General features: G+C 49.3%; 7 protein-coding genes across 12 annotated transcripts; 4 read left to right on the top strand and 3 right to left on the bottom strand.

The window, feature by feature from the left end:
• Positions 1 to 350: 350 nt before the first annotated feature.
• Positions 351 to 15,896, bottom strand: DESI1 (desumoylating isopeptidase 1). The gene is made up of 6 exons (XM_086752027.1): positions 15,581 to 15,896; positions 5,577 to 5,598; positions 4,541 to 4,610; positions 2,815 to 2,924; positions 1,892 to 2,014; positions 351 to 680 (listed from the first exon to the last, which is right to left on the bottom strand). The coding sequence occupies exons 1-6, from the start codon at positions 15,669 to 15,671 to the stop codon at positions 587 to 589; spliced, it is 510 nt and encodes a 169-aa protein (XP_086608153.1). The 5' UTR covers positions 15,672 to 15,896; the 3' UTR covers positions 351 to 586.
• Positions 15,897 to 16,207: 311 nt separating this feature from the next.
• Positions 16,208 to 28,440, top strand: XRCC6 (X-ray repair cross complementing 6). Of its 4 annotated transcripts, none has more exons than XR_015257574.1 (12): positions 16,208 to 16,369; positions 16,487 to 16,596; positions 17,056 to 17,194; positions 17,537 to 17,791; positions 18,635 to 18,818; positions 21,008 to 21,194; positions 22,362 to 22,530; positions 23,674 to 23,835; positions 24,734 to 24,863; positions 25,988 to 26,101; positions 27,033 to 27,146; positions 27,965 to 28,103. XR_015257574.1 is itself a non-coding variant. In XM_086740115.1 (12 exons), exons 1-12 carry the CDS (start codon positions 16,276 to 16,278, stop codon positions 28,159 to 28,161), a joined length of 1,842 nt encoding a protein of 613 aa, XP_086596241.1. In that variant the 5' UTR covers positions 16,208 to 16,275; the 3' UTR covers positions 28,162 to 28,440. The 4 variants fall into 4 exon arrangements, 3 of the variants coding, with proteins under 3 accessions (XP_086596241.1, XP_086596242.1, XP_086596243.1); XM_086740115.1 differs by having other exon boundaries at positions 25,988 to 26,088; positions 27,965 to 28,440; XM_086740116.1 differs by lacking the exon at positions 27,965 to 28,103 and having other exon boundaries at positions 25,959 to 26,088.
• A 1,395-nt stretch (positions 28,441 to 29,835) lies between these two features.
• SNU13 (small nuclear ribonucleoprotein 13) lies at positions 29,836 to 33,849 on the bottom strand. The gene is made up of 3 exons (XM_086752015.1): positions 33,706 to 33,849; positions 32,440 to 32,560; positions 29,836 to 31,762 (listed from the first exon to the last, which is right to left on the bottom strand). The coding sequence occupies exons 1-3, from the start codon at positions 33,706 to 33,708 to the stop codon at positions 31,500 to 31,502; spliced, it is 387 nt and encodes a 128-aa protein (XP_086608141.1). The 5' UTR covers positions 33,709 to 33,849; the 3' UTR covers positions 29,836 to 31,499.
• Positions 33,707 to 74,166, top strand: MEI1 (meiotic double-stranded break formation protein 1). The gene is made up of 31 exons (XM_086745538.1): positions 33,707 to 34,084; positions 34,359 to 34,482; positions 37,257 to 37,307; positions 39,213 to 39,286; positions 39,942 to 40,047; positions 40,630 to 40,833; positions 42,088 to 42,218; positions 42,711 to 42,825; positions 43,652 to 43,768; positions 44,253 to 44,352; positions 46,837 to 46,971; positions 47,500 to 47,614; positions 49,164 to 49,279; positions 50,336 to 50,477; positions 51,092 to 51,203; positions 51,842 to 51,902; positions 52,804 to 52,901; positions 53,678 to 53,852; positions 53,963 to 54,110; positions 54,680 to 54,952; positions 58,525 to 58,690; positions 60,829 to 60,933; positions 62,643 to 62,753; positions 63,333 to 63,514; positions 67,266 to 67,347; positions 67,808 to 68,013; positions 68,737 to 68,818; positions 70,866 to 70,972; positions 71,816 to 71,947; positions 72,309 to 72,418; positions 74,004 to 74,166. Exons 1-31 carry the CDS (start codon positions 33,707 to 33,709, stop codon positions 74,047 to 74,049), a joined length of 4,104 nt encoding a protein of 1,367 aa, XP_086601664.1. The 3' UTR covers positions 74,050 to 74,166.
• A 460-nt stretch (positions 74,167 to 74,626) lies between these two features.
• On the top strand, positions 74,627 to 81,858 carry CCDC134 (coiled-coil domain containing 134). 2 transcript variants are annotated; one of them, XM_086751992.1, is made up of 8 exons: positions 74,647 to 74,697; positions 77,640 to 77,769; positions 78,567 to 78,684; positions 79,282 to 79,403; positions 79,606 to 79,690; positions 79,958 to 80,139; positions 80,369 to 80,440; positions 80,825 to 81,858. In XM_086751992.1, the coding sequence occupies exons 3-8, from the start codon at positions 78,582 to 78,584 to the stop codon at positions 80,948 to 80,950; spliced, it is 690 nt and encodes a 229-aa protein (XP_086608118.1). In that variant the 5' UTR covers positions 74,647 to 74,697; positions 77,640 to 77,769; positions 78,567 to 78,581; the 3' UTR covers positions 80,951 to 81,858. The 2 variants fall into 2 exon arrangements, with proteins under 2 accessions (XP_086608128.1, XP_086608118.1); XM_086752002.1 differs by lacking the exon at positions 77,640 to 77,769 and having other exon boundaries at positions 74,627 to 74,697.
• A 544-nt stretch (positions 81,859 to 82,402) lies between these two features.
• Positions 82,403 to 107,669, top strand: SREBF2 (sterol regulatory element binding transcription factor 2). 2 transcript variants are annotated; one of them, XM_086751978.1, is made up of 20 exons: positions 82,403 to 82,613; positions 86,897 to 87,039; positions 87,154 to 87,283; positions 88,112 to 88,293; positions 89,152 to 89,292; positions 91,031 to 91,252; positions 92,384 to 92,498; positions 92,708 to 92,889; positions 93,708 to 93,900; positions 94,840 to 95,021; positions 95,699 to 95,972; positions 96,942 to 97,111; positions 97,327 to 97,495; positions 98,089 to 98,209; positions 99,730 to 99,839; positions 101,136 to 101,268; positions 101,826 to 101,994; positions 103,202 to 103,387; positions 104,069 to 104,180; positions 104,786 to 107,669. In XM_086751978.1, exons 1-20 carry the CDS (start codon positions 82,532 to 82,534, stop codon positions 105,004 to 105,006), a joined length of 3,237 nt encoding a protein of 1,078 aa, XP_086608104.1. In that variant the 5' UTR covers positions 82,403 to 82,531; the 3' UTR covers positions 105,007 to 107,669. The 2 variants fall into 2 exon arrangements, with proteins under 2 accessions (XP_086608104.1, XP_086608096.1); XM_086751970.1 differs by having other exon boundaries at positions 86,897 to 87,283.
• A 615-nt stretch (positions 107,670 to 108,284) lies between these two features.
• Positions 108,285 to 118,602, bottom strand: SHISA8 (shisa family member 8). Its single transcript, XM_086740114.1, has 4 exons — positions 117,817 to 118,602; positions 109,838 to 109,962; positions 109,589 to 109,729; positions 108,285 to 109,097 (listed from the first exon to the last, which is right to left on the bottom strand). Exons 1-4 carry the CDS (start codon positions 118,350 to 118,352, stop codon positions 108,790 to 108,792), a joined length of 1,110 nt encoding a protein of 369 aa, XP_086596240.1. The 5' UTR covers positions 118,353 to 118,602; the 3' UTR covers positions 108,285 to 108,789.
• Between the last annotated feature and the right edge of the window lie 3,294 nt (positions 118,603 to 121,896).

Genomic DNA, 121,896 nt, shown 5'->3' with positions numbered 1-121,896 from the left:
CACAGTTCAGCTTGATCACCTTTCCCACACAGCTGTGCCACTGCAAATATTCTAATCAGATGAGTCTTCAGGTTTTCCCCTGAGCAAATAACATAATGTCAATGAAATATGCAGAGGACTAATCCCAGGACACTTTCACTTCTTAGGCTACCAACACTTCCTTTGTCTTTTTGCTCCAGACTTCAGCAAGTAGCCCCATAACATAGGCAGTGACAGGACAAAGAGATGCAAGCCTGCAAGGGATGGCCAGGACATCCCCTCATTTACTCCAAATTGTGTGATGAGCCCTTGAATGCTCATGGAATGAATTCCCACTTACCAGCACGGGAGTTACTTAGAAAGTGTCAGCCTACTTGGACAAGACAGCCTTTATAAATTAGTATAATACTATTAGAAATTATGGCAATCTTTTTGGTAGCATTGTCTTACATGCACCCTGATAAATCCTCTCCCTAGGAAATTTTAAAACTTGTCTTGTAACTTCTGTAGAGTTAATTCTGATGTGAAATTATAAAATAGAAATTTGGTAGATTCACGTTTAAAAAGGAAGAGGCCTGGTGAGGCTGGGCACACTGGGTCACTCCTGTTAGCTCTGTCCATTATGTCTGCTGAAGGTATTTCCTCCGGGTGGCTGGATCTGGATGGAGTCCAGGAGGGGCCTTAAAGCTTGTCCAAAAGGTCTGGGAAGGTAAAGAAATAAACATCTCAAATAGCTTACTTGATGAACAACTTTTCCCATTTACTACTGAAGTGCACTCACTTCCTGGAGTGTAATCAAACCAACATTGTAGAAGCAAATTTGAAGAACAGACTTCCACTATGAACTAAAGCAAACGAATTTAACCTATTAAAGACAGTTTATGGCTCAGTAACTGAGAATCTTAAACATGATTTTATACAAGCTAGTTCTGAGTCTCAACATGCCCAGACTCCTAATGTGGTAATACTGTGTCTGAAACTGGCTTTTAGTAATTCACTCTACTTAAGCGCGCAAACGAAATCCCTGTTACGCAACTGCAGTGCTTCACTAAGTACCACATCAATATTAAAGATTGCTAGAAGAGTAGCCTCTAGCTCCCTTATAAGACAATGGTTCAACACTCACAGAATAATTCGTGTTGCAATCTGTAGCACCTGGTTTATCTTTCTATATGACTCATTCTGCCATAGACTTTATCTGATTTTGAGATATCTGAAGTGGTAAGAGCCCAGGGTAGAAAAACATGAGTCTCCCAAATAATGTGATATACCACTGTTACGAGAAATAAGACCTAAATGATGGACCTCAAATCATCCCACTGGGACTCTCCCTAGCTGTCAGTTTGGGGAGGAGGGGAGAAAAGAAAAAAAAAGAAAAAAAAAAAAAAGAAAAAAAAAGAAAAAAAAAGTTGAGCTGAACTACCAGGTAGGAATTCTTCATTTTTTCTTTTTCTATCGAGTCTTTTCTTTAAAACTTCAGCATTAATTTTAAAATTACATCTCCCCTGCCTCTTCACAAGCAAAGCTGACATCTCCACTGCAATTACAGTGCTTAAAGTAAGAGAAGTGACCTTTACAGATACTGGTTTTCTAAGAAAAAAAAAACAAACTTGCACTATTTTCTGAAACTTTCTATGCTTGTCTGGTCACATATAAGAGACTCTCACAAAATAACTAGTTTAAGTTAAAGGTGAAGAGATGAACAACCTTCTCCGGTCTTAGTAAGGCCAGTACCAGTCAGCACTTGTCATACAGCGTTGTAAGTGTTGAAATACAGCAAATAGCATCCTCTCCTTAATCTTACACTGCTTCTCAAAGACAGCCAGCAGAAACTGGTACTGCTGGCTCCGTCAAATGTTTCAGCATTAGCATGAAGCAGCACACTACAGAGAGGAGCGGCATGCATACTCACGTGGCAAGAACTTCAGCTGGAAGGTCAGTGATGTAGGAAGGGATTTTTCTTCCTGTCAGGAATTGTGCTACTTCATTACTGAAGGTGTTGCAGTTATGTTCAAAGAGGTTGTAAGACTCTCCTCTGTGCCACAGGAAAGGAATTGAAACATAAAAAGACTCAGCAATGAAATCTAACAAGCAGAAAATCTCAGACCTCTAATGAGGAACATCTCCTTATATCAGCACTTTTTTTCCCCACAAAGAACTCTAAGGCAAATAGGTAAAATACAGACAGCACTTTGCCTTCAAATTCAAATCAGGGTGGAAAATGACATCTCTCTGCATCACTGACTTTACACAATGTTTTTTTGGGAGGGTAAGCGAGGTCAGGTTTCTTCAATTAAAACCACAGAAGGAATAATGAGAAATCACAGGAATTACTGACACCAAAATATAGCCAGAACACTAAATGCTACTGTTTCCTGTTCTTGGGAGAAGTAGACTAGACTCTTTAATGGTCAAGACTTTGCTTTTACTCATTTGAAAGCTGGCAGCTTTACTACAACGCATCATCTATGACTCATGGGGCAAAGCACTATTTACTGAAATATTTCATACAGTGCCTTCATTTTCCCTGGTGTTTCTCTCCAAGGCATTTCAGGCATTATTCCATTTTACATAAAAAGAGTGTGAAAGACTTCCTGGCAGAATGCTTTCCCAGCCTAGCTCAAGGCTGGCACACCAGAGGGTTGCCTAGCTGGTAGCTCCTCATGTATCGGTGCACCGGTTCTCGTCTCATATTTGGAAAGTACCAAATAATACACTAAGCAGACAAAGCTGTGTGAGCAGGATTGGTTTCATAATACCTTCCTCCATTCTGCACCCCTTGCTCTAAAGCCTTATTTTTGTTACATAGATTTTACAGTACAAGCTGCTACTTACCGGAACATAGATTCACCCAAAGAGGAAAGATATTCCAGAAAAATTTCTTCCGTAACTTCAGTGTTTCCCAGGTCAACAACTGAGTCTGGGGGGCCAAGAAGTGTCCCTCCCTGTGAAAATTAACAGCCAGAAGACAGTGTTAAATGGACAGACTGAATTATTTTGGAGGACTCTACTGAATAGAGCTATCGTGGCTTGTCCAGGCACAAAAAGAAGAACTTTAGGTATGTTTGTTAAGCAAAAATCCTACTGGACTCCCCTGTTCTGCACTCAGAGAATGAGAAGTAACATGCAACTTACACTTCAGCTTGTATACTTCACTCTTTGTGCGGAAAGCTCTAAGCCATGTCAAAATTCTACTTTAGAAGAATGTCCCACCAGTTTTGCCTCTTCAAGAACAGAAAGGTTCTGACAAAGCATTATGAACTTTTTTTAAATCTTGAAAAGGATGCCTTGAGTTGCCAAGTCTGCATGTAAAACCTATCAATACAAGTTAGACAAGGCGTCACTCTGGCAATGCAGCTGCAGAAGGTGTCTTGGATAGATAGAGTCTACCAGCAGAAGCAATCCCCAAGCTGTATTTAGTTGAGCTTGGGCCCGGCCCTGTTCAACATCTTTGTCGGCGACATGGACAATGGGATAGAGTGCACCCTCAGCAAGTTTGCCGATGACACCAAGCTGTGTGGTGCTGTCGACATGCTAGAAGGGAGGGATGCCATCCAGAGGGATCTTGACAGGCTGGAGAGGTGGGCCCATGCCAGCCTCATGAAGTTCAACCAGGCCAAGTGCAAGGTCCTGCACCTGGGTCGTGGCAATCCCAGGTACAAACATAGATTGAGCAGAGAATGGATCGAGACCAGTCCTGAGGAGAAGGACTTGGGAGTGCTGGTGAATGAGAAGCTCAACATGAGCCGGCAATGCGCCCTTGTGGCCCAGAAGGCCAACCACATCCTGGGCTGCATCAACAGGAGCATTGCCAGCAGGTCGAGGGAGGTGATTCTCCCCCTCTACTCTGCCCTGGTGAGACCCCACCTGGAGTACTGTGTCCAGTTCTGGAGCCCCCAACACAAGAAGGACATGGACCAGTTGGAGAAGGCCCAGAGGAGGGCCATGAAGATGATCAGAGGGCTGGAGCACCTCTCCTATGAGGAGAAGCTGAGAGAGTTGGGGCTGTTCAGCCTGGAGAAGAGGAGGCTCCGGGGAGACCTTATAGTGGTCTTCCAGTACCTCAAGGAGGCCTACAGGAAAGATGGGGAGAGGCTGTTCAGTAGGGTCTGTTGTGACAGGATGAGGGGTAAAGGTTTTAAAATAGAGGGGGGTAGAATTAGATTAGATATTAGGAAAAAAATTTTTAAAATGCGAGTTGTAGAACACTGGAACAGGTTGCTCAGAGAGGTGGTGGAAGCCCCATCCCTGGAAACGTTCAAGGCCAGGTTGGATGAGGCTCTAAGCAACGTGATCTAGTGGGGGATGTCCTTGCTCCTTGCAGGGGGGTTGGACTAGATGACCTTTGAAGGTCCCTTTCAACTCTAACCATTCTAGGTTTCTATGATTCTACTGTCTATGCTCCCTTTTCCTCAGATGCCCTGGGCAACCATGGCAAGCAGCCACATCTGTCTGAATTCAGAAGCTTCTTGCTGCTTTTCTAAAAGACAGTGACACAAGCAATTCTGATCAGGTAACCCTATCACAAAATAATCTTATAAGAAAAATAAGTTTAACTTACAGGTGCACAGCTAGAGATTCCTCCGCTGCCATAGAAGAACTCATCCTTATGGACTATTATGGAGGTGTGCCTGCCACAGAGAACAAAAACCAGGTGAAACAAAGGAAATATTTAACCTAGTACATAAATCACCATTAAATTTATGTGCTCAAGGACATAATGAAGTGAGTAACTGAAAGAAAAGGTCAACATGTTTCTATGAGTAGGAATAGGATCTGCTGGGACATGAATGGATATGGAGGCAATGATTATCAAGCCTATGAAGTCTGTAAGTGGTTGGAAAAACACAGGCTTAGCTAAGTGCCCAAACATGAAGGCACATAGAAAGAGAGGAGCTTCCACACCAGCATGAGATCTCCAGCCGCCTCTTTCAGCTAAAGAGTTGTGGGTGAAGTCACAGAGATAGAGACAGAGCTAGCCCTGCTACCACATTGACAGAAGTGCATATCTGACAGGTACTGACTGAGAAGGTGAGACAATCACTGGAGATGGATCAATAGAAAGAAAAATGGATGGACAAGGGTTTGGCATTTTTTTCCCCCTTTTTTTTTTAAAAAAAAAAAAACAACCCAACCAACCAACAAACTCTTAATATGAATTACAGCAAATTGAGAGGGTGCTTTGTAATCAAGTGTAGCTACTGCTGGTACATGCCAGAAGGCCTGATTCTGTAATATCTTCTTCCCACCTACTCTTTTACTCTCATGTTTAGTCATACCTGCAATTAGAAGACAAAGTTCTTGGGACTAGGACAACATCCTACCCTTGAAAAAGAGTACAAGTTCCCTAAACCACAACAACTACTACCAACACTTTTTTTTTATAGGGTCCACTGAGCTTTGAACAGATAATTTTAACCAGCAGCTGGCTGTACATCATCTTACTGTCAATCTGTATTCAGGAAAAAAGTGCCTTGGTCTCTCTTCAGCACCAAAATGTTCCTAAAATTTGAAGCATATATAATCTCATATTGAAGATACTTCCTACATCACACAGTGTTTAACACACATTATCCAATTTAAATCTAGTCACTTACCAGATGCCATCCAGCTGTTTCCCTGTATGCAGAGAAAAGAAGAGTTGTTAGCAATATATTTTCCAGATTTCAGCCTACTTTCCATCAGTCACTTAGGAACCACGCTCATTATTTCAGTAATACCAAGGATTTAATCCCAGAATTGCTTCTGAAGAAACCTGATGTCTTTATTTCAAATGAACTACTCCATCCACACTACTGCTGTACTTATTCCCTCCTGCAAACAGAGGCGGCAATGCCATCCTATCCTGCCAGTGCTTACCTTCCTTGGGCTTTTGTCTACAGACCAAGAAAATAAACCTTTTCCTAAAATTAAGAGTCTTCAGTCAGGACCAGAATAGTTGAATTTTAGACTGATTTCATAATTGCAGGCAGTTAGCCAGCACAGAGTATTCAGTTTTCTTTCTCAATAGCCGATGAGAGATCTGACTTGAACATACGATCTCTGTAGTGCCAGTCTCTATAATCTATTTCAAGGTTTCCTCCTTTCCCTTCCTCCTCCTGCCCTTAAAAATGAACAGTTTAAATGGGAGTCGGCAGGGAGAAGTGCAGGGTTGGAATTCCCTTCTGAAATGCTTTTCCAGTTCCTTAGCAGTGGGAAACCTAAATTTCTCTGTGTTCATGGTAGAATCTCAAGGTCAAACCTCTCCTCAAAGGTCACCAGGTCTTACTGCTCTAGGCTCAGTTATTTTATCTATCATAACCTGATGGCTTAGTCCCTGGTATTGTACCCCTTTGTAAACTTGTAGGCAGCAACAGCATGCTGTGGCAGATGCACTGTAATTTCATTTTGCCAAACAAGGTGCACAACACCCAGAAAAGTGGATTTAAAACTGAAAACCTGTGTGCATACCAACATTTGGTATGCTCCTGAACCCCAGCAGTAAACTGAGTGCTCCTCTGCCGTAGCTGCTGCTTACCTGTGGCAGGCTCCTGATCCTTTTAGTCAGCCTCCCTGCATAAGCACTCTCCTCCAGCAGACCACTTCCCACACCTCTGTCCTTTATATCCAAGCAGCACCTCTTCTGAGATATTTTGTTGTTATTGTTCAGCTTTCAGATACCAGAATGTGATGCGATGATCTGCTGAAGTAACCTGCAGGTTTCCCAGAGCTAGATAAAAACCACTGTACACATGATTAAAAAAAGCCACCCAAACATGAGAGGCACTGTTCCAGTAAAAATCTGTTCAGAAAGCACTGACAGGTTAACTTTTGGCCAAGAGGCTTTGCTCTGGTTTGGACACCATCCTTTTGATTCACACCAGCCTCACGCCTCCCAAAGCTAGCCACAGACCTTCTTGTTTCCAGAATTCTGCGCCATTATGTCTAGATATTACCCTCCTCCTTTAAGCACAGCCTCAGAGCTATGGTCTTTTTTTTTTTTTAATGTTTTATTCAAATGCTTGTGACATTCAGGCTTTTTAAGCTATCTTTAGGGCTACCGCCTTAACTGACCTTAACTCAGGATTTGGCTGCACCCCTTATCACACTGTCAGCCTTGCTTCTCCCTAGCACCTATTCCAACAGCCACTCTGCTTGTACTTCCACAGCTTATGATGCTGAAAGTGCTCTGCAACTGTTTTTCAAAGGCTGGAATCAGATGCTCAGAATAATAATAACAAATTATTCCACTTACTAAAAAAAAAAAAGTTTGGTAAAAATGAAGCTTGGCTCTGTTGCGTTCCCCTGCTCTTCCCCCATGATTCCCAAAGAGGAGGCAGAACGTTATGCACTGGGCTCCAGTTAGAGCATCAGGAGCCTAAAGGTAAATGGTAGATTGACAGAGCAATATTTAATTCCTTGGCCTCGGGGATATTGGCTTCTCTGCTGAAACTTTAGAGGTCACTCTTCTTCTGTTAGTGTCCAGCTTCTTCTAAGACACCTGGTGCGGTAGCAGTAATGGGGTACGTTGTCCCAGTTCCACTTGTCCTGGGGAAAGACATTCTCCAATTGTCCTTCTTAGATCAGTGCCACAGCATCAGTGGCCTACAGGGAGGCAGAGGAATTGCCTTTCCCTTTCCACAGACAGAATGTTTTGGGGTATCTATCCCCTCCTACTCCTCTGTCAGGGCTGCTTTGGTCTGTGAGTGCCAGGAGTGAATATGCTACTTTAAAACAGCAGTATTTCCTCATGAGTTCTTTCTCTTGGGCAAAACCAAGAGAACTTTCTGTCATTGTCAGGACTGGGTAAAACAGAGGAGCAACACTGATGAGTTTTCAAGAGTTCTGAGAAAAGGTTGTTTATGTGTCCAAGTAAGGAATAAGCAATCACTACTATTTTTTTTCCACTCAAGTCTGAAGCAAAACAGGAAGAGAGATCGATACCTGCTTCAGACAAAGGTTGTGTAAGAGTGGAGGCAGGGAAAAAGCTGTTGCGACAATAGAGACATCAGTGAAAGCGAGCACAGGCAGTTTTGAAGTAGGTGGATTGATCTGTCACTACCATGGATCACAGCCAGGCAGCAAGCATATTCACTGTCAACCCCTCGCACAGAAACGTAGGCATGGAGTAGGATGAAGGCCAAAAGATAGTAGCAACGATGAGGGAAGCGGAGCAGCGTGTCGCAGCATCTCAGGAGCACTTGCTGCCCCCTTAGCATGTCCCACACTGTTGTACTCCTTGAGCCTCCGGCCCTGGTTCCACACCTTCCCCATCAGAGCTTTCGCCTTGCGCTCCAGAGGTGCCAGAAACCAGTGACGCTGCAGGCTCATCAGCAATAGGAGAGGCAGGGTATAGTGCACTGCCCCACCCTTAGCAGCTGGCCTACGATAGGCTCTACCACTTGGCTTTGCGCAGTCAGTATTCTGCATATCTGTTAATAAATTATTACACATTTGTTCACAATAAATCTCTGTTTTTTACTATAAACTTGAACTTTATCCTTCAGGGTAGAGAAACAAACTGTTTCAGAGGCAGCACATACTAGAATTGTATCAGCCCTTTTGCATGCTGAATTGAAAGAGAACACCTTAATATTTACTTTCACACACATTTCCAGCAAACAGTGATGAAAGGTTTTCCACAAAGTTGCCATTTTGCGCCTAGGTTCTGTGTGTAGGGGGAAAGAGTTATAGCAGATGCTGACAATGTCTCAGGAGCTGCGGGAACCCGCTCATGCAATTAAATACCTACTTGAAAAGATCATTGCAGCAAAGGCTACCACACACTGGGCTGCTCTAGCAAGACTGCAGCTGGCAGCTCAAGGGAGGTAACTCTTTCCCCCTGTTCGACACTTGCGAGACCACACCTCACGTGCCATGTCCACTTTTGGATCCCTCCATTCAAAAGACACTGACATACTGGGCTGGAGCACTTGCTCTATTGAAGAGCAGCTGAGAGAACTGGTCTGTTCAGCCTCACGAAGACAAGGCCAAGAGTACTTATTGCTGTCTACAACTACCTAATGGGTATGGAGGAAAGGGAGCCTTATTCTACTCAGAGGTGGAGAATGAAACGCAACACGTGCTAGATGGAAAATGGGAAATTCCCAACTCAATAAGAGTAGAAAAAAAAAAAAATACCACAAAGGCAGTCAAACACTGGGGCAGGGGTCCAGAGAGCATGTGAGATTTCCATCCTTGAAGATACTCAGAACTCAGCTGCCGAGGGCCCTAAGAATCTGCTCTCAATGGACACACCTTGAGCAGGACCTCCAGAGGTCTTTTTCCACCCATGCAATTCTCTGATTGCATGAACAAAACCCAAACAAAATTCAGGAAAGGGACTTTGCATTGGATTGCAGTCCAACCCCGGGGGGGTGGGGGGAGGGTGCGGGGGGTGCTCCTCTGTAGGTGCTACACACAAAATCTGTAGCCAACAACAGGCAGCAACTGCCAGGGCAGTAATAGAACAGCTCTTGGCAAGTGAAACTGCCCATCTTCACAAGACAGGTCTGTCTGAAGCGGCTCAGCTAGGTCAGTTTGTGCCAAGCACTGGTTTGATGATCTTAATGGAGCTGCTGACCTGTTATTTTTGCTTGGCTCCTGTAAGACATTAACCAGGCTGGCATTGTGGAAAACACATGCCAGATCTGCAGCACTGATGACAACAAGGCATCCATGGTAGCTCTCCAGCCTGCTGCAGACACAATAAAATCCCTTTCTGCCACTGGAGCAAGTCTCCCAAATGGTATTGTGTTTGGAGAAACTCATGCCTAAGAAATCTGCCACTATTGGCCACAAACACATCACCCAGAGGCATCCAAGACCAAGAACTCTTGGTATGCTGCTGCAGTTTCCCATGCTGCACAGCTGGCTGTTGACATCTCAACTCCAAACTGACTGACAGAGGAGCAAGTCAATGGCCATCAGCTTCTGAGGAACTTCGGCAGCTCCCTTTCCTGCTGCTCAGCAAGAATCTCAACGCTGTTTGTCTGTTACATGTGTAACAGACCTTCACGGACACTATCTTCTTCCTCCTGAAGTTGTGCCTCTGTTGGTGATTCTCCTATACGACTCTTCTTGCCCTTCTCTGAAACTCAGACATTGCACAGAACAGGTGACAGCTCACAACCACTGCCACTCCTGAGAAGATCATGTAAAGCAATCAGGGCAGCTTGCACCAAGGAGTTACATCTTGCCTTCTGCTGGACATTGGCCACTATATACAAAACACGCTGCTCGCAGCCTCTGAAGGCTTGATACACATACCAGACCCCACAGTATGACCAAGAAAGGATCAGCACCGCTCTGCTTCCACAGCCAGGGGCCCAAGTGGGAGCACGAGTACAGCATTGCTGTAGCAGTGCTAAGGCACAAGTTGTATCCAGGCCTTGCAGCAACACTTTCCAATAGAGCTGCTTCTAGTAGCACTGTCCAGCTTAAAAAAAAAAAAAAAAATAGACTGTCAAGCCTGCACGAATAATTCTACAGTGCGATAGATCTTACATCTCATAGTCAACTGATGAGTCTGGAAGAAGGGATTGCTGGAATACTGGCAGACATCACTGCACTTCATGCTCTTCCACTCCTTGCCACAACAGTCCAAACTCCTGTGGCACGCTGTAATGTGGGCAGAACTATACACTGGTACTGCCACCAAAACCAACACGTCTACTCACAATCTCAGGCTGTCTTTAACTCTATAAAGAGTCTGATTTCCCAGTAATTTCCATTTGAGCTGCAAAAGCCTTTGAATTGCAGGCATTACCTGTCACTCAATACGGACAGCAAAGCTAATCCAAATGATGCACACGCATACAATGTGGAACAGGAATGTCCCAGTGGGATGATATTCTCTTGCACATCTACTGTTCATCCAGATAAAACAGAGAAAACAGCAAGATGCGTAAAGAGTTTAAATATTTCAAGGGACGGAGGGCTGTTGAGCAGCAAAGGGTGTTGCAAATGTAGATGTACACACTTAATCATACAACAATCAGTGCACATGGCCAAGTAACCAGGGATCAGCTGTCCCACAGTAACTGCCTGCACACAAGCTCAGCCTGAAGTAAATATGAAGCAGTTCAGCTTAATCTGAGCTGCTTCCATTGCAAGCTAACGCAAGTCAAGCTACCCTGCGTTTGTCACAGACAATGAACACGGACGTGAAAGTTGCTGTGTTATATCTGTGAGTTTAGAGTGATAGCTTGTCAGTCTTTGGAAAGCTGATCACATACCTGATCTTTAAGTCTTTTTTTTTGTTTGTTCTTTTGTTTTGACTTGCTGAGGTGCTTATATAGATCTTTCCTGAAAATACTCCCCAGACCTTGGTAGGGGATGCCAGTTCAGCATAGATCTGTGTGCTTAAGCACCTCAAAGATTCAAATTGTTTGAATGAGGCAGAGTATCATCTGGCAAGTGAACAAGTTTTTTTATTTGCTGTTATTTTTCTTTATAACATTCATAGCTCAAATACTTCCATAGTGCCTACATGAGCCAGAAATCTACAGGAAAAACACAACACTCAAATGCATTAAACAATTTCAGGACCCTCAGCTTAGTCACAGGAATGTGGACAACGAAGTAGTTAGATTTGTTTGTTGTACAACTGGTTCAGGAGACTGTAATTGTTAGGCTACAAGAGTATTTAGAAAGAAGCAAGCAAGCCTGTGTAATTTTAGAATACAATCAAACGGGATTACTCCCATGCCTGGATTTATCTGGAAGGCCAAGCAGAAGGGAGATTAGATGCTCACCAATCAATTTTACTGGCATAGTTAATTTGTTAATCTTGAGGGCCACGCAATGTAGTTTACTCCTGTGCATTTTAAATATCAAATGAAAGTAGTGTTTGATATTAATCCAAATTACTAGACCAAAGGGCAGAAGAGTTCCGAGACACGAGGAATTATATAAGGAGATGGGCACTTCGTTTACTCCATTCAGAGCTTAGGCCATCCATCTCTCAGCACAAGACCACCACCTGTTCTTGAGCTGTAAAGAAATAATAGAAGGTTCAGTACTTTTAAGAACATGTCTATGCTCTGCAATGAGCATAAAGCCCCAGAAAACCCTAAAAAAAAAAAGAACCCTAAAAGTAGTGAATTGGTCTCCTGTGGAACTGGAAGCAATATAATTTGGTCAACCAGTGTGGGTATTTCTAGCAGTGCATTGCTTTCCATGTTACTGCCATTTCCTTCGGCCAGTCCATTAAGATTCCTGCCCTTTTTGAGTTTAAAATTACCCTTATCAGTCAAGCACTTTTTCCTACATGCTAACCAGGGTGCTCAACTGAAGCAAAAAAAAAAAATTAACGGAGAGGGAGAAGCCTGCTTTAGTTCCCTTCTCCTTGAGGTGCCCAGAGAGACGAAGAACTAGGCTAGATCAGGGGAGGGTAATGCACCTGATTTTCGTGAAATCCCTAGCAAAAGCTCTGGAGCAAAGCTGATGGAATCTCACACTGGAGCAATTAAAAACTCTTCAGAACAGGTGGAGCAGAGACAGAGTAATGTGCTGGGTCTGGAAAAAAGGAACAAAACAGAAGGCACCTCCTTTTAGCAGTTACTTCTTGCTCTGATTCCTTACGGGCTGTCAAATCCCCACAGCTGAATGCACCACTTAAACATTTCAACGGATACATACTCCCAGTCAACTCACTGTAATAATACTACACTGAGCCAAAGCTGCTGTGGTAAACTAAGCTCCTGACCATTCTGTGAGTCACATATAACCTCAGTTACAGGACAGGAGAACTTTGAGACCTGCAAGACATTTTCCTTTAAGCCCATGATGCAACAGGATTTTAATCTTCCTTAAAGATTTCTCTGCCTTTGGACACCTATTTCAAAATCAGCACTGCAAGCTGAACTATTTGTTTTCCTCTCTATCCTCCACAGAATCAGATGGATTATGTTTTCTGTCCTGAAAACAGAAATCTGATCACATTCAGGTTAACATTTATTCTTATTAGATTATGTAGTTGGACAGCCAAATGTAGTCTCACAGACTGAGAATGGGGGAGAGAGAGGAAACAGCACCTGAAGAGAAGATGCGTGTAGAGTAACAGCATACAAAAATTAAACACGCTGCTTCTGATATTGAACAACAATATTTGGTCACGTACACTTTAGAATAGAACTGAAAAATTACAGAAAACTCACAGAAAACTAAGAAGAACAAAAGTAGTCTGGGTAGAAAAAGAGTAAACTTGCCAAGAAAAGTGAAGACATGCTCAAGCGACACAACTAAGTCATTCTAAAGAACAGTGCTGTATAGCTCTGCCTTCCAGGTTCATCATTCAACAACAATGGGGAGAACCGATACTGAAAAAGCTAGGAAAACATTTGGTAGTGAGAGCTGATCCTTGAACGCTGTACCGACATAATCCGTAATACCTCTGGATCCTATTAGCTCAACTGAAGACACCGTGCGGTGATGCTCTCGCAGTGGTCAGCCCCGCAAGAAGGGATTGATCCCGCTCTGGCAGGGGGATCTGAGCTTCTCTTTTCCAGTATGCTAGGAATTGATTTTAGCACAACCAATTATCTTATTTGTTTCTTCTCTCTAAACCAAACGTATTTCAATATATGTGATGTTACAGAATTATCACTCAAAGCAAAAGCATTGTTTCAATCAAACTTGGCATCTATGTAAAGAATACCATAAGTAGAGAAGACAAACATTTAGTACTAAATCATCTAAAAAAACCCTTTCCTCTTCAATTCTATGACTTTCTCCGGTGTCTTACAGTTTATGAATATCACTGACAAAAAAAAAATTGAAAAATAGCTATTAGCCATCTGAAAGTTGATGTACGGAGAAGTAGCAACAGTTTTTGTTGTTCTTCAAGGAAAAAAAAGAAAAAAAAAAAAGGTGTGTACATCAGGCAAGGGGAGTATTCTCTCCATTACTTTGCTCTTGGGGAGGTTTCTGAAAATCCGGATGTATGACAGAGCAGAGTGTAAATACACAGAAGATATTTAACTTGAAGGAAAAGGGAACAAACAATGGATTTATTTTATGGACAATCCAGTCGCTGGATCCCCATTATCCCAAATATTCTGCAGTCTGCATTGTCACTGTGACCACACAGGCCTAGTTGGCCCTGTTCCACAAACACATACGAACTCAGCTAGTTACCAGGCAGTACTAACCAGTAACACTTCCCACACTACCGAGAGATGCGTTCAGATTTTTAAGTTTTCCTTTTAATTACTCAGACTCCTAGAAATTTAGCACTAAACTATAATACAAGATGAAGTCATGCACTAAGTGTTTTTATGTGGAAATTCAGAAAGCTACAAGATCCCAAGATTGACTTTGTGGGTAAGAAGAGAGCTAAAAAGCCTGCACTTGATTTGTGTGCAGATTGGCATGGAGATACATAGAGCTATAAACCTATTTCTGTACAAGTCTTTGCCTGGACCAACACTTTGAAATAAGACTGGTTAAAATCTACAGACCTCAAAACAAGTAATTCACACACATGTGATCTGTACCTTAAGATTTATAACTCTTAGCACAACATAAAACATGGCTATTATGAACTAACAGGTGAAAAGCTACTTCCCTGAGAGCTACAACAGAAGCACCTCTGACCACAAAAAAAGTTGTTTTGAGGTTATCCAGTGTGGGAAACACATCTCCCAAAGTTGCTGCTGCTGTCTGGCTAACAGAGCACCTTGCATATGATCTCTACAACATTTTTGTCTCAACTTTGCAAGCCTATCTTTGATGTGTACAAAACCTCACGCTAAGAATTATTTTGACTTTAACTTTAAGCTTGCTGGAAAGCACAGAATCTCCCCGTAGGACAGATGAGCAAAGCGAATGCCAACAAACTGTAAAACATGATTACACGGAGCCATCTGTTCCAACACTGAGCCTGTTGAGAAGTCTCATCTCACACAGACTGCTGGTCTGACGCGGGCCAGAGCCTACACGTAACAGGTAGAAACCACTCTCCCGTTGTGTTCCTAATTCACACCTCCAAAACTTCAAGCAACGTCCAAGTTTCCTTCACATTGCCAGCCCAAAGGTTCAGTTGGAAACACACACGTCCTTGATTTAAGACATACAGCAAATTTTTACAAATGGTCTGGAAGCAGAAGGTGAGTAGATGCACATGACCAGCCTAACTCAGTCCAGCCTCACAACATGGAGCCATCTGAACCCTGTAACCTTGTACTCAGCAGAAGGCTTGTTTCCAGTCCAGCCTCCCTGCCAAGGCAGCTCAGCAGCTGGGAGCCCAGCCGGCCCTCACGTCAGGGGGTAAGCAATACTTTTAATCAGCCCACAGCAAATAAAGCGAATGGAGCGGCAAAGGGCAGGCGGGGGAGAAGAGGCTGCACCCCCTTCACCTGGGGTCGCCTGCCTGACCAAGCTTGTCCCGCCGAGGCCGGGGACAGGGATACCGCAGCTACAACCCACTTTGTCCCCACGCATCGGGCCCCCACGCCGGACCCGCACACTCGCAAGTCGTGCGTGGGCCACCGCCGCGGCCCGCAGCCCTCAGGGAGCCCTTTCCCGGCGGGAGAACGATACCGGGGCACGGGAGCGGAGTGGGGAAGCCAGCCCCGGGGCCGAAGGGGGTGATTTCGGTGGCGTCTGCCGGTGCTCTTACCCAGCATGAGGGGGCTGAGGCGCCGGGCCATGCCCTTGGACAGGTCGTACACGTAGAGCTTGACGGGGTGCAGGGCCAGCGGCTCCTCCATGGGGACGCGGGCACGGCCGCCGGGGGGCAGCCGGAACCCTGGCAGACACCGGCCGGGCGCTGGGAAGCGGAGGGGAATAGCGGTACCGGTCCCGCCGCCGCTGCCGGGTGCGGCGGCACCAACTGCGAGGTGACAGACGGAACGTTAAGGGGGCGACACTGCTTCTGCGCATGCGCGGCTCGCCGGCGACCGGCCCCGGGTGCCCCGTCACTGCGCCGTTATGCAGCGCGGCGGTTCCGGCCTGGGGCGGGGGGCGTCGCGGAGGCGGAGCAAGAGGCCGGTGGGCGGGGAATGGGGAAGCCCCCCCCCGTCATTGGCTGAGGCTTGGCGCCTCTTCCGGCTTGCTACCTGGAGCCACGCGCAGGGCAAGCAGAGCTCCCGCCTTCTTTTCCCCTTCGCAGCCAATCCAGGCGGAGGGGAGGGGCGGCTTTCCGTGGGCGGGGGGAGGGCGCGGCGCCCTTCCTCTCTTGCCATTGGCCAAATCTACCACGGGAGGCGGGTCCTCTGGTGAGCGGCAGGCAGCGGCGCGCGGCCGCGGCGGTTGGTTGAGCGTTGGGCTCGGGTGGGAGCGCGCAGGTGCGGGGCCTGGCGCAGTGCGGGAGCCATGTCGGAATGGGTATCCTACTACCGGAGCGAGGGGCAGGAGGAGGAGGATGAGGCGGCGGACGAGCAGCAGGAGGAGGGGGCTGAGACGGTCGGTAAGGACCCACCACCCCCTCGCGGAGGGCGGGCTTGGGGCCTGCTGCCTTCGGGGGTCAGCGGGAGGAGGAGGCCGCTGCTAAAACTGTGTCTCTCCCCCTCCCCCGTTTCCGTAGGGGACTACAGGTTCTCAGGTCGGGACAGCCTGATTTTCTTAGTGGATGCCTCGAAGGCCATGTTTGAGTCCGACGGGGACGAGGTGACTCCCTTTGACATGACCATCCAGGTAAGGCTGCTCGGGGTGCTTCGTGGGTACAGCTACCGGGCTGTCTCTCTGCCTCATCCCTCGGTGTAAGGCGGCTCAGTTTGCTGAGTGGCTGTGGGTTTGTAAAGATCCGTTGGCTGGTGAGCCGTGTCCACAGCTCCGTCAGGGAAATGCTTACAGAATGAGCGATCAGTCTGCCACCAGGTTGGTGTATTTGAGAATTGTTTGTTTCATGGATCTTGCTAGTAGAAAGGGAATGCTAATGAAAAATATATAAGGCTGTGTACTGAAAAAAATCTGTTGAAAAACAAGATCCCAAAGTATTTATCCTGCTGAAATTTAGCTTAAAACATTTGTTATAGTTTTTCTGTTTGCTCAAGTCTACTTGTATAAACTGCTAAATGCGAAAGACAAAAGTTTTGCAGCCTTACTGCAACTGGTGTTCTTCATATTTTGACCTGTGTACATTTTTTTTTTCAGTGCATTCGGAATGTGTATACCAGCAAAATTATTAGTAGTGACAGGGACCTGTTAAGTGTTGTGTTCTATGGTACAGAAAAGAACAAGAACTCAGCAGATTTCAAGCACATCTACGTTCTTCAGGAGCTGGACAATCCAGGTAAAAGCAGTGAAGTGATATGAAGGTTATGTAGAAAGATAGAGTAAGGAAGTCTGTGTAGTAGCGTTGTCAGTCACTAGCTTCTCTGAAAACAAAGAGCTATCAGATAAAAAAAATGTTCCTATTACTGAGATGTGCATTGTGGGAGAGATATTTTTAGAAATTTACTGAAAGTTTAGAATGTTGGTGGGAGCTCAGTTTTTTGTATTATAGTTGGTTTGAATCCCTTTCTTATGACTTTTCTTCTGTTTTAATGTGGTGGTTCACTTGCTGTCAGTTCTCAACAGAACTCTTGAAAGCCCATTATCATTCTAAGGCATCATCTACTGTTACCCACCTTAGGTGCAAAGCGTGTTCTAGAGCTGGACCAATACAAGGGTGACGAAGGACGAGTACTTTTCCGTGAGACCTTTGGCCACAATGCTGACTATTCACTGGGTGAAGCACTCTGGGCCTGCTCTAATCTCTTCAGTGATGTTCGAGTCAGACTGAGCCACAAAAGGATCATGCTTTTCACCAACGATGATGACCCTCATGCCAATGACAGCGCTAAAGCCAAGCTGGCCAGGACCAGAGCTGGTGATCTGAGAGACACAGGTCATTATTTTCCCCTTTATTTTTGGGCAGAATGAAAGTGATGTATCCTTGCAGCAGATGTTAACAGCATTGCAAGTTTGTGATGGGAAAAGAATGCAATGTCATCAGAACTGGGGAATCTTTCTGAAGCTCTCTAAATTAGAAATTTGGTATCTAATCTGAAATAGAAAATCTGTTATCCAATCTGGGATCCAACAACTAACGCTTACTTTCTAGGATTTCTTTTTCTACTCTGGTAGTATAAATCAGGACTTGAGAGGGCTGTGGAAAACAAGCTATTTCATTGTTCCACCATTTTTTTCCAGGAAGGGAATAATAACACTAAGTTAACACAAAAGGAAAATTATTTTAATGGCTACGTTTTGAATTATCTGAGGGACAGCCACCTGAGCTCGGAGACTAGAGAGCGAATGCTTCCTTAGTTCAGCTGTGTAGCTGAGATAACCGGTGTTTTTGGAGTTCAGCAGATGTGCTGAATGTAGAGCCTGGGAGGCTTCCTTAATCCATTAACTGGGAAAGGAGAATTTCTGGACTCTTTACTTCCCTCTGTGCCTGAGATAAGATTACGTTTTATAGGAGCTTGTCAGAGCTGTTTCATATACAGTGTTGTCCAGATTCTTAACTAGGAAGGAACTATTTTCTATACTACATTGTTTTGACTGAAGTTGAAGAATGTCTTTTGCCTCTTTCCCTAGAAACTTTTACTTCTAATGCAGATGACAATTTTGAGCTTATTCTTGCTTAAATTCTTTGCTTAGATAGAGAAATCAGAGAGTGAAACATGGCAATGTAAGAAAAAAGCAGTTTCTGTGATCCTCCTCCTATCTCTTCCTTTGTTTCCAGGTATCATCCTGGACTTGATGCACTTGAAGAAGCCTGGAGGGTTCGATATCTCTTTGTTCTACAGAGATGTCGTAAACATAGCAGAGGATGAGGACCTTGGGATCCAACCTGAGGAGTCAGGGAAACTGGAACATCTCATGAAGAAAGTACGAGCAAAGGAGACAAAGAAGCGGACTTTAGTAAGGTTTGTGCCTAGTTATGACATTTCGTTCAATGGAGGCACCTGATGTTATTTTTAGACTGCATCTTGCCTCCTTCTTTTGGAATGATTGGTTTACAAAGGCATCAGTTCTAACATTCCTAAATTTGATTCCTTAGTCCACGATTAGTGTTTCTTCTGTAGCTTTCAAGGATATTTGTCCTTGGTGGATGGCAAGAGTGAAGCTAGGCCTCCTTTCTTCCTCTGTGTGACATCTCCTGTATTGAGTTTGGCCAGAAATGATAATTTTTCAAAAAATTACTTTATTGCTGAGTAAAATAGAATGGTTAGGGATGGAAGGGACCTTCAAAGGTCATCTAGTCCAACCCCACTGCAAGAAGCAAGGACATCCCCCACTAGATCAGTTTGCTCAGAGCCTCATCCAACCTGGCCTTGAATGTTTCCAGGGATGGGGCATCCACCACCTCTCTGGGCAACCTGTTCCAGTGTTCTACCACCCTCATTGTAAAAATGTTTTTTCCTTATATCCAGTCTAAATCTACGTCCTTCTATTTTGAAACCATTACCCCTTGTCCTGTCACAACAGGCCCTACTGAAGAGCCGCATCTTTCCTGTAGGCCCCCTTGAGGTACTGGAAGACCGCTATAAGGTCTCCCCAGAGCCTCCTCTTCTCCAGGCTGAACAGCCCCAACTCTCTCAGCCTGTCCTCATAGGAGAGGTGCTCCAGCCCTCTGATCATCTTCGTGGCCCTCCTCTGGACCCTCTCCAACTGGTCCATGTCCTTCTTGTGTTGGGGGCTCCAGAACTGGACACAGTACTCCAGGTGGGGTCTCACCAGGGCAGAGTAGAGGGGGAGAATCACCTCCCTCGACCTGCTGCCCACACTCCTGTTGATGCAGCCCAGGGTGCAGTTGGCATTCTGGGCTGCAAGGGCACATTGCCGGCTCGCGTCAAGCTTCTCATCCACCAGCACTCCCAAGTCCTTCTCCTCAGGGCTGCTCTCAATCCATTCTCTGCTCAATCTATGTTTGTACCTGGGATTGCCACGACCCAGGTGCAGGACCTTGCACTTGGCCTGGTTGAACTTCATGAGGCTGGCATGGGCCCACCTCTCCAGCCTGTCAAGGTCCCTCTGGATGGCATCCCTCCCCTCCAGTGTGTCAACCACACCACACAGCTTGGTGTTGTCTTACAAAAAAATTTGCAACACATAAAATGGTTAGTTTATAGTGAAATCTGGTTGAAATTAGACTTTTCTTACCAGTGTTAACTTAGAAAAAATTAATCTCAATGTGACTGGTAGGTATTTTGGCCTATTATTAAGTAGTTCTGTGTGACCAGTCTGTCTAGGCACTTGATGTGGTTTCACACAGCCTTGATATTTATAATCTCCTACTCAACGATTAGAGATACTACAGAGAGATTAAAGGGATCTTGACAAAGCAGATAGAAGGTATTTTTGGAACCACGTACTTCATGTTTTTTTTTAATGAGTGATTTCACAGCAGAATGATGTCGAAGCACAGTAAGGGAATGAACTTCACGGCCTACTGGATTTTTTTAATATATATTTCAAACAAATCCCAACCTGAACTGTTATCACTGGCATTCTTGCTCCTGCTCACAGCTTTATGTTCCTCAAGTTTTCTAATAACTGAGGAGAAAGAATCCCGTACCAGTGATACGTTTTAGAGGAGAGGAAGTAACATTCACAGTAATTCACTGTTCTGCTCTCAGAACTTGAAGATTACGACCAATTTTAAACCTTTACTTCTGAATTTTTTTTCTAACTTCTGATTATTTTTTTCCTAAATCATGGTATTGTTTGTCTTGATGGGGTTCTTTTGGGGAATTTTGCCTTCTACGTGAACAGCTGTGTGAATTTAGAGGTCATGTTGCATTAAGCACAAGTGGGGGACCCAATTGTGAACTTGTCTTGTGCTCTGCTTGAGCATAGCTGCCCTTCAGAGTGAAAAAAAGGTGAAAGAAATATGGTAAATTATTTGTGTTTAAACAATTTTTATGACAAGAAGTGGCAGCGTTGCAAGAATGTTGTTATACAAGTGAGATTATGACTCAAGTAATAGTATACATGTGATTTTGGGGGAAGAGAATAGGAGGAGGTTAGAGAAAATAAGTTATCTGAGGAGATTACTTTCTTTTGCAAAAGTGACTTTTGGAAGTCTCAAGTCTATATCTGCTTTTTTACACAGGTTAAATCTGTATCTGAACAAAGATCTGTCGCTTTCTGTTGGTGTTTACAACCTCGTTCAAAAAGCTTATAAGCCGTATCCAGTGAAGCTTTATCGGGAAACTAATGAACCAGTTAAAACAAAAACAAGGACGTTTAATGGAAAAACAGGCAGCTTGCTCCTGCCTAGTGACACAAAAAGAGCTCAGGTAAGGTATTGATTATATACCTGCTTTTGCCGGTCTCTGATGTGGTGAGGAGATGCTGATTCTCTTGCTGCTTTTGTTTGTATTTCACTTTCAAGATCAGATGCAGAAATGTTCATGTCTGTATGCACCTGGGGATAAGCTGGTCACTGTGTAAGCTATGCAGAGTGAGAGTGAGTTGTTTCTCTGGCGTGACTGTCAAGGGAAAGCATAGCTGCTGCTGGAAGTGCACTCAGGAACACATAATTTCTTTCTAAAAGGCAGATCCATGTTGTCAGAGCCTGACCTTATGTGGCCTTGTGTTATCTTTTGATTCATTAGGAACAGAATTTGTCCATTTTATTAAACATAGAAGTATGAATCACAGCAGTGGGGTAGAGCTCTTTTGTAAACAACAAAAAAGGCATATTACCTCTTATTTTTTGTTATTTTGTTCTTTGTTTTGCCTTCTTGCTTCATAGTTTGGCTGATGTAGATTGAATGTTACGTTCTGTTCAGGTACAGCCTTATTTCAAAGCAGGATATGCAGTTCCTAGGTATATTGTCACAAGCACACTTTGTGTATCATTCCATGCAAAAGGCTCCTAAAGTTGTCCTAAGATTAAATATTAAGTTTATTTATACTGGACATTAGTTTATTGAAATAAAGGACAGGAGATGAACAGAAAGCTGAGCATCAAGCCCTGATATCTAACTTCAGCAGCTGGACTACTATGTGTTTTTGGTTTTGTGACATCTGAGTGATGCTTCAGAAGCATTGTTTCTTGGTCACTGTTTCTGCCAGAAGTAGGTAACTGACCTCTGAAAATGTCTGGTCCTGCCCAGCCCAGAGCAAGAGTCACAAAACCAGATCAGGTTGCTCAGGGTGTGTTTGGGACAGCTCTGAAGAACTCCAAGGATGAGATGTGACAGCCTCTCTGTGCCAGGGCTTAACCATTGTCTTAAGAGAGTGCATTTTGCTAATATCCAGGTGAAATTTGTCTTAGGAAAATGGTCACAGACCGTAACTTACCATTTCAGTGTGCACTAATGATGAGAGTTTGCTCTGTGTTGTCTGTAACCCTCTTTTCAATAGTGGAAGACAGCAATTGCATCCTCTTCCTGGCCCTCCCCTCCCCCCACAATTTTTTTAACCCTGGCAGCACTCCTATCTGCTCTTCCCTGGTTTAGACGTACGGAAACCGCCAGATTGTGCTGGAGAAAGAGGAAACAGAAGAATTAAAACGGTTTGATTCTCCAGGCTTGTTTCTGATTGGCTTCAAACCACTTTCAATGCTAAAACAGCACCACCATATCAAGCCCTCCCAGTTCATCTATCCTGAGGAGTCCGTGATAAGTGGTAAGTAAAGAGAGCAAGAGAAGATTCACCGCCTTGCGTTAGGGTAACCACCCGATTCATAGTGTCTTTGAGTGGAGGTCATTGAGAGTAAAATCTATGTCTAACCTGAAAGCTTGCTAATGTTAAAAATATGGAATTAACCATTTACTGCCCCTCTCAGCTGCAGTTAATTCTTGTTTTCTTCAATAGCAGAAGAGCCGATTGAGCTTCATGATTCATTCATCATGACAAGTAGCTAATCAAACTAGGCAGATGTAGTACCAAAATATTTGATTTTGTCGTTCATGAAAGTGAAGGGTCCTAGTACCTGACAAGAAGGCAAAAGTCATTAAAACAAACAAACAAACAAAAACCAAAAACCCAAACCAGTGAAGATAATTGCTGGTTTTGAGTCCATATGAGCTAAGAGTGGAAACACAATACAGGGCGTACAGTTGAATTAACAGCACTTTACAGGCTTGTAAACAGAAAAGGAGAGGATGCTTAGGACTGCTTTTTGTCTCCTTTCTATGTGTATATGTAAGTCTGCTTATCTAGAAATACAATATTAATACATGCCAACCTGCAACAGTAAAGAAAAAAACTTCAGCTCCTCCATGTACTGGTAGATAAAGAGGGCTGAGTTACGACCAGATGCTTTGCAGCATCTGACTAAAGAAGAACCTTTACACTGGCTTCTCCAACTTAGCAGTTTCCTGAATCAAAGTACCTTAATTGTGTGTCGGTCTTCCTGACCACTGTATCTGGTGAAATAGAAAGCAAATGTGTGCCTCGAGAGGAATGTTGCAATCTGATCTCTTAAGTGTGTTACTTCTACATAAGGTCCTATGATGTACTGCTACTATGATGTCCCACCAGACGAGAAGGAGGCTTTGTAGAGACCTGTTTCCAATTTGCAAACGTATTTCATTGCTCAGATGCTTGTGATTTTATTTCTTTCACCAGAACTCTCACTGCTCTGGTCAGGAGAGACAGTGACATTGTCATTTTTGAGGGCTCTCCCTTCTAAAAGATGCTTTTTGCCTCTGGAATATTGCAGGCGTCTCAAAGAAGTCACATATATTGAAACTGTAATGTCTAGGGTTACAATCCTGAAGAAAGGAGCAGAGCTGTGAACTGACCAATACAGTCCTTACTTTGCAGGGAGTACAACACTATTTAATGCCTTATTGATGAAATGCTTGGAGAGGGAGGTGATGGCACTGTGCAGATACACTGGCCGCCGGAACACTCCTCCTCGCTTCGTGGCCCTGGTTCCCCAGGAAGAAGAGGTGGATGAGCAGAAAGTGCAGATAGCCCCTCCAGGTATGGGAAGAGAAGCTGCCTTTCCCTGTGCGATTGGATGCAGTCAGCATAATAGCCTCCTGTATGGTGTAAAAATATTCTTGGTGCTGCTCTCCTTAAAACTCGGGAGAATGCTTTCCCACATCCCTTTTCTTCAGTTTTGTCACTGTGAGCATCTGATGTTGAATCTGTTTTTAAAACTCCAGTTGCATCAGTGCTTGCTCAGGTGTAACGTGGATACAGTATTTTCCTGCCTCCTCTTTTTAGCAGATTCAAGTAACTGACCTAAAAATTAAAACCCCTTTTTTTTTCTGTTTGCTGACTAGACAGAATGTCATCTTTCCTTGAATTTTATTGTATCCTTGGATACATTTTAAAGACTTAAATAAATAATCTCACATATTGAGCCTCACACCATACCAGCTGAGTGAGGAATGATCAGGGAGCAAAGGCTGACTCTTGCTCTTTTCCATTTTTTCACCTCTTCAAGTGGAAAATCCTCTTCTGGGAAGGGGAATAATACTGCTTGTGTGCAGTGTAAAGCATTTCAAAAATAAAACGTGGACATTAACTTAATTTTCAAACAAGCCTTTTCCAAACTCATATAAGGTGAGAGATGGGGAAGGTGCACAAGTTGATCTCTTGTATGAAAAGCAGGTGACAAGTTTCCAGCTCTCATGCATGCATTTGGTTTGCATCTCTCTCAAAGAGCCATTAGTAATGTTGGTTATATATTTTGAGATTGAGTGTCATGCTGTAGGTACTAGGAGGTATTATGGATTACTGTTGTTTACAGCAAAATAGCAACTAATCTGGGGAGTCATCAGACCTAGCTAGTAAGCATCTTAGTCTTTCCCATAAATTATTGTTTTGAGATGATGGTTCTGCATAACTGTTCTCTGCTCTCTCTTCTGTGTAGGTTTCCACATCATTTTCCTACCATATGCGGATGACAAAAGGAATATTGATTTTACAGAAAAGGTGCCGGCCAATCGAGAGCAGGTGGACAAAATGAAGGAAATAATTCAAAAACTCCGATTCAAATACAGGTATGTGGAGATAAATTGTGTGCCTGTGGGGTGGTGGCATGGGGACAAAAACACAACACTATTGCTTGCTCTGTTGCGTACATTCTTCAGCTGTGGTGTCCACAAGATGGGATTCTGATGCATTTTGATGCAAATTGCTTCCCTTTGCAGTAGCTTTGTCCAAACTTCTATTCTTAATTATTCTGAATACCCAGGCACCATCTGCATTATGTAGCACGTTCTGGAGTTCTTCATAGAATTGCTCTTGTTCCCTGGGCTATTGTCATTTGTTGCAGAGGTATCAGATTTTATTGTGGTTCTGCAATCAATTGCAGATCAGACCTGGATCGTTTAAATTAGAGCACTTTAGAGAGAATAGTTAGGCCTTTTTCATTATAGGATAAATTTTATGAAGTGCTTTTATGGGAGATTTTTTTTTCCTAGGTGTTTTTAATACCAGTATAACTGGTTGTCATAGTTCAGCCCCGATCGGGACCAGACTACGCAGTCTCTCTCTCACTCCCCCCACTCTCCGAGAGAATAGGGAGAGATAATATAAGAAAAACAGCTCGAGGTTTGAGATAAGGACAGGGAGAAATCCTTAAAGTTACCGTCACAGGCAAAACAGATTCGACTTGGGGAAAACTATTCATTTATTACTAAAACCAGCAGGATAATGAGACAGAGCATGAGATAACCTCCCCCCACCCTTCCTCTTCCAGAGCTTAACATTATCTCTACTACCTTCCCCCCCCCACCGAGTGGCACAGGGAGGGAAGAGGGAATGGGGCTTGTGGTCAGTTCATCACACGTTGTTTTACGCCGCTGCTTCATAGTTGGTGGAAGAACTCCTCACATTCCTCCCCTGCTCCGTTGTGGGGTCACAACACTGGTATTAAAGTAGAATGCTGCTGTCTCCATTTGTCTCGCACAGCGTTCTAAGTCTCACACAGCTTTCTAATGTGGTTGATGCAGGATGGGATAGCGATTCAGCAGGTAAACTGAAAAGAGGAAAAACAGTTCTGATGAGACGGATTGTTATGTGGGAAAGAGGGAAGTTTTACTTTGAAATAGATTGGTGGCAGGTCTTATGTGTCTCGTCTTTCTTCTTGACAGCGCATTGACATTTTGGGGGTTCTTAACAGGACTGACAGCTTTGAGAACCCGGTTTTGCAGCAGCACTTCAGGAATCTGGAGGCTTTGGCGCTGGATATGATGGAACCAGAACAAGCTGAGGATCTTACAAGTGAGAGTTATTGGTGGGTGTGAAGGGAGGTGGGGTAGGGGGCTCTTGACTTTGTTTGAAGTCAGAGATGTGCTACTACAAATGAAATGTCTTTTAAAAAATATTTTAGTTGTGTATGGTTCCAAGGTGTAGAATTCTGCATGTGTCCATTTTGAAATATTGAAACCTTACTTTCTGATGCTGTCACTTTTAAGATAAAGGAAAAATTGATCACTTTACCCTCCAAAATTAAAATTTAATTACCTTTTTTTCTATGGTGAGAAATATTTTCTATGAAATTCCTCTCTTCAAGAGTCTAATTAATATTTCAGTCTGATAAATGGGCAGAATTACTTAGAGATTACTCTGCTAGGAGGGAATGATGCCACCTTGTGGCTGTGATAGTTTCTGAAATAATATCTTGTCAGAGGATACAAACCTACTCCTGAAGGGGAAGTTCCTTTTTTAAAATTAAGTTGTACTCCAGAAATAACGTTAGAGTAACTTTTTGTCTCTTCTGAAGTGATACCTGACAAATAATCTAGGTCCTTATGCTAGATATCATAGAAATATGTGACAGAAACAAGCTGTTCTCCTTCAAACTACTCGCAACCTTAGATATAATTTGTTGTATTTTAAATGTCTGAGATTAGACCTGGGTAACTGTGCAACCAGGCAGGAGATCTTCTGTATCACTTCCACTATGTCAATTTTGTTCTGCATATGTGTTTCCTGTTCAGGGATATGTGCGTCTATTACATACGTATAATATAAACTCTTGATACTACCAAGAGCTGTAAATTTCTCATTTGTGAATATCGTCACATAGATCTTTGCATTTTGCATGCTTGCAAGACACTTGCATGCTAGTTATTACAGAAGCACACTTGTATCTGTGATGGCCTCACTTAGACTTCCCTGTGATCACTTTGTTTTTGAGAGGGCGCATCTTTCTCTTTTGCCAGTGCCAAAGAATGAAGAGATGAATCGCAGGCTGGGCAACCTGGTGGAGGAGTTTAAGCAGCTGGTTTATCCCCCTGACTACAGTCCCGATGGGAAGGCTGTAAAGCGAAAACAAGGTAAGTAATGATGGTGCAGACATACAACATGGTCTCTTTGTGCTTTGTTTAGAGGCTTCTGCATTTTCAGTTTATCTTGTAGTTTAGAGAAGCTGCTTGTGCAATCACTCTTTACTCATCTCCACAACAAAGTGGACTTATATCCAACGATGATTCTTAGAGAGTAGAGGATGTTGTGGTATCCAGCTGGAGAACTGCTGGAATGAGAAACTGCATAATGAAAAAACAGAAGTACAGGAAGCAGTATGGGTAAATTATTGCAAAATATATACTTGTTTGTTTTTATTTTTATCATTATCATTATGAATTTTCACAACAGAGTAGTAAAATCGTTCATGTTTTAATTTTGGGTTCTTGGTGAGGAAGCAGACTTCTATGCATGGTCTTTTTAGCAAATCCAAGATAGGCACCTATAGGGGTAGACGTCTAGGTAATGCTGAAGTACCTGTGTAGTTTAGGAGTCAATGAAACTCTGCATGAAGTGGGAGCATCAGTTAGCTGAGCTCCCTGAGGAATCATTGCATTCTGCTGTCTTGATGAGAATCCCTTAAAGGTTTCATTTGGGGGTGATCTTTCCATCAGAACAGAAAAGTTTCACACTTGAGTTTGAGATCACACTCTTCAGTGAAATTCTACATGACTTAGGTAGTGAGTGACACCTACTTCTTAAAACGTGGAAACGAGGTCTGTGAGTATGTAGGTAGTTGTTAAAGTACCATGTGCTGATGGCCATTAACTGTAGTATGTATAAGAAACATTGATGTCTTTCTATTGAGAATCTTTTTAAAATCTTGGTGATCTGAAATTTATCTTTCTAGCTTCTGATGGTCAAACTGAGAAGAGGCCCAAGGTAGAAGTCTCAAAAGATGAGCTGCGGAGTCATGTGGAGAAGGGCACTCTAGGCAAGCTCACTGTACCTGTTCTGAAGGACGCATGCAGGCTTTACGGGCTGAAGGGTGGAGGGAAGAAGCAGGAGCTCATGGACACGTTAACTGAATACTTTAACAAGCACTGAGTAGGAGCAGAAGGCCCTGGTTGACTTCTCTCTGCTTAAAATTTTTGTTATCTTTGTTTAGTTTTGCTATGGAGAAGAAGGTAACTAAATGTTGCTGAATCTGGTAGTGGAGAAACTTTTTATTCTTGGTTACGAAGCATCTCTGCAAAGTTGGATTCTGTTCACAGGAGCCAAAAGCAGAATTAAGTTCCCTGCTAACTCAGGTCACCCATTGCAAGTGAACACACTTGTGCCTTCCTGGTTTGTTAATAAAGTTATTTTGGACTTGTTACTTTGCAACACTGGCTATACCATCTTTGCTTGGTGAAGACAGCAAAACTCACTTCAATGTGATTAAGAAAACAGAAGGATCTGTGTTAGTGGCACCACAGGAATTCAAGCAGCAGGTCAAGTCAGTGTGCTAACAGAGGGTGTAAATGTATATTATTCTCCTACTCTCCAAAACAGCCCATCAGTATCAGTACCGGTAATCAAATTGGGTTCTTTTCCACCATTGGTGTTACAAAGATGACTAGCAGATCAGAAAGGAGAAAATCATTACTGGGAAGCAGTAGCCGATCCTTTGGGCAAAAGGCCAGCACTTCACAAAGCTACACAGGCAGGTCATCCATTTTTAAATGGTAATAGCAAAAGCTGGTTTAAAAAAAGAAAGAATAAAAAAAGGGGTCACATCCTGTGGAAGGCTGCAAGCCCTTACCCCAATTAAATTACTGAGATGGCATAGAGCTTTTCCACCTCTGTAGTGAGTATGAGTCAGACTATTGTGCAGGCTTCTGTACTCAAATCTGTGCTTTAAAAATAGAAAAATAGCAAGTTGTGGAGAGTAGCCCTTGTTATATCCAGTATTTTTATTTTTTTAAATCATACCTACAGAGGCTGCATCTGGGGCTATGTTTTGGTTTTTAAACTTCCATCCCTGGCACGCGCCACCTGTCTTGCAGTGCAAGATGACTAAAACCAATAAATAGTCATTGCCCTTCCTCTAAGAAACAGTACTAAATGTTTAGCGAAGCTGTGAGTTTCTATGGGATGCAAACATGGGATACGCAAGGTATGCATTTTGGTCTGCATGGTGTTTTTAGTGTTCAGGGATTTCCTATTAGGAAACTTACTGAAGAATTAAGTCGTGTATTAAGGTTGTGCCTGTGCTGTAGTATGGCACGTGTATCATCAGAGGCAGCTGTGACCACCCTAGCTGTGCCAGCGTGCTGCTCACATCCACCGCCACAGCTCCTCTCGAAAGAGCAGCTAGCCCATGTCGAGCTTGGCAGCATTGAAGCTACGTAGTCTATTATACTTTCAGCCAGCCTGCATTAGAGTAGTTATTTTTTTAATAAAGATTCATTTAGAGCAATCCATTTATTTTGCCCTTCAGCAAAGAAGTTACTGTAAATGCCTGTTTTAGCAAGACTTGAACGATTGAACGCAATAAAATAGCAAGACTATTCTGTCCTTAATCCTGTGAATTTTCATTCCCCAAACGCCCTTGTTAACTTCTCTCTTGGCTTGCTAACCCCCAGGCACAGTATATGTTCCAGACTTTGGAAGATAATGGCATGTTGTGTCTAGGTTATTAGATTTTCTTCCTGGCTTTTTTTTTTTTTTTTTTAAGCAGGCAATTGCATTAAGCAGAAGTTCAACAGGAATGTGATGGAAGGCTTCAGAGCAGGAAAGTAAAGTAAGACAGTTTTGCTTGCTCAAGAATCCTTTATTGCTGCTCCTTATGTGCTTTGTCTTACATCAGCTGTCTTGGCATGGTATAACAGGGCAAGTCCTCTGCAAAGCTGTGGTCTTAAACACAGCCAGCTCAACAGTCAGCAACAGTAGGAGGGAACAGCAGCATTTCTAAACTTCATACAAATGAAAGGACTCCAAAATCTTTGTATTAAGTTCACCTCAGCAAGGATGTCAGTTATCAGCCATTTACAAAAACATATAGACATGATTTGTCTTCAGTCTTTTGCAAGCTGATTTCATCTGCTCGGGCTGTACTTACTAAAGGTATGAATTTAGTGCCTCTGTGGAAACATTAGAAAACTGATTTTCCCTTCTGCTGTTGTACCTATCGATCTTTCCCCGCTAGCTTTGCTTTAGCATCCTGCAATAGCAGACAGGTTGATATGACCCATTCCAACACAGAGGCTTACACTCTCCTGCTCAGAGCAGCAAGTGGATTTATTATACAACATGCATCTAACTAAAGCTAGCTCCATAAAATCACCACTCATCCAGAATGCTGGTGGTGCTTCACGCTTTTCCAGAACGTGAGATTATCTAACATTCTCTTCTTGAGACACAGCTTGATTTATCTGAAAAACTGGTTGCTCTCTGATGCCTTGGCCATGACGTAGAAGGTTCATCTTCAGTCAGGTGACTACAGTACAGGAGGTTCCCTAAAAGCATGAGGTACAAGGTACTTGTTTGCCACAGCAGGCTGCTCTCTACCATGTGTTTTGTACTTAAATAGCCTAGGAAGCCCCAGCTCACTAATACAATCCAAGCAAAGAAAACTGAAGGAGTATGAACTACTGCACTGCAATGGCCTTTAGGCAACCTCTGAGCAGCTTGGCTTTACAAGTAGGAACACTTCAGTTAGCTGCAAATGCTTCCCCGGGGGAACAACAATTACATTTAGCTTTGTCAGCAAATTTATTTTTCTTAAAAAGTCATTACTTAAAAAAATAAGCGATAAAGAGATTTCCTCTTGTGTACTGCCATAAGATTTCTGCTCCCCACACACCTCTTGGAGAAGTCTCATCTAGTTTAAAGAAGAAAAAGGGTTGTGCTATGTGTACTGATCCTGCCTCCATCCGCTGCTACACAGTAGCTGCTGCCTGCCTTACACATGATCTACGCTGCTCCATCACGTAAAGGAACAACTCCAGCAGTCCGCGTGCACGCACGGTGCAGGGAACCAACGTGCCTTGTCCTCAGCAGACTAAACCATTCGGAAACACAGCGATGCTCACAGCTGTTAGAGGCTGAAGCTGAGCAGAAATACTGCAACGCAGAGGAAGCTGCTGGGTGGGTTAAAAAAGCCCTAGGTGGGCAAACATGGAGATAACGGGGCAATTTTTTTTTTTTCTTTTAAACAAACAGGAAATACAGTTGTACAATCACTTTTCAAGAAGTAATACAATGAGAATGAATGTGTTGGAGTAGAGTAACAGAAAAGGGGGTGGGGAGAGGCAGAAACACTAATAACTAAGCCATTATTAAACAAAAATGTGTTTTGAAATGAAACACTGATATAAAAACTATCATCTCAACTGAAGCTAGACATTAATTCCCTCCGACTTCAACTTTCCTATTCCACATACACTTAAACTCATGGGCATTTAGACCAACAGTCTTTCTATAGCTTGCTGGACAGACTGGATCTGAGGTTTTAGCTGTGATCCTTCCTTGATGGTGATGGAGCAGGCGATGACAGGCCGGGAAACGCCGCACGCCCGGCCCAGGGCTTGCTTGGAGCGCACAAACACATATGGTACATTCTTGTCCTCGCAGAGAAGAGGGAGGTGCAGGATGATCTCCAAGGGCTCCGCATCTGCCGCCATCACAATGAACTCGGCTATCCCTCGGTTCAGCGTTTTGGTGGCTGTAAAAGAAACTGAGGGGTAAGTCTAGGTCCTTCTGGAAAGCACACCCAGTGAAAAACAACTTGCCGTCTTCGTGAGCGCACAGGAAAAGGGACAAGTTGCAGATTGTGACTATCGCCTCAGGGAGATTCTGGGGTATGCTGGAATTTTACAGGTTGCCCGCCCTGCCCCCCCGCCCCAGCTTATGAGAGGGGTTTAAGCCATGGGACATGGGTCCTGAGAAACTGCAGAGTTTCCCTTCTTAGGGATTGTTTTTTTAAAAGTTTAACTAGGCAAAGCCCTGAGGAACTGTAAAGGGAGCCACTCATTGAGCAGGTCGTATTAGAGACCTCCAGAGGTCTCGTCAAACCCAAATCTTTTTATGATTCTGAACTGGCTGGGCACCTGGTCATCGCAGTGCCCCACCTCTAGAGTATGGATGATCACAGGACGTGCACCAGGAACACAGTTTGGGCATCTACCAGAACTGTAAATAGATGTTGAAGAGATTACAGCTTAGTTCTGTCCCTGAATATTGCTTAAGCAGGCTAGAAAGAGGGAGGAGAGGAACACCTGCAACATCCAGATCTACGTAACATTAGCAGCCCAATGCTAGAAAGAAGAGAATCTCTAACCACAGCTTCTGACAAAATCCTTGCCATGATTTCTAGCACACCTCACAACACAAAGGTCTCACCTTCATTGGCTCCCTTGCGTAACTGCTTATAGTTGCAGGATTGCTGCACAAGATCCAGTAGTGTTTTGGTGAGCTGTGCATCAGCCAGGGGGTAAGCTTTGGGATTTACTTCTGCCTCACTCTAGAGAAAGAAAAAAGTAAAGAGTATTAATTACAACAGGAGCAAAGGGGGCTTTGTTCTGAACAACACTACACAGGCATTATCTCCACCACAGATATTGACTACTGGAGTCACCGCGCAATTCTAGAAATCCCACTGTTTTACTTATAAAAAGGGATTCTTGTCATATTCAAAGCAGGCAGTCTCTCTACTCACACAGCAAATTTGGATCACAGAATAGTTTGGGTTGGAAGGGACCTGTAAAGGCCATCTAGTCCAAACCCCCTGCAAGGGAGCAGGGACATCTCCAACCAGATCAGGTGGCTCAGAGCCCTGTCCAACCTGGCCTTGAATGTTTCCAGGGATGGGGCATCCACCACCTCTCTGGGCAACCTGTGCCAGTGTTCTACCACTCTCAATGTAAACAATTTTTTCCTAATATCTAATCTGAATCTAACCCCCTCTATTTTAAAACCATTACACCTCATCCTATCACAACAGGCCCTGCTGAAGGGTTTCTCCCTGACTTTCCTGTAGGCCCTCTTTATGAACTAGCAGCAGCCTTCCTGCATTCGCTACCACGGATACTACATAAAATTAAGTGTTTCAGTGCACCAGGAACAACCTCCTGCCAGCAGCAAATTCACAAGCTCAGAGACGAATTTTAAAGAAGCCCTGAGAAGAGCGCACATCCGGTTGGTTTATCTCTGCAAATCGCACGTATCTTCTCAACGTTAACACCAACGGCGTAGCCGGAACGACAGCCAAGCCACCGGCAGCGTTAACAACCGGCGCTGGCAGACCGGCCCCTTCTCCAGCCCCCACGGCAGCTCCGCCGCCCGTCCCCGCAGGCACCCGCAGCCCAGCGCCGGGCCTGCCCTGCCGCCAGCCGAGCACACGCTCCCGTTCCCCGCGGGGACACACGGTACCGGGCCGGGAGGGCGGGGTCCCCCCGTTACCAGGTGCCCCTAGGCACCGCCAGCACTCCCCGGGCACCCTCCCTCCCTCCCTCCCTCCGGGGCAGCGCGCCAAGCAGGAGACGCGCAACCGGCCGCGGCCTCCACGTGCTTCCCCCGCCTCGCCGCCGGGGAGGCAGCGTCCCCGCGTCCCTCCGCCCCAGGGCCGCCCGAGGAGGAGGCCTGAAGCTGGCGCCTGGCCCCGCTCACCATGGCCGCGGCCTGGCCTGGGCTGGGCGGCGCGGAGCGGAGCGGAGCGAAACCCCGGAGCGCGGCCGCTCCTCACGTCCCGAGCGCGTTGAACGGAGACAGGCGGAAGCACTCGCGCGTCGCCGCCGGAAGTGAGGCGGCCGCGAGGCCGGGGGCGTGGCCCGGGGCGGAGCCTCCGCCACCAGGAAGGGTGGGCACGAGACCCGCCGCCACCGTCTCTCCCGCCGCGCATGCGCGCGCCGCGGCGGGCGGCGGCCAGGCGATGGCGGCCGCGTGCGCGCGGCCCGGCGGCGGGCACGGGCAGCGCTGGGCCCTGCCGCTCCGCCCGCCGCTCTGCCTCGCCTGCGCCGTGGAGACCCTGGGCGACGGCAGCGCCTCGGTGGGCAGCGCCTGCCCCGCCGCTCGATCTTTCCTCGGCCCCTCAACAGCTGGCACCGCGGCCCCGCCTCGGCCGCCCCCCATCCCGCCCGCCCCCTCTCCCTCGCTGAATGCGGGGCTGGCCGGGGGTATCATGGCGCCCGGGCTGGCGTATCGCCGCGGCGCTCGGCTCTCGGGCCCCGGTGGCGCTCTTTCTCCCCTCCCCAGGGTGGTGGGAGCAGCGGGGTGGCTCAGGCCTGAGCGCTCACCGGCTGTTGTTGTCTCTGGTCCCGTAGCTGGTGCGCAAGAAGCACGTCCTCTCCCGGCTGCGGGATGCCCTGGCCTGGCAGGCGCTGCCGGTCGTCCAGCTGCTGGCACCGGACGAGAGGGTCTGCCTTCATTTGATAGGAACTCTCTTTGGTAAGAGCTCTGCTGCGGCCCAGCGCAGCAGCAGGGAGAAGGCAGTTACCGTTTTTTTTTTTTTTTCAATAGAGGTATACATGTGAAGTTTCCATGTTTGAAGAAAAAAAAACAAAACAAAACAAACCCCAGAAAAGCTAAATAATATACCCAATTCCATACTTCCGCTGTTCTGTGTTAGATGTGTAACTAGTCCCCGTGGAAAACTGCCTGTCATTTGATTTAGAATAGGTTAATTAATTTCCTTACTCCACAAGGAGCAGGACTGGCATGTCCATAAAGCTCTTGCGATTTTCCAAAGTATCTTGGCGAATCTGTAAAGTCCTTCTGGAGAACTGGGGCTGCCTGGCGTGTGACTCTTCCCTCAATGCCCTCCATTTTGGTCTGATGCCTCAGTGCTTTCTCGTCTTGCTGAACTGTGGCATTATATAAAGATTCATACAGACGTGAAAGAGTGAGCTTAAAAAAGTATTGCAGGATTTAATACCAAATGTGCAAAATACAAATCTATGTAGTCTTTTTTTTTTTTTTTTCACACCATCACTTTACATTTGTAGAAATCCTTGTAGCTACAGGACTGTGGTACCTGCTTCTTTCTGGTGGGTCAGCCTCACAGCGGAACAGTGTTCAGTAGGATGTCAGAAAGTGCCTTTCCAGTAACGAGTTGCTGTGATCTTGAACATCTCTTACTGGTTTCTGTTTGCATAGCAGTGCTGTGAGAAAGGTCTTTGAAACGTTGTCTAAAATCGTGAAGGAGAAGAAATAATGGTCTAAGTGAGGGAACAATACAGCAGGAAGAGAAAGGTGGAGGCTTTGAATGTGAGTGCCTTCAAAGAGCAAATAGACTGGATTCCTTTAATTCCATGATCTCATTTGCACATCACAGATAATTCTTTTCTTTGGGGGAGAGTGACTTACAAGCCCCTTCCTTGCCTTGACACACTGAATAATTCAAACGGTGTTTTCCCAGTTGATTTCCCAGCACAAACTGTGTTTTGCATGTTTTGGGAGAAGCTTTGTTAGAAGCAGAACTTCGTGCAGGTTTAGTTCTCTCCATTGCACAAAATTTTTATTGATGCGCACATAATCCTGTACAGATGTGGAAGGAGCGGTGGTTATGCCCAATTCAGTCCTACACTGTGTGACCCTAACATGAAATACCCCAGAAGACAGGGAAGCTGTGCTTGCATTTCAATGCTCTTGCCTGCTTTTAAGTAATAATTTTGTCTCTCTTTAAGAAGCTTTACAATTGGATGGTTTGGGCACAACTTTGGGATTTTACGATACTTGGTGTAATTCCTAGAGTGGCTGGAATCCCAGTCTAAGCCTGGGGCTACAAACAATGACATGAACATATTGGATAGAGCCTGGATGAACCAAAGATCATTTGGTGCAAGAGTGTAAGAGGGACGCCCACCCAGGTTTGAGCAATTCTGTGGAGGAAGTTTAGTGGGGCCTGTTGTGATAGGACAAGGGGTAGTGGTTTTAAAATAGAAGGAGGTAGATTTAGACTTGATATAAGCAAGAAATTTTGTACAATGAGGATGGTGAACACTGGCACAGGTTGCCCAGAGAGATGGTTGATGCCCCGTCCCTGGAAACATTCAAGGCCAGGTTGGACGGGGCTCTGAGCAACCTGATCTGGTTGGAGATGTCCCTGCTCCTTGGAGGGGGGTTGGACTAGATGGCCTTTAAAGGTCCCTTCCAACCCTAACTGTTCTATGATTTTATGATTCTAGATGTACTAGTAGTAAATTCAGGAAAATACATTCCTTTTTGGAGAGAGAATATTGGGATAAGCCCAGGCAGAAGAAAGAGGGTTAAGAGAACAGAGGTGTAGTGTGGAGCTTAGGTATGAGGAGATGGTGAATTTCAGGTAAGCCTGAATTTCATGCAGCTATTATTGCAATGTTCACCGATGCTGTATGCAAATCTTTTCAAAAGAGGAGGATTGAGCAGATGAGGCAGGAAATAATTTCTTCATCTGCAGTGCCATAATATTGCTTTAGTTGGTAAAATTTCTGAGAGATCATGAAGTCCCGAGAGGGGAGGTAATTTGATTGAGTACATTGAAACAAGTGGTTTGGTATGGCAGAAGTGGGGATCTGAACCAGGTGCCTGATGCTGTAGGTATCTGAAGTTGGAAGGAGCTGGGAGGTAGAGTTTCTCATCTGTTGTGGTGTACTAGAGTGAGACAGTGGCTTATTTTAATTTATCTCAACAATCTTACGCTCTTGTTGCACGCATGACTTGTGGCGTGATGCTTTCAGGTTCAGTTTAACGTTGGAATAGTTTCCATATGCTTTAAACCTGCTGTTCATATTTGGTCTTGGGATTTTCCATACTGTGGAGAGAGAAGACTGTTCGAGATGACTGGTATGAATGGAGGACAGAAAGGGCAACTCAAGCTGGGCTCTAACTTCTGTCATTCTGGAGTGTTGTTTCGGATGTATAACATTGGATGCATACAGTGAGATGTGGCGATGGTAGCAGTTACATATTTACTTACATAGGTGGAGCCATTGACTACACAGTGCATGAAAAATTTGCAGGAGAACCAAATGCCTTCATGTGTCCTGCTTATGGAGGCACCTCTTGCAATACTCCCTGAGGGTATCCACCTTCCTCTGACAAAGTCAGGCTGGTCTCACGTGAAGCGGGGAAAACCAAACAGTTCTGAAAAAAATTGGCAGCTCTTTTTGCAAGAAGGCATTACAGCACAGATGGTCACAACCCAGAATGAGTTCCATGACTGATTGTGGTTTATCTTCTAGGGATGTTGCATACTGTGGAAGACAGCAGTGCCCTGGACCTCTTTGTAGAAGGTGAGAGGCAGATGCCACGTCTCAATTACTGACAGTTTGTGAAGGGAGACTCTGTCTTGTCTGATAACTGTAGTGAGATGCTCAGCTTCTGCACAGCTTGAATTGGGAAGAGCATCTATTTTCTGTCAGTGCAACAGTGATGAGCAGATTGTTCCAGTATTTGGAGGCAGGGGAGTGTGTGCAGATTTAAATACTTGGCATTTCTCTCACAGGTTCTATGTGTGCCATGAATTTAGTGTCAGATTGGTGACAGTGGTAAACAATGCCTCATCTTTGGCATCTTTGGACCTGACCGAAGTCTCAAAGCAAATGGAAATCTTCCTGTAGGCTTCAATGAGCTTTGGGATTTACTCCTTTCTCCTCAGTACAGAGAGTATTTTGGATTTACCTGTGGAGAGTGCAGATTCCTTTTTGTGAGCAGTCCTTAGTTTGAAATTTGAAGGAAATGACTGCAGAGCTGACAAAGGAATCTCTGCAATCCAGTTAACCTTGGGCATCCCTGCTGAGTCTAGTGATATGCAATAATTTCCTCCTGTCCAGTCATGAAAGATGAAAGGAGGTGTGACCAGATCCTTCCAGAGGAAATTCAGTTTTCAGGCACTTGCTTGAAATGGTGTTGAAAAGGGGAGAAGTCTTTCTGTCATGTTACCAGTCTATTGAGAGATGGGTGCTCTCAAACAGAGAAATTTCATCTTAGTGTTACCTAAGTCTTGAAAGTTTTTAGAGATTGTGAGAATTCAGGGCAAGAAAGGGCCATTAAACCATCTATGAATCACCTGTCTCAAGATATGTCTCTGTTGAGATGTGTAGCTCTTCAGCTAAAGTAGGTCTCCTAGATAAACCTCCAGTATTGCCCTGGATATACCAAGAGATGGTGATCCTAGAAGTCTCTGCTTCTTTTTTTTTTTACGATGCTTTCCTAGAATACAGATCGAAAGAGTGTGTTTTTCAAATGAGTCATGCCGTGACAGCAAGATACATCCAAACCAGCCCTATCAGATCCTACAGAACGATGTTCTGCGCAGAGTCTCAGTAAGGGGGCTATTGTCAAGACCTTTATCTGCTGAACATTCAGGTGCCCAGGTTCTAAAAATATCAGGAGAGGGACTTTGCTTCCTGAAATCAGTCGTCTAGTATATGTGTGGAGGCAGGGGCAGCCTGCCAGCATCTGGCAACTCTCCTGTGATTTTGCTAGGGAAACCCCAGGTGATGTGCAGCCAGTGCCTGGTAAATACGGTTTCTTGTTAGTTCCTCTTGTTAGGACAGAGCGGATAGAGTTCTTAAAGTTGCAGTGAACCAAGAATAACAGCCCTTGCTTGGGGCTGAGGAGGTGAACGGTACTACAAAGGTGACTGGGGCCTTGCTTTCTGGCGAGTTGTATGGGATAACTGCAGTGGGAAGGAATGGCTGATGGGCTGCACTGTTACCTCGGGGACAGTACCAGCTGTAGGAGGAGCTCTCAGTCTGCATCTAAAGATACTCTGCAGTTTCAGTTCTGATAAGTTCTCTGGAAAGATAAGTTTTTAAAGGCCAATATTCGTACTCATACTGTAGGAAACTTGCTCTATTCAATTACCAGAAATTTTATGCTTTTAAGCTAGGGCTTTGTTTCCTTCTGTTCCTGGTTCCTTATGTTTATTTGGTGTCCTGGTGCTCTGTGTCTCGCTTGCAGTTCATTTCCATGCATGATTTGTAGTGCAGCTAGAACAGGGCTGCTATAATGTTGCTGCAGAGAGCTCAGGCTGGGTTATCAGAACTAATAGTACTGGGAATGCCGATGGTACCCTTCTCTCAGCACTTCTGTGCTCATTTAATTTCTAAGCTCTTTGCTCACTGGTCTGCTAAAGCCCTGTGGAAGATGAGTGCTCTTGAGTGTGAATTACTGATCCTGTTTTTTCTGCTTAGTTCTGGTGCGGCTTGTAGTGGAGCTGAAGTCAGAACAGTACTTACGCTGCATTTTGGATGAAAGCCAAAAAGAGGTCAGTGAAGATGAATTCCTTGCCCTTCCTTTCAGTCCTTCAGAGGTTGAGGAGATGGGAATGAGTGGCTCTGCAAGACTGCAGCTACTGTGCTGGGATGCAGGATCTGCTGCAGTGGGACGTCCTACTGCCAGCTCCTCTGTGATTTTGGCAGTGTTGGTGTTTATCCTGGAGTTTTCCTATTTTTCCCATGATGCCTTGCAGCCATATGGCTTCCTGGTGTTCTGGTGAAGCTGTGTGGCTTCCTCAGATTCTTCTTTTCCTACTGTACTGTTTTAGTGATATGAGGAGCTTTCCCAGCCCATGCCATGGGCCCTTGCTCTCTTGATTCCTAAATTTGTGATGGTCGCATGGGGTACAAAAAATTGGGAAGTAGTGAAAGTGGAAAGAAGTTCAGCTGGTTCATCTGCTCATGTAAGAGCTGGAACGGAGAGAGAGGAAAACAAGCAAGAGATTTTTTGGATTAAAGACATTTTGAAGACTTAGTGGTGTGTTCAGGGTTTTCTTGTGGTTTATCCTAAGTGATGAAGAGGACCTAGCTTAGGAGAAGATTCTATTCTGGAGGGTCACCGACAGCTTGCTGGTTTGGGTGCATTTTTGCCTTTGAACTGCGTCCTCACCAGTGAAATGTTTTCTTTCTCTGTCTCCTCTACAGCTGTGCAAAGCAACTACCATGAGAGGCAGCCTACCCACATTCACTCTCTTGGGCAAGCTGGCAGATGCCATCCCAGGCTTTGCTGATATACTGGTGGTAGAGCACAGTGAGTAATGTGTCATGCCCCACGGGAGGGTAGTAGTCACAGCCCTAATACACATACACATGCACATGCACATACACATGCACATACACGTACACATGTACATGCATGCACTCCCCTATCCCCTGTGTGAATTTGTGAAGGTCACACAAGAAGCCTGTCCAGAGTGGCATTCAGGCCTCCTGGGTTGCAGGTCAGTACCTGCGTAGCAGGCTTGTCACTGTGCTCTTAGCCAGCCTGGCTAAACCAGCCTCTGTGAACTGGGGTTGGTGGGTCTTCCTCACAGGCAACATACATTTAGTTTTTTCTTTCCTTGGTCCAACCTCTGAGGGTCTGCTGACCAAGCTTAGCAGTTTGTGGAAGTAGCTGGGATGATGAATCTTCATATGTTGAACAGTGAGCTCCTGTAGCCTCTGCTCAGAGGAACAGATGGTGGTGAGCAAATCACCTAATTGTGGCGTTCATTCATCTGCATACACCAGTCTGTCCAGTGGGCTTTTGCAAGTTTTTAAGGGAAGTGGGTTTGTGCTTTTAAAAAGTCAGTTCATTGGTGTGAATGTTTGACGTTTCTGTTCCTCACACTAGGTAATTTAGTGGATTATCTACTGGTGGGCTTGACGTACCCAAATGAAGGTGTAAAGGCTGCTGTCTGCTACTTGTATGGCAAGCTGTACTCCTCTCCTGTTGGCACAGAACGGCTCTCAGCACACTTCCAAGACAGGCTGTGTGCTCTCTTCTTGAATACCTTGGGGCGTGCGCAGACAAAGGAGCTGCAGGTTAACTGTTTGGGTAAGACATTGCTGAGAGAAACTGCAAGGTGAAAGGGAAGGCTTAGCATGAGGAAGAAATCCTGAGCTGGTTTAGACGCTCCAATTTGGGCTGCTTCCTAGAGGAGTTTTTTGCTGCTTGTCTGAAGCAGTCGATCCTTTCTGTTACTCCATAGCAATTAAATGGCTCAGACCTGCTGCTGAGCTCCCCCAGCCCTCCGTTGTCCCTCGAGCCCCGCGTTTGCCTAGCGCTGATTAATCTTCAGAGTCTCCTCAGAGTTTGCACTGTGGCCTGGCCTGTCTCAATCTGATGTTTCATCCTAAGAACAGACCATTCCTCAAAGTGTCCAAATGCAAACACTATGCATGGACAGGTGGATTTTGTAGAGCAGTGGGATGGTGGAGTCTAACAAATATGGTCTTCAGATGTGGGGCATCGTGTTATTTAGGTTAGCAAGGTAATTTGGAAGTGATGCTTTCTTGCAATTATGCTTCCAACTGCACGTATCAGCTGCTGCTGGGGAGCACAATTTCAGCCTTTCTGACATTGCTTCTTTCTAAACCATCCAGGGAATTCTTTTTTTCATGTGGGAAGTAAACGGGAACTGGATTGCTCATCAGATCATCTGCTCAGCTACTAGAAATGGATGATGGTACCTTTGAAAGCAGAATTCTCAGACGATAGCTCAGACGATACCCCTTGTGAATTTGTACTGATGATTTGCATCAATACCTGTCCTCTATACTTTTATACTGAGGGCTTTTTTGTGTGTGTGGATATCCTTTAGCTAAACACAGCTGTTTTAGTACAAGCCTGTGAAAGTTGAAGGGGAAGATAAATGCCAGTTCTCTAGGAAGTATTCCAGGGAAAATACCTGGTTATTGTTGGGTCACTGGCTATAGCTTGGAGAAAAATGCAAGTCAAGAGCTCTCCCAAGAAACAGTTTAAGGGGTGGGTACTGGAGCACAGAAGACAGTGCGATTAGAGTGCTCCTGAGATCACATACCAGTGCACATGCATGTCTCTGAGAAGGCACAGGGAGCAGATTAGACCCAGCAAAAAACATCAGCAACAAGGCATTGCAAGACATGGGGATCATGGCAGTATCTGGGGGCACGGTGAGAAGCAGCTCCCTAAATTGGAGGTGAGGGCCTTTGTTAGGAGTGCAGGAAAGGGGAGGAAGCTGGCAACAAGTCTTAGGCTGTAAATACTCCTGTGTTGATTTAACCTTTGCTATGCCCAGTGTGGTGCTCACTCTTGCTCCTCCTTTTGCAGGTTTGCTAAAGGAGCTGCTGAAATCTGACCATTTTGTATCCATTCTTATGAATAATTCACAGACAGGGGAGGAGTCTGAGAACCCTGACTTTTTGGAAGGAGAAAATCCACTGCCACTCGTTCTCAAAAAGGTGATTGCTGAAGTAGCAGTGAGTTGTCGGTAGATGTGAAGAATTTGCTGGGCTGTATTGAATCTTTATCTGAGGCACTTGAGTATGCCGTTGCCAACACCAGCAATAGAGGCTGCAGTGGGAAATGGGGACACCCCCAGAGATCACCTCATTGTTCCTTCCTGCATCCTGGAGAGGGGAAATTTTACTCCTGGCCTCAGCTGATTTTACTTACTCACACTTGTGGTCTGATACAGCACTTACAGTGCCAGCCTGACTAAGCATAGAGGCAGAGCTGTTCTTACTCATAGTCTTCTCTGTTGTGGTTCTCATTTTGCATTTTTTGAGTGTATTTGGCCCAGTGTTTTACCTTAGCAAGTTTAATCCATGAAATACTTGCCAAAAGAGAGATCTTAATTTATGGTTTAGATTTTAAAATGTAGAGGAAACTGTTTCCTACTCATATCTTCATAGTCGACTTCCTCGCTCATTTTGACTTTTGTTTCCCAACAGCTTTTGTTGACCAGAGATGAGATGTTACAGGCAGCAAGTTCTCACTGTGTGGCTGCAGTGCTGGTTCACTCTCCCAGCAGATATGCTCCTGCTTTTATCCATGCGGATGTTCCAGGTGAAGAAATGCAGTAGCATCTTATTGTTCATCTCCCAGTATCAAAGCAGCCCAGGGCTATTTTGTTTTAGGAGCTGGTCTGGCTCTTGGAAATCCACTGATGGCGTAATGTGTGTGATGATTATTTTATACCAGTAAAAATGGCTAATGTAGTTTTAGGAATAGAAGGGGAGAGTAAGTTTTCAACTGAAAGTGTAGAAGCAGCTGTCAACAGACAGAATGGAGTTTCCACAGCAAGAATTTGGACAAGTCCTTGAAGTCAAGGTCCTTCTTGCAGGGCCTTAGATACAAGCTTAAACAGTCTGGGGTTCCATCTTATCCCACTAAATATTGTAAGTTTGCACAGAATTTGGTCTGGGATTTTGCTTTAGAATGTGGCTGTGGGAGATGATTTATTATTTCTCTGTAATCCCAAAAGACAGAAATGCTTTCATTTTACAAATTCTTTGGGAGATGTAAAAGTTCTGAGGAAAAGAGAAGATCACTGCATCTGTAGTAAAGCTTGCTTTCTGGCTTTTCATTTGTGCCGAAGGCTAGAGCCACAATTCAGCTCCTGCCTACTGAGTTTGTGCTGGGAAGATGCCTGCCTGTGGGACTCTGCTCTCCAGTCACCTTGTTTTGAAGACCAGCATTCCCCCAAGCATCCAGTCCATTCTCTGTTCCTGCCGTTTCATAATACAAGCATCCTCCCTGTGGCTGTTGCTGTGCTTCCTTATTTCCTCCTCCTTCCTCTCCTCTGTTCTATGAGCAGCCGTGCCATGCTGTGAGCAGACTGCCTCTTACCAGGGTGACCTTATTTGTGTATGGGGGTGTGTGTGTTTTGCAGAATTCCTGTTTGAGTGTCTCTTGTGCAACAGTGAAATTATCATCTGGTCAGTGTATTGCTGCCTGCTCCTCCTAACTGAAGAGCGCCTTTTCTTCTCCAAGTGTCACACAGTCTATGGTGAGTCATCAACCTTTCTGACAGAGTGACTGCAATAATACTGTGGGCATTTGTGCCTCTAGCTGAATTTCAATGCTTTACACACAATCACAATTTCCAGTCAGGATGGATCAAGGACTGAAAATGAGTGCCTATCAGACGTGTTTGTATGTCCAACATAGCTTAAATTTACAGTGTCACTGTCCTGATGAGTTCCTAATGAGCGTGCTTTCGTTATAATAACCAGTTATCATGACTGACACTACCTAAGTTACTGTTAGGTGTTTCTGTGGACATGCCAAGAGTGGATTTAAGAAGGAAGGCTAAATTCCTTCTATTCTTCTGGATTTACCTCCAGCAGTGGAGGCTGGGTCCTATTGTCAGGGAGCTGAGTGAACACTCAGCAGTTTTAGGTAGTTCTTTCCTTTTAAAAATTAATTTTGCTTCCACCTTGGAATTTGGGGTGTATAAAGCCCTCTCTGTGACTTCTCTTGAATATGTGCAGGCATTGAATCTCTGTTGAGGAGTCTCCAAGATGTCCTGCAGCTGAGCAACGTGGAGGTGCACAAACAAGGGCTCCTGCTCTTCACTGAAATACTGAAACGGTAAGGGAGTACCCCCACCAGGCTTGCATAGGCAGGGTTGGGTGCCCCAAAATGGAGGTTGTGCTTTTGCCTGAGACCAATTACCTACACCCTCTGCTCCTTCATGTTTGAAAGATGGTGTTGAACAAATGCATCTCCCTTATTCTTGTGAAGAAGGGCCTGATGGCCGTTACCGAACCTCCTAGCTTGTCCTCTTTGCACATGCATCCACCAGTATATCTGCTTCTTCCTGCTTCCTTGCCAGTCTGGAAGGTGAAATTTCCTTTCAGCTGTACGTAGAGCAGGAGAGAACGCTAGGAAAGTCCACCTGTATGTGAGCAGGCCAGCTCCTGTTAAGTGCACTTCTGTGACAAAACAGGGCATGTAAATTCCGTGGCTTCTAGTCTTGTATTATCATCTGAGCTAAATTCAAACAGCAAAACCAAATTCTAGGCTGAAATATGAATGCCTTCTGTCACTTTTTTCCTCTTATTTTTTGCTAAGGAATAACATACCCTGGCTTGTTTTGCTTCTGTGCTTCCTGTTCTTGCCTCTATGATCTTATTCCCGTCCTGTCATGCTAGTGACAGAGTCTTGTTTTTGCCACTTAGTTCCCCCAAGAGAGCCCTTGAGCTGAATTTGGGAAATGTCACAGTCGATTTTGTAGCAAATGGCAGGGTAAAAAGGAGAAGGGAAAGCAGCAGTGCTAAAAGAGTGTGATGATGCCAGTGTGGGATCTGTCAAAAAGAGAAACCAGGATGTGGGAAACACTAATTACAGCGTTTATGCTTGTAAAACAAAGAGAACACTCTGTGCAATTGCTCTCATTTTCTAGCACACCCATTCTGTTTCTCTGAGCTTCGCCTTAGAAATGATGTTTTGTTTTAAATTATCTCATAGTCGAGAAAGGGATCTCATCCTGGAGCCTTTCCTCTTGGTTTTTCCTTGCAGCTGGATTCACTTGTGTAAGCAAGCCCCACACTCTGGTGTTATCCAAGCAGGACATCCTGCTCCCCTTGGCAGTATGTCAGGAATGGTGGGTAGCTCTCCCTGGAGTGCCCCTTGTCTCTTCTAGCACAACCAGAGTGTTGAGCACAGTTTGGGGCCCAAAGATGAGAGACTGCGGCAAGCTGCAAGAGTGCTGTCCTTCACACTTCTCTCCCGGGCCCGAAGACATCATCGTGCACCATATTGCAAGTGGGTTTGTGCCTCTTGAATGAGTCAGCAATACTCCTCCATCCTTTCCTCCCTGCATGAGTCAGTGAAGACTTTTTTTCCTGATGTTTTACTTCAGAAGGTCAGCGATTAAAGAAAGGAAATACAGAGGATTAATGGAATTACAGTATAAGTAGAAACAGTTTGGGGGTTCAGCGCATCACTCACAGCTTGGGCCAGAGGCTGCTCCTGGTGCCCGAGTTCCACAAGACTTTCTCCTTGCCTTACCCACCTCATGGCTTTTTCTCACAGCAGAACGTGCGGTGACTGCCAAGCTGGGTTTCATGCCACTGAGGGACTAAGAAGTGTGGTTCTGCCTCTGTTTGCTTTTTGCCCCGTAGCTGAGCTACTAATGTAATTTCTACTGAAGTTCACTTTCCTTTCCCATTTGTGCATGGGAGCATGTGCTTCTGGCTTGCTTTAGTCAGGCACATCTGTGAAAACTGAATAGCAGGGAATACTTTTGGCTCCACTTGGGAGCCTGGCTCCTGTCACACTGTGCTGCTTTTCTTGCTTCACTTCGGAGCGACCCTCTGGCAAGCTGTTAGTGCCGCTTGTCCACATGTAGCTGCCTGTCTTCCCCCACCACCTTCCCAAATCTACCTGACCCAAATGAACACAGTCTGCCATTTACACAGCTCTGTCCAATAATGGGATTAATGCCTTATCATCCCTCCGTGCTCTCATGCTGCATGCTTAAAGCTGTTAGGCCACAAAGTGATCAGATAGTGATCAAATACTCACTATCAAGAAGAATTGTCAAAACAGTTGCATTATGTTTATTTTCCTGATTACTTTTCAAGTTCATGGAAGTCTCTCTCCTTCTTGCAGCATCTGGCACTAGAAGTGCTATAGGATGGAGAGAGAAGCCATTCTCATGGCATCATCCTTGTTGTAGGATGGTGATGTTTGCTTGTTTACTCAGAAATATGAATTGCCAGATGAACCTGCAAATGCCAAAGCAGATGGCCTCAGTATAAAGTCCTAGGGAGAGAGATCACTGTATTTTGCAAAGCCTGTTTTTCTTGTTCCTCTCATGTCAGTGTTCACTGATGCAGTCACACAGTTGTCCACGCTGTGGGTTTTTTTCATCATAGTAGGGCTCCAGACCTGCTGAAGTTCACTCTCTGTAGCAAACTCTCCACCTGTTCAAGTTTGAGACTGCCTCCTTGAGAGCAGCTGGCTCTGAATACTGAAATGCATGGCTCAGCAGTCCATTTGGTGAAATGAGGGGAGGGCACTACAGATACTTAACACTGACAATATTCTCCTTGCTTACTCTCTTCACAGGCAGCCAGTGGAAATCAAATTATTCGCAAACCGAAGTGTATGTATAGAAGCCATCAATGTTTTGATGGAGACAGTGAACTGCCCAGTGCTGGAGGTGGCACTGGAGGCTGTGAGAGCTGTGGCAGCTTTCCTGAGGTAGGCAGGAAAGTGTTTGCAGGCTTTTCTTTAGATAGATCTGTTGATACCATGTTGGTCCCCTGTGGCTGTGTGGGTGAGCGTGCTCTGCAGTGGGACTTCTGGCTGAGGCAGGCGTGGGTACAGCAGAACTAGCTTCCCACCTGCCTCAGAAGACTGCCAGGGCAATGGAGCTGTGATGGGCAGCAAGTTGCTGCAGCAAGGATCTAGCGTCCCAGACAGGCTCGTACTGCGGCTGCTGTGGCTTTGTCACTCTGTGCCCCATCCAGATAAATAAGAGCAAGCAGGAGACTCTGTACAGTCATATGCATCCTGACTGTAGTGGGAACGGACAGCGAATGCAGTGAGGGTGTGTTTGGGTGTGGATGAAGGCACTGTTCAGATATTGTCACCTTAGTATGCTGTGCTGGAAAGAAGTGGCAATGGGATGTTGCTGTCAGAGGAGCAGTTATTTCTGCTGGTGTTCCTTACCAGGTGCAATGTCCCCAGCGGGGAACGTGCATGCTGTCTTTCTCTCCGCTTGTTTAGGAAGGATCATCTGAGCTCCCCTCCTGTTCCATATCAAGAGCTGCAGAAGCTGCTGGAGGCAGTGCTGAAGAGATGTGCTGACCTATCCCCACCACAGAGTAGCAAGAGGCATGCAGTAAGTCAAAAGTTGTTGTTCCCTGTTGGCAGGACCAAGCAGGACTGGAATGATCCTCCTAGCATACTGTGTGGATGTTGTATCTGTGTTCTGTCCCCTTACCCAACGGCTGTTGGATTCTCTGGTGTTTCTTTTGATCTTCATGCCTCAGGATGGTACTAATCTTTGTGCTAATCTGAAGTAGCTGAAGATGGATGCTGGTGACTGTTGTCTTTCTAAATCAATGAAGAATTGTGGGGCACCACTTGAGCGCTCTACTCTCTTTATGTGTACAGTACTCCAAAGTAATTTGAACTTCCCCTTCTTCAGGCCCCCACCTTGTAGGCTACATCTTTCAATCTACCTTTTTGACAATGGACATCTCTTGCTGTGCCTTCAGACAAAGAGGGCTGTCATATATGGACTGTGATGCCTCAGCAAGGGAGCTGCTAGCCACTCTTTGCACTGCAAACCCTTTCCTGTTCCCAGAATGTGTAATTAGTGCGCTTTGCTGCTGGTACCTATGCGTTTCTGAAGAGAACCACCATTAGAGATGGCTAGCAAAATGGCAAGGGCTGAGCCTTCTTGCTCTAGGCTTAGAGCCATGTAGGTTTAGATTGCACGCCTGCAGTGGCAAGAGTGTCTTGCTGGAGTACCAGAGCTCCAAATGCCTGATGCGCTATCTTTAGGGCCAAATTCTGTGGTACTAGATGTCTGTCTTCTCTACCTGGAGAAGGCAGAGCTGCTTTCTGCTCCATAGGCAGATGTTGGTCAGTCTGTTTGCACACACACAGAGCTTCGTGTCCCGTTCAGAATAAGGAGCTTCACAGGAAGGACATTAGGCAAATAGTAAGGACATCCAGGATGTCTTTAAAGGAAGAAAAGGGGAAATGATTGTACCCGTACTAAGGTATCTCAGTATGAGGAGAAGGAGTCCTGAACTGCCAGGCACCAATGTGTCGCATGCCCTCCTCTGGTAGTGTTGGGAGAAGACCACCACAGCAGGTTAAGGCTTAAAGGGGCAGATTTTGATTTCCAGGTGGTTCCTACTTTGGGCAAATGATTAACTCTGACGCTGCAGTTGGCTTATAGCTGAACTCAGTAGGATGCTGTGTGGGAACAAGAGCTAGTACATGGATAGTTGCTTACAAATCTGAGCCAAAGTAGAGAACTTCTAAGATTTCAGTGCTGAGGAAGGAGAGGAATTGTTCAGCATTGTCTGAAGAGTAACTGGAAGAAAGAGTTTTTTAAAATACCAAGTTTTCCCTGAAGTGTTTGAAGCTCCGTTAGCTGAGCTGTTTAAAACGCAGTTTAGACCAAAGCATGGCAATACAGACTGCAAAGACGGGGCAGTGCAGAACTAGTAGCTCCGTAACTCTGTCCTCCCTAGGAAGAGCACAAAAGCTCTGTAACTCTACCCTCCCTGGGGAAAGCACAATAGTAAAAAAAAGTTTTGTGAAAGAAGTGAGTGAAGTGAAATCTGTTGTTCCTTCTGGTGCTGATATCAGAGAAGAAAGCTATTTTTTTCGACAGTGACCATAAGATTTTAAAGACTTCCCTCCTTTAGCAGGGTGATCTGTTCTCAGTGTCTCAGAGTCACCCAGCAAACAGAAGTCTCATCAGAGTTCCTCAGAGACAGGGCCAGTTCTTGCTCAACACCTTGGAAACTTTCAGAAATGCTTGCAGGTGAGGACAAGTCAGGGGGGTGGGTGGGTAGTGTGCGTGTCCATGTCCATCCATCCTCCTATCCTTGTAACTCAGTTCCTCTACCCAACCCCACCACTGAAATGTCACAAGTGAGTTCAATGCATGGCGCTTGTCAGCGAAACAACAGAAGGAGGGATATGTAGTGATAGTGAAAATGTTGTGACACTTGTATGTGTCTCCCAAGAAATCTCCCTGGGAGCTGTCATTTTTTTTCATGTCTTTGAGGAACTGCTTGAAAATTAGCCAAAACTACTGACAATGTAAAAACTGTTGGAAGGTATGTGTGAAAGCATATTCCTGTGCCCTGGGGGTATGTGGTCTCACTGCTGGAGGGAGTTAACCATTTAACAAATGTGTATCTGCTTGAGGTGCTGGCCTTGGATTTGCTCATGTCTGTGACCTGTTACTGTGAGTGGGTTTATAGACACCAGCTTTTCCTGTTTCGCTGGATGAGAGCCGTCTGTTACCCTTAGCTGCATAGCAGACAATGGTAGATAAGTTTGTGTATCAATCTGGATCTGTTGTTAGGGAAGTCTGGCCAACTTAGTTGTTTTGCCTTGCATCTCTTGCAGTTGGCTTGGCTGAGATAATTCAGTCAGAAGCAAGTGTCCCTGTCTGCACCGACCGAGTGTCTCGGGGTGGTGTTAGAGGGCACTCAGGTTCTGTCATGGTTTTTAGATCAGCTGAATGGTCCCCTGGCTGATTTTCACGAGGTTTGCTGTATTGTGCTTCAGGCACTCTGGCCTAGCTGAGAACCTTTAGTCTTGCCACGCTAAGGCTTCCCACAGCAGATACTTTCTAAACAGAAGCTAAGTCTTCTTTTCCCAACTTGCACTGTTGTGCAGCATTGCAGACTTTTAATAGCTTTGCTCGAGAGGTAACTCTGTGTGACTGCCAGATTCCTGTGTTTCTAACCCATCAAGTGTTTATGGGGTCCTTAATAGTGAAAGTTGTTATGGAAATGTATTATCTCCTGACTTCCTTTACAGAGTGAGGAGAATTCCTCTCTCCTCTGCTATCTGTTGTGTGTTTTAGGTTAGCAGTGGAATTCCAGAGTGACTTCATGGCCCAGGAGAATGCTTTCACTGCCCCCAACTCCAAGAGCGAGGATACCCTGAGCAACTTTTCTGAATTCCTGTTGAGGATTTGTGACAGTCACTGCATCCCCATGGTCATGGTAGGGTTTCTTTTGAAACCTGGAATCAGTATGCTGGTTCTTGCTCATTGAACTTGGGTAAAAATTAATGGGCTGTGAGAAATTGTCCAGGGATCTTCTACAAGAGTGAGTTGAATCATTCTCTTCCAAACAGTTCAGGGCTGGTCTGTAGAGAGCTTAAATGCCTGTGTTTGCCACCACTCAATAAAAAGCTGAAGTGCAGGTGTTAAGTGTTACTGGAGTCAGCCGCAGTTAAGCGTATGTTGTTGGCCATTCTGGAGAATTAGCCGTCTGACCGTAAGAGTGGTACTTCCAGGGCAATATGGGCAGTAATGTTGCTGTGCATCAAGGCCTAACTGGTTGCGAGCTGGAATCAGGAAGAAGGTTCTTGTTTGATGTCATGTCTTGCAGAGTAAGCAGCACAGCTGATAACGTTGGCAGAGGGGAGTGTTAGTTGCTTTCAGAGTGCTCTGTAAGCCTATGTGCTTGCTGCCAGGCATTTTGGTAGAAGAACTGTTACGCCATTTCTTTGGATTTAGATATCTAACTTTCTAGGTGGGCAGGAGGCCGTAAGAAAGCTGCAGCTTTCAGTGTTTATTGCATATCATGCACCTGATCGTTTCTTCTTTCCACAGAACTACCTGGAAAGGGCTGTCAGCCCATCACTGATGGAGGTTTTCATCTCAACACTTAATACTCTCTTTACAGTGGTGCCAAACATGCGGAATAAGTTCTCCAAAAAGCTGGGTATGGGGGTAGTGTGGGATCATGTTCTCTGTGCTCTTAACTTAACTGATGGAACTTGCTGCTACTGCATATTACTGAGGCAATGAGCTTAACGAGACTTTATGTGGAGGATTATATTACATGTTTATATGAGTAAGAATAGAGTGCACAGGATGAAAAAGTTATTTGGTCTAGCAATGATGATGGGACAGATTTTATTTTAGATAAGTAAGTTGTGTCGGCTTTACCCTTTCCTCTGGAATATTCAGAATTGGCTGTTCCTGTAGACAGGGATTATGCTGGAATTGTTGGTGGGATTTTACTATGTAGAAATCCTATTTACTCTCTGTATTCCTTACTCTTCACACATCAGAGAGGTGATGTAGAGAATTCCTCTATTCTAAACATGTGAAGCTGGCAAATCTTCCCTTCTCCCCCTGAGAAAACAAATGAATCTCAGATACTCCCCTCCAAACCAAACTTGGACTAGTTTGCTTTGGGAGAGAAAGCCTAACAAATGTATTCTTACCAAGATGGCCTGCCCTGTTCAGCAGATTTGCGTGAAGATACGTGGGGATGGTTATGGGACCTGCCTACTCTTTTCCCTTATTGTACATGTTCTGTGCTCCTTTGATATTTTTGTCTTGCTTTCTGCCTAGCATCCTCCTCCTTCATCCCACTGACACTGGAGCTGAAGGCCAGATTTTGCTCTGTACAAAGGTATTGTGATTTGTGTACTGTGAGTGAGTCAGAAGTTTCCAGATGGGAAAGCAGATCATGCCTTGTCTAATGCACCTGATTAGGCAAAGTGGGAGACTGGAAGACCAAAAGTAGTTGTATCTTATTGCAAAATGTAAATGGTAACTGACAGTGGAAAAGCTGGATATGGGAGAAGGGAGAAGCAGTCAGGTAGCAGGTGGGTGGATTTACACAGCATTGTGAGAGTTCTGCGCTCTGTCGTGAGCTGTGCAGATAGAGATAAAGCAGCTTGACTTTGGAGTAGTCAAATAGTGGGTGTTTTGAAAAGAAGTAACAGTAGCATCACTTCCATCTGAGCTCTGGCTTCTTAGGCACATCTTACTACTATCTTTGTTCCTGGTGGTGTGATAACATATAAGAAATGGGAGGGAGGAGGAAGACTTCAACAGCAGACGTTGCAAAGGGTCTTCTGTGTAGCAGAGGCTGTGATTTCTAGGGAAGACTCTCTGTGGGTCTGCAGAGATGTTTTACCTCCTCTTTCCCGTGACTACATCTCATTGAAAGAGTAAACAAAATATACAGTACCCCTAGTCCTGGTTACCACTGTGGAACTGAGGGTGGGGATGTTTGTGCCTGTGAATGGTGTGGGAGGGGGAGTGATCTAGGCCTCTGAATACGTCAGCATGGGGCACCAAGGATGGTGTGTTACAGTGCAAAGATGTTTGGTTATGTCCTAGTCTGCAAGAAAATCATAGGAGAGAGAAAAATATCTGGAAATAGAGCTGTTCTTACCCTTTTAGTGAACGTTTTGGCATTCTTCATATTGTTAATCTGTGGGAACACCATAGCTACCATATATATTAGAAGTATGAAGGGGATGTTTGTAGCCTTCTTCACTGTGTCTTTCTGCTCTTCTTCACAGTAATCCTGCCTTGAATCAGGCCTGTTCCAGCTTCCTCTGCAGTTTGTGCCTGAGCCTTTACTCTGCCACAGAGAAGGAGAGAACTTCTTCTCAGGAGGGCAAGTTTCGGAAAGAGACAAATTGCTTCATTTAGTTTGAGGCCCTGCCACTCTCTATTTAGGTGCAAAAATAATTTTTAAAAAGACAAAGGAGGCGGGAAAGGAGGACACACATAAGCTCTGTTTAGAGATTTTTATTTCCCAGCTGTTTTTTAAGCTGGTCCAGTGAGGAGATAACATGCAGAGAATGCCTTTTAAAGAGTCTGGAACCCTACCTGAATGAATGTGTTTCATCTGCCTATGGTTTTGTTTGCATGGGGACATTTATTAGCACAACTGTGCATGGCTTAATTGAAAGAATATTACTTGCTGCGTAGTCACCCATATCTGCAGATTAAGGTATTTTTTTTCCTCTGGCATACTCTGTAAAGCTTTCCTGTCTATACTGTAGCTTTCCATAATAAGTAAGTCTCAAATAAATGAGATTAACGTTTCTGCATCACAAAAACCACTTTTCCCACTGGCAATGGTTGGTCACCATACAGGCAGCATCAGCAACTAGCTGGGAACCTCAAACAGAAGTGTCTTTTCATCCTCAAAGCTGTCTCCGTTAGATGGAGTCTCACACCTCAGTTCATGCCAAATCATAGAAGTACGCTTGCTGTGTGCAAACTTTAGGGTAGTAGATTGGCTTTGATATTTCCTACATCAGGAGCTTCCCTAATTTTATGTGCTTGAGTTAGGGCAAGCAGTTGCTTCCATCCCTCTGTTCCACTCTGCTTTGTTGTAGACATTCCTCATCACTGCCTGCCTGCTCATATTGCTTTTGCTTCTAGAGCAAGAGATGTCTGAGCTCCTGCAGAAGGGTCTGCCTCAATTGAACTACACTATTGCTGAAAGCCTTCTCCTCCTGGCTGAAACCCCTGAGCCTTTCTCTTTGGATCAGTCGCTTTGCAGCCACCAGCACTGCTTCATACTACTGTCATACTTTGCCTACACCCTTGGGGACAGGTGAGCCAAGACTATAGAAAGCAAGTGGTTTGGTAGCCGTTACATAGCATGTGTAGGTGGGTAAGGCATGTCTAATGTTATTTTTTCCACTCCAATCTCCTTGAATGCAGGTTTGTCCCAGAAGCAGAGCTATTTTTAGCCGTAAGAAATTTCCTCCTATCGGCACAGGACCATGGAGACTGTTCCCCTCCATACATACTGAGAGCTGCACTTTACCTCCTTGCTGTCTGTCAGGACAAGGGTGAAGCCCTGGACTTGGTAAAAGAAGATTTCATTCCTACCTCTTGAGCTCTTTTGGTTGAAACTAAGATTTCTCCCAACTCCCGTCAACCCTCTTGCAGAAAGTATTTTGGCATAGGTGGTGAGCGGTGAATGAGTGAAGAGTGTGCAGTGCATCTACACTCTGGAAAGTTAACTGTGAAAAGCCACTAGGGAACATAGATTTGACTGAATAAACTTGTGTATGTGTGGGAAGTGTAAATGCGTTGGATAGGCTGTGAATTCACATAAGGAATATAATAAATTTCATAGCTTTGGTCTCCTGAACACATCTACAGCCTCTGCAGCAGGCTTTCTAGTGTTCCCATATGGCTCTTTGCTGCTGCACAGCTTTGAGCACTGTACAAAGCCTACAAGTTTCTTAGCCTTTGTGATGCAAATGGGCTTCACAAAATGATGTTTAACTGATCTATTTGATTGCCTACTTAAAAGGCAGTGTGACTGCTTCTCACAGTAAACTCTCATCACTTCAGCTTATGGATATTCAGTATCTAGTGATTATTTTGTTCTCTCTCCCCCTCCCCCTTTCCCTCCCACGCACTTCCCAGAGGTCGTTGTGTACCATAAGGAGGATCCTGGACAATCTTCCAGATCTGAGCTTCATCTATGTCCATAGTCCTCTTCTGCTGAAATTCTTCCTGCACTACCCTGAACTTATGGGGAGATTTGGACACCAAGTCCTCCAACTTTGGTTTTCCTGGGGAGACTGCAAGCAAACTGAGACCGAAGAAGCTGATTTTGGTGTGTCTGATCAGCTGAACAGTGCTAACCCATTACTTCCCATTCTGAAGAGCAATTCCAGCATTTTACTTATTTTACTGGTACGTGACTTTCACAGGGACAGGCTTCTTTCCTGGCCCTGATTTAGGGGGCTTCTTGGTTCTTAAAGCTCTTAGTGCTATTATGAGGCCAAGGCTTCTGCCAGAAGGGCCCGTATGTGTATATGCAGACTTCCACCTCCCAGGGAAGCCTGATATGGAAAATGGGACTGTGTGTATGTGTCAGCTTTTTCTCTGTCATCCATCCACTGTGATAGAAAGTGATCTTTTGAGAGCTGTCTAGGAAGGGATCTGAAGGGTGCTGCTGATGTATGCCATGAAAAACCCCATTCCTTTCTCCATCGAGATATACAGCTGAGGACTCCAGATTCTTCTGTGGCAGCCTTTCAAGAAGCTGTTTTGCTAATTTGAGAGCAGTGGTTTACTACTGATAGATGAGAAGGGTATGAGTAACAAAGAACATTGAAAAAGCAGCATGCAGAGATCAGGTCTTGAGGGCATGGCTTTCTGTTTGTTTGGGGTTTATAATTTTGTTTGGTTTTGACTGGAGAGTCTTGTCAGAGATTTTTGCAGTACTCTTGAGTTTTCAGGGCTGCAAATAGCACATTTTTATTGCTCTTAAAAGATAAAATAAAAATGTTGGGACAGGGAAAGTTAACCAGCGCAGGGGAGAAAGGGGCCTTGAAGTAGCAGGACTAATGTGTTTGTGTTTAGCTAGTGTAATGAGCTCCGTTAACCTCTGTAATTATGACAGAACCCAGGTCCTGATGGCTGCTCAGAGGCCTTCTCTCAGTTCCACCTCTCCCACCTGCCCTGTCACCCCTCCCCATCAGTATCTGCTTTATCCCATGACTATTCAGCCAGTCACATCATAAATACTTGCTACCATTTCCACACCAGAACATGAGATTTGCCTGTAAGGGCAAAAGCTAAGAGCTGTGATGTTTCTTCTTCAGCCTGTTAGAGAAATTAAAACTATGTATCATTGAGAATAGAAACCCATATCAGCAGAAAGTGAAGAAGCAATTGATTCTGAACGGGCACCCGTCAGGCATTACAGACTGGCATGTATTTGTTCTGATCTAAGAGGCTATGAAGTAGATTTTAATATCGCAGGTTACTGACATGACTGACTGGAGGGCTCTTGCGTAAGGCAGTTCTTTCATGGTATCGTAGTTCAGCCCCGATGGGGACCAGACTATGCAGTCTCTCTCTTACTCCCCCCACTCTCTGAGAGAATAGGAGGAGATTTGGTAAACAAAAGAAAACCGGAAGAAAAAAACCAAACACATGGGTTGAGATTGAACAAAAAGTAAATTTAACAGCAGTGACAGAAAAAAACAAAACAGTGATGGAATACAAATACAGTATAATAGCTTACAACAGATCTCCACACCTAGTTTCTTCCAAGTAGCAGGGAGACTCCCTTCAGCACCCTCCTCACTTATATACTGAGCATGATGTCAGATGGGATGGAATAGCCCTTTGGCTAATTTGGGTAAATGAACCCCAGCTGTTAGCTAATTAGTTAACTATCCCAGCCATAGGGGCTATCAGCTTCAGTTCTCCACCCAGCTCAGGTAAATATTAACTCTATCCTAGCCAGAACCAGGACACATGGTTAGGGTGCTATTGCAGAGTAGATGGTGACATCCGTTGGTGACATACCATTGCAGAGCATTAGTAAAAGTGATCAATGAGTTGATGTATCAGTACAAATTAAGAAGAAGAAGTGTCCCATGAGACTTGTCTACGCTGTTACCTTTGGCAGTAGTTCTGGAACCTATCACTCCATAAACTAAAGCAGATGTATACATCACAGATCTGTCAATAAGTGAAAGAGAAAGAGTGGCTCCTTCCCTGAATGGTACAGCGTTCCTGCTTTCCCTTTTCTGTCTTGCCATGCACTGTGGCAGAAATAAATTAATTTAGCTCTATCCTGGGCTCTAAAGTGAGTTGTAATAAATCACAGGCTTTGACAATTCACCTTTCAGTTGGGGAAGAGCATAATCAATCTGAATTTAGATGGGCTAATAAAACACTGCAATGTCCTCGGATAAATATACTGTCAGATGTAAACAAAACTTATGAGGTGAATAACCTCAGCCTGAGAATGCACTAGTAAAATGGAAAGGCCTCTGCACGGTACAGTGAAACAAAAATGAATGTCCTTCCAAGGATGATTTATTTGCTTATCTGCTGTTAATAATTGTCTGGATTGGATAGAACAGATGGTTACTGGCTTCATCTGAGACCTTGAGCTCCTGAGCAGGAAGGAAGATGTTAACAGTGATGCATTTACCAGGATCAGGAAGGCTGTGGCCCTTAGTTAGTGCCATTTTGCGCTGTGTGTGTTCATCTGGGGGTGAATGTGGTCGTGATCACACCCTGTCTCACTTGTCTTCTCCATGCTCTAGATCTGAGCTGCTCTCTCAGAGAATGGAGGTGGGCTGACTGATGTTAGATTACATTCCTGAATGTCATGTGGAGCAGATCTATATCAGTGGAGCCAATTGTGCAGGCAGGTCACTGCCCCTTGTTCCTGAACGTCTCAGATATGGGCAGGAATCAGGCTCAGAACTAGAGAGGCTTTTCTGGCCCAGGCAGCCTGTTATTACCTCAACTGCTTTCCTTGGGTATGGAGTCCAACAGGCATTTCCTCTCCATCATCCCAGTCTTGGATGCGTGACTACTGTGTGATAGTGGGAGGCTGCTGGAAAAGGCAGTAGGCTGTCCTGGCAGGCTATAGGCTTGATTGCTAAGAGCAGTTTTCTGTTTACCTCTTTCAGCTGTACCGTTTACAATGCAGTAGCCAGGACTACTGGGAGAGAAGAGGAAAGGTAGTGCTGCCATAATATATGTTGAGATGGTCATGTTATGTCAGCACTACCAGGCATTTTCTGCCTGATCTTTATGGAAGTGCATCTGTACATGCTGTGCAGGTGAATTTAATGTTAAACCCCTTAACAATGAAAGTATGTCCCAATTAGGGCTACTGGCTGTGGAATTCAACTCAGAGGCTCCAGACAGAGCTCTGTAGTCAAGAAGCAGGCTTGTGGGCTGAATGCTGTGTACACGACTCTTCCATTTTCCATGATTGAGTGATTGCTTGTCTGGTTTATGTACGATTCATGCAGTTTAGCTGTTATGTTGCTACTGCAGATACAAGACTGCCAGCCTTTAGAAAATGAGTAACTGTGGACTGACTCATAAGCTTGACTTTAGGTAGGCATCTTTTATACGCAACCTGATTTTTCAAAACGACAAGGAGGGCCAAAGTGCCAGAGGCTCTGTGCTCTTAGAAACAGGACCCTGGCTTTAGGATCTCACTTGTCTAAAACCTTGGCCTTAAATGTATGTTACCCCGTGCTTGTGTGCTGGATGGGAGTTACATAGCCAAATGCATTCTTTTAAAATGATATTACTCAGAGGTGCCTATCCGATGAGAGTCCGTCTGCTTTATTCAGTTCTCCATTTAATCAGGACATACTTGATCTGAACGATGCTTTATTAGGCTGTTTCCCAAGGCACTAGGTTAGCATAATTGTATTAAATAGCAGTGACTTCTGCCTAATCAGGGCAGAAAGGTAATGTGTGTGCTTCTTCCTTTGCAGGACCTGGTCTGCTCAAGCTCTGTGGAGGTGGCTTGGAAGGTGTTAATGACTCTAAGGACCTTCCTGGAAAGAAATGAGGATGTCCTTGTCTGTGACCTCCTCCGGAGTCAGTTCTTGCAGATCCTGCAGCAGCTGCTGGTAGAGAGCAGCTCAGCCTCCTTACAAGGTGACTCCCCTCTGTGACTTGGTCTTGCTGTAAGATCAGCTAGCAGGGTATGTGGCTGAAGGGGTGCAGTCTGGGATAAAGTGTTTTTGAACTGCTGATGTAGCTGCAATACTTAATCTATGTGAGGAAATTTACGGACAGAACTGTGCTGATTTAGTTTCCTTCTCCAGAGATTCTTGTTTTGAAGTGAGATTGTCTTTTTCTGATTGAGGTTGTTCTGGCTTCAAACTGTGATTGTTAAACCAAGGTAAGGTTTTCTTATAATGTCGTAAGTGTTCAAGTGGAGAGCTGTGCTGGTAAATCTCCCAGCTTGAACAGGTGCTCAACTGCTGACTGAAAGACATCCTCCTTTTTGCCTTTACTCTGTGACAAACAGCTTGGTGTGCCTGAGTACACTCTGTTCCCAGGGCATAGGGATCAGGAGTAGAGGTTTTTTGAATCATTCATGCTATTGATCTCCAAACACGAACTGTAGTATCACCAGATCTCATCATTCTTTTAAATCTATCGAAGATGTAGCAGGTTTGTGACTGGGGGAAGTCTCTCTGTTTTCCTTACTAGCCCTGGCTGTGAAGTTGGGACTGTTGTCCCATTGTGAATGGCGCTGTGCAAAGCAGTCTGTGAGCTTGAACTGAAAAAGAGAGCAGTGCTAGGATGTCCTTGCCCCCCTGGTATTGGGGCCCAGCACAGCTCCTGCTTGTTCCTGAGAGGGCCGGTGACACTTAAAATAGCCCTGCTCTGTTTGGAGTGTTTTGCTGTGCAGCATTTGGGATGGAAGCAACAAGAGGGAAAGTGTTTTTGCCCTACCTCCAGCAAAGTCAGTAGCCTGGAGAAGAAAGGGGTTGAAAGCAGCAGCATGGTGGAGCATGGGGTTACGAGGTTATGGATAGAGCACGCAATGTTGGCATCTGCTAGATCTGATCTAGTTTGGAATTGTCCAGATTTGGAGTTGTGGTGTCCCTCTGTCACTGGTCTAAGGGTGCTAGTGGCTGTGGGGAGGTAGATTGTCCATTTCCTGTTGCGGGAATCAGACTTATTCTTCCAGACCACTGGTAATGGAGACAGGATACTGGGCTACAGGGGCTTCTGCAAGATTAGAGCCCTTCTGCTATGCCTGGTATCCTTAGCTCCTCTTCATACTGCATCTTGAAGTCGTTAGCTGAGTTACTGGCAGCCCCGTCTAGAAAGTTGAGCACCAGATGTACTCTGGAGACACAACTTGCTTGTTGCCCAGCACACAGGCAGCTCTCTGTGAGGTCTGAGGCAGATAAGTCCAGGGGATCTGCATCCCTGTTCAAACAGTAGCCTGCTCTGAGACAACAAGAAGGCCCGACAGTGGGACTCCATCAAGAATATGTTAACATTAAAGACACCTGTAAATGTTTCCTTCTCAAAACTGAAAACTCCTGAGCCTTTGTGAAGACATTTTCTGGAGGCAGTAGTTGCTTGCTGTAGGTATGGCTATATACAGTGCAAAATCTTTACCTGTTTACAGTGCTCCAGAATAATAAATATACTAGGGAGGGGGGTTGCCCTGGGGAGTTGGTGATCTGAGCAGCTCCATTCTCCTCATGTACAGACCTGCTGTGTGAGGCTCTCGCCCCTAATGTCTCTGCTCTGCCCTGTGAGATGGGATGGACAGCATTTTCCGGCTTCACAAGATGTTGGAGAACAAATGCTGTGCAGCTGAACGCTCTGAGGTGCTGGGCTGCTGTCAAACCACGGGCTGCCAGTGATGGTCAAGATGGGAAGAGGGCAGTCTGCAAAGGGCTGGTGACTTCTAGATTATTAGAGGTGTCAATTTGAATGTGTGGTGACCATACCCCTTATACGGTTCGCTAAGGGTGTAAAAGACCCTAGTCTCCGTTTCCCCCCTCTTTTCTAGTTGTTCCTAGAACAGTGTTGGCAGGATCCAATGTGTAACTCAGGCCAGTCCGCAGAGGCAGAAAGAGAGCCTGATCCAGAGGGGACTGTCAAGATGAGAATTAAGTTGGGAGCATGTGTGTGTGTAAAGAGGGAAGACTTCCTCCCCTAGCCCACCCTCATTCCTGAGCCGGAAAACTAACAATTCTTGGCATGCTTTAAGGTACAACAGTTTAGAGTTCACTGGCAAGCTAAGCTGTCTGCACCCTTCTTAGCTAACAGGAACCTGCCTGTTTTGCTGAGCCTCCTTTTCCTGGTGCAGCTGCGGAGCAAGGGTGTGAGGGAGCTGGACAGCACAGACTTCAAGCTGCTTCACCAGGGTGAGTCTGTGCATCTGTCTTCTCCCAGGGGGGCTTTGATCTGTGTTTCTAAATTGTTCCAATAGATTATTAGGGGCTGGCTCTTTGTCCTTTGAGAAAAGGTGTACCTTGCATTAGTTATGGTTGCTTTGAGATACTTCCATAGCCAGAGCTTTGTAAAGAGCCCTGGTACCAGTTCAGTCAACGAAACTCAGGTTCTCTGCCTCTTGCTTTTACAATACATTTGTTGTCTGAAACCTCACAGGGTCACCAAAGTATTCTCCTGGCTGTGACATGATTTCAGGGTCTGTAACTGTTGTTGACTTGGCACATGATGGTATTGCTGATGTGCTTCCTGAAACATCCTTCCCCATCCACACTTGCTAACACACAGGGGTGTCCCGTGAACCAGCCATCAGGGACCAGCAGCCTAGTGGACCTGGGCTCTCCCTGACTGTGAGTCCAGAGTATATGGGTCCTGACCAGCTGCAGGACTTGCCCACTCCACCCCAGAGACATAGAAGAGTGGGCTGTGTTTGTTTACTCACCATACCATGACCTTCTGTCTTGTGTGGTAATCTTTACTTGTTCACTTCTCTCCTCTTACTTGGCTATTGGAGGTTCATGCAGGCTGTGAGAAAAGAATAGATACTAGAGGGAGGTTCAGCTGATCCATCCTCTCATCTCTTCCCTGCTCTGACAAATTGATTAAAAGTCTCTCCAGCAGACTTTGAAGGACTATCCCCTTCAATTTTAACTGTTCCATGTCTCAGGGCTGCCTGTCTTGCCCTTGTAAAGAAGTGATGTTTCTCAGACATTCATTAGCCAAGGGAACTGGGGGTGTGGAAGAAGCATGTCCTCTTTATACCAGCCCTTTTTAGCTGCTGTGATTTCAGAGCACAGCTCAGCTGCTCCCAGGAGTCACAAGCTCCTTCTGCTCTTGCTCTATGCTCTGTATTTTTCAACACAACTCTCTCCCTGCCCCAGCCACCCCCTTCATTCCCTGCTTGGCTCCCCAGGCTATGTTCTTCAGGGGTGGGTGTGCAGGGCGCTCTCCTCTCATGAGGCCTACGTGAAACCAGCTCATAGATGGAAGGGGTGTGGGAAGACATGTTCATCTGTGTTTTTTGATAATTGCTTACTCAGACTTTAAGCTCTTCAAAAGATCTCCTATGACAGTTTTGCTGAGCCCTGCAGTCATGGATTTCCCTCACAAACCCTTGCTAAATGTTGTTCCTAAGTGTTTGGTGCTTACAACAAACATGGCATGTTTATTCCTAGTGTGAGCAGGGTTGGTGAGAGTGGAGGAGCACAGCTCTCCATGCCATTCCCCAGTCTGGTCACTGTGTGAGCCAGACACCTGGCTGTTTATGGCTGACCTAGTACTAGGATCAACCTCACTCTGTGGAAAGAGGTAACTTGTAGTCTGTTGCTCTTGGATTCATTAGTGCCCAATGTGATATATACCCTTTAACATACCCTTTTCTGTTCCCTTCAATATACCCTTTTCTATTCCCCTCTCCCCATTATCATCCTCCACTGCACTGTCTAGTCTGAAGCAAATACTCCAGGGCAGATGCCTATTGCTTTATCTGTACCATGCTCTGTTTATTTTCACTTTGGGTTGTGTCACTCTTGTCTGAATCCTCTCCCCTCTGACTGACTTTTTTCTTGTGCTGAGGTGCTCTGTTGTGTTGGTGTCTGTGTTATGCATGTTCTTTTGTTTCCAGTCAGTAATCTCTGCGGGAAATGCAGGGCGAGCGACACTGACCTCCTGCAGCCATCCTTGAATTTTCTGTACTGGAGCCTTCATCAGACAACACCTTGTAGTCAACAGAGAGGTGAGGCAAGATTGTATTGATTGCTATGTTAACCTCAGCGAGGTTGTAGCTTGGCCATCAGAGACTGTATTCTAACTGTCTCAGCAAATAACGCGGATTTTTCCCTTTCCAGACACAGCATTACAGTTAACAAAGACCATTTTATATTTGGGATGAGGTTTTTTAGGTTGAGGATTTTGGTTTGGTTTTGCTGCCTTCTGCTGATTCAGGAATTGGCTGCTGAGAGACAGAACCACTGTATTTTTCTTGTTCGTAAAACACAGCAGTGGGGCTTTGGTGCCTTGTTTGAAATGTCCTGGTGTTGCCATGGTTCAAAAGAATAAACAATAATCGAGAACAGCTCTAACTAACCTTCCAGCTGTGTTAGCTGGAGGCTGGTCATTTTATTAGCTGGCCGAGCAGTCACTTGTGCTGTGGGAGATGAATACCAGCATAGCTGGACAGCCTTACTCTGATGAGCTGTGGCAGCTGGGGCTGCCTCACTGCAGCAGAGGTGTGCTCTGACTTCTCTTCTGCTTGTCGAGCTGGTTTAACCTGTGCCATACCGTCAGCCCCTCTGTTTATGTTTCTGTCACACAGCAGTGGCTGTGCTGCTCTCCAACGTGTCCTTGTTAGAGCTCCTGCAGAAGGTTTTGGAGTGCACCTGGTTGCGGTCCCCTCCCTCTGAACCTGCTTACCTGTCATCTGAGGATGCATTGCTGTGCTCTGGATGGCTGTTGGTTGCGTCCCTCGTACTTTGTCAGCATCGCTACAATACTGAGGTTAGAACCACTCTAGTGTTCAGATCCAAGGAATGGCTAAACTTTAAAAAAAAAAAAGTCTTCATTAGCAGTGGAAAATGGTTTGCTTTGGCCTGGAATCTGCTTGCCTTGGTTGCTCTTTTGTTTTTGTCCACAACTTATTCCATGCTGCACTTCTCCAGCAGGACTGGAAGCTAGCATGTTGCTAAAGGCTGAAACCCAAATCATTGGAGAATTAGAGAGGGGCAGAAGTCCTGGGGGAAAAAGTGCATGCCCATCCCTCCTGATCCAAATCACTTTCCTCTTCAGGACAGAAAAAAATACATTTCAAGGCCTTTCTCAAGGGAAGGCTGGGGGTGGGAGACGCAGCTCTGATGTTATAAACTGCTTTTTTGGTACTAAAATGATCTATAGTGGAGCTGTCACAATCCAAACGTATTATTGGCAAGAAAGTGTTCAATATTAGCAAGCTCATGTAAATGTGGGCAGCTGTCATTGTATTTGATGCTTTGCAGTCCGTCAAGAGAGCTAAGCTGGAGTTGTCAGCTGATGTTGGAATCATAACTTTGAGGGAAGCACTTTCTAATGCCAACACAAGGGTATAATGTTTCCTTTTGAAGCATCTACCCAGGCCTCTCTCCCTCTCCTGATACGGACTATAACAGCGTGTCAGGAGTTGTGATCTCAGCTTTTGCAGTTTTGCCCAGCAGAGTATGTTCTCTGGGTGTCGGTGCACCTTTTTGCAGATGATAGAATCATAGAATCATAGAATCATAGAATCACATGGTTGGATGGGACCTATAAGATCATCTAGTCCAACCGTCTTCCCACTACCATTGCTGCCACAGCTACTAAACCATATCCTGTAGCTTCTCATCAAGCCGCCTCTTGAACACTGCCAGGGACGGAGACTCCACCACCTCCCTGGGCAGGCACATGAAGGACATGTGTGCACCTGCACAGAGAGGCAAGGGTTTGTTTTCTAATACTGATGGAAGATGTTTTCCAAAAGGCCGACCCAGGCCAGATCTGCACCTGTTGCTTCATGGGTGTGCTGCCTCTGCTTAGATCTTAGAGCATGGGACTTGTATGAACCGTCAGCTGCGCAGATGCATAGCAAGACCTGCCTGTCCCTGCTCTGTTAACTGCTGAGCGCAATTTACCTTCTCTGTTTCCAAGTCAGGGCTGTGTCTGGGTGGTCAGTGTTGTGCCAGTCCCAAAAGGGATTCAGTTCTAGTGGCTAGTGTTGTGTGTCGTGCCACCGGAATTCTGGAAGTGACTCTCTCAGCTCATATTGATCCTTGAAGTGCAGTCATTTAGTGGCTTATAAACCTGTTGCTTGGCTTCATCAGTACCTTACTGGCTTGTTGTGCTATGATGTGCAATCCAGAATCCTTCTTGCACCAGAGGTGGGGAAAGAAACTGCAGACAGAAGTGGCAAATGGAATTGGTTAAAGGATGCTTCACTATTTCTGATCTTCAGCATTTCTAAGCTTCAATGTTCTAATCTTCTGAGGGGGAAGGAGAGGGGATAAGAGGAAAACTCACTTCTCTTGCGGCTTTCTGCTGCTCACTATAGCTGAAGCTGCACAAAGCATCTTGGAGGCCCTTGTAAGAGAGCCTTTGGCCTTTGTGGCTGTGACTGTGAGCTGATACCAGGCTGCCTCCCCAAGCCTGCAGTTTTTTAGAGGGGAACAATGGCTCTGAGAAATGGATACATTCATCTCAGGCTGATGTTAATAGTGAGGACTTGTCTGGCCATAGCAAGCTTGCGTGGTGTCGTAGTTCAGCCCTGATCAGGACCAGACTACGCAGTCTGTCTCTCGCTCCCCCCACCCTCCGAGAGAATAGGAGGAGATGATATAAGAAAAAACAGCTCAAGGTTTGAGATAAGGACGGGGAGAAATCCTTAAAGTTACCGTCATGGGCAAAACAGACTCGACTTGGGGAAAACTATTCATTTATTTCTAAAATTAGCAGGAGAATGAGACAGGGAACAAGATAACCTCCCCCCACCCCTCCCTCTTCCCGGGCTTAACATTATCTCTACTACCTTCCCCTCCCGAGCGGCACGGGGCCGGGGGAAAGGGAATGGGGGTCGCGGTCAGTTCATCACGCGTTGTTTTACGCCGCTGTATCATCGTCAGGGGAAGAACTCCTCGCATTCCTCCTCTGCTCCAGCGTGGGGTCCCTCCCACGGGCCACAGTCCTTCGTGAAACTGCTCCGGCGTGGGTCATCTCTTCCACGGGGTGCAGTCCCTCCAGAACAGCTGTCCCAGCGGGCCCTCCACAGGCCACAGCCTCCTTCAGGCCTCCACCTCCTCTGGCGTGGGGTCCTCCACGGGCTGCAGGTGGATCTCTGCCCCTCCGTGGACCTCCATGGGCTGCAGGGGGACAACCCGCTCCACCATGGTCTTCACCACGAGTTGCAGAGGAATCTTGGCCAGGAGCCATATTACTCCTCCCCCTCCTTCTTCACTGACCTTGGCATCTGCAGCCGTTCCTCACAACAGGCTGGCAGACGTCTCTCAGGATCCTTTTTACATCTTATTCACTTCTCATCTCCTCTCCACTTCTTGCAGCCGGGCTGGGCCGAGTTGGGCCCAGTCTGCTGCCCGGCGGGAGGCCAGAGGGTGAGGCCTGCAAGGCCCATGAGGCTCGCGCCTCCCCCTCTCTGCCCCCCGCTCAGCTGCTTCACATCTTCTCCTCCTCTTTTTTCCTGTTTTCCCCTACTTAAATACGTTATCGCAGAGGCGTTATCACGGGACATTCTGCTACCAATTGGCTCGGCCTTGGCCAGCAGCAGGTCCGCCCTAGGCCCGGCTGAGTCCACTGAACAAAGGGGAGCGACTTCTAGCAGTTTCCTACAGAAGCTGCCACCTTAGGCCCCCCCTCACTAACAAAACCAGAACTCGTGGTAACTATGTTACTGCTACCGGCTTTAGCAGAAGTCTGTGGGTACACATGGGTCATGGATGGTAGGCTGTTAAAGGCTTTGGCTTGTCAGTTCTTAGGCAAGTAACCACTGCCACCCCGTTGCAGGAAGTACTCCTAGCTCTCCTATTGAACGTTCCTCTCTTCAGAAGATGGTTTGAAGGATTCAGCCCTGTGGTCCTTATGCCCGCCCTCCCATGCCAACTCTCTGCCTTACTGAAGAGCTTGAACCTTTCTGGGGCTCTATGAGGCTTTATGCCATCGCTGCTGGATGGCTGCTCTGTGAGGGAAACAGTGCATTGCAGACTGCCCTCTCACCTTTCCTCTTTCCTCTAGTTCCCAAGCCCCTAACCTCTCCTGCCACCTTCACTCATGTTGTAGTTCCTACCCCTGGGCTCTCTGCAGGCTTCCCACCTTGAGCAGGCAGGGCCAGATTCTTGTCACTGCCGGCTTTCGGCTGCTTGGCTCCTCACTCTTGCTGGCTGGCTGTGTGGCTAAGGTACAGCCATGTTTGGTGATGGCTGTTCTTGCTACTCCATGTGCTCGCCAGTCTGCCAGCCACGTGTCAGAGGGCCTGTAGGGAGCAGTGAGAGCAAGACAGACAGACAAGCTGCACTGTGGTTTGGAAGCTGTGTGAGCTGGCAACTGGTGGTGAGTGAAACTTGAGGGCCCAATGATGTGACTCTCCCTTCTGGGAGATTCCTGAAACCCTGTTGCTGTTCTCTTGTTTTTCAATGGCCATCATGGGGTAGTGTCTAAGGACTGAAAGTATGTAAGGGAGCTTTTTGCCTGATCCATACCAGCACTGTTTTTTCTCTTCTACTTCATTCTCCTCTAGGTTCACCAGACACTCTCTCTAGACCTAACAGAAGTCCTGAATGCAGTCATCTTCCGGAAGAAGAAGCCAATCCTGCTGTTAGGTATTTTTCATCTGTTACAGGGATTTGACTGGAAGCTAGTACAGTGCTACAGGCAACAGGGGAGAATGGGTGACTGTGGGATGAAATGATGCAGGTGCTGGTGGGCATCTGGAAGCTTCGGTCCATTTGGCTTTGGGAGTACATAACTGGTGGTGAGAAAGGGCAAAAGGGAACTGTCTGGAGTTCTGCTGTGTTTGGGCAAATCTTCCTTGGAGGTTGGTTGTGACCATGTGGCACTGAGCGTGAACTGGGATAGTGTCTCACAGGGAGGAGACAAACAAGGGAACTCGTGTTGCCATTCCTGCCTGCAGCTGTCAGCAGCTGCTGGACAACTCCAGTGGGCCCTTGAGCCCAAATTTTCTCTCCTCACCCTTTCCCATGCTGCTGCATAGGCACCAACACACTGGGCAAGGGAGAGGAAAACACTGACACACATGCTAACAAGTGGCTCCCTGTCTAGTGAGCATCATGCAGTTCCTGAGAGCTGTCCTGCGACAGAACTTCTCCTCCTCTCTGCTGGTGATTGTCAGCCAAAACACAGCGCAAGGTGCTACGCAACCACAGTCGTCATCGCTGCAGGATGCTGCCTTGCACCCCCTTGCCATGTGGCAGGTCTCCTCGCTTGTTGTCAGTCTGCAGAACCTTTTGGTGCATGTTCAGTTGCAGGTATATAAAATACGACTTTTGGAACAACACTAGTGTTGTTGGGCTTCAAGCAGGTACACTAACCCGAGGAGAAACCACCCTGTTGCAGAACCTAAGAGGCTGTGGTTTTTTTTTTCCTTCTGCCTGCATTTTCCACCCCTTACAGACATGTGAGGAGGAGGAGGGAAAATGCTTTTGCTGCAGCATGGCGCAGTGAGAAATAAGGTAAATCAAGCTATGCGGTACTCTCTGCTGCTGAACTGGTTAGCTGAAATTCTGTGTGCTAATGATGATTTCTGTTTTCTCATCTCCTGCTCTGCAGAGATGCCACACCCATAGGGACAGAGGAGGGGAAAGTGTAACAAATCCCAGTCCCTTCCCCATGCTCCTGACAAGGTGCTTTGGAGGGTCGTACATCAGCGTACATTTAACTTGCTCAAGTGATGTTGGTCTCCAGGGGATGAAACACCAGTTTACATTTAACTTTCTTGAGTGATATTGGGCTCCCATCTTTATTCTTTGGAGGTTGATACTTAATTTTTTTTTTAGTCTCAGAATAAGTAGTTGTGCCTTTGTCTGACTCCTTGATGTGACAGATAATTTGCAGCACGTTACATCCCGGGGAGGAGATGAAGGGTGTTATTTTCCTGTGCTGCATGCTCTTCAGATCCTGCCACTTTATGAATTTTCCTCTTGCAATAGCTGTTGACTGTTTTGGTTTTTTTTCCCCTCTTGGTATTCCAGAAAGACTTCCTGCTCTCTCAAGCAGTGGTTGCCTGCCTGGAAACCTTAGTGGAATACCTGTATGTGAAGAACCAAGATGCTGGTAAAGTCTTCCTGCTCTTTCTTCTCTTGGATTTCCCTCCTGCAGTGATTTTGAGCTCTTTGATCTCCATCCAGTAGTGCCCTGGAGCAGATGCTTAATGAGTTTATGCCCAATAACAAGAATTATTTGTACGCCTAAAGTTAATTATGTGCTTTGTGGGATGAAATCACAGTGCCTGGCACCCCTGCAGGTGTGAGCCCTCACTTTGGCTCTGGACACCAAGATGCTTTCCAGAAGGAAAAAAGCCATTCCCCACCCCCCCATATGGTAGGAGCGAAAGATTTAGGAATGGAAGGAGTATAGGAATAGTCTTTCACTGCCGGGCCAATTGTAGCAAACCTTTGGACCATAAATGTAGGGGAGGGAGGATCTGAATATGATGTGTATTCCACACGAACAGCGTTGGTCACTGTTTGGCCCTGAGGGAGGAGAAGGGAGAACAGGGTACTAGGCAGCCTTAGGGAATGGAAGCTGGAAATTCTAGATTTCCAGAGGCAAATGCAGACCTTGGTTTCTGGAGTCCATGTCAGACCTAATGTGTATCATGTTAGCAGTGTAAAATAATATGACAGCCTTGTACAGTCGGGGGGAAGAATAGACCCTTCTGCTTATTGTCAGCTTCCTGCCACAAAGTCCAGGTGCTGGCTCTGATCTTAAAACAGACAGAAAGTTCTCTGTGCCCTGACCGGTTCAATTCTGTCATTTAAACACTGAGAGAGAAGGGGATGGAGTGAATGAACACGAGACAAAAGGGATACTGGTGGGAGAGTGGAAGCGACTGAATGGAGATTTAATACTGCAGGTGAATGACAGCCCATAGCTGAAGGGAGGCCATTAAAAGGCTGGGTTAAAAAAAAAAAAAAGAAAAGGTGGCATATTATGGAGAGGCTCTGCTGATTTGGGATTAAGCTAATGAAATGCTGCTTCAGCAACTGCTGAACCTGTCACTTTGGCTGCCTAAATTCTTGCTGTGGTGCGGAAGTTCATAACAGGAGTCTCCTTATTCCAAGCAGAATGAGGGTCATAGCTAGGTTTGACGGAAAGATGTGAGAGCACTGCAGAGAGTGGCCTGGACTCTGCCGCTAGGAGCTGCCTCATTTCAGGTTTCTAAAACCCTGTCTTGGTCCAGAGATTTTTCCAGATGTGCAGAGCAGGCTCAGTGCACAGTGCTGGTACTTTCTCATTTCCACCAGCTAAAATATACCCCCCCAACATCTTACATTTTTTTTTTAGTGTTGTTTTCCCATAGAAAATATTCTTATAGTGGTAACAGGGAGGTTATGTGACTGCCAGTGGAAAAGGGACCTTTCTAAAACTCTGGTGAGTTGTCCTGGTGTAACAAGCTGTATCAGCTACCTTGTTGTAATTGTCCATCCCATGCAATAAATACATCCTAACTGGCAATAAATACGAAGTTATAACACCGAACTTTAGCGTTCAGTGAGAGACTTCACGCTGTCACATATAGTGACCTTGAGCCTTCCCTCTGTTTATGGTATATGCTCCTTATTAAGAACATTTTCTCTACAGGTTGTTTGCATTGCTGCCATCAGCCTGGCTGGTCCCCTTAATATGCTCTCTGATGCAGATCCAGGCTCGGTTTGTGCAAGCTTACGTTATAGGGCTTTCTTCATTCCCTGAAGCGTATTCTGCAGCTAAATAAAACCCATGGTCAGGAAACTTGTCCTCATATTGAAACCAGAGGGTATTATTTTTAAAACCCTGGGCTAAAGATATCCCCTTACTATTTTATGACATGCACCCCAGGAGGAGGTTTCTGTTCCTGTACCAGCACGAAGATGGACAAAATGTATTTTCTGCTTTAAGAAGCTATTAAGTTTTTGTCCTTATGGCTAAAATCTTGCCTGAAGACTGACAGATTAAAAAAGCAAGTAGGAACAGAGCAAAATATCCCCTTAGTGTTTCACAGCGTGGGGTCTAGAAGAGAAAACTTAGGGTCAGTATTGAAGACTGTCTTTATCCGGGTCCAGCCTGTCACTTGGCCGATTTTAAAGCTGTCTTTGATTGGCTTCTCCTTCTCTGCCAGCTCTACATGTTGCTTCACAGCCCTGGCACCGATTCCTGCTCTTCACGCTACTCAATGGGGGCCAGAAGCCCTTTCTGCAGCCAGAAGTTCTCAGGCTGATGACTTTGGTGAGCAGGGGAAGGGCAGGCTCTTCTCTGTTTTTTTCCAGTATGTTGGTACAGTGCATGTGGGTCGGTTTTTGGAACTTCCTCCCTACACACACACACAATCTCAGATACTGCTGCGGCTTTTTCTGTCACTATATTCATGTCCCGTAATAATGATACTTTCAAGTCAACTTCCCTTCCACACCCTGCAGAAACTGACTGCTGTTGGTGAGCACGGCTTGTTCTTCTGGTGTTCATAGCATTTATTTATATCATCTAGGACCCCTGGGGAGGAGAGGGGAAGCCTACAGAGAACATGCAACTGCTGTTGCCAGTCAAGGAGCTTGCTGTGGCTCTCTGGAGAGCAAGAGCTCTGCTTGGCATCGCAGCTCATCTCCCTGTCTTTGGCCTTACAGATCTGACTTTTCAGGGCAGGGAGTTACTGCAATCAGCTACCCTGATGTACCTGGGGCCTGTGAGCAAGAGAGGGAATGTCGTCCTACCCAGCAGAAATGCTGAAGATAAAGCTCTTATGGCAGTGGATCAGAGGAAGGGGTTATTAATATGAACCTTCCCGCTCCAAGTACATGATGGGTCTGTGAATCTTCACGTTTTCACTTTTTAAAGGTTACCTGGTTCATTTCAGTTCCTTGCTGACAGTATCCAAAATAAGTCTGGTTATAAATCAGAGCACTGTCAACACGGATAGTTGCACTGGTTCTATTAGAAGTGATATAAAAATCAGGCCTGTGGTTAAGGTGCTGCAGCATACCGTTACGTAGAAGAGGTCTTTCCAGGAGATGAGTCACTGTTGGAATCTGGGTCTTTCACTATTTAATGCCTCTGTTTTTCCCTTTGTTCAAGTTTCTGAGACATCAGAGCAGCAATATTATTTCTCAAAAAGAAATTAGCCAGGTTCTCCAAGAGGCAGCAGAAGCCAACTTAGCAGAGCTGCCTGAGGCCGTGTCTCGTGCTCTTCACCTCTTCCTTTGTCAGGTAAGAAAGCGGTGACAGCCTAGGAAAATGAGAAGGGAATCCCTGGGGGATTACTTTAGCCTTTGATGGGGAGCCATAAACTCCCTTTGAGGAGGTTACAGTAAGATGAAGAAGAATGCTGCAGCTGCTAGCTTGGCCTACTGCCTTGAGTGATGTGCGGTGAAAAGTGAAAGCGAGCAGTGGCAGCAGCTGTCTAAACTGTGCTGTCAGTATTGTCGTGGGCGGCCCCTTGATTCCCCCCCAGATCAAAGTTTGAAGGTCTGACTGCTCTGTGTGAGGGTAGGGAGGGAGGGAGGTATGAAGGAACAAGCCCAACAGTTTCCTGATGGTCTGGAAATGATTCTTTCTCCTGACTGCTCAGATTCAGAGCAGTGACTTCCAGGTGGAGCAAGTGCAGTCAGGGACCATTCAGACCTTGCTGGAGCGCCTCCTGGAACAGAGGGCCACACGTGTAAAACATCAGGACATTGTGTATCCTTTTGCTGGGCCTTTGATTGGTGATGCTCACGAGGGTGGAAGGGGTAACAGAGGTGGAAGCCATACTTAATCTTCTCCCTCTCCCCTTCTTCCAGCTCAAGGCAAACAAAAGTGGGAAAACTGATAGGTTGCTACTGTTGCCTAACTTTGGGATGAAAGACTTAATCATCCCCAGATTTGAGAAGAGATTTGGGAAACGAGGAGATATTTGGGATGAAAGATGGGTCTCTCTGCTGGAATTACATTCACCTGTACGGCAGAGATGGTCTGAAGAAAGCGGAGCAGGTCAGGGAGGCTGTGACTTCAAAGCAGTAACAATCCCCGTATTGATTTCCCTGGAGGATGAACAATCACTTAACCTCTGTCTGTGTGCTGACTAGAGCCAGTAGGCCCATGGAGCTGTGGAAATCCAAATATGACTTGAGCACTTCAAAGTGCAGCGAGTACTCAGAAACTGCTGAGTGGAGTTAACAAATTTTGTTCTGCTTAGAGGCCCTTGCTGAGAACTGAATCCTCCTCTTCTCCGTGGATGTGAGGCAAGGGCCGCCCCCCAATTACTTGTGGAGAAAGAGGGAGCCTGATGCAGTATTTGTTTATTTCTCAAACTGCCTGCTTTGGCCTTCCTGTTTTCATCACGCCGCATTGCCTCAGACAGGTAGCAGTGATGGAAGTGGCCCTGGCAGTGATTTCCTGTTGCAGTGGTGACTTCCTCCACTGTGGGACGCTGTCATCAGCCTTGTGCAGGGTATGTGGTGCGTGAGGTGTTTGTTTTCTGTGAGGAGTAGCTTGTCCTCATGCTTGGCCCCTCCACTGCTGTGTGGAGGGATGCTCAGAGTGCAAGTTGTCCAGGTGGAAACCATCCAGCCCCAGGAAGTTCCTCTCCACTGCCCTCGCTTGTCTTTACAGGAGTGAGGGAAGGTGGACAGGAGGCCTTGTTACATTGCCAAAGTAGCTTCTCATTTCTGGCTTTTCTATGTATGAAAAAACCTTCAAGTCACAGAATCATAGACTAGTTTGGGTTGGAAGGGACCTTTAAAGTCTAACCCCCCTGCAAGGAGCAGGGACATCTCCAACAAGACCAGGTTGCTCAAAGCCCCGTCCAGCCTGGCCTTGAATGTTTCCAGGGATGGGGCATCAACCACCTCTCTGGGCAACCCGTTCCAGTGTTCCACCACCCTCATTGTGAAAAAAAAATTTCCCTTATATCAAGTCTGAATCTACTTCCTTCTGTTTTAAAACCATTACCCCTTGTCTTGGTTGTTAGGAAAGGTTTTGGATACAGTCAAAGAGCAGCAGTGGTGGCTGCCTGAACAGGATAGTCATGAGCACAGAAAACAAAATCCTCTGGTCAGAAACAAGCTTTGATATCAGTTTTGTCAAGAAAGGACTTTCTTCAGGTTCACCCACACTGGTGTTTCTCACACACGTTGGGAGGGGCATTCCATGGCTTGGAGGAGTGTTGGTTTAGTGAAGAAAACCTCCTGTCAGCCATGTGTCAACTGTGGGAATTCCCGTAGCCTGCTGGACTTTCAGCCATGCCTTCTTGCCTTTGGTTTCCGCTCATGCCATCGAATGACAGATGCCTAGGAAGTGTGGCAGTGTCTCTCTCACACATTGGAGACTGAAATGAGAAGATTCGGTGCAGGCAGCAGAGGAACAAGGCCAGGATGGAACAGAAGACCCCGTCCTGCCTTTTATTCCCAGTGAGTAATAGAAGATGGACAAAAGGAAGTAATTTGTAGCTCATTTTCAGAAAAAGCTTTGTTGAAAACCATTTATAAAGGCTGGTTACTGAAATGGCTCCTCATCTCCTTTTCTGTGTGGGATGAAGCTTGGTCGTTGCTCTTCAGTTATCAAAATACAGAGGTGTTGCGGGGCTCAGCCGGGACCCCTGGGGATGCAGATGGGGAAGAGAAAGCTTCTTCCCATAACCGGGTGATCCTCGAGGCTGCAGCCCCTGACCCCCCCCTTGCCCTCCAAACCCTCTAAGCGCCCCTTTAATTAACGGGGTTCCTTCCCTCGCACAGCCGAGGGAAACCCTCCCGCAGCGGGAGCAGCCCCGGGTTGGGGGGCAGGCGCCAAGGCCGGCTCCCCAGCCCCTCCACCGCTTGCGGGATCGCCGGCGGGGCCGGTGTCGGGGCCGGGGCGGGGCGGGAGCTCAGGAAGTGACGGGGCGGGGCGGGGCGGGGCGGGGAAGCGGCAGCGGCGGCAGCGGCATGGCAGCGCGGCGGGCGTGAGGCAGCGCCGATCCGGTACCGGCAGCCGGCCCGCAGGTGAGGCGCGGGGTAGAGGGGGAGGCAGACCCGGGAGGGAAGGCGGTGCAGGCCGGGTGGCCCCGGGGGTGCCTCGCTGGACTCTGCGGTTTTACCGGTACCCGAAGGGGCTCTTCCCGCTCCTCGCCCCCTCTCTCCCGCCGGAGCCCCGCGTTATCCCCTTGGCGCGGCTCTGGGTGGGCTTCCCCGCAGCGCGGCCGGGGTCCTCTCGCCAAATCCCATTTCCACCCCCCGTTCCCCTGCTACTGCCGCTGGTTTCAGCGGTGCTGGAAGGAGAATCCCCGTCTCCCTGTGCCCGCAGCCGGCCGAGCCCCTCGGGGAGCTGCTGACCCCCTCCAGCGGGATTGCAGGCACGGAGTGGGGGGGCTGGGACGTACCCCTCCCCAGTGGAAATCACAGCAGCTCGCTGGTTTCGGTCGGGGCTGCCTAACCCCGGCTGGCAGCCGTCCCTACCGTACCATGAGGTCTGGTTTTGGTGGTTTTGGGACTTCTGAGGTAAGGAGATGTAAACGGGTGTCGTGGTTTCGCTGAAGCACCTGATCCTGTAAGCCCGGTCTAGAAATGCCCTGGCGGAAGAAGTCTGGGCAGCCTGCGTTTTGCTTCTGAAGCTTTTGGTTCAGCTGTGACAAGAGACGAATCCTCCGAGAGATGAATCCTCAGGTTGACAGAGGAGCGGCTTGGGGATGGATTCCTGGGGCGAGGAGTTTTCATTCCTTGTTTTGCCACCGTCCGCTCCCGGGGCAAGCTGGCTGATGATACTTTCCCCCCCTGCATTTCAGTGCCCTGCGGAGGGGAAGGGAGGTCCTGCAAAAGTCCCTCCTGGGAACTGAAGTGCGGCGCTGCCTTGTGAGCTCATTAAGCGAATAAATCTCGTGGATGCTCAGTTCAGACGGGGCTCCTGCAGGAGAATTTATAAAGTCATTAAAAACATTTTAATGGAAAGTACTAACCATCTATAACGTAGCATCTGTTGTTGTGTCTTTGGAAAAACACATCTAAATTAAGAGGATGGGAGACAGCGAGACAGACTGGTGGGCTTTCTGCTGAAGCAACCAGCTGGCCAGGGCTGCGAGGGAGCGCTGGTGGAAACTCCTTCCCATCTGTAGCATCAGGCCAGGCCCTGGCTCCCCAGGCTGCTCTGGGAGCGCGGGGCAGAGCCAGGTTTGGCAGGGATCGGTTCGAGGAGGAGCAGGCAGGGAAGAGAGGAGCAGCTCTGCGGTGTTTTCGTCTCATCTCGTCCCACAGCGAGTGTTAAGACATGAGGGAGGGTTTGTGGGGAAAGCATGGAAGAGCATCTGCAAGAAGCTTTGGCGTCCCTGTGCTTACACAGTCCGACCTGGAGAGGAGGGAACGTCCTCTGTGATTAAAATGAGGCGAAATGGGCAAAGTGGCGAAGGGAAATTAGCTCAAGCTGGTCCCACGTGGCACCAGCAGCTTTGCTTTTCCTGTGGGTGAAGGCAACTTCATTTTCACTGAGGTGTTTCCGCCCTGATGGACGACGTCTGTCAGTAGCTTTAATGTGAGAATGAGCCTCAGCGGGGAAGGAGTCACACAAAAAGGCAATGGGCTTCTGGTATGGCGTGGTTCTCCAGTCTTCTCCTTCCGACCTTGTCCCATGGCGCAACCCGTAGGGCTGCTGCAGGAGGATTTGTAAAGTTGTTAAAAACTTTTTTATTGAAAACGCTAAACATCCACACCGCAGCGTCTGCTGTCGTGTCTCTGGAAAAGCCTGTCTCCGTTCTGAGACTTCGTCCGACAGCCATGCCTCGCTCTGCTGCCGCCTGAGCAGCTCTTTTTGCAGCTCAGCGTCTTCCTCCTTGGAGCTGCCACAGGGCATCCTCCGTCCACCCGGCTCCCATGTCGGAAGTGGGGGGACGCGGGAGCCCCTGCTCTGCCCAGGCATGCTGGTGCTGCTGTGGGCAGAGTGGCAGAGCTGTTGTGGGCAGTGTTTCTGCTCTGGGCCTTTCAGCCTGGTCTGGAGGCCACCGGCTGCCTCCAGGGTCTCTCTCCGATTCTCCGTGAGCTCGGCAAAGAGCCAGCCTGGTCCTGACGGCTGCGTTTCTGATCCGAGGGGCGAACAGGAGCCCAGGTGCCGGGGCAGTCACAGTTTGTGCTTTTGAGTTGTTGCTCTTCCTCCTCCCTGAGAACCCGTGAGGGAGCGAAGAGCTCTGGGGGGCTCTGCAGAGGGGGGACCTGCACCCCGTGGTGGTTTTTGGCGGGGTGAAGCAGTCTCTTGGAAGCTGAACCAAGCTGGTGGGTCGAGCAGAGCGTCTACTTGCCCAGCCTGGAGAATTTCTCCTTGCAGCTTTAGCTTGCTGGTGTGCTTTGCAGCCTTCAGGGTGTCTGGAACGTGCCTTCAGCCTCACACCACAGCGGGCAGAGGGGACAGACCCCAGGCCTGGCGTGGGATCCTTGTGCTGCTGTCCTGGTTTCTCATCGCCTCCGAAACGTGAGCCGTGACGCTGAGCCCGCAGAGGGGGCAGCCGCGTCTTCCGCTGTAGCGCTGGTTGTAGTTACCCTAATCCGTTCCCTTCCAAGGGCGCTGCCTTTTGCAAAGCGCGACAACAAAATAATGCAGAGGGTGTCTCGTGTTTGCCCGACGCCATTTCCCTGCCTGTGCCGGGGGTGCGAGGGCGCTTGGCTCAGCCGTGGCTGGAGATGTGTGGTGGGACTGGGAGCTGCTGCTGATTTCTTGCAGGGTGGAGAAGAGTGGTGCTGCCCACTGCCTTGTTCACAGGTCTGAGGTTGAAAAAATTGTGTTTGTTTAAAAAAGAAAAACAGCAAGATTTGGTGTGAAGAAGGGATTTGTTTCCGTTCCAGTGTTAGGGCGTCGCAGAGAGGGGCTCGGCTGGGCAGGCGCACTCAGGCTGAGGAGGGGAGTGGGGCGGCGGGGTCAGGGCACCTCTGGTGTCCTTACACATGTGCTTTTCCCTCGGGAGCAGGAGGAGGCTCGAGGGATGCCTCTGAAGTTGCTGCTGCTGCTTCTGTAACTGCCGGTGGCCACTGCTCAGCTCCGCAGAAACCTCGTCCCTGCGGACAGGCCGCCTCAAGTCCCACTGCCTGGAGGCTGAGGTAGTGCTCTACTTTTCAAGGTCTAGGCTGTCCCAGGGACGAAGGTCCTCGTTTCGGAGGCAATGCACAGGTCCTCCTCAAGGATCTTCTCCTCTAGCCCCTCTTCTGCATGTTGGCTCTGTCTGAGGGACCTTTGTGGCCTGGAGCAGCTCTGTCCGACCACATCCCTCCGGAGCCGTGGGCTCTGCCTGGGGAGGGACGCGCTTGGGGTAGGGGGAGACTTACCACCAGGTCACCCAACTGCTGCTTTTCGGCGTGGGGCCTGCAGCTGGCACACAGCTTATAGTGAGGGGAAGGGTCCAGGTACCAGCACCCCAAGAGCTGAAGTGAGATGGCTGAGCTGGTCAAGCCTGGTGCTTGGAGGAGAGGTTGGACTTCAGTCCCTCATCGATCCCCCTCCTCCCTTTGGCCCTGCTGCTTTGCTTGCTGGGCTGCTGTAACTCGCAAACCCAGCACAAAATCTAGCTGTTATTTCAGGGAGAAAGGGGTAGGACTTTAATTTTTCTGCTGGGTCAGTGCTCAGTCAGATCCCTGGAGGCCCAGTGGGTGCCAGCCAGCAGGTAAGAGAGGAGGGGGAGACCAGGGCTTCCCTTGCCTGGGAGAGCGGCTGGCTGCAGCATCACCCCGTGGCCCTGTGCTGGCCACTATGGCCCTGTGCTGGCCACCGTGGCCCTGTTTGCAGGCAAGGACCCTGGTGCTGAGGACAACGTGCCATCGGTCCCCAGAGGCTCGTGTGACTTCTCCCCTTGGTAAGCCTCCTTGCTGGTCATTGGTTTTGTTGGTCCATTTTGTTCCAGGCTGTGGCGGCCGACATGGATTTTCTCTTCGTCTGCCCCTTTCTGCTGGTGCTGCTGCTGTCCCGGGGCAGCTTGGCAGACCTGGAGAAGCAGAGGGTGGACTCTGGCTTGGAAATCTGTATCCTTCTCCGCAGCTTGGTCCCCATGCCCACTGTATGTGCTTGCGCCTGCTGGGGCTGGAGGGAGCTCGGGCACAGGGGGTCAGAGACCACGGAAAGGGGCACAGGCGTTGAAAGAGAAGAGGACCCACAGCTGAGGAGCAGTTGCCCCTTTACAAGGGCTTTAGCTGAGCTCCTGGGTTTCCTAACTTGTCTCAATGCAGGAGTGGAGACGACTTTTTCGGTGGCACCTGGTGTTCTCCTGAGTGAAGTACTTCTCCTTTCCGCTCCGTCGTGCCGGGCGCCGAGCACGTTTCCCAGTCTATTCCTGGGAGCGGCATGGCCAGCTGGGTGGCAGAGCACACCTGTGGGACTTGGGGCTTTGGAGTCGCTGGCAGGGATGACGGAAGAGGGCCTCTGGGCTTGTTGGCATTTATTGCCCATGAGGGGGTGGGCTAATGCAAGCCCTTTTTGGCACACAGCGGCATCCCCTGGTGAACAGGCAAAGTATGAAGAGAACCCCATGGAGAACTGGGGGGGCTGAGATGGTGCTGGGCAGAGGGGCAGAGCGGGAACGTGGTGGGAGTGTGCCGGCAGCGCCCTTGACGGTGGTGCAGATAAGAAGCTGTTTGAGGTGAAGCGCAAGGACCAGATGAACGCGCTGAAGAACCTGATTGAGCTCAACGACGTCAACCAGCAGTACAAAATCATCGACATCATGCTCAAGGGACTCTTCAAAGTGAGCCATGGCACAGGCCGCCCTCCAGGCTCGGTGGGGCCGGGGAGGTCTGGGGGGTGTCCCTGGGGTCAAAGAGAAGAGCTGGGTGGTCTTTAGGCCTCGCAGGGAGGATGCCGTGGGGCTTCAAAGTGGGGCGGCTGGTGCGGCACTGCCGGCGTAGGGGTAAGAGCCGGGACAGGGCAGTAACCAAGGGGTCTGGCAGGTGCTGGAGGACTCCCGGGCCGTGCTCATCGCTGCCGACGTGCCTCCTGATGGGCCTTTCCCTCAGGACGAGAAGATAAAGGATGGTAGGTCCTCTCCAGTCCTTACCCCACTCCCTTTTCCGTTGCTCCTGTGGATCGCCAACCGGCAGCAGGGTAGGGACAAAACCCCCATGTACCCAGACCAGACCCGGGCTGGTCCCTGTCTGTTGGAGACCCTGTTGCTGCCCCTCCGACTGGTTCGTACTGGGGACCCTACCCGTGCCTCCCCACCTCCCGGTGGGGCCGTAGGCACCGGCAGGACAGGGTGCCTGGTGCCGGTGTGCTGATGGGGGCGGGTGGCTGTCCCCACAGCCTACTCCCACGTGGTGGAGAACACCGCCTTCTTCGGGGACGTCGTCCTGCGCTTCCCCAAGATCGTGCACCACTACTACGACCGCAACTCCAACTGGAACAACCTCATCCGCTGGGGCATCGGCTTCTGCAACCTGACAGGCGTGTTCGAGCAGGGACCCCACTCCCAAGTCCTGGGGCTGGTACGGCTCCTGGTTGTCGTCCCCCGCCACCGTGTCTCCTGTCCACGGCTGGGGCTTGGGAGCAAGGGTTTTGGGGGAAAAAGGAGGGTGGGCAGGGGGAGCGTACCCCACATCTGAGGGATGTCCTAGGAATGGGGGATGAGCATGGAGGGGAGGAGGGGACCCTAGTCGTGGGGGGGGGTGTGGTGTGGGAGGCACCACTTCCCGACGTGGCCCGTTTGCTCCGCAGATGGCTCAGGAGCTGGGAATCAGTGAGAAATCACCCGATTACCGCAATCCCTTTAAAACGGACCACTCTGAGGTAAGATGGCAATGCCACCGCCTTGCCCCATGGGCTTCCCCATCCCTGTGGCGCCTTCAGGCAGCCAGCTGAGGAAGGGAACGGGTGGCTTGGTGGGGAACGGCCAAAAACCCCCCCAGCACAGAGGAAGCTTGGCTGAAAAGCCTGCATCAAACCCAGATGGGCTGCGCTTGGTTTTGGGTGCCCGGTGCCACCTCCTCCTGTGGCCACCTACGCCGTGGGACCCCATTCACCTGGGGATGCGTCCAACCTCAAGCCTCCCTGGCGTTCTGGGGCTTGTGCGATGGCTTCTGCGGGTTTGGGGGATGATGTGGCTCTGAGAGGCTGCAGGAGCTTCCCCCACACTCACCCCCCGTTCACCCCCCCGCCGTTGTCACCCCGCAGTTTTTCCCCAGCGCCGACACCTTCCAGAAGGCGCTGCGGGAGGAGGAGAAGCGAAGGAAGAAGGAGGAGAAGCGGAAGGAGATACGCAAGGGCCCACGCATCTCCCGCTCGCAGTCAGAGCTGTAGCGCGTGCAGGGGGACGCGGAGCCGCTGGCTCCCTCTCGGCGGCCTCAGGGCTGGTGCCCGGGGGTCCCCTTTCCATTGGTGCCGCGGGTTTTGTTTTGTTGCCTTTCCCTTTCGTTCGGCGGGGGCCGGGTGGCCCCTGCCAGTTGCGCCCCAGTGGGGCTGAGGGTATGGGGGAGCTGAAGCGGGGTACCCCTTCCCCAGAGCCAAAGCACAGAGGGGAAGGCAGCGGGGCCGTCCCCTGGGCTGGTTGGGGTGCTGCCACCCCTGGTGGGGTGGGGGGACAGGCTGCGGCCGAGCCCTGTGGGGGGACCCCACCCCCCCACAGCACAGGGTGCCCCGCACTGACTGTGCCTCCTCCGTCGTGGGTGGGTCGGGGAACGTGTCACGCCAAATGGCCTCGTGAGCGATGCTGCTTCTCTCAGTTTTTGGGGGGATTTTTTTTGATATTTTGCTCCTACCACAGTGCATCCCCGCGGGGAGGCGAACACACGGTGAGTTTTTGGGAAGGAGGGCCGTGTGCCTGTGGTGCCAGCCCTGCCGATGCTGGAGGGGAACCAACCCTGAACCCCTGCCAGCCTGTCCCGTGCACTGTCCTGCCCCGACCCTCCGTCCTGGGGTCGATCGTTTTCCCCAAATCCCCCCTGCTGAGGGGGACGGCAGGGCTGGGGTGGGGACGGAGCCCCTCCCGCAGGGCGTATGGGCTGAGGGGCTGCCCCGGAGTCCTGGCACGACCCCCCGCCTTCCTCCAGGGTGGCTGGTGGCCCCCCAAAAAAGTGGGTGCTTGGCACCAAGCCGGGGACACCGTGGCCTTCGGGAAAGGGGAAGCATCCCCAATTTTTAACCGCAAAGCCAGGGGATGGCAGCGGGTATGTTTTGTTTTTCTTGAATAAAGTTGACCTTTTCTTTTTTTTTTCTTTTCTTTTTTTTTTTTCCTCTTTTTTTTTTAAGTAAAAGAAGCCTGGCTCTTGCTCCTGTTCCTGGTGGGAGCGGGTGTCGGGTCTCGCCCCACGCGAGGTGAGGGTCCGTAGGGGGCTGCGGAGGGTCGGACACGCAAACCCCTTCCTCCAACCTCCGCCCGGCCCCCTACCCCGTCAGCCGGGCTGGGGGTGCCAGCTCCGCCCCTGCCGCGTTTTCTGTGGGGAGCCGGCGTCCCTCGTCCCGCTCCCACGCGTGTTCGCCGTGCGCAGGGCCGCTCCCCCGTCGGCACCGCCCCCTCCTCATGAATATTCTAATCAGGTGGGCGGGGCCCGCACATGCTAATCGCAGCTGCTGATCGCTGACGCGCCATCACCCCACGCGCCGCCGCCGCTGCCGATTGGCCGGGGGCGACCTGGTCTCATTGACAACAAACCGCGGGTGCGGGCGTGGGGGGGGGGGGAGGCGAGGCGCGCGCGCGCGCGCCGCTGCCGTGGCGGCCGGCAGGTGGGGGGCGGGGCCCGCGCCCAGCCGACCCGACCCAAGATGGCGCGGGGTCGGCGGCGCTCGCCGGCAGCCTCCGCTTGAGCGACCGGAGCGGCGGCGGCAGCGGGGGAACGGCGGGGGGTTCGGGTTCATGCGCTGGCGCGCCCGGGCCCCTGCGCGATGGAGGGCGGCGAGCTGGGCGCGGAGAACATGGAGACCCTGACCGAGCTGGGCGACGAGCTCACCCTGGGCGACATCGACGGTGGGTGGGCGCCGCGGCGCGCGTGGGTTCCCCCACGCGGGGCGGGGGGGGGGTGGGTTCTCATTCCTCCACGGGTGTCCGCGCCTCTCACCGGGGGATGCGGGGGCCGCTGGTGGCGACCAAGAAGGGGGAAGGGTGCGTGGGTGGAGGCGGCTTTTGGGTCTCGCTGCGTGGGGTGTCGTGTTTCCCCCGCGCCGCCCCACTCGGAGTGGGAGCGCAGAGTGAGGCGGCCAGCTGGCCGCACCGGCTTGGCCGCGCTGCGTGGGGTACGTTTCTCACGTGCGGAGGGCTTTTAGCGCGCGCGTGGGGCAGCGGGGTGTGAGCGGGGAATTCCCCCACCCCTCTCGCGTGGGTTGAGGCAGGGGTGCGTGTCTCCCTGCGTGGCGGGGGCAGCCGACGCGCAGAGTCCAGCTGGGGAGCGCTTTCGAGCGACTTTGATGGGGCTGACCCACGCCGCGGGGCTTCGAGGCCGGAACCGCAAGAAGCCCCGTGGGGGGATGGGGGTCCGAGCCCCCGCTGCCTCCCACGCGTGGCCACTGCCGCCACGAGAGAGGGCTGGAGAAGGTAATTGCCTTGCCTCTCTCCTCCTGCTTCAGACCCGTGGGGTAGACGGTGGTGCCTGGGGTTCCCCTCGTGTTTCCTCGTGGGTCTCTTGAAGCCGGTGCTAGGAGATTGCCGGAGCTGTGCCTCCACTAGTGCCCGTGGGAGGAGGCCATGCCTTCTTGTCTGCCGCCACCAAAACAGGTGTAACTACTTAAATTCCCTTTTTTTCCCCCCTGTATCATCCTAAAACCTCTCTCACCGCCTTGACAGCAGAGCTCAGACCCACGGGAAGAATCCCCGTTTTCCACCGAAGTGCAGCAAAACGAAGCCTTACTTAGTCTTTCCAGAACAGCTCCCGAAAACCCATTTAAAAAAAAAAAAAGAGTTTCTCGATGAGCTGTGCCATGGGCTGGAGATGGGGACCTGGCTTGGCTCCCCGGCTCTGCTCCGCTCTCATCCCAGAGCTCGGCTTTGGCGGAGGGGGTGATGCCTAACGCATCCTTGCTTAGCAGCTGGCAGATAAAATTAAACCGGTGCTTTAAGTTTCTGATTGCGATTGGTTTGCAGTGTAGTGAAATTTATACTTTTTTTTTTTCTTGTCTTTACTTTATCGCACGTAAAACAAGAATATACCTTATGAGAAAGGAAGGGGCTTAGTTATCGCTCGTAAAGTTGCCGGTGCGAATTGAAGGCGGTGTTTGCTCTTCTTCAAGCAAAGCGTCATGACTTCTCGCCACCCGTCTGGAAAGGGAGACCAATTCCGGTGAACCTGGAGCTGGCTGTGAGCCGCTGTGTTCCCAGGGAGGCGTGATTCAGAGCGATGAGTAACTTAAGGAAAAGAGCTTCGCCTTCTTCCCCGGCTCCTGGGGTGGATTTTCCTGGGGAGGAGGAGGTAGATGACAGTCCTGGGGTTTTTTTTGGTGCTCTGACATGGATTCATCTCGGCACTGGAAATTCTGCCAACTGCTCTGGGATGCTGGGGTCGCGCTCCGGGACGGGACGCGAAGTTGATCAGGGGTCCCGGCGCTGAGCCGAAGGCATCTGGCTCTGCCTCCTGCCCCAGCACAAGCTTCTGCACCAGTCGTGGGCACCTCCGTGCCACCAGGGTAACGCCGGAGAGCGAAGTCCCGGTGGATCATGGGCGCGAAGCGTGTCTGGGTTCGGGGCGGAGAGGTAGTTTCTCTTCAAGGTTGGGATCTCGGCCGCTTTCTGTTTCTCCAAGCTCGGCATCCGCAGGAGCGTGAGGGAGAGCAGCCCGTGCGTCGGGGTTTTGTAATGCCTTGTTGGTGGTGTTTTCAGCGCTGTGCTGGAGTGGTTTTCTGCGGTAACGTCCCGCTCCACGTTAGGGATGGAGACCTCTTTGGCGCCAAGGGTGTGGGTGATCTGGGGACACTGGGTTTGTCACCAAGAGCTGTCCTCCAAAAGCGCCCGAGCTTTCTGACAGTTGGTGTAGGTGCTCGCTGTGTTCTCTGTGCAGGGGAAGGTCTTTAAAAAACGAGAGATTTGGATTTTGGATGTTCCTGTTGCTCCTGCTTTTTTCCTTGTGTGGCCAGTAGGAAAGCTCCTGGGCACTTTTAAAAGAAGTGGGTTTGGTCCCCTGGCAGTCTTAACTTTTAAAAATTAATCTTTAGACGTTTTGCATTTAGTCAAAGTTAAGTCTATGATAAAGATGTGCTTTAACTTGTGATATAAGAGTAGGTTTTTTGGTTTTGTTTTTGTTTTTTTTTTTAATAAGATGTTAAATCTGCTGTGTTGTACACCATATTCTTTAAAAAAGCAATACTTGAAATTTGGCTTTTCCAGAGCTGATCTGTCGGGATTTGTGTTTATTCTCCACTTGCAGTAGTGCTGTCTGAGAGTAAAATAGCAGTGCCACGGAATGAAGAGCTTGAGAAGTATGTGGTTAGGATTATCAGGTTTATCGTGTTGGGGGTTATTTGGGATGGTCTTAGCTGGAGTCAGTTGGAGGGTGAAAAGCTGCTTAATATCCATCTAGAAGTGTTAATCTTTAAACAGCTCACCTTGCTCCAGTAATGTTTTGTGAAACATTACTGAGTCATTGCATTAAGAAAAAAAAAACAAAAACAACAACAACAAAAAAACCCTTTTGTTCGTCTGGTTAGAAGTGGAGACAACACTTTGGTCCGGCTGGTCCTTGAGGCCGAAGAACCACGTGTCCCCCCCCCTTAGCATCGGGTTGGAAATAGGTCAGGAGGACACATCTCCCAAGCTCCTCCGTCCGACGGACTCGAGTTCTGAAGAGTGGCGGCTGTGGTCGATGCTGAAATGTCTGTGGGGGCGTGGAGAGGTGGCTGTCGGAAGGCTAGAAGAGTAGCGTCGCGGAAATATGGCGAAATGTTCGTTGAGGGAGCGAGAGGCTTGGAGGACAATCCCTTTGCTCTGTCTTAGGAGTGTCAGATGAATTAATTGGATAACGTGTGAGTGGCATTTCAGAGAAGCAAATTAATAGCCCTGTTATTGCTGGGACAGTTTCCATGGAAACATCTCATGAAAAGTTTGCTGCTTCGAGCCCCCGTCATAAACCACAGGGGCAACGTCCTTCGGGTTTGTGGACGAGACAGCTCCTGGTGTAAGGAGCCCTTTGCTATATTTTTTTCCCCCTATGAATCAGAAATCTGTTTTCTACTTTCTAAACCTAAATTTATGATTTAATTATAGACCCTCTGTCATGTTTGTGGGTCCACTTCCTTTTTTTTTTTTTTTTTTTTTTTTTTTCTTCTCTCTCTCTCCCTAGTTCCAGAAAAAAAATTAATGGGACTTTCAGAAAACCGTGGAAGAGCCAGTGTAGCACGGGCAAGTCCTGGGGTGGGGAAGGGTGCCTGACTCGTCACGCCACCACCCACACACAGATCAGGGGAAGCGTTAGGTGGCTTAAGGTGCGTAATTGGATTAAGTTGGGTTAGATGGAGGGAAGAGGAAGCTTCACTTATGAACAGTGATCTCTCGGTTGTGAAATTTTTTTCCCTCGGGGTGGGGCTGTAGCGTTGCCCTCTTGATGTGGACTGATAAAATCCTGGAGAAGGTGGGATGGAGAGGAACTGCTGTGCAGTGATTGCAGGCCGGGGAGAAATAGGCCAAAAAAAAAAAAAGAACAAAAAGAGTTATTCTAGTGGTTTAAACACCTGGATTTCTTCTGCTACAGTTCTGTAAAGTGTTGTTTCCTTTAGTGTTTTTTCCCCAATTTCTGGTACACTTGAAAGTAAACCAAAGTTAAGTTAAATTTTTACCCCATTTCTTAATTTTCCAGGTTCCCAGCAGGGCAGGAGAGATAGGGGACTTGAAGCTGCCCTAAAAGTTGGATGAAAGAACGATTAGTGCTGGAATCATGGAGGTGCTTGGTTTCTTCCTTCTGCAAGGATTAGATTGGAGCTGTGCTGGAACAAGACTATAACATTTTAGGTGTCTTGCAGGTGGCTTTAACTTCTACTCTTTGCTTGCAGCCTGTATTCTGGGAAAGCGTTGCAGGAGATTCCTGCCTTTCCCCCTGGACAGCGGCAGCAGTGCCTCGCTGCTGGCTGCCTCTTGGTTTCTCTCTGGAGATGTTAGATTGGTGTGAGGTGTTCTCCAGAGGTTTTGAAGGACCCAGAGCTCCCTTCAGAATTTTTTGAAGGACCCAGCGCGCTCCCACGCACGCCAGCATTTGCGTCCTGACCTAATGGTGGCTGACAAAGTGTAGAGACAATAAATTGGGATTGACTGCTTTTTATTCTGTTTCACAGAGATGCTGCAGTTCGTCAGTAATCAGGCAGGGGACTTTCCGGATCTGTTTTCGGATCACTTGTGTGGCACCTTCCAGGGCAGCGGTAGCGGTGGCAGCAGCGGTGGGACCTTGGAGCCGCAGTTGCAGCGACCGTACAGCCAGGTGCAGCTCCAGTCTTTCCCGCCGCCCCCCGCCTCCCCCCAGCTCCAGAGCCTGCCAGTCAAAGCAGCTCAGGCAACGCCTCCAGCCCCTCCACGATCAGCCCCTCTCCTTCAGCCCCGGCCCCCGCTTCAGCCTCAGCTCCAGCAGCAGGCCGTGATGATCACGCCGACATTCAGCTCTGCTCCCCAGACCAGGATTATCCAGCAGCCGGTGATCTACCAGAACGCGGCCACGAGTTTCCAAGGTAGTGGGTTGGGGTGCTAAGGCTACAGATGTGCCTGGTGCTTTCGCGATTTCGGGGTGCTCTTGCTACAGGAGTGCCTCGTATGCTTGTGAGAAACAGTGTTGATGATGCTCCAAAAGCATCTTTGGCCACGACAAGCCTTACAATCTTTTTCTTGTGGTGCTGCCTGTGGGATGTCCGTTCTCCTGCCTACGTGGCTTTGGAGTTGGGGAAGCATGAGAAACCACCGTAAATGAGATCTTAAGTCTCCTTGTGTGAGCTCTTGTGATAGTTGTCTTCTTGCTGCTCTCCTCTGTGATGGCCTTCTCTGCTATGGCTCTTTGGGAGGCTTGAGAAAAGTATGTGTAAGAAATGGTTGTTGGTAACCCTGTCCTCCCGCTGATGGGTGCAGTAGGCACTCCTAGAGCTCCAGTCTGTCCCATGTGGCAGTCCAGAATGAAGGCACATTTTAACTACCAGCCTCTTGAGTGCAGTACTTGTGTTAAATTGGATCCACCAAGATCAGCCAGGAGTGAGTGAGTGCTGGTGGATGTACCGTGTAATTGTTTTTGAAGTAATGAGTCCTGTGCTATCAAGCCAAAGTTTTCTGGCTTTATTTTCTCTTAGCTGATCCTCTGTGCCTCCTGGAAAGCTGCTATTCTAGGTGCAGCGTCCTCTTGCAGGAGGCACCGAAGGAGCTGGAAGCTTCGCAACGCGTGGGATGTGTTAGATGAACGCTGCCTACTGAGATGCTCTGGGAAGAGGAGGAGTGAAGCTAGGAGCGTTTGCACGCTCCAGAATGGAGACCTGTGTCTCTGGGCTGTTCCTGACATCTCTTCTGCTTTTCAGTTCTACAGCCTCAAGTCCAGAGCTTGGTGACGTCCTCTCAGGTTCAGCCGGTTACCATCCAGCAGCAAGTGCAGACTGTGCAGGCCCAACGAGTGCTAACACAGGCTGCCAACGGCACCATCCAGACGTTGACGCCAGCCACGGTCCAGACGGTTGCTGCACCACAGGTCCAGCAAGTTCCAGTAAGTAAAAATATGGAATGAAACAGGGATCCAGCAGAAGAAGAAACTGCTTTTGCAGGTCTGGTCTCCTGGCTTCACAGGGGAAAGGTGACAAAGCTTGTAGGGCTGGTGGTCCTGGTTAGGAACGCTTTTGCACAAATGTTTTTAGGTGAGAGAAATATTTCTAGCCAGCCTGTGTTCCAGGAGTGTTTTAGTTCATGCAAGTCGTGTGTGAGGGTCTCTGTTGTGAGCTGTGGTGTGACTTCAAGTAGTGGGCAACGTTCAGAAACAATTTTTACTGAAACACTGCATAACTAAACTTGATCTAAAATATTTTTGTAACTTGGTGCTGACAAACCAAATTGGAAACCTTACTTGAACAGACTTTCTTTGACTTTTGCCTACTTCTTTGCAAGTCCAACACTTCTAACCATGGCTTACAAGGGCTGGCTGATACCAGAATGTTTTCTTCCAGTTCTTCTGCCACAGTTTCTGTGACCTTTTTGCCTCTACAATGTCATGTGAATTTGTTGTTTTAAAATGTACACAAGAGTGAGAAAGTCTTGTGTGCCTTTGTATTAGATAAAAACTTAGGGGACTCTCTCAATATGAAAAAGTTTCTCTGTTTCAATTGTACTGTGCCATCTGTAGTGTTATGTGTGTTTGAGAATCAATGAGGTACAGTCAGAGTTTGCATCAGCGGCTGACAAAAACCATCCAGATGATGCAGGGCGCAAGTTGAAAGAAATACTGGCCCTGCTCTTTTGCTGTCCACTGTGATGTAAAGTTACAACTCTGTCATCACTTACTTCTGGTTATTGAGATCGCAGAGAAATATGTGCCTTCTCTCCCCTTCACCTGTAACTCTTTTCCACCTAGGTTCTGGTCCAACCTCAGATCATAAAAACAGACTCTCTTGTCTTGACAACCCTGAAAGCGGACGGTAATCCTGTTATGGCCGCGGTACAGAACCCAGCGCTGACGACACTCACCACTCCCATTCAGACCACAGCTCTGCAGGTACCGTACGGATGTTCTTCTTCCTTCGCTCTCCTTGCTGACGTCCTTTCCTCTTAACGCAAGGAAGAGATTTGGGCTTTGGTATTCTGCAGTGGTGCAAACGGGAGGGGTTTTGAGGGCTGCTCTAGACATGTCCAGAGTGAGTAATGCCCTGTTTCTACCAAGGCTAAACACACAGATTGTACTTTTTTTTGGCAGCCTCCCATGGCCAGTAAGCAAAGACCAAGGGCACATTTCTGTTTACCTTTTCCTGGTTTACAAGGAGAGGAATATGACCTAAAAATTCCATCTGGTTTTCAACCTCTGGAAGATACTTGAAACTAAAAGCTAACTCACTTGGAGTACCTGTGGAACCTTTTTTCCCCTCAGTAGCTGCTTTTCAGATGGCACTTGCAGTGGGGATTCAGTATAATCATTGGAGATGGCAGCTGTGCTTCGTGGCCTCCACTTCTTATCAGCTCTGAGAAAATTGTGCCCCCAAAGACGCATTTGTTACGATCTTGCACGTTTTGAACAGATATCTCTGTTCAAATATTTACTGGGGGAGATAAACTTGCAAGTCTGGACTTAAGTTTTGACTTCTTTTACATAGCATGGTAGGCTTCTTATGTACTTGTTAGCTGCCAGGCTAAAACCTTCAGTTAACCTGCTTGCTTATAGGTGGCGTTTTCACACAGAGGTGAGGCTTATGTGATTGTGTCTATCTGAGACGCAATCCGTAAAGCATTTTGAACAAATTGAAATTTGATGGAAAATAGCCAAGGAAAGGTATAGGACTTAAATTCACTTACTTGTCAAGTTCTATCTTGAAATGAAATTAAATTAATTTCTGATATCCCAACTAAAAGACTACTTCAGAGTCAAAATTGTCCCTGAAGTTGTTCACAGCTAGTTAATTGTCGTTTATGTTAGTCTGTCTTGACAGAAATAACTCTTCCTCTCCATAACCACTTCCCTGATCGTTGGTGTACTTTAGAGAACGTGTGTACCCTTCTCAGTCTTGTTTTGCTGGGTTAAGTAGTCAAAACTTTCTTTACTCTGACTGTCCTAGAAGCCTTTCTGTGCAACTGTTCTCCTGGAATTCATCATCTTTTATCACAGACTACATGCTGCTTTAGTTTGGTGTAGATGATCTGTCTTCCATCTAGATGTCCATGTTTGAGCTTTTCTTGTTGCCTTAGCTCCACATCTTAAGGCATTTTTGTAGCTATGGATCTATTTTTTTTGTCCCATTTAATCAAATTCAAATCAACTGCATTGGTCAAGCCAAGGTTTGGTTTTTTCTGTAGTCAGGTCCTTTCTAGCATTGCCCTTACCAGTTTGGAAGTAGCATTGCCTGTTACTGATTTGATTACTTTATTTGTCCACAGAAAAGGTGAGTTTGGACACTTGGGGTGTAAGGATTGTAGCACCAAGGAGGAGCCTTGATCTGTTTCTTTGTTAATGGATGAACAGAGTATGGAATTGGCGGAGGAGTGTTGATGCTCTTGGAGAGCAAGAGATGTTCTTGCTCCACAGTGACCAGTGTGGGAGGCAGAGTGGCAGATTTTTCCTGTGCTGTTCTGCCAATGCTCATGCCAGCTAAGGAAGAAGGGAGGAAACTGGCATCTTCCTTGTCTTCTGAGCTGTACAAGCTTTTCCCGATTCTTCTTTTCTTTACTCCTTTTTGTTTTGCCATCATAAACTTTATCTAAATTGGCTAACTGCTTGTGACACTTGTTACGCATGGTCTTTGTAGACCCTCGTTGGTAGTAATGGGACCATTTTGACCACACTGCCTGTGATGGTGGGACAAGAAAAGGTGCCTATCAAGCAAGTTCCTGGGGGTGTCAAGCAACCAGATCCACCTAAAGAAGGAGAGAGGAGAACAACTCACAACATCATTGAAAAGCGTTACCGGTCATCCATCAATGACAAGATCATTGAGCTGAAGGACCTTGTCATGGGGACTGATGCCAAGGTAGGGATGTGGAATAAGAGCAAATCTACTGTCGTGAATACTTTGTCTTCAGGTGCTCATTACTCTGCCAAACGAAGCGGTTGGGTACATGCAACTCCTAGTAGTCTGCACACGTGTACTGGGCTAAGACTGGTGAGAAACACTTGTGCCATGGAAAGCTTGGTAATTGTATTCAGGAAGGGTCAGCTGCAAAATGTTTGTCTTACTATGCTAGCGGTACTGTTTCTTGAAAACAAGCTATATCTTGTTTGTTTGTTCTTATGTTATATCTGACTTAAGTTTGCCCTCTAGGTAGACTATCCAAGTGGATGTTTTGATAACTGCCAAACCAGAGCTTGCTTAATTTAGGTTCCCTTTTCCGTGTGACTGCACTAGGGAAAAGGGTTTACAGAGCTTTCAAATTTGTTTCCTTGGGTACTGAGTTGTAAAAACTCCTGCTTGCTCAAATATTAGAAGCTTTCTCACACCATGTATTGAGCGTTGTCCTATTCACTTTACCTCATATGCTGGCAGCACACGGAGTGGTATTCTTGATGCTTTGCATGGTCTCTCTACAAATATATGCGCTCATGAAGTCCCCTGCTGTTGCTAGGTGGAATTGGAAGATTACATTTTAAAAACATTGGTAATGTGCAGTGGCTTCATAGTACTTTGGGCTTGTGTTTTCAAGCTAAACTTGTCTACAAGTAGTTTCATGGGGATGTCCAAGGGAGTGAGGTAAGGAGAGAACTGCTTATCTCAGAATTTAAATGGTGAGCAGTGGTTAACAGCCAGCAGCTTGTTCCATCCCAGAATAGAACCACTTCATTTCACAATGATGGTACTTTCAAATGACTGCTTCTGGCGGAAACCTAGGTGTGAACTCTGTTGTAATTTGGATGTTAATCTGTTTCTATTGTACTATTTTTATAAGATCTTTGAGAGGTCCCAGTCCTTGTGTGTCTTTCAAAGCCTGATACTTGCTCACAGAGCGTGTCTGCTGTTAGTTTCTTCACAGCTGCTGAGTGGTCCTTTACAGCCTTTTCTTTCTGTCACCAGACAATACAAAGTGTTGTGCTCTCCCTCCAAGCAGGAGTGGCTCTTTGACAGTCTTTTTACAAACTGCTTTCTGTACATCTTTATTCCTTGTAGATGCACAAGTCTGGAGTTCTGAGAAAAGCCATTGATTACATTAAATACCTGCAGCAGGCCAACCATAAGCTGAGGCAGGAGAACATGGTTCTGAAGCTGGCTAACCAAAAAAACAGTAAGTTGTGGCGGCTCTGCAGCAGGGGGGAGGTGATCAGCATGAATGTAGGATGCCTGTTGCAGTTTCTTGTCCTTGACAGAGGTAGATAACATGCATGTTGCATCGATAGTGGCCAGTGTTGCTCCAGGTTATAGAGCCAAACTGAGCAATCCTGGTTGGACACAGGGTCGAGAAATGTGTACATAATGCACTCTAATTTCTTGCAGAGCTATTGAAGGGCATCGACCTAAGCAGTCTGGTTGATAACGATGTGGATCTGAAGATTGATGACTTCAACCAGAACGTGCTCTTGATGTCTCCTCCAGCCTCTGACTCGGGATCCCAGGCTGGCTTCTCTCCCTATTCCATTGATTCAGAGCCAGGAAGCCCACTCCTTGATGATGCAAAGGTATTTGCAACTTTGATTGTCAAATTCAAGGCATCTACTTCAGGGGTGCTTAACGGCTGGGATTTAAATTATCTTAATTCTCAAGGGTGGAACCAGTGGACATCAGGCAAGCGGATGTGTACGGGTCAGAGATCCTTTGTAAGGGTGAGGAAGGTGCATGGGTGCATTCTCTTCCTTAAGTGATTGAAACTACTTCCTGGGCTGTATTTGAGCCATACCTTAGCTGCTAGAAGAACTGTGCTTAGCCTTCAGCCCTTCTAGGGTCTCTGTGGACTTACAGTGCATGTTCATGACCCAAAGAGCCCGTGGCTTTCCAGGGATATATATGTCCAGTGAGTAAAGCAGGAGAGCTTGGAAATGGATGGTGACATCAGCTGTGGTTACTGAGACTGTAACCAACCACAGTAACAGAAAGCTGTTAGCTATCTTTGGCTGACAGGTTTGTTTTGTGGATATCACAGAAGAGGTGGATCTTCTGGGAGATCCTCAAAAGAGTAAGGGCAACAAAGGTTAATCCTAGCCTAAACCAAGGATCCAGTTAATGATAACTGAAATGACTGGGAGCAGAAGGAAGGTAAAGGCACTCAAATACTTCAGCGTTATCTTACTAAGCTAGGGAAAGCTTCACTGGAGTTCTCGCTGATCTTTATCTTAAAAGCAAATTTTAAAACATGTTCTGTTTCTCCTTCCCTACCCCTCCCTTGGCATAAGCATTTTTTGTTCTACAGAATGGTAAGCAGTTTTTGATTTTTTTTTTTTTTTTAAATTTTTTTTTCCCCCCTCCTCTTGCTTTTCTATCCTCTCGTATTCCTTTGAAGGTTAAAGATGAGCCTGACTCTCCTCCTGTGGCACTTGGTATGGTGGATCGCTCTCGAATACTCCTCTGTGCTCTCACATTCCTTTGCCTTTCCTTCAACCCTCTGACATCCCTCCTGAACGCACGAGGAACCCCAGAATCCGACAGCCTGGTGCGCCATGGCTCTGGCAGGAACGTGCTGACCATCGAGTCAGGTAACGAATTGGAATAGTTTGGACTACAGAAAGCGTCCCAGGCTTATGTGGTCTCCCTAAAGACCATCTCCAGCTGTGACCGCTGCAGGTCATGAGGTGGACACTTGGTATGATTCAGCAGGATGATTTTGTGTGTTCAGGGAGTTGTACGACCATTGTTTAACGGTTGGGGAGGGGTAGTAACTGCAGGACTGGGCGTGGGAAGAGAGCCAGCCAAGAGTGCTTGGACACAATTCCAGTTTCCATCCACGTCCAGCGTTCCTCTTGCACAAAACCAGCCATTGCTCGGCCGTGGTGAGGTAGAGGGGGCACCTGTTTGCAGCCCAACAGCCTGGGCTCTTGGGACAGACGCTTGAGGCAGTCTTTGAGGCATGTTCACTCTATATCTGTTTTTAAGGTAACTAACTGATTTTTGTAACTTAGTAATGAAGTAACAGGTGAAGAATTACTTCAGAAACACTGTTGATATTGGGTCTTGCAACTGGTTTGTTCAATACGCTTATTAGACTAGAGCAGCTTAGAGGAGGGCAGGGGATTCTGTAGGCATGCTGTTATTTCCCTCACTGGGAAATATGCTTCCTCAGTGTCGCTTTGTAAACTTAATTAAGACCAGAAAATGACACTGAAGTATTGAGTGCCCATGGGTGTATCTGACCGGAAAATCAGAGTACAAGGTACTCTAGGAAAACTAAGTGCTGACTCAATTTTTTATAAATCAGTTGTGTAAAAATAACTATTTAGTTGGGAATGTTGTAGTTTGGAGTTCAGATGAAGAGCTGTTGATACAGGTGTTTCCTGATTAAAATACAGTCTTTGCAAAAGACGATACCACATGTGGCAAGCATAGCAAGACATCCTTCTGGGTCTGTGCTCATCCTGTTGCTAGGCTTTCAGCGTCCAGATTAGCTTTCAACTTTCCTTTTGGGATGTCCATTGCAGATGCGGGTGGCTGGTTTGGCTGGATGCTGCCCACACTGATCCTGTGGCTCGTGAATGGAGTGATTGTACTAAGCGTCTTCATAAAGCTCCTTGTGCATGGAGAGCCGGTGACCCGGCTGCACTCGAGGTCATCGGTCACGTTCTGGAGGCACCGCAAGCAAGCAGACCTGGATTTGGCACGGGTAAAGTTGACTTGTTCTACATAAAATGCATCATCTAGGACAGGGTGTGGATAAACGTGGCGTAGTGAGGCGGTGGCTCGGCACTTGTGAGAGCATGGTGTTCCTCAAGTGGCTTTTCCTGTCTAATTTCAGAGAAGCTGGTACTAAGTTGTCTTGAGTGGATTGCTGTCCTCCCTCAGCCTAAATTTGTGAGGCCTGGATGTCAACATTGGAAGAGGCTCCTAACTTGTGTCCTTGTTCCTTGCTGCTACATCTTGTAGCAATCTTTGGCAGTGAGGTCTTGGTTTTTGTCCAGAATCTGACCTCTGCTGTGTCTATTTCTCTGCTGTCTTCCAGCCTCTTGAAAGTTTCTGTTGCTGAGGCAACATTTGGCTTTTGATATGGGTACCCTGAAAGTTCCATGTTGTTTGAGAAGGCAGGAAGCTCCTTTCACCTAGTGCCGATGTCTCGTGGGCAGTGCAGGATCAGAGCCATGTGTGGAAAGATATGTGTAGGGCCAGATTGGAAGCTACTGTAAATTGCCTTCGTGTTTACTGGGACTGTGTTGCCTTCCCTCAGCTAAAGGTCTTGTCCTAGCTTGCACATCAGTGTTTCTTGCTCCCAATGCCAACGAGGTCCTAAAGCGTTTCTGTGATGGTGCTTTTTGTTGTTGAACCTTTTTGTCGTGTTATTTGCAGGGGGATTTTGCTGCAGCTGCGTCAAACCTGCAAACTTGCCTGTCGGTACTTGGCCGAGCGCTGCCGACTTCCCGCCTGGACTTGGCCTGCAGCCTGTCCTGGAATGTGATCCGCTATAGCCTGCAGAAGCTGGCACTGGTGCGGTGGCTACTGAAGAGGACTTCTCATCAGTGGCGGGCAAGGGAGGCCACTGCAGGCTTTGAGGATGAGGCCAAGACCAGCGCTCGGGACGCAGCTCTAGCGTATCACAAGCTTCATCAGCTCCACATAACAGGTAAGAGCAGAGGTGGCACATCTGCTGTCCTTGTTTTGCCAAATGAGGAGGCTTGGAGCTGATCCTGGGGGATACAGGGAGAGCACTATGGCCTCCTGCCTCTTGGAGGGCTGCTGTTAGAAATGAGCCTGATGAGTTTCAGGAGCCACTTACTAAAAGACAACAGGTTCGTGCAATAAAACGGCTCTATAATAATGGCTGAAGCAAAACCAGTGTCTCGAGTTATGTTTCTGAGTCTGCCGAGGTGACTGAGTTTCTCCCAAGCAGCAGCTGATTGAGTCCAGTCACTTTTTGCTGCTGTTAAGGGCTTGTTTCATCCCTGTCACTTGGGAATGCAATGTGGAAGTGAGGGCTGGGGTTAATTGCTGGAAGAATTTAAATTTCCCAAGCTGTGTGGAGTGCAGATTGCCAGTTGGTGTTGATATGCTTTGAAAACCTGGGTGTGTGCGCGTGTACTGAGGAAGTGCTTGAATGTTCCTTGTGAACGGTTGTTTTTGCCATTTCCTTGGCAAACCAATTTGCAATTTTAATAGGCTCTGAGAATGTCAGAAATATACGCTAAACTTCCTTGTGGCCTAATCATGCTGTGTGAATTGCAGCCATGCCACCAGGGATAAGTACTTGTCCTTAGTATTATCTGGGCAGGTACAGGTGCGGGCTGCAAGAGAGTTCAGTTTTAAGATAGTGATGAGTGTAGTGAGACGAAATTTGCTGATGATTTTATCCCAGCTAGTTCAGCTATACAGGGCTTTCTTGCAGAAGCGAAGCTGCGGGTGCCAACCTTGGGATCTGTGGAAAGAAGGTTGTTCTGTTGCCTGAATACAAAGTAGGCATACGGTGTTGTAAACTTCTCCTGTCAGCAGGTTCTCCTTGTCTCTTTAGGATACTAGCCCTGCAAATCACAGTAGTGTTTAGTAGCTGGTACTGCTGCATTAGAAGTTAACTCTTTTCCTTTCCTTCCTGGTGCAGGTAAACTTCCCTCCAGCTCAGCTTACTCAGGCTTGCACATGGCCCTGTGTGCTGTGAATCTGGCTGAGTGCGCAGAAGAAAAGATCCCACCCAGCACAATGGCAGAAATCCACCTGACGGCTGCGGTTGGCTTGAAAACCCGCTGTGGAGGCAAGCTTGGCTTCCTAGCGGTGAGTTGTCGTCTCCTCTCCCATCACACCTCCAAGCAGAGCTCTAGGAAGGCCTGCAATTGGCATTGCTGAAGCTCAGGGCATCTGCTAAGCACTACAATTACAATATGGCCTGCAATTATGATACGAGCTGTAATTATGATGTAACCTTTGTCCTCGGTGATGTGTCTCTTTCCCTGGATGCTGTTCTTAGTCTTAGCCTCTCCTTTCCCCAGAGCTACTTTCTAAGCCAAGCTCAAAGCCTGTGCAGCTCGGAGCGGAGTGCCATTCCTGACTCGTTGCGTTGGCTGTGCCACCCCCTGGGACAGAAGTTTTTTGTGGAGCGAAGCTGGACGGTGAAGTCTGCTGCGAAGGAGAGCTTGTACTGCACCCAAAGGAACCCTGGTGAGAGCCGCTTGTGCCCTGAGTGCGTGGCCTCCCAGCACTTCGAGCCTGACATTCTTTCCACCTCAGGGACAAAAGCCAGTGTCTTGTTTTGAGAGTGTGCTCTTGTATGTCTGCCCTGCTTGTGGTCTTGATGGGCAAGAGGGGCTGTGGAGCTAAGGGCTCTCTCCTCAGCCTGCAGGAGCACAGCATACTGTGTCATCCCGCTTGTGTCTTTGTTGCTGGGACACAACTGCAATGTGTCCCCAAATGTCTGAGGGGTGACTTTGGGGTGACCAAGGTATATTCTCCTCAGAGCAGTGTTTTGCTGAGTGGCTGAAGTGCCACAGAGATGTTTAGCCAAGGGCTGAAGCTTTTAAAGGCTAACAAGTAAGAGTAATGGCTAATGAGTAAGAATGGTTGTTAAAAAGGCCCTGAAACTAAGTCTTTAGAAATCATTGCATTTATTCCTCAAGAATTTCCCTCTGCTGCTCTTCCTCTTGCTCCTACATTTTGATTCTTCTTTTTGGTTGTGTTGGGAGGTGGCTGTCACTGCATGCCAGTGAAATGTATGTATGTTTGTTGTTTGTTTTTTTTTTTTAATTCCTCTCTAGCGGATCCTATTGCACAAGTTCATCAGGCATTTTGTGAGAACCTGCTAGAGCGAGCGGTGGATTCACTCGTGAAGCCTCAGACTAGAAAAGAGATAGCGGGACAAGAGGATGAGGAGCCGTGGTAAGTTTGTGTGCTGCACTGGGGACTGCTGGCCGCAGCTGCAGGCTCTGAGGCAGGGGTCATAACCATTGACTGAGCGGTTGGTCCGTATTAAAGACTTGAAACGACAGAGTAAGTCTGACCACTGCAGCTTATTAGATGAGTAAGCTCTACCAGCTCTATCTCTTCATAGTAAAAGTTCTGAAGTCAAAGGTGCGTGCGGGTTTTTGGTGTCAGTTGACATAGTGCTGGTTGATTCCTGAACTGGATAGACAACACTTTATCCATTGACTGAGTTTAATGTCCAGGAATGCTAGAATGAGTGTGCACCTACCACTTCTGTAGACCAGAACGTACATCCAGGCCTCTAAGAGCGTGAAGGTCTGGCATGTCAGAGAGCGACACCACTAGCTCGCTATGTTATGCTGTGGAGGCAAGCTTGTGTGTGTTCTCCTAACTCAACAAAGTGCCACACTTACCAGCAGTGAAAAATCAGTGATGTGTGGCAAGAGTGGGAGAGACGATATTGGCTGAAATTCTCCTTGGCCTCTGCAAGCTCTGTGACCAAATGAAAGGTGGGAGTCAGAACAGCTCTTTCCTGGACTCGACAGGAAGCGGAGCCCCAGCTGTTTCCAGCAATTCTGCACTGTTTCTAGCTAATCTCCAGATTTGCTGGTGCCAGGCAAATGCTTTGTAAACGTATGGGAAGCTCTGTAAGGATCTTGTCCCCAGAAAGTGTGAGTAAAAGTGTCAAATGAGAAGATAACCTGGTTTCCTTACACAGGTAGAGAAAATATTGCACATTTACCTTCTTTTTTTCAATCTCCTGTCTGTTTTCTAGCATCACTGCAGAGAATGAGCAGCAGTTTGGTCTAATTGCTTGTACAATACAAATGCTCGTGATCACATGCTGCTGTTGATGAGAGAAAGCAGCAGGATTTGTGTAAGTGAGATAGATTGTCAATATTCCTGTGGGAGTCCTGTCTCATGGGAAAGACTACTTTTAGTAATGCAGCAAGCCTTCCTGCCCAGCTGTAGGAGCTCAAGTTCTTGCCCTGGTGCATGTCCTGGGGAATTAGATCATTGTCGCATGTGCTACTTTCTGACCAACACTACGAAGTCATGCATTGTCACTTGCATTCATGTATATTTGCATATATGCAAATATGTCACTCACAGGAGTGTAGTTCAGCCTCTTTTGGAGGCAAGGACTGAAAAGGAGCCTGTAATCAACTTGAAACATATGTCCTGTGTCTCTGTAGTTGAGGTGGGACTCCCAGGGTTGACTCTAGTTCTGCGCTGGTCTCCTTGCGTGGGGAGACGTGAGGCTGCTCCTCCCTGAGCATCTGTCTGTGCCCTTCCACTCTCAGGGTGGCCTCTTCAATCTGGTGGTGTTGTGTTACTTGTAGAGCTTGAATTTTCTGCTGGCGTAATGGGTCAACATTTTTTAAAAATGCCTTGCAACTGAGGAGAAATGCCTTCAGGCTTTGGTGTCTCCTGTTCGGCAGCATAGCGAAGGTCTGCCTTGCTTCTTGTTTCAGCGAGTTCTCCAGCGCCATGGAGTACCTGAAATTGCTCAACTCTTTCTTGGACTCGATGGGAAGTGGAGCCCCACCCTTTGCCAGCAATTCTGTACTCAAGTCTGCCCTGGGTAAGTCCAGCAGAACCAGAAGCTCTCCCAGCTGCAGGAAGTACTGCTGCTCCGTGTTCCCTCTGTCCCTACCACCTCTCGAACTCCAGGCAAGGAGAAATGCAGTCGCTGGACCAGCAGCACACCGCAGTGTGGTGCAGTGGCTCGGGCTGGAAGAGGGTGGTTGGGAAGGCTCGTAAATTGGCTGTGTGTCATAGTGCTGGGTGCCCAGGTGAGACTGCTGTTATTTGTATTGCCGGGCACGTTCAAAGTTGAACGTGCCCTCGTCTGAGAGGTTGCTCCTGGCAATGAAAAGCGAGAGGAAGGGTGTAGCCTATAAACAAGCATAGCAGTGCTGCAGTTGAGGTACGGGAAGGTGTTTTTTTCCAGTTGATTACCTGTTGGACCAAATACAGGTTGACCTCACTTTCACAGCAGCTGTCATCCGTATTCCGCAATCTCCAGAGACGTGCAGCCTCTGCTGTATGCAAGCTCTGGGCATGTATTGGGAGGCGCTTGGTTTAGTCCCTTGGAGTATATTTAGTGTGACAGTGAGAGCTGTAGGTTCATTTTGAGCTGTGTGCTCATCTGGACTTGACTGGTAGCAGGCTGCTGGAGGGTTTGCCTTGCTTAGCAGTGGTGTAGACAGCACCTGGCAGCTCACTGGAATGAGCATTAGACACCATGATTAGAATGACTATGCTGTACCTAAAACATGCAGAGCAAACATAAAAAGGAAACCAGATGTTTCTTTTTTGAGGGACAATTTTTTGATAGAAAGGGAAGTCAATATTTGGGTCCATATTGCCATAAAATTTAAAAGCAGGTCGGAGTAGCAGAGCATATGTCCTTTGGCCCTAGGTAGGCTTTGAGAGGCCTTTGAGGGAATGTTAAATGATGGAGGAAACATTCCCTATTCAGGAACTTGATTTACCGGCTTGATAGTGGTTAGTGCCAAGGCGTGGTATGTATGAGTGAAGTTGTTACTTTGGGTTGGTCAGTGGAGACTCTTACCAGGAAGGAAGTCAACAGATTTCTAGACAAGTAGACAGGGTGAGTTCTTGTTGACAAGATACAAACTCAGCATCCAAAACTCTGCTTGCAGTCAAACTTAGGGTGTTTGCCTGCTACCCAGTTCCTTTGTGTTCTTGCAGCACATCTCAGCATTTACCCAGATGACTGCATTCCCATGTTTGGGCTCATTAGCATTGATCTCAAGCGGAAGGCACTGGCAAGGGCACGTGATTCCTGCCCGCTTCTCCCATTGGGAAGGAGCTGGGTGTCCTCTTATCTGCAGTTTATCATTCTGTTCCACAGGCCCGGACGTGGTGTGCAGGTGGTGGTCAGCAGCAGTGGCTATGGCAATCGGTTGGCTCAGAGGGGACGACGCAGCTGTGAGGTCACACTTTGCAGAAGTGGAGCGCATGCCAAAATCCCTGGAGATGTCAGAGTGCGTAGGCCTTCTACGACTTTCAAACCCCTGCTCCTTCTAAAAGGGGATGACTGTTCCCCTAATGCTGTCCTGTGGGCTACTGCTACCTGTGCTCTGGAGTCGCACGCCCTTTGTGCTCTGTAACACAATAACACAACACACAAATGTGCTCAGCAGTCAATGTGTGTAGGTCAAAGCTTGCAGGCTGATACTAGAACTGTGGACTGGGAGTGTCAAAATTGGTTCTTTAGGGACATCTTTTGGCTTTATTCTAATTGCACAGCCTCCCGCCTTCCAAAATCAAACAACAAAACTCACACAATGATGGAAAGGCTGGTGTCACCACCTTGATTCTTTTGCACTGAAACATCTTTTCATTTCTCTGTGCAGTCTGTGTAGGTGAGGAACAATTTCCATCATTTTTTTTTTTTTCTGTCTAAAAGGGTGGTATCCCTGCTCTTGAAGATGGGAGGGTGAAAGCTGATGCTGCTTGCTGCTTGAGCTCAGCTCTTGGAGCTGCCCTGCGGCAGCGTGACATGGTACTGCTTGAAAGCAGTGCTGTCTTTCTCTTTCAGGAATGCCTTGGTGAAAGCCACCTTCTACGTGTGTAAAGCCATGCAGGCCTCATTGTCTGGGAAGGCAGATGGACAGCAGAGCTCCCTGGGTCACTGCGAGAGGGCCAGCAGTCACTTATGGAACAGCCTCAACATGAGCAGCGGCGTCTCCAGCACCATGCTCAACAATGTAAGAGCTATAAGCCCCATGGTCTGTCTTGGTTGTAAGATTGATCTTGCTGCAGGTGTATCGCTCCTGTGTTGTATCTGTGTTCTCAATCCACCCTGTGTCTGGTGGGAGTAGAAGGGAAGCTTCCTCCCTTTCTGTGCAAAGGATGTTGACATCTTTCTGCCTCTGCTGTATGGAGGAGCAGAGTTGCAAGTACAACATCCTTTTTTTTTTGGGCATGGTCTCAGATAGCTGAGCTCTGTCCTGTTCTGCCAGTAGCTGTCATCCCTTTCTGGTGCTTTGACCGCTTTGAATGTGGCTCACGGAAAGCATCTGACTCCATCCTCCAACTGAAGTTGCTGACACCTGTAAAGCAGGACGTCATTAAGTCGAGTCTGCTCTGTTTCAGGCAGCACACTCTACCTCAAAAGTGGGACTGTGCCGTGCTATTCCTGAGTTTGTGTGGGGCTTGTTTCTCCTCTTTCCAGGATTACCTAAAGCTGGAGCTTCCCTGCGTGGCACATGGGACGCAGTTCTGGTCCCTCCTGTCGCTCCTGAGTGGCAGCTGTAGTGCATTGTAGTTGCATTGCATGTTGTGGCAGTGACTGTGCAATGTTTCTGCAGTGCAGTACAGAGGCACTCTCCACTTCAGCGGCGCGGGGAGAGTCCCCTAAAAGCAACGAGAGCAGCGAGTGATGCTAGGGGGCAGCAGCAGATGGGGAAAAGGGGTTTGGACAGCCACTGTGTGCTATGCCAAGACTGCATTTTTTATCTCTGCAGGTAGCAAGGCTGTCTTTGCTGTTTCTCACTAGTTAGTGCCACAATTTGGGCAGGAAAGCCTTTGCAGAAGGCTGGGGCATTGCTGGTGCAGTGTCCCCTTGATGTGTCTTGTCTGGACCGGGGTCGGGGCCTGACTTGTGGAGGCATTGGCTCCCCTGGAGGGGACAGCCACTCCTTGGGCACAGCCTGACATTTGTTCCTTGGGCTGGACCTCTGGGTGTCAGGCCCCAGAGATGCTGCTTGGGCAAAAGGCGAAGTCCTGCTCCCTTTGGTGCATCGTGGTGGGGGTGGCTCAGCTGGGAGGGCTGGGTAGCTCCCCTGGGCAGGCAGGAGGTGCCGTGGCCACCCTCCCGTGGGCCATGTCAGCAGCTGTGCAGCAAATGGCCTGTTACTCGCCTGATGGGTTGTGTTAATGAGCGTGTGTGCCCGGGCCCCCTGGCTCTTGCAGATGATCCAGCTGCTGGCCTGTGACTTGCTGCTCTCTCTCCGCACCAGCCTGTGGCAGAAGCAGGCGAACGCCAGCCAGGCCCTGGGTGAGACCTACCACGCCTCAGCCCCCGAGCTGACGGGCTTCCAGCGCGACCTCGGCAGCCTGCGCAAGCTGGCCCACGGCTTCAGGCCCGCCTATCGCAAGGTGACAGCTTCCCTCTCCTGCCTGCTCCACCTCCAGCTTCTATAGCCCTTTGTTGGGGGAATGATGGGGAAGCTATTACCCTTGGAAACATAGGGTGTACGTGGACTTGAGTGCTTCGGGCACCTGCGCTGAGATCATCTGCTACCAGCAGCCTCCAAACTTCCTCTTGGTGGGTGATGAGGGAGGGTCCCATGGGAGTCCGGTGCACGTGGGGAGGTGTCTGCCTTAGATTCTACCTAGAAAGCCATCAGCTGATCTGTGTTGCCAGGCAAATACCATGGCATCCTGCCTCTTAATGTGACTTCAGACCGGATCAGTCCCTCCAGAGAGTGTAGAAGGAGGCTTCCTTGGCCATGTTGCTCTCCCTTTTTCCACCCGGTTCCCTGCCCTCATTCCTTCCCCTTTTCAGGCTACTCAGTTACATGTGAAAAGGTTGGGGTTTTTTTTGTTGGTTTTTTTTTTTGTTTGTTTGTTTGGTTTGGTTTGGTTTTTTTTTCCTCTTCACGGTTGCCCTGACCTGCAAATTCCCTAGAGGCAGGTGGAGGGGGAAGCGGGTCTCTCTTGTCAGGGCATCAGTGCTCTGCTCTTGAAATGTGGTGGCTGAGGGATCACACATGTTCAGCCACAGCATCACCCCCATGGCAGCCCACCTCTCACCCCCTGTCCTGCATTCCCTTCCAGGTCTTCCTCCACGAGGCCACTGTGCGCCTGATGGCGGGTGCCAGCCCTACCCGCACCCACCAGCTGCTGGAGCACAGCTTGAGGCGACGCACGCCCCAGAGCAGCAAGCAAGGTGGGCCCCGGAGCCTGGGCAGCAACCCATTGCCTGTGGGGGTGGGAAGGGGCAATGCTGCAGCCTGAAGCGTCTTCCCTGTGTCTGAGGCTTGGGATAACGAGCTCTCATCAGCCTATAGCTCATGGTGATGCTTGGAACAAGCTGGCTAACGTGAGCTGCCAACCATGGGCTGGAAGTGTTGGCAAACAGGTTGGAAAACATTTGCCTTTGTGCAGCCACACATGCACAAAACTTGGCAGGCTGGAGTTTGGAGCGGTCAGTGCAAAGGCAGAAGCCAGGAATCCTAACTGGGAGGGAGTCAAAAGGTGTGTGGTGCTGGCTAGAAAATCCCTTGAGGAGTTTAAGAAAAGGGGCAGATGTATGCGCTGGTGTTGAGATGAGCCCTAGGAAGTGAAGTGAAAAGGGACTGTCTCCGTAGAAGATGGGATTGCCAGTCCCTGCCTGACTCCAGCTCAGACTGCTCTTGCCTGGCAGCCTAAAGCTGGGGGACACCAGCTGGGGATGCCTGTGCTAACTGGTGCCAGTCGAGGGCCTGTGTGGCAGGGTTTCATCATGCAGGTGGTAGCTTCATACTGAGCTTTGCCTCTCCTCTTTGTGCATAGGTGAACTGGACACTCTGCCGGGCCAGAGGGAGCGAGCCACAGCCATCCTGCTGGCCTGCCGCCATCTCCCCCTCTCCTTCCTCTCTTCCCCGGGCCAGCGAGCCGTCCTGCTGGCTGAGGCCGCCCGCACCCTGGAGAAGGTGGGGGACAAGCGCTCCTGCAACGACTGCCAGCAGATGATCGTCAAGCTGAGCGGGGGCACGGCCATCGCTGCCTCCTAACACCAGTGTGGGGCTGCGTCTTGCAAAGACAGAAAGACAGCCTGGTCTGACCATCAGCCTGGACTTCCCTTCTGGAGCTTAAAAAAAAAAAAAAAAAAAAGTGCTAGGTTAGGGCTGTGCTGCTGGGAGAGGGAGGGAGGGTTTTGGTTTTGTTTCTGGGGTTTTTTTTTTGTTTGTTTGTTTGTTTTTTAACTTGCCCCAGGTTTAGCTTTATTAGCCCCCTTGCCTGTTCTCAGGCACTGCAGCAGAAATCTGTCTCGTCGTGGGTTTTGTGACTGTGCCTGGGGCTGCGGGGAAGCACTGCCCTGACCCAGAGCCCCCATCGCTGATGGTGGGGGGAGAAGCCCGCAAACCCAAGGCACAGAGAAGTGGCACGTCCCGTGTCTGTCCTCAGGGGCGTCTTGTTCCCCTTCCCAAACTTCTCTGGGGAAATAAACCTTTGGGGGAGGGCAGAAGAGCCGTTCAAGCCTTGCCCTGCAGGGATGCTGGGGCTGTTCCTGAGAGACAAGGGGACGACACCAGCTTTCCTTGAGCTGCGTGTGTCAGGAATCTGCTTTTTCACCGCACCCCCTCGGCCTGGTGCTCTGGGAGTAATCGCTTGGGGGCCAGTACTGCCCGGCAAACTTCTCTACAGTTTTTATACCTTTTTTTTTTTTTTTTTTATAGGCATGTATGTGGCTTTACAAAAACGTAGGGAACAATGCAGCAGATTTCCCTTCCTCTCCACTTCATGCATCTCCTTCCTCTGATCAGAACTGCCTCCAGTTTTTGGCAGGGGCCTGGGTTTGTGGCAGCCTACAAAAAGCAGGGGCTTGTAGGAGGCTGAGCAGACCCTGGTCATCTGGCGCCGGGCGGCAGCAGGGGTAGACGTGCAGCACCCTGCACTCTGTGTAAAGGATGAATGCTTCTCTGGTGCCTTTTTGTTGATGCAGAAACAATTTTTTAAAACTCTTTTTAAATTTTATTCAACTCCCAGTCCCAGAACTTGTCTTCAGGTGTTTCTCCTTCCCTTCTCCAACTGCTGAGCAGCTCCTGAGCTGCCGCAGGAACTGGGAGGCACTGGCTCACAGCACGAGTCTCCCGGCTCTGTTGACATCGCTGTTCAGAGCGGTTTGACGTGGCAGGTGTTGAATCGCCTGTGACTTTCCAAGAGGGGGAGGCGGATTGGGGACAGGGAAGGAATGGTTTGCCCTCTTTCTCTCTGCCTTTCCTGTTGCATCTCTCCAAAGTGCAGAGCAATTGCCCTCTCACGCACAGATATGGAAACCAGCGTTTGGTGACTGGGCATCACTGTTTCTCCCTGTGCATAGCCGGCACGTGCTCTGTGTTGACAGCTAGAAGCACTTGGATGTGGGCAGCAGCCCAGTCTTATCTTGTCTCGTCAGGCCTATACAGACCAACTTCCTCATACAAAATGAGAACTCGGACTGTTTTGCAAGAAAATTCTATATGTATCTGGCTTCTGCAGAGAGGCATGGGAGCTTGAGCTCCTTCCAAAAAGAGGGGGAGGAGATTGAGGCTTCTTGTCTCACTTTGCTTGGGGTCTTTTGGCATCTGGGAGGGGGATTTAATGTGTTAAATTCCTGCAGCACGAGCAATGCTAGTCCTAGAGTTGCCTGGCTTCAACAGGATGGAAACTGGGGCTAGGGGACGTCTGTCTCCCAGCAAAGCCTGTTCTCAGTGACCCTATGCCATAGGTGTGAACAAAAGCCTGGGGACCAGAAGATGCTTCCCACCCTCCCCCATTTTATTTGGGGTAGACCCCCAGGCCTGGTGGCCAGCGGCCTGGCAGGTGGAGGGGAGCTCATCCTCTGAAGGGGAGAGGTTGTTCTTGTGGGTCTTTGATCAGTGTAGGGGATGCTCTGGTTTGGGCGGTGGCAGCCACTTCAGCCTTGAGCAGATGTCCTAAGTGTGCAAACAGCTCTTTGATTTGGGTGGGTTTTGATTGCCCATCCCGAGTTTCCTGCTTTATCAGTCATAGGTGGGTCACATCCTCCTACTTGTTCTCCTCTAAGTGATTCTTGCACTGTCTTCCCGGTCATGGGTTTTCCCTAAAATACAGAAATTCTTTACCTGTGGCAACCTCGGAGTTATTTGATGTTTCCCCAGATCTGTGCGCAATGCGTGGGAAGTTTTATGCTTTAGTAAAAGGGGAAGTGAGGCTTTGGGAAAACAGTGATGCTGAGGCTTCACTTTCTCACTTAACGGTGGACTGAGTCCTGGGGGCTGGGCTGTGGGGAGTACCAGCTGGCGGGGGGGTGGAGGGCTGCTGGGCTGAAACCCTGGTAGCTAATGGCACGATGCACGGAGGGTCTTAGCACTGCTGGTACTTCCCTCCCCTCCAGGGCGAGGGACCTTTGCCCAGTTTGTTTTTTTTTTTCTACACTGTTCGTAAGTTTTCTGTCTATCTGTCCTTACAACTTTTTTTATACATGTGTGTGTATATACTGTAACTTTTTTTGTTTGCAAGTGGGAGGAAGTTGTTTTATGGATTATGTGAAGAAAGTCTATTTATCCACATGGAGTCTGGAGTAGGGATGCTTTGTGAAACAAGGTGCACCTGGTGGTGGGGAGGTTCCCCGGGGAACATATCTGCTGTCTGAAAAACCCTGTTCGAGGGCTCGTGAGCATCAGTTACCTAATAAAGGCGAATGTTACCACCACCTCCCGCCTGCCCTCTTTCTCTCAGCCCTCTTCATCCCACCCAGCAGCTGCTCCTAAGTATAGGTGAGCCTGAAATGTCCTTCAGAGATACCCAGTCACACAAGTGCCTGATAACCTTGTGAGTCTTTTGTCCAGATAAACTGGAAAGTGGAGCTTATGTGCCTTGCAACGGAAGACAGTCCCCTGGTGGAGCAAGTGTGGTGTCCCTGTGCTCTTTTGGAAGCAACCCAAGAGGCTGAGGGCTTGAGCAGAGCCAGGCAAGGTAGAGCTGGGCCAGAAGCCTGCAATTTTAGGAGCATCTATCTGGTAGGAAAGCTTTTACCTGACCTTGCTTGGAACAATGTCCTTTCGCTCCATCTCTTCATTTCTCTGCTTCCCCCTGGTAAAACCCTGTCAGAACCATTCAACTTCAGCAGAGGAGATCTGTTTGGTTTTCCTGTAGCTGCTCAAAGGGTTTTGCAGTTGGCCCTGGAAGCTATGTTTCCCACCACGTCCCCCATTGGAGGCATTCCCCAGGCCCTGGGGGAGTGGGCTTTGCACCCTGCTGCCTATGGGGAAGGGGCTGGGGTTTTGGGAGCAGTGTGCGATCCCACAGCCAATCCATACCGAGGCCATACAGTTTAATGTGTTATTTATTGACAAGGTGGAGGCTGGAGCAGTGGGGAAGGGGAGGCTGGGGAGGGAAAGAGGCTCCTTGGGTTCTTTCGGCAGTGCTGGGATGGATGGTGCTTTGAGTCCGTTGCTCTTCCCCTGCCTGCTCATGGGGGCTAGGTGGGGGTACCTGGCCCCAGCAGGATGTGTCCCCCCCATCCCTGGGGGGCTGTGGTCTGTCCGGTATCAGCCTCCATCCTCCGAGCAGCGCACTGCTCTGCCAATGTGCCCGTGGCTTGGCCTCTTCATGAGGTGGGCTGAGAACAGCTGAAACTTGTTGCCCCAATGAGAGGGATGGCCTTGGCCCATGGTGCCTCCTTGATAGTGAAGCACAGCCAGCAGCCCCCATCCCCGGGAGAGGAAGGATGCTGTGTCTCCAGCCACGGCCAGCCCTCATGCTTTACGTAGGACCCACGACGCTTTGCTCCGGCGGGCCGCCCCAGCTCTGGTTCCCCATGGCGCTGTCCATCAGACGGTGACCTCGGTCTTGCTGTTGGTGGCAAGGTGCCGAGGGGGCTGGCCGTACAGCGGGGTGGCGGGGCTGAAGGCTTCGAGTGGCCCCTCAGGGCACAGGGCCAGGCCCGGCCGCCGGGGTCCACGGGGAGGTCCCCCCTCCCAGCCCCCTGGGAAGGCCAGGCCCCCCGGCAGCTTCGGGCCCTTGGCCTTGGAGCAGCCCTCGGGCAGCGCTGGGGCCTCGGTGTGCGGGAAGGGCAAGGTGCTGGTGGGGGGCACCTCTGGCCCCCCAAACCGCCTGTAGAAGTCCTCGGGGGCACTCTCTGCGGGGACAGGGACGCGGTGTCACCCCCGCAGGGAGATCCCCCCTCTGCTGGCATGAGGGGACTGGGGGAGGCAGAGGCTGGGGAGACTTGGGGGGACTGAGGGGGGTCCTGTGGGAGGGATCCTGGGTGCTGATTGGCTGGAGAGTGCTGTGGGTCCATGGGATCTTGGATGCTGATTGGCTGGGGAGTGTGGTAGGTCTGTGGGGAACCCTGAGGTCTGATTGGCTGGGGAGTGCGGCGGATCCATGGGGGACCCTGAGGTCTGATTGGCTGGGGAGTGCAGTGGGTCCCTGTGGCATCCTGGGTGCTGATTGGTCAGTGAGGCAGCGAGGGAGCTTCAAGAGCCACCCTGGGAGCCCTGGGGTGCTCATCCTGCCCGTACCCCTCTGCGAGCCCCCCACCCCTGCCCACCCATCTGCAGGGCCCACGCGGTGGCACATCGTCCCCACCCCGGCCTCCATCCCAGCCCGCGCGGCAGCGGCACTCACCTCCAGCCTTGAGGGTGGTGTAGGCGGCGTAGCCGGGGGCTGGCAGGGCCAGGCTGCTGGCCAGCGGCAGGCGCTTGCCATGGCCGTGGGGCCGCCCCAGTGAGGGGGCAATGACCACCGCGTTGTTCAAGGGCGGCTTGTCTGGGGGGCAGAGGCAGGCAGGCAGGGGGCTCAGCCACGGACAGCACCCTCCCGCTGCCTTTATTCACCCCAGGAAACTTATTTTCCCCCACCGCGCCAGTGCCTTACCTGTGCCGTTCCTGTGGGGGCCCCGGGCCAGCCCCTCACCCAGCGGGACCTGCACACCCCCCACGAGACCATCCATGTGCTCAGAGGGGCCGTGGCCTGGCTGCTTCAGCAGGTCCGTCAGTGTCCTGGGGAGGGGGCAAAGGGCCATTAGGGTGATACTCTGCTCCCCTGGCCCCGCCAATGCATCCCAGCCCTGAACCCCTCTCTTTGGAGGCAGAGCTGGGCAACCTGAGGCTAGGAAATGGCTGCTGGAAGCAAAGAGAGCACCTAGGCTCCCAACCCAGCTTTTGCACAGCGGTCTGGTGAGCCCCTCCCAAAACAGTGAATTGGGGTCTGGGTGGGTCTGAGCCCTCCCAGGACCGGGAGCGTCAGCGGGTGAGGGCAGCGAGGAGGCAGCATGGCTCAGAGCGGGCTGTGAGGGTACGACTAACCCAGCTGGAGGAACCCGAACTGACGGTGGCTGGAGCAACGCCTCGGAGATGCTCACCCAGAGTGAGAGCCTGGTAGAGGGAGAGGAGGCAACACCTCCAGTCGAGCCCCTTCAAAGCAGAGAAGACCCCAAGGAAGGGAATAGAGAGGCTGCTTGCACTGCTTCGAGGAGGAGGATGAACTAGCAGTGGCCTCCAGCACACGCGCTCTCTGAGCATAACGCCTTCCTTATAAGTAACGGCATTAAACATTAAACACCGTTACATAAGACAGAGCCCTGTTTCCTGTAACATCCATGGACGGAGACGCTGCAGTCCCACCGTGGCGCACTGGCAGTGCCGGGGCAGGGCACAGCGGCCACGCCAGAGTGGGACACACCAGGGGTGCTGGAGCAGGGCACACAGCAATGCCAGCGCGGGGCACGCCAGCGATGCTGGAACGGGGCATGCCCGTGCAGCACTGCGGCCTTCGGCAGCAAGTCCTGGGGCAGGATGGGACGCTTCTGCTGGCACGGGGCTTCCCGAGGAGGACACCCACTATTCCCTCTCTGGAGATCAGGCCAGTGCGACTGCAAGAGCTCGGGGGTGTCCACTCTGGGCTTTTTTTGGCTTCCTAATCCCCAGCTCACTGTCAGCATGCCTCATGCCTTGAAGGCTCTGGGCTGTTCACGGACGCACACCGGGAGCTGCGGCAGAAGCTCACAGTTAGCAAGTGGCTGGACGGTAAAACAGCGGATTAAACTCAATGTGCATAAATGCAAATTGAAGGGGAAGGGAGGGAATACTCCTGACTTGGTGGATGTGTCAGCTCATGGCTCCAGAGCGCTCAAAAGCCCAGCGATCCTGGTGCAGGGAATTGCCGGGAAAGGCAGCAAGAACAATGGGGAAAGCAGTGCATTATGCCCGGGGGTGCAGATGCTCCGGGGGCCCCAAGAGCTGTTCCCGGGACATTTTCCCTCCCAGTTTGGATCCAGTCAACCTTACAGGGTGATGGCAAGAGCAAAGCTACAAGGGAGGTTCACTTGCCCTTTGGGTTAATTTCACCTCATTCGTAGGGAGCTTTGGTTAATAACCTCCCTGGGATCACTTAATCTCTTAAACCGGCCAACAGGACAGAGCCAAAAAAATGGAAATGAGGGAGGAACAACCATTGACACCAGTATATACTGGGGGCCGACCAGCTGGAAGGCAGCTTGGTGGGAAAGGACCTGGGGATCCTGGTGGACACAAAGTTGAACATGACCCAGTAATGTGACCTTGGGGCAAAAGTGGTGAATGGTCTCTTGGGCTGCATTAGGCAAAGTGTTGCCAGCAGGTGCAAGAGAGGTGACCCTTCCCCTTTGCTCAGCACTGAGGAGGTCCCACCTGGAGTGCTGGGTCCAGCCCTGGGCTCCTCAGTACAGGAAAGACATGGACATACTGGAAAGAGTCTAGCAAAGGGCCACAAAGATGATGGAAGCGATTGGAGCACTTCTCACAGAATCATAGAATGGTTTGGGTTGGAAGGGACCTTTAAAGCCCATCCAGTCCAACCCCCCTGCAAGAAGCAGGGACATCTCCAAGTAGATCAGGTTGCTCAGAGCCCCGCCCAACCTGGCCTGAATGTTTCCAGGGATGGGGCATCCACCACCTCTCTGGGCAACCTGTTCCAGTGTTTCACCACCCTCATTGTAAAAAATTTTTTCCTTATATCAAGTCTGAATCTACTTCCTTCTATTTTAAAACCATTATCCCTCGTCCTATCACAACAGGCCCTGATAGAGAGTTTCTCCCATGTGAGGAGAGGCTGGGAGAGCTGGGACTGTTCAGTCTGGGAAGAGAAGGCTCAGGGGGATCTTATCCATGGATGTGACTATCCGAAGGGAGGGTGCAACAAGGACAGCACCAGGTGATGAGCGCAAACCAAAACACAGGAAATTCTGTTTAAACAGAAGAAACAACCTTTTTACCTGTGGGGGTGGCCAAACGCTGGACCAGGCTGCTCAGGGAGGCTGCGGCACCTCCATCCTGCAGCTCCTCAAACCCCACAACTCCCCAGGAGCCCTCCTGCAGCCGGCTGACCCCAGCTCTGGACCCAACCAGGCTCTTTTGGCCACAGGCACTGCACCCAGAGAAGCTCTGGGCACAAGCCTGGGCGAGTAGCAGGCTGTGTCCGGACACGGCTGGGGGGCAGGTCCCCCGAGGCCATGGGCTCAGGCTGTCAACCCGGGGAGCTGCCGCCCCGTCAGCTCCCACCTTCCCTGGGGTGCGCTGCTCGCCAGCCCCCTCCCCACAGGCTGCTGCCTGCTCTCGCCTGTCCCCAGGGCCCAGCGCTCAAACTGGCTTGTTTCACTAGGAAGTTCAATGTGATTTGACCTATTTTTTTTTTAATATTTTTTTTTCCCTCGGGTCTATTTATGAAGCTTGAGCAATCCTTTATCTGCGACTTCCTCTCCGGATAAATCCATCGGTGCTCGTTCTCGTAAGCCTGCCCTCCTCGCAAGCCGCCTGGGGTGTGTGTGGATGATAACAATTCACAGTAATAGCACGAGCAGCTCTTAATGAGATATTTTGCGGAGGTGAGAAGCATGCACGAGCCCTCAGTGCCCAGATTCACTCCCCCACCGGCGGCACTGGGCAGGGCCCCCAGGGGCTGCACCCCTCTCCTCGTCCCCGTCCCCAGGTGGTGTGGTGCAGGGGAGGGTGACACCATGCTGAGAACTGCTATCTCACTGTACATGTTTTTTGGGGGGATTTTATGAGCCCCAGTGTGGTGCTGTGGGTGGGGGGGCTTGGGGAAGGTCAGGCCACCTCTCCCTAGGCTGCCCGGTGGCGGTCTGCAGCACCAAGATGGCTCCAGGGTGCAGATGGAGCATGCAGGGCAGATGCAGCTTTAAACTGCACTGCTCATCTGCAACAAAACACTAACGAGCAGCACCCCTGAGGCCTCCGTCCACCACCATGGCCATGGATGCTGGATGCATGAGGCCATGGGTGAAGGTCACTTGCCACTCAGCTTGCCAGAGCACAGCCTGGCCTCATGGGCACGCAGCCAGCTCAGTGCCAAACCTGGTTGTGCCAACAGGTGCAACCAAGGTCCCCCAAACCAGCCTGACACAAGCCCTGAGACCAAGCAAAGAGGCAGATGACCACAGATGCCAAGACAGCTCCACGGCAGGAGGTGGCACACAGCGCTCAGTGCTCTAGAGCCATCCCCAAGGAGCCACTGGCGCATGAAATGGAGGTGCCCATGTGGCAGCAGGACCCAGGGCCTGGCAGAGCACGCCATCCCAGAGGCTGAGCCGCTTTTGGGAGGCCCAAGCCCCACACTTAGCAAGCCCAACAGGAGAGTGGCTACAAGTCCTGGGCAAGGGGACAGGGAACGAGGGAAAGAGGCATGCGTCGGCTTGGGGCAGGGGGTAGTCTGTCCATGCAACCGAGCAGTGCAGGTGCCATCGGACAGCTGACTGGCAGGTCTGGGACATTCAGGGATGCTCCGTAAGGCTTGGGGGTAGCAAGGCGCCTTTGCAAAACTGGAGTTGCAGCGAGGGAGCTTGGGCAAGGCATTGGGTGGTAGGAGTGAGCCCACATGGCTGGATGTCAGCTGGACGTGCAATCCGGGGACAGGGGTCCAGGTCTCCCTCCCTGCCAGAGCTGGGTCCCCTCTTTTGTCCCCTGGACAGCCACCGTGGCACATGATGACTCACCGTGCTGCCTGCAAACACCTTTTCTAGGTCTTTGCCACCACCTGCTACCGTGGGCATCAACTGCAGGCTCGGCTATGGACTGGAGCGGTGCCAGAGAAACACCCAGCGTGGTCAGAGGCACAGTGGGCATGGGTTTTGGGATCCCCCAGTGGATAGCACTGGGGGATCCAGAGAGTGAAAAACCAACCCCAGGGGCTCAGCTACTGCGGCTGCCAGGGCATCTGCTTTTTTGCCCCTCTCCAACATCCCTGCTGCCCCCCAGGAGGCTGCTCCTCACCCAACTCTTCCCATAGGGATGTTCACCCCAGCCATAACCTGCAATCCCCCCAGGAGGTTTTGGGGAGAGGTCCGGGGTGCGTGCCTGCTCTCATACGATGAGCATAGCCAGATCCTGGTGGCCCCCAAGGACCCGACGTCCCCGGAGATCTGGGGCCTGAAGAAAAACATAGGCAGGTGTTACTGACTCAGTGCGGGGTTTGGCCAGGCTGAGCGAGTGCCGGGAACGGGTGCCAACTGTGAGCCGAGCAGGAAGGAGAGGGGTTTGCGGGAGCTGCCATAAGGCCCTGCAGGAGGAAGGCGGATGGGGAGGCAGGGGATACACCAGGTGCCACCTGGGTGCCCGCTCCCCTGGGTGAACCGGCAGCCAAAGCTGGGAGGAGAAGCTGTGTTGGAGGCGGCAGAGCTGCTGGGGTCTCAGGACAAGCTAGACAAGGGCTCAGGTGTCTCCATCTGGGAGGAGCTGGTGGGGTTTCTGCACCTGGTCTCTCTTCCTGGGCTCGGACCGAGACCATGAGGAATGAGGTCTGGAGGTGCAGAAGTGGTTGACCTTCCCCCTCCAAGTGGGAAGTCTGCAAGCAGTGGCAGCGGGAGCTGTTCCGGGGCATTAGGCAGCGCTCCAAGGAGCGGAAAAACCCCGTTGGGAGGGAGGGATGGGAATGGAAACCAAGCCGGCCGTGCAACAGGGAGCTGGCCCGAGGCCACGATGCGGTGCCCAAGGAGCAAATGAGAAGCTCCTACCTGAGGCGCTGGAAGAGAAGCGAGATGGCAGTGCCTGTGCCTTGGGCCGTGCGTGGGTACAGGGGCGAGGCAGCTAGAAACAGCTCTGCTCTCTCAGCGGTGCCGAGATGAAATGTATTGCCCGGGTCAACCGGGCACACAGCGAGACGGAGGTGACAGCATCCCTTTTTGGATGCCTGTGCCATGTACCCAGCCCCTGGCACTGCCTCCATCAGCCCAGCGCCCAGGAGGCCATGCCGGCCAGGTACCTTGCCTGGTGTCCAGGGCTCTGTACCTGATGGATTGCTCCCACCCTGCCGTGGCTTGCCAGTCACCATCTCTGTGAAACCAGAGCTGCTTGTGGCTTATGCAGAAGGGCACGGGAGATGGCCGGACCTCTCCTGACTTCTGCAGTGATGGAGGTGCCCTTCTGATTTTGTCCCACAAATGTGGGAGAGGAAAACCCATCTTCTCCTGGTTCATATGCCAGTGCCCAAAAGATCTGCACCTTCGGGGAGAAAAGGCACTGATCTCCCTGAACTTATCGGGAAAGTTTGGACTTGCATGAGCGAGAGGGAGGGTGGACATCGGGAAACACATAGCCCCGGCGGCACAGAATTGATGCTACCCACAAAAAACAGCCCCTGGCAAGTGGCGGCAGTCCCACCGGTGGCTGGTGAAGGAAGAAGGCAATACCCGCCGGCAGGGGACAAGGACCCAGGTCCGGGTGTCTCAAGGGCCGACTCCTCCCGAAGTGCAGTTTCCCCTTCCCAGGAGGTGGGGGGGCAGGGGAGGAGGCCAAAAAAAGACACAACAGCGGGCGAGTGGAAGGGGAGTCGGGAGGCTGGCGGAGGCCGTATTGATCCTGTCAAGGTGCCAGCGCTTCCTCAGGCGACGCGGGGAGGAAGGCGCAGGCTCGCAGCGGCACCCAGCCAGGCTCCCTGCCACAGCATGGCTCCCCCCAAAACTGCCTCGTGCGGCTCAAGACAGCCCTGTGACCCCCATCCGTGCCCAGATACAACACTCTTCCAAGCAAAGAGGGTCAGCCTCTGCTCCCCAGGGTGGGTGCAAGGAGTGGGATGGGTCTGGGGACGGGGTGCAGTGGATTTGGCATTGGGGTGCAGCACTCAGTAGCTGCCCAAGCCCACATGAGCAGGCGGAGGGGAAGGAGAGAGGATGTCGGTGCTGAGGGGGTGCAACCAGGGTGTTGCCTTGATCGTCCTGGTGAGATATTTCCTCCAGCCCTGCTTTTTTGCTTTTTTAATAGCTAAAATCCCTGAACAAAATGGGTTTATTGCCGGGCTCGATGTCCTCACTGGGAAGATGTGAAGTAGAGCGTGCACCTCGCTGCTCAGTGAGGTGCTGGATTCGGCTCAGACCCCTGCAGCCCTCTCTGGGTCCCCTCTCTGTCCCTCCTGCTTTGATTTGGACCACCCATGGCACAAGTGTGGCACGACCAGCTTGGTGAACCTGCCCCAGCTGTGCTCCTCTGTGCGTGCATGTACACGCATGTGAACATGTGTGCATTGCGTGTGCGCCGGGGGGAGGCTGAGGAGTGACAGCTCTGAGTCAGAGCCGCAGGGGCAGAGCTGCACTGGGGAGGCTGGAGCTGCCGGCAGCTGCTCCGAAGTGTTAGACTCATTGAATGTGATCGGTTAAAAGAAAAAAAAAGAAAGAAAGAAATTAAAAAAAAGGAGGGAGAAGAATAACCTAGCTAAGCAGAGGAGCTGTATAACATGACAGCGAGGGGAAAGCGAGGCAGCGGAGCCACCAGCCCTGCCCTCCCTGCCTGGCCTTGCCCTGCTTGGCCCTGCCCCTCCTCACCCCAGGCCAAGGGGGTTACCTACCCCTCCTGCCTGCTTCCATGTACCCCAGCGTCGGGCACACAACCCCGCTGCTCCCAGGGAAGCTGGTGGTGCACCCTGCGGGGCTGAGGCTGGGCCACTCGTGACACCTCAGTACTGGAAGCGGGGTGGGGCAAGTGTTGTGGGGGGTGGGCTGAAATTGGGCAAGAAGCCTATATCTGGGTAAAGGAGGGAGAGGGGAAGATGCACCGATGACCACAGAAGCTGGGTGGGAGCGAGGGGAGGCACAGTGGGTCCCCAACGCCAAAGCGAACCTGACACACCTTCCTGCCGCTAGCCCCGTGCTCAGCCCCAGGACCGGGCCGAAAAGCCAGGGGCTAGATCTGCAGGGCACGGGGGCAGGGGGGAGGCTGCCCAACTTTCTGCTGGAGGCTGAACCCCCGGTCCCCCTCGCAAGGGCAGTGTCCCACCCCGGTGCACAGCAGCAGGCACCTGTGCACATCCATGGACACACACACATGCGTGCACACGACACCGAGGAGGCGCAGCAGCCATGGCCGAGCTGTCTTTGACGTCTCCTCGCCCCTCGCGCTGCCAGCGAGGCTGTGCCCAAGGGGACTGCGGTCCCGAGTCACCTCACGCGCAGTCAGACCCCAGTCTCGCCTCTTCTGCATGGTGGGAACCACAGCTTGGTTTTGGTTGGGCGGAAGCCACGTCCTAGCTCACATGTCACCCACCCCACTGACCAGTGGGGATGGTTCTCCTGAGCCAGGGACAGGCTTCCCCAAGGGACGGCGCAGGTCACTTTGAGAGGAGACGGGTGTACGATCACCCCTTCGCATGGAGGCTGTCCTGGCTGGAGCCCTCCCTTGCCGGGACAGGTTGGGGGGCTGCAGCCAACCCACCCCCCTCCGGTATCTCAGCATGCCGGGACGGGGGTTTTGGGGATAACCTCACCCTCTCGGCAGCCCCAGGGTGAAGCCGAGGCTCACCCTACGCAAGGGGATGGGGATGTGGGCTGCCACCCTCGAGCGAGGTGGGTGGGGGGCCGGGACCCCCTTTACCTGGAGACGGTCATCTCCGTCTGGGGACCCTGCGCCTTCTCCAGGCCCAGCTTGGTGAAGATGCCCACCAGCACCATGACGGCTACCACACCGCAGATGATGTAGACGATCATGTTGGTCTTGTCGCGAGCAGGGTCCTGGGGGGTCTCGTCCACCCGGGCGGGGGGCTGTCCGGTGTTGACCCAATTGGGGGTGTCGTAGTTGGAGCAGCCACTCTGGTCCAGCCGCCCGGGCTTGAACTGGCAGCAGAAGCGGTACCCGCAGGTCCCGCAGCAGTACTGGTAGATGCCGGCGTTGCAGTTGAACGGTGGGTCCCACTGCCCCATCACGTCGTAGTAACCCCGGCAGCGGTCCCCCCCCGCCGGTGCCGCCGCGGTGGGAGCGGGGGCCGTGCTCTCCGCCGCCGGTGCCTGGCTGCTGGTCCCGTTCTCAGCGGATCCCCCGGCGCTGGGCTCGCCGCTCCACACCCGGCCCGGCTCCAGCAGCACCAGGCAGCAGAGACCCACGACGTAGCTCGGTTCCATCCGGGGGGCCATCCGGGCGGGGAGGGGGTAAAATCCAAAAAGAGTGGGGATAAAAAAAAAGAAAAAAGAACTGGGGATGGGGGGAAATGCGAGGGGACGTACCCTCTCCCCGCCTCTCCCCAAATCGGCCGACAGGTAGAAATTCAGAGCAGGGGGCGAGGCGGGCGGCGGGGCAGAGCCACCCTCTCCCGCCGGCCGGGGAGGGGAGGGGGCGGCGGGCAGCGGGAGCGGGCGGAGGTGCTGGGGGTCGGCGGCCGCCCCATCCCCGCGCCGGCCGGCACCGCGCTTGGCGGAGCAGAGAGAAAAAAAAAACCCCAAACCCGAAAAACCCAGCGAAAGCCTTTGGCACTGGGGCGGGAGGAGCGGGAGGAGGAGGAGGAGTAGGAGGAGGGGGGGGGGGGGAGGAGGGGGGAGGGAGCCGGCGCGGCCAGCGAGGCGCGGGGGGCCCGGCTTCTGCTCCTCTCCCGCGGAAACCGGAGAAGGTCCTTCACCGAGTCCTCTGCCAGGCTCCCCGCCGCCACCGGGCGGCAGGACGCCCGCCCTCCCCGTCGAGCTGCCGCTGCGGGAGGCCGGGCACGCGTGGGACCCGCCCCACGCTGCCCCCTAAGCAACGTCTCCCCCTCTGCGCTGCGAGACCCCGCAGCTCCCGCCCTGTACTTTGGGGGTGTGTGTTGGGGGACACCCCTCTCAGGGTGGTGGGGTGCCCCTTCTGCAGCCACGGGGGCCACGCGGGGAAGCGGGGGGAGAGCAGCAGCCCCGAGTGAGCATCAGGGAACCCCCCAAGGGGAGCTGTGCACCGAGGGGTCTGCAGGATGGGTGAAGTGTTGGGGGGGCTACAGGGGCACCCTCAGAAATACATCCACCCCAGAGCCACGACAATTTTTAGCAAGCCACTGGCCCGCCCTTTGTTTGGGCTGCAGAATTCGGACCTTTTTGGGTGACGTGCACCCACTGCTCTGCTCTCTGGCTGGTGCCACCCATAAAGGTATTAATCCTCACTGCCAGGTCCTCTCCCCAGAAGGGTGGGATTTGCTTTCCCTGCTGTGGGGCTGTTGCGGCAAGAGCGGAGTCAGAGGAAACTGAGGCACCACCGAGCCCCTGGCCCAGCACTGGCACGTTGTGCAGCCCGGGCTGAGGGTGGCCGGGGCGAGGGGCAGCAATGCGTGGGAGCCGTGGGTGCAGCTTCGTCCTCTCTGGAGAGCCCAACAGACCTAGATCCCTGCAAACTGCCCCTAGGGAAGGACAGCAAATCTGGCATCACCACTCTCTTTGTCTCCCTCCGTGCTCCAGCAGAGCAAGGCAGGATACAGCCCCCTCCTGCCCCTGCACTCGATATGTGCCCTTCTGGTACCCCAACCCGGGGGACAGGGCTGCCTCTGTGCTGCACAGTGCCGCCATGGGAGACCACAGCCCTTGGCAAGCAGTGATATCAATAGACGTTGTGATGATGAAGGTGGGATTAAACCAGTCGGGGAGGCTCAGCTCCATCCAACAATTGCCTCCTTTGGGCCAATGCCTAAGCCTGGTGGACCAGCCTGTCCCCGGGACCCATCGCTTACCTGCCCCACCACAGGTGGGAGGCTGAGGGTTTCGCACTGATGTGGAACTTCTGCAGAGACAACCGAGATAAAATATCCTCTCCCCATTCACCAAGCCTGGGCCTGGCAGGCTCTTGGCCGCTTCCCATCTGGAAGCTGGCAAAAGCCAAAGATGTTGAAACATGGATAAGGAGAGCAGCTGGAGCCCAGGACACGTCCGATCGGCCCCCAGTGCTGCAACCTAATAGAGATCCATTAGGTGAGGTAGTTTGTAGCCTCCAGAGCTTCCTGAAAGACATAAAAAGCCAGTGAGGCGGAAGAAAACCCCATGTCTCCAAAAGCCATGCTTTCCCTGAATCTCGGAGGGGCTTTCTGATGAAAGGGCCCATCGACTGGAAGTTGCAGCCATGGGGGTTGTTTGCACGAATAGCTGACAGCAGCGCATGCCTTGCGAGAAGCTGCACAAGCAAAGTTTTGCTGGCTGCCCAGGTAATGCCAGCAATAATTTCCCAGGCACCAGGCGATCGCTCCCATCGTGCGCGCAGGCAGAGCTGCCCTGGGGGACCCAGAGGCTTTAGCAGGCTGTTAGCAGGCAGAGCAAAAAAAAACTGGCCAAAATCAGAGAGTTTGCTGGAAAATGGTTGCCTGGCGTGGCCTGGGAGAAAGGGCATGGTTTTAAGGGGGAGAGGATGTTCACTGACTGTGAAGCAGCCACTTTGAAGGGTCTTTGGGAGCGAGAGGGACGGAGAGCCGCTCGCAGGAATTAGCTGCGTGCATCAGCCCAGAAGGATACCAAATCCAAGGGCATGGCATGGAGGAGCACACCCCTTGTGTGCAGGACAAGACCCCAAAGACCCCACGGGGGCCAACAGTGTGTGGTGCTGGCACCGGGGTGCTGCAGCCCACAGCCCCGCTGAGCCGTCAGCTTGTCTTCGTCAATGAAGCAACCCAGCCACTGGCTGCATCCCGAAATGGAAGGGGCTGTGGGAGGGAAATCCTATAGCCCAGCACCCACACCTCTCACATCCCCATGAATCAGTGGCAGGACATATAGGAAAATTCAGGTCAGCAGAGACTTCTGGAGAAAAAGCAAAAGACGTGCTTGCAACATCCGCAGGCACTTCTGGGGACGGGGATTTGGGAGAGGAGCTCCAGTAGGCTTTGGCCACGAGCCTTTGGGGGTGTCATGGAAATATCCCGTGTGGTGACAATGCCACTCAGATTCCAGAAGGGTGTCTCTGCGCCTGCAGAAATAGGATACGGGCAGTTCAACACTGAGCGGGGAGAGACACGCCAAGCGCTGACACTATAAACAGATTGTTTCTGGCAGGGCATGGCGATCTGGAGGAGATCCTCTCCATCGCTGCTGGAGAGCCTGACAGACCTAGATCCCTGTGGATCGCAGGGGTGCAAGCCAGGCAGAGCTGCCAGGTGCCTGCCTGAGGAGGAGGAGGGAGCTGTCGCCAACAGGAAGCAAAGCCACAGGAGCCTCCCAGAGCATGGGAAGCTTTGGGGTGTTAATCAGCTCCCAGGAAAAGCTGGCAGTGGGTGGTCGGAGCCCCAAAGCTACCCAGGGAGCCCCTTCTCGAGCTGAGGAATCGGGCACATTCACCCCCAAAAATTATTTTTGCCATGCAGGACCGACCTGGCCCCCGGGCAGAGGGGTGAACAGAGGGAAGGATGCTGCTGTGGGGCAGATGCCCCACACTGAAGAGCCAGCTGGCACCTCCTCCACGTGCATGAAGGACCACTGCCAGAGTGGGTTTTGCCGCTTGCAAATCAGCAGCTAATATGCGACATCATCAGCTGGGAAGAGCTGAAGGCGAAGGAAAGCTGTCAGGAAGAGCTTCCAGCATGCGCTGCAATGCCATCCCCTGTCTGGAGGCAGAGGAGAGGCAGAGCTCCTGCCACTGTCCCTGGGGGTACGTGGGGCGCTAACATCCCCCATGCCTCCCACCAACCCCCAGGACACCCCAGAGAAACCTGCTCCCCTCCAAAACTTTGGCTACTGAAGCTGG

This window comes from Chlamydotis macqueenii, chromosome 1 (assembly GCF_036417535.1).
Source record: "Chlamydotis macqueenii isolate bChlMac1 chromosome 1, bChlMac1.mat, whole genome shotgun sequence".
In the NCBI taxonomy this organism is placed as follows: Eukaryota; Metazoa; Chordata; class Aves; order Otidiformes; family Otididae; genus Chlamydotis; species Chlamydotis macqueenii.
Note: the sequence above shows the minus strand (reverse complement) of the source record. Positions and strands in the feature narration are given on the sequence as shown.

Bases quoted from the DNA above. Each gene is read 5' to 3' on its own strand.
- MEI1 (XM_086745538.1), top strand. From the start codon at position 33,707: ATGGCCGCGGCCTGGCCTGGGCTGGGCGGCGCGGAGCGGAGCGGAGCG. The intron at 54,953-58,524 runs GTACGTGACTTT...CTTCCTTTGCAG, and splicing joins GCATTTTACTTATTTTACTG to GACCTGGTCTGCTCAAGCTC. The intron at 72,419-74,003 runs GTATCCTTTTGC...ATCGAATGACAG, and splicing joins GTAAAACATCAGGACATTGT to ATGCCTAGGAAGTGTGGCAG.
- SHISA8 (XM_086740114.1), bottom strand. From the start codon at position 118,352: ATGGCCCCCCGGATGGAACCGAGCTACGTCGTGGGTCTCTGCTGCCTG. The intron at 109,963-117,816 runs GTAAAGGGGGTC...CCCCCTCCCCAG, and splicing joins ACGGAGATGACCGTCTCCAG to GACACTGACGGACCTGCTGA. The intron at 109,098-109,588 runs GTGAGTGCCGCT...CTGTCCCCGCAG, and splicing joins CACCACCCTCAAGGCTGGAG to AGAGTGCCCCCGAGGACTTC.
- CCDC134 (XM_086752002.1), top strand. From the start codon at position 78,582: ATGGATTTTCTCTTCGTCTGCCCCTTTCTGCTGGTGCTGCTGCTGTCC. The intron at 78,685-79,281 runs GTATCCTTCTCC...ACGGTGGTGCAG, and splicing joins GGACTCTGGCTTGGAAATCT to ATAAGAAGCTGTTTGAGGTG. The intron at 80,140-80,368 runs GTACGGCTCCTG...TTTGCTCCGCAG, and splicing joins ACTCCCAAGTCCTGGGGCTG to ATGGCTCAGGAGCTGGGAAT.
- DESI1 (XM_086752027.1), bottom strand. From the start codon at position 15,671: ATGGAGGAGCCGCTGGCCCTGCACCCCGTCAAGCTCTACGTGTACGAC. The intron at 2,925-4,540 runs GTAAGTTAAACT...TAATTTTCACAG, and splicing joins GAATCTCTAGCTGTGCACCT to GGAGGGACACTTCTTGGCCC. The intron at 2,015-2,814 runs GTAAGTAGCAGC...CCTGTGGCACAG, and splicing joins TTGGGTGAATCTATGTTCCG to AGGAGAGTCTTACAACCTCT.
- SREBF2 (XM_086751970.1), top strand. From the start codon at position 82,532: ATGGAGGGCGGCGAGCTGGGCGCGGAGAACATGGAGACCCTGACCGAG. The intron at 82,614-86,896 runs GTGGGTGGGCGC...TCTGTTTCACAG, and splicing joins CACCCTGGGCGACATCGACG to AGATGCTGCAGTTCGTCAGT. The intron at 101,269-101,825 runs GTGCGTAGGCCT...TTTCTCTTTCAG, and splicing joins AAATCCCTGGAGATGTCAGA to GAATGCCTTGGTGAAAGCCA.
- SNU13 (XM_086752015.1), bottom strand. The intron at 31,763-32,439 runs GTGAGACCTTTG...TTTCTTTTACAG, and splicing joins ACGCAAGGGAGCCAATGAAG to CCACCAAAACGCTGAACCGA.
- XRCC6 (XM_086740115.1), top strand. From the start codon at position 16,276: ATGTCGGAATGGGTATCCTACTACCGGAGCGAGGGGCAGGAGGAGGAG. The intron at 16,370-16,486 runs GTAAGGACCCAC...CCGTTTCCGTAG, and splicing joins GGAGGGGGCTGAGACGGTCG to GGGACTACAGGTTCTCAGGT. The intron at 21,195-22,361 runs GTAAGGTATTGA...TCCCTGGTTTAG, and splicing joins GTGACACAAAAAGAGCTCAG to ACGTACGGAAACCGCCAGAT.